Raw genomic sequence first — 141,699 nt, forward strand, 5'->3', positions numbered from 1 at the left:
GAAGTTGGCGTGGAAGGTCACGGCCACGGTGGCCACGCGCCGCGTCTGCTGCCAGTCGGCCGGACCGCCCCGCAGCCGCTGCTGCAGCGCGTCGCCGGCGGAGAAGAGCGCCGCGTAGAGCAGCACGTTCGTGGGCCACGGGTAGCGCCGGGCCGCGCGCAGAAGCGCCGGCCACCAGCCCGCCATGCCCGCGCGGGGGGCGCCCGCCAGCGACCGCGGCGCCCGCTCCCCGGGCCACGCCCGCCCGCCGGCCCTGCCCTCCGCGCCGCCTCCGCCACCTGCACCTGTCTTCCCAGATGCTCGGGAGCCATTGGGCGCCCCGCGCACACCCAGTCCGCGCCGTCCAATCCCCTGGCCACTAGCCATTGTGGGGCTGAGCCTTTGAAATGTGGCCGGTCCACGGAATGCATGATCCATTTCCATGAAAAGTCCAGAATAGGCTAATGCATAGCGACAGAAAGTAGACTGGTGGTTGTCAGAGACTGGGCGTTGGGCGGTGGGGGGAAGGGATGCGAAGTGACTGGGCGTGCGGTTCTTTGGGGGGTGAATTCTATGGTATGTGAATTATATCTCAAAAAGAAAAAAAAATAGACTGGTAGAGATGGGAAGAAAAGGAAAGGGGAAAGAAGGGATACCAAATTCCAGTTACCGAGAGGGTGGTGTATGTTAAATATTTATATGCAAGGAATTCACCCTTCCAACGCACACAATAGGCTGTCATGTCACTTAGGAGACAAATCCAGAAGTTGAAATGTGAAGCCTTTCGTGAATGAGAAGTGAGGCTGGAGGGACCTCACTGAATATTGCCCTGCAAAACATCCTGAGCTCCCAAGCAGTGTCCCAGAAGCAGGGGGTCACTGGGGACCTCAGCCACAGGTACCATCTCTGACCCCAAGGAACTCAGCCCTCCTTGCTTCTTTTCCTCCTTCTCTGACACATCCAAACCTATTCTCATTCTCTCCCTCTTCTATTTATTTACCCTATTTTATTTCCTTTTAATTTTTTTAAAGATTTATTTTGTTTGAGAGAGAGTGCGCGCACACGTGCGAACGGGGGGGGGGTGGTGCAGAGGGAGAGGGAAAGGATGAGGCACCCCTCATTTTAATTTGTTTTGATTTTAAATTTTCATTTCCAAATGATTCCAGACTTAGAAAAAAGTTACAAAAATAGTACAGAGTTCCCATATAGGCATCACCCAAGCTTCCCCAAATACTGACATCTTGTATAACCGTAGTACCATGATCAAAACCAGAAAATTATCACTCATGTAATACTATTACCTAATCTACAGACCTTATTCAAATTATTGCCAGTTGTCCCACTGAAGTCCTTTTTTAGGTCTGGTGTCCAACCCCAGATTACTTTGCATTGCACTGAATTGTTACGTATCTATCACCTTAGTCTCCACTCTGGGGGACTGACCAGTTATTTTGCACACTTCCTCCATTTGTCCACCTTATTGTTATGGGCTGATTGGGTCCCTCCCAAAATTCGTATGTGGGAGCCCTAACCCCCAGTATCTCAGAATGTGATTGTTTTGGAGATAGAGCCTTTAAAAGAGGTAATTGAGGGGCGCCTGGGTGGCTCAGTCGTTAAGCGTCTGCCTTCGGCTCAGGTCATGATCCCAGGGTCCTGGGATCGAGCCCCGCATCGGGCTCCCTGCTCCATGGGAAGCCTGCTTCTCCCTCTCCCACTCCCCCTGCTTGTGTTCCCTCTCTGGCTGTCTTTCTCTCTGTCAAATAAATAAAATCTTAAAAAGAAAAGAAAAGAAAAGAAAAAGAGGTAATTGAGTGAAAAATGAGGCCCTCAGGATGGGACCCCAGTCCAATCTGACTGGTGTCCTGATAAGAAGAGGAAATGTGGACACAAAGAGGCCCCAGGGCAGTGCATGCACAGAAGAAAGATGGTGTGGGGACCCAGTGAGAGAAGAAAGCCACCTGCAAGCCAAGGAGAGAGGCCTCTGGAGAAACCAGCCCGGCTGACACCTTGACCTTGGACTTCTAGCCTCCTGAACTGTGAGAAAAATAAACTTATTTTTTAACCCACCTAGTCTGTGGTATTTTGTTCTGGCAGCCCTAGCTGACTAATACACCCATTCTCTTCAATTCTTGGGAATCTGCCAATTTCTGTGTTCTTTGACCCAAAGTCAGCAGCCAGGCATCCCCCACCCCTTCTGTTGTCGCACAATCATTTCCGACTCTCACCTGCCTGTCTCGCTCTTAGAAGGACCCTTGTGATTACATTCAGCCCATCTGGATAATCCAGGATAATCTCCATATCTCAAGATCCTTACCTCAAGGGTCATCTACAAACTCCTTTTTGCCATATAAGATAATGTATTCTCAGGTTCTGGGGATTCAGGCGTGGACATCTTTGGAGGGCCATAATTCAGCCTACTGCACCCCGCTTTATCATATCTACCTTCTCTGTAACCCTTCTGATCTCATTGATCGTGTTAGCTGAAATGAAACTGCCCATTTCTCAATGTGTATAGATTAGGACTATCTGTTGGTCCAGTACTTTTTCATTCATTCACTCAATAGATCAATATTCTTGAGCACTATGATATGCCAAGCACTAACCTATATGCTTGTGGCAAGAATTTGTATTCACAATGCCTTTTTAAAAAATCTCATTGCCGCCTAGAGGAAATTGTGGCCTTCATTATGAAAAAAAGAAAAATTCCCAGATGATTCCTACACCATCCCCTTGACCAAATTTGTTAGAATAATAGAGCAAAATTGGAGACCAGAAGCAGGAAAGTGGGGGTGGGGAGGGATTAGGGTGGTGTCCAGGTGAAATAAGGGATGTCCAGTTAACTTTGAAATTTCAGATGACAATGCATAACTTTTTTAGTTTAAGTATGTCCCATGCAATATTTGGGACAGACTTATACTAAAAAACTTTCACTGCTTATCTGAAATTCAAAGTTGACGAAGCACTATTTTTTTTTAATTTATTTTGCTAAATCTGGCACCCCTGAAGGTTGGTGCTGACAATCACTGAGAGCCCACTACGTGTGTCTTTTACCTACGAGGCACCCAACACATTAACTCATTTACTCCTAGAAACCCAGCGAGGGAGGAAATTGCCAACAATCTGCAGGGACATATATCCTCCAAAATCTATGGTGATCTTTATCAAGCAGCTCAACATATTTGCTTAATGGGCGTTGAAAGAAAGATAAATAAATACTAAGAAGGCTGAGATGGTTTTACACGGGTTGCTATATACTTGTCTCTTCTTAAAAACAATAAAAAAATCCGGTTATTAAGGACAACCTATTACTCAAGTAAATGCTGAAGGACCTGCATAGCCTTCAAACAAGAGGAGATGCTCTAAGATAAATTAATTCATTACATCGATGCTTCATCATCTGTGCAAGCTGTGATTCGGAGCCCTCCGGCAATAATGAGGCGACACATTCCATGTGACCTTAATATCCCTGAACAGTGGGGGATAGCTGGAGAATACAGCGCCGTGTTCAAATGTAAAAGAGGCATTTCGTGAGGAAGGCTTTCAGCAGGGAATAAACACTACTGTGGGAACTGAGTTTCAATGTACAACTAAGGATCACATTAAAAATACATTAGGATGATTACAATGAAGCTTATTGTAACAGTGATTATTTCATTTTATTTAAATGAACCGGGACTTCATAAGAACCACCCTGTGGGCCACAGTGTCTAAAATCTTCTATCTCCTCTTGAAGATTTCTCTGAAATTTCTACTGACAAATGGAAGGCTTCTATGCTTAAAAGGCTGCAAGACAGAGGAAGCAATCAGTTAAGGCTACCCCTAAAAAGTAAAAAAAAAAAAAAAAAGGAGGGGTGCCTGGCTGGCTCAGTCGGTTAAGCATCTACCTTCAGCTCAGGTCGTGATCCTGGGGCCCTGAGATGGAGCCCCTTGTCGGGCTCCCTGCTCTACAGGGAGTCTGCTTCTCCCTCTCCCTCTGCTCTGCCCCCTGCTCATACTCTCTCTTTCTCTCAAATAAATAAACAAAATTTATTTAAAAAAAAAAAAGGTCGTTGAAGCTCCTCAAGCCCTATCAAGATCACCTCTAAGACATTACTAGTTCCTGGGTATGGGCACAGAGCAGGAAACCGTCTTGAGGCTCACGGGAGGCTGACAAGGAAACTGTGGAAACCTCCCTCTTCCCTTCGGCCCACCCATTCCTTCATTCCAGAACCTTTTCTCTGGAATTTCTCCAGCAGGGATCCAAATGGAAGAGGGTGTGTTGGCTTGAAGCTGGGTGTGCCCAGGAGGCACCTGGTCTTTGCTTAGTGTAGCTACAGATGAATTAAAAGAGCTATGCTTTATGCAAATTATACTACACTAATTACTACTACTCTCACCCCACCCCTTATTTGCACTTCCAGGGACCAGAGGTCACCAACCACAGTCAAGCAGCAGATGATCCCCCTTGTGACGAATCATCAGAGGGTCAATAGTAGCCTAACCTTACGTCAGAGTGCCTACGTCATTTACCTCACTTCATCTCATTTTGCAGGCATTTTATCACCTCATGTCCTCACCAGAAGGGTGAGTACCAGACAGTAAGGTATTTTGAGAGACCACATTCATGTAACATTTATTACAGATTATATTTATAATTGTTCTATTTTATCATTAGTTATTGTTGTGAATCTCTTACTGTGCCTGATTTATAAACTAAGCTTTATCATAGGTATGTATGTATAGGAAAAAACATAGCATATATGTTTTCAGTACTGTCCGAGGGTTCCGGCATCCACTGGAGGGTCTTGGGATGCATTCCCCTGGGGATAATAGGTGGGAGGGACTGCTGTATGACTTTCTTTTTAAAAGTTATTTTTGGGGTGCCTGGGTGGCTCAGTGGGTTAAGCGTCTGCCTTCGGCTCAGGTCATGATCCTGGGGTCCTGGGATCGAGCCCCAAGTCCAGCTCCCTGCTCAGCGGGGAGTCTGCTTCTCCTTCTACCCTTCCCCCTGCTTGTGCTCTCTCTCTCTCTCTCAAATAAATACATAAAATCTTTTTTTAAAAGTTATTTTTATTTGGATGGGTGAATTAAAAAGTTATTTTTATTTAGATGGGAATGAAATTGTGGAGGTAAGAGTAAGAACTACCACCACTGCCTGTTCCCTGTCTGAACATGCACTGAGAGATAAAGGATAGGTGCTCTAGCTGGAAAAAGTCAGAAGGGAGATTAGAGGGAAGAAGCTATAAGCCTGCTTCCCACCAGAACCTCAGTTTCTCCTGTTAGCAGAAACAATATTAAGCAATTCTGTCATGAAATCATTACCTCTCAGCTCTAACGTGGAAAAACGATGCCTAAAAACTCTGTCTCTATGACCTAGGCAACTCTCACACACTTGACATTGACACAAATAATGTGAAAGTTGCTTGGATCAATACCATGGGTTTTAGAACATTTTGATGTTGACCAGAGCTGAAACAAAACACTGAGGCCAAACTGTATCTGTGCTTTGCTCTTGTTTAGAAGTTTGGAACACTTCCTTGTCCTTCTATCCCGCCACCAGTAGAATACTAAAAACATGGCATGGATTTCTCCACAGAGGTGGTGGACTCTAGAGTCCAACCTGCAACTTGGTATTTTGAAATGGTGCCATTTGGAAGAACTATTTGAAGTAGAGGTTTCTCTGGCTCAGGAACTCTGTTTTCACCAGCTTTATTTTAAGTAACTATTCTGCCTACAGTTAGTGTGGGATAATAGAGCAATTAAATTTATTTCATTAATTTTCCATTGTTAAGTTTTGGGAAAAAAAGAAATAGCTTTGCAAGTAAGTCTTCCTAAAATGCATTAAAAAGAGAGGAAATTTAAAAATCTGAAATCATGGAAAACCCAACATTAGAGGTAGCTTTAAAGATATTGCATATCCAAAATGCAAATGAGTTAAGAATTTCCACATAAAAGGTGAATTAATTATGGAGGCTTTTCTTCTCCAATTATGCTTTTTTTGCACCTCTGAAACTCCAGTTACTATCGGAAATGTATGACTCCACTAATATGTGGAAGAAATAGCTAATTAGTAGAATACCGATCTAGGGAGGAGTTTAGTACTCTGATCTGATCAGAGAAAGAAGTCACATCATAATTAGAATGGGGAAAGCAGGGGCACCTGGGTGGCTCAGTTGATTAAGTGTCTGCCTTTGGCTCAGGTCATGATCTTGGGGTCCCGAGATGGAGCCCCAAGTCAGGCTCCTTGCTCATCGGGGCGTCTGCTTCTCCCTCTCCCTCTGCTGATGTCCCTCCTTGTGCTCTCTCATGCTCTCTCTCTGGCAAATAAATAAATAAAATCTATTAAAAATTTTTTTTAAATAAATAAAATCTTTAAAAAATGGGGAAAGTGTAATACAGTCGATTCTTATTTTTCAAAGTAGTTATATTCTATAAAGTTGCTATGAACACTTAAATTAGCAAATGTTGAACCATGACTTTTCCAGGGTTAGGGTCCCTTGGAGGCTGTGGTCACAGCATTTTCATCAATTTGGACCCATAACCTTGCTTTGCGTTTCTGTTGAAGGACATCTCATTTAATATAGTGTTGATTCATTCACACTGAACTCTCAGCCTACGACATTATAACTCATGTCTGAACAAAGCTTATCTACAGGTGTTTTCTAATGAAGACGTATGACAGACAGCCTTCCTGCCCTCAGGAATGCTAGACAGCAACTTAGCGCTATGCTTAAGGGTCATTTTAATTTTTTTTTTTTTTTAAGATTTTATTTATTTGCGAGAGAGAGAATGAGAGACAGAGAGCATGAGAGGGGGGAGGGTCAGAGGGAGAAGCAGACTCCCTGCTGAGCAGGGAGCCTGATGTGGGACTTGATCCCGGGACTCCAGGATCATGACCCTAGCCGAAGGCAGTCGCTTAACCAACTGAGCCACCCAGGCGCCCTTAAGGGTCATTTTAAACAGCCAATGCACTAACAGCACAAAAATGTGGGAAACGGGGCACTACATAGACTGTGAAAGGGACACTTGTTTACGGTCTGAGAGCAGCAACATTAAGGCACAGTGTCACCTGGATCCCGGATCCACTGCAGCTGGGAATATGCAAGCCGGTTGACTTAACGGTGTTGCTGCCGCGCGCATGCGCATGCCTTCAACTAACAGCGAAAGTGTCAGTATAGATTTGGGGGTTCCAAATAAACTTTTTTTTAAAAAGATTTTATTTATTTATTTGACAGAGAGAGACACAGAGAAAGAGGGAACACAAGCAGAGGGAGTGGGAAAGGGAGAAGCAGGCTTCCCGCGGAGCAGGGAGCCCGATGTGGGGCTCGATCCCAGGACTCTGGGATCATAACCTGAGCCAAAGGCAGATGCTTAACGACTGAGCCACCCAGGTGCCCCCCAAATAAATTTTGCAAGTAGTTGAGTTTGCAAATATGGAATCCACAGATAATGAGGATTGACTCTATGCAGAATTGTTGATGGGGGACTGGCGTAATGAGGGTTTGGGTAATAAGAGAAGCCTAAGGGGTCTAGAAAGAGGAGGTATACGGGTCAGCCCTACTGCCAGGACTGAGATAAAATACACAAGGAAGACCTTCCCCCCTCCCAGGGCTGAGATCCTGACCTTGTTGGGAGGGCGCAGCCCCGGCTCACTGAATGGCAAAGTCGGTGGTTATCATGCCCTGCTGGCTGGTGGCGTTTGCTGGAAGTCTGCCCTCTAGGGTAAGCCGTTACAGGGCAGGGTCTCATTGGAGGTACTCTGCTACAAAACCATTAGGGGGAGGTGCCAACATGGGATATTGTGATTTATAATGGGAAATGTATATTTGATCCTCATTCCGTCTCTGGCTGAGAGCTCCTAAAACCTTTGGAATTTCCTAAGCAATAAGAGAGCATTTTTTTGTTATAGTATTTGGTCTTTTGTACTCAGTTCCGGAAATAGCTCCAGAGACTTAAAGCTGAATGAAGTGACTTTTGGAAAGCCGGGGCGGGGGGGAGGAGGGGGGTTGGATGCCAAGGGAACCGACCACGGACCGACCAAGGGATTAGAGGGTGGGACCTTTCAGCCCCACCCCCAGCCCCCTACCTCCAGGGAAGGGAGAGCGGCTGGAGCCTGAGTTCAATTGCCGATGACCAATGATTTAATCAACCATATCAACCATGCCTGTGTAATGAAGCCTTCTCCATAAAAAGCCAAAATGAATGGGTTCAGAGAGCTTCTGGGGTGTGAACATGTGGAGATTTGGAGAGAATGGAGCACTCAGCATGGAAGCTCCACATCCTTTCTTCATACCTTGCCCTATGCATCTCTTCCATCTTGCCTACATCCTTTTCTAACAAGCTCGTTATCTAGTAAGTAAGCTGTTTTCCTGAGTTCTGTGAGCCCCTCTAGCAAATTAATTGAACGCTGGGGTAGGGGGTGGGGGGGGTCTTCGAATCGCCGATTTATAGCCAAAGGGGTAGAATCACAGGTGACAACCTAGATTTGCAATGGGCATCTGAAGGGGGAGGACAGACTGTGGGACTGAACCCTTGTGGCATCTGACATGATCTCTGGGTAGACAGCATCAGAATTGAGTTAAATTGTAGGACACCCAGAAAACAGCTTGGTGAGTGGAAAACCCACACATCTGGCGTCAGAAATGAAGAATTGAGAGTAGAGGAGACACACAGTAGTTTTCTTTACTTTCAAGACCAGCTGCAGGAGCTGGGCACTGGAGACATCACCAGGAAGAACCTGGAAACAAAACCCTTTCTTCCTGCAGTGTCTCCCCAGCGCCCTCTACTGAAAAAACTTAACATCGCACCAGCTGGTGAGGGGCAAATATTTGCAAGGCCCAGACCCATTGTTACAGAGCAGGCAAAAATAGTGGATTTGGAGCCAGAAGATGACAAATTGCCAAATTGATTCTGTTCAGTATCATTGAAGCCTATAAAAGGTTTAATAACAATTTGAAATTCTATCAGTAATGAATAAGAGTATTTTCTTCCTTAACAGTTGATATTATTTTTTTTAAGATTTTATTTATTTACTTGAGAGAGAGCGAGAGAGAGAGAGAAAGAGAGAGAGAGAGAGCACAATTGGGGGGAGCGGGCAGAGGGAGAAGCAGACTCCTCGCTCAGCAGGGAGCCCGACATGGGGCTCGATGGTAGGACCCTGAGATCCTGACCTGAGCCGAAGGCAGACGCTTCACTGATTGAACCACCCAGGTGCCCCTAACAGTAGATATTATTAAAAACAAAAAAAAACTTTGTTACTTTGATAAGCAGAAATGCTATCTCACTTGATTTTTGCATTTTTGATCAGTAGTAATGTTGATTTTCAGTGTGTTTATTGACCATTTGCACATTTTTTCCTTTTTAATTACTGTATGTTAATGTTTTGTTTATTATCCTTTGGGACACACAGTTTCAGAGAAGGCTGAATTATTTCATAAAACATAAATCTGAAACAAGTGAAAGGTAGAATTTACCTTTTTACACTATTTTACCTCTTTACCATGTCAACTAAAATACTCAGTATCATTCAAGTTTTACTTTAGGGAAGAAAGAGTCTTAAACATAAGTTGAAATGTAGCTTAAAATGTCAGTTAAAAAAATTTTTTTTCATATGGCTGCATCAATCTTTTTTTTTTTTTTTTAAAGATTTTTTATTTATTTATTTGAGAGAGAGAGAATGAGAGAGAGCAAGCACATGAGAGGGGGGAGGGTCAGAGGGAGAAGCAGACTCCCTGCCGAGCAGGGAGCCCGATGCGGGACTCGATCCAGGGACTCCAGGATCTTGACCTGAGCCGAAGGCAGTTGCTTAACCAACTGAGCCACCCAGGCGCCCTGGCTGCATCAATCTTAACACACCTGCTTCAGATTTTCCAAGACCTCATGCCCAACCCTGCTCCCATGATATTTGGATAATGATAAGTCTGTGAATGGCGAGAACTGCTCAAACATCAAAGAAAGGTCCTTTGAATAATAGAAAAATCAATGGGAATGCCTTCATCAAGGTCTTGAAAATTAATAATAAATTGTCCATTGTAGTGGTTGGTTTGGTTAATATTCTTTTATTTCCAGCTAATTATCAGTGAACAAATATTCTCCATGTTTTGGAACAGAGATTTCAAATTTGCAGCCCGAGGGATGGGTTCATTCATAATTTACTCTCTATTCTCTTATCCTGCTCTATTTTCCTGATGGCACGTACAACTACTTAGTATTATAGAGCTATTTGTTATCTCTCCATTCCAATGGAATGTAAGATCCACAAATGCAGAGACTCTCAATCATCATGTCCCTGATTTGTAGAACACTGCCTGGCATATAGCGGACTCTCAGAAAGTATTTGTTGAATTAAGCATTCAATTTATTTATTTATTTAATAAATAAATTAACTAATTAATGCATTCACTGAATTCTCACTACATCCCAGACACTAGGCTATGGAGACTTGGGATGTAAAATTGCTTGCTTGGCCCGTGGAATGTCTTTAACATGTAATATTCATTAAAACCAGACTGGAAGCACTGGAAATGTCTGGAAATAAAATCTTCACATTGTGCCAGTGTGTAGATTCATTATTCATCCATCCGTTCATTCTACAACCATTTTTAGAGTCTACCTGCTAGTTACTGGGGACAAAATAATATTACGGACAGACTGTATTTGCAGAAATAGCATTTATCGTCTATCATGGGAGACAGACATTAAGCAAATAATTATAATTGCTCTAAGTACACGGAAGAAGAAGTGAAGGTGCCTATACAAACATTTATGACATTTCCCTGAGAACATACAAAGAGGTTAGAAGTTTAACAAGGGGAAGGAAGGCAAGAACAATCCAGTTAAAGAAAACCACTTCTCATGGAGGAAGCTGCTGTATTAGAAGCACAAGGGAGGCGTACCAGGGTGGCTCAGTCGGTTAAGCGTCTGCCTTCAGCTCAGGTTATGATCCCAGTGTCTCCAGATTGAGCCCCACGTTGGGCTACCTGCTCAGCGGGGAGTCTGCTTCTCCCTCCCCCTTTGCCCCTCCCCCTGCTCCTTCTTTCTCTCTCTCTCTTTCTCACTCATTCTCTTAAATAAATAAAATCAAGAAAAAGAAGAAGAAGGAGAAGGAAAGGAGAAAAATGAGAGCTGAGATGCAAGGAGGTAGAAAGAGGCCACACCATATTTGTGGGCCATGTGAAGGATGTATGCTTCACACCATGGACAACCCAAGGCTTCTACGCAGAGGATCTGATTTCCCTGTTTAACAGACTACTCTGGTGGCTGTGTTCAGAACAGTTGGCTACAGAGATTGCTTAAGTATGGCACGGTCAAAGTGTGGAGATGGAGTTGTGGACAGCTGTGAGAGATATTTAAGGGGTATCTGGATTGGAAGAGGTTGGGGAAAGAGAAGTAGGTGAGAAAGACGCCAGTTTCCTGGCTTGAACCACCGGGTTGGTGATGGTGCCTTTACCGGAATGGAGAATGTCGAGGAGCCCTTTGTTGTGGGCGGAAGAGGATGAGGTCGATGCCCATCTATGAATGTACGTAACTGGATCACAAGTTTTGGAAACATGGTGACCCTTACTACATGCAATACACTCTGATATTTTTTGTCAACTTCATTGATATAATTTTATCAACTTTATGAACTTTATTTACATATAATAAAAGATATCCATATTACATGTACAGTTCAACGAGTTGGGAAAAGGCGTATACCTCTGTATACCACAATTTAAAATAAAATTTCTGGGCGCCTGGGTGGCTCAGTTGGTTAAGCGACTGCCTTCAGCTCAGGTCATGATGCTGGAGTCCCGGGATCGAGTCTCGCATTGGGCTCCCCGCTCGGTGGGGGGTCTGCTTCTCCCTCTGACCCTCCCCCCTCTCATGCTCTCTCTGTCTCATTCTTTCTCTCTCAAATAAATAAATAAAATCTTTAAATAAATTAATTAATTAAATAAAATTTCTATCACCTTCAAAAATTCCCTATGACCCATGCGCAGTTAATTCCCCTCTATCCTTGGCCCCAGGCTTTCTGTCATTACAGGTGAGTCGTGTGCACTGCCTAGAATTTCATGTAATTGGAATTACACAGAGTATGTATTCATTTATATTTGGCTTCTTTCACTCAGCATAATGTTTCTGAGGGTCATTTGTGAAAGGAATCTGCAAACTAGAGCCTCTAGGCCAAATCTGGCCCACTGACTATTTATATAAACATCTGAGGGCTAAAAAAAATAAAATAAAATACAAGAGCTAAGAATGGCTTTATATTTTCAAATGGTTGGGGGTGGGGGGAACAGAAGAAGAATATTTCATGATGTGAAAATTGTATGGAATTCAAAATCCAGGGTCCATAAATAAAGTTTTATTGGGACATAGCATTGACTCATTTGTTTACATATTGTCTATGACTACTTTCATGCTCTTCAGAGTTGTGACAGGCTGAATGGTCCCCAAAGCCTAAAATATTTAGCATTTGCCACCTGGACCTTTACAGAAAATGCTGATTTTTATGATGTTCCACATGTCAGTAGTTTGTTCCTTTTTATGGCTGGTGTCATATGGGTAGGCAACAAATATTTTTCTTTTTGCCTGTTGATGGACATTTGGATTGTTTCCTAATTATCCTTCCTCCCTATTATGTGCCATGATGTTTTCTATTCCAATTCAGTTTTTCAAAATTGCTAGTCATGACCCACTAAATTGATTTCACAACTCGTTGACGAGTTGACTGTGAGTTTGAAAACAACACTGGTATAGATGTTAAGGGAAAGAGCGGAGGACACAAGGCAGAGGGAGAAAAGAGTGTTAGGGCTGAGTGCTGAGGAAATCCAGCAATTAAATGTTGGAGAGAGGACAAAGGATGGGGAAGAGGCAGGCAGACAAAGAGCACAACCGAGAGAATTTGATCTTGGGAAGCAAGGGGAGTCTTGGTTTCAAAAAGAAGGCGATTATCTGGATCTAATGCAGCGGACACATCGTGTAAAATGGATGGGGATGATTTTAGTGAGGTTTAGGTGGAATGAAGCAGCTGAAGCCAGATTGAAATGAATTGGTGGTACGTGCATGAGGAAAATTGAGACCATAAATGTAACTGGAGGAGGATGTGGATGTGCTCCACGGGGGGAGGGGGTTGTTTGCTTGTTTTTTGGGTGTAAAAGCCACAAGAATGCTTGAAGAACACTGAAAGACGAGTATAACCTGAATTTTCAGATCAGTAAATGAAAACAGCACAAGTTAAGCAATCGGCCCAAGTAGCTTTTCGGTTTGAAGAGCCCAGATTTATTTGGATCTAGAATCTGAGCTCGTACAGTGTGTTCTTCTATGAACCAGGGAAAAGCTGGCCCCTGTATAATCCAATATTTATACCTTTGCTTTATAAGTCTACAGTCGAAAGAATACTCTTATAATCTTTTGTAGGCTTCTTGGGAGGAAAACATGATTATTCCTTATCTGAGATTTGTGAAAAATAAGAAATTTGTCTACTTTTATATCAGGTGGGACTCTGGTCCATACAAGGTCCATATGGAGGAAAAGCACTAAGCATTCTAAATATACATTAGGATCTTCTAAAAACAGGTGGAAATCACACATTGATGGACATTACACAAAGTATTTGTCCTGTATTCCAATCTGTTGTAAGATATATGAAGACTAAAGAACCATTCGAGAGCACACTATTCCAGACTTTCTTTTTTCTCTTATGCTTTATTTTTAAAATTTTTTAAAAAAGATTTTATTTATCGCTTCTCGGCCTTTTGGCTAAGATCAAGTGTAAAAAAGATTTTATTTATTTATTTGACACAGAGAGAGAGAGCACAAGCAGGGGGAGCAGCAGAGGGAGAGGGAGAAGCAGGCTCCCTGCTGAGCAGGGAGTCCGAAGCCAGACTCCATCCCAGGACCTGAGCCGAAGGCAAGACGCTTAACCGACTGAGCCACCCAGGCACCCCTATTCCAGACTTTCTATTAAGGACTTTACAGGGAAAATTGTCAAAATATGAATAGAGTAATATCATTAAATAATTTAGAGATGAAAGGACATCATCTGCAACCAACTAGGAAATGATTCAGAGAAAAATATGTGTATATTCATATTTATGTATTCATTATAACAAATGCAGTGACATGTTAACATTTGGGGAATTTGGGTGAAGAGTTTAAGAGTTCTTTGTACTCCTCTTGCAACTTTCCTACGTCTAAAATTATGTCAAACAACAACGAAAGGGTGATAAGAAATCGTATCTTGGCAAACTTCCTTGAATATAAAAATGTAGGTGGCATGAGAAAATTCACAGCTTTTCTCATTTAGGTCAGAATTAATGTAAAGTGAAGAATGTTAGCGCCTGCTAACAACACAAAAAGAGAAAACCAGGTACCGCATGCCTCTTGATGAAGAGAACAACAGCCGTCTCTGAATAGGTCCACAGAACCTTCAAACCTGAACCTGATTAAGCCTTAGATCCAACTACCAGTTTGCAGGAAATACAGAGAACCGAGGAAAATCCAGACTAAGGAAAATTCTAGAACAGTAACCTGATGTCTTCAACAAATTAAATGTAAAGGAAAAAGCAAGATATAGGAAAACCTATAGATTAAAAGTGACTATATATGTATATAGAGAGACTATATTAAGAAACTGTATATATTTATAGATATATTTTTATAGCGTTTATGAATGCATATTTGGGTGGTAAAACTACAAAGTAATTGTAAGGATATGATTGCTGTAAAGGTCAGAAAGTGGTTATTTTTTCTTGGGGTGGGGGAGCTGGGATTTTTTCAGGCAGGGGCTCCCAGAGGATTTATAGGGTGTCTGAAAAGGTTCCTCTCATGGAGGGGATGGTGATTATAGGGTGTTAGTCAAAAGGACAATTCATTTCTTTTAAGCTGTTTCTTGTATATTTTTTAAAAGATTTTATTTATTTATTTGACAGAGAGAGACACAGCGAGAGAGGGAATACAAGCAGGGGAGTGGGAGAGGGAGAAGCAGGCTTCCAGCTAAGCAGGGAGCCCGATATGGGGCTCGATCCCAGGACCCTGGGATCATGACCTGAGCTGAAGGCAGACGCTCAATGACTGAGCCACCCAGGTGCCCCTGTTTCCTATATTTTAACAATAAAACCTGTTTTTTTGTTGGTTTTGTTTTGTTTTTTTAACTATGTTCATGAACTTGGCAAAACTAATGAAGCAAGGTCTCAGCGTTGCCACCTCAAGTCGCCTTTAGGAATTGCAGACTTCTCTCTCAAATTGCCGGGTAAGGTTTAAAAAATGATTGACATCTATTTTTTATAGGTAATTTACTTAATATTTTTTAATTCACAAGAGAAATGCATGCAAATCATATAAATTCAGATAGTGCAGAAGAATATAAAATGGGATATTGCCAATTTCTTTTCCCTCATCTCTAAACCCCTACTCCTATTCCACAGAAGCTTTCACCTTTTACTTTGTAAAAAAATATCCTTGTATCTGTTTCTTAATTTAGAAAGAATCTATTGTTTCCTTACTCTGAAAAATGGGAAATTTATTGCCATTTGCACCAGCTCTCCTATCCTCTCCACCTCCTGATTTTTGTTACTTAATTTTATTTCTTCTAGAAATAAAAGTGAACACTTTTTTTTTTTTTAAAGATTTTATTTATTTGAGAGAGAGAATGAGAGACAGAGAGCACGAGAAGGAAGAGGGTCAGAGGGAGAAGCAGACCCCCCGCTGAGCAGGGAGCCCGATATGGGACTCGATCCCAGGACTCCAGGATCATGACCTGAGCGGAAGGCAGCCGCTTAACCAACTGAGCCACCCAGGCGCCCCGAAAGTGAACACTCTTTATGCCTTTAAATATTACACTTAAAACTTTGAATCTTGATTTAGCCCTTTTAAAGAGTATTTACTTACACTCTGAAATGAAGTTGAAGACATTCGTGATTCCATTTACATTCCTACTCACCTTGCCTCTTCCCTCTCACTTTTTGGTAATTTATTAATTTTACAATGCCATGGTGAATAATAAATACATTGGGCGCCTGGGTGGCTCAGTTGGTTAAGCGACTGCCTTCGGCTCAGGTCATGATCCCGGAGTCCTGGGATCGAGTCCCGCATCGGGCTCCCCCTTCTCTGTGGGGAGCCTGCTTCTCCCTCTGCCTCTGCCTGCCACTCCCCCTGCTTGTGCTCACTCTCCCTCTCTCTCTGTCAAATAAATAAATAAAATCTTTAAAAAAAAAAAAAATAATAAATACATTTTCCATACGTGTCACTTGGTTGATTCAAAAAGTTACAGGTTAAAGGCAACATCTACAATCTGGTTATGTAAATATCAATCAGGATGCAACAAAAATCACATGAATGGACTCAAAGGGGAAAATAACCACAAACTTTTTTTACTTGGTTTGCTTTTTGCCTATTAATCAAGAAAAGGTGCGTATCAGCACGTATAAGCCAAATGTTCTCACAATGAGTGATTTCATGTTTTGGCTTCGTACAATATTTTTTCTTATGTCTGTACTCGCTCATAGAATGCTGAGTTATAATTTATCAGCTTACATATCTGTCCATCCACAAGGCAAATGGTTTTAACAGACTTGAGTATAAAATGAAAGTTATGGACCATACATTTTCCCCAGACAAATGCACTCACATACAAAATTTGGGGTACAGTTTCAGGCGTTTCACAGGCCTTCCCCTGGGTCCCAAAGTAAAAACCTCTACTCTAAACAGTGTTTCCTTAAAGGCAGGGATAGTATCTTATTTTTGTATTTCTAGCACATAACTGTCCAAGGTGGCAGCCAACAAATATATTTGGGTAAATATTAGCATATGTGCTGCCGAAGCCAGCCCTATTTGGGCAAATATTAAACGAACCAGTTATTCCCACTTTTTCATGGGGGAATAATTTTCATGTTTTAAAGTTTACTTTTAGAATAGAAAAGGTTAGTTTCATCTCTCTAGTTTCTGTTTTGTAGAATCTGCTTTGTAATATAATGCAAAGATAGTTGGAGGTAGCTTTAGAAATTATGAATTTTAATGATATCCATGCTGAGATCTTCAGGGGTGAAATATATTGATGTCTGCAACTTTGAAGTGTATCAAAACAGAAGACATATTGATGAATAGATAGATGCTTATGAAATAAAGCAAAAATAGGGAAGTGTTCATTGTAGCATCTAGAAAGTGGGCATGTGGTTGTTCACTGCACAGTTCTTTCAATTTTTTTAAAAGATTTTATTTATTTATTTATTTGAGAGAGAGAGAGAGAGCACTAGAGAGTGAGAGCAAGCAGGAGTTGGGGGGGCAGAGGGAGAGGGTGAAACAGGCTCCCGCCCAGCAGGGAGCCCGAAGGGGGACTCGATCCCTGGAGCCTGGGATCATGACCTGAGCTGAAGGCAGACGTCCAACTGACTGAGCCACCCAGGCGCCCTCAATTTTTTCTAAATGTTTGAACATTTTCTTTCTTTTTTTTTTTTTTCCAGATTTTATTTATTTGTCAGAGAGCGAGCGAGCACATGCAGGGACAGCTGCGGGCAGAGCAGGCAGAGAGAGAAGCAGGCTCCCTGCTGAGCAAGGGTCCTGATGCAGAATTCGATGCCAGGATCCTGGGATCATGACCTGAGCTGAAGGCAGACGCTTAACTGAGCCACCCAGGCTCCCTGAACGTTTTCATAAGTTAGAAAAAGTGATTTGTTTTGCTCAAGTAGAGGTACATTCCATGTTAGACATTTATGTCTTGGAAGACATAAATAGACAAATCTATCTTTCCTTCTGTTTGCAGAACTCTTTGGAGAATCTGAATAGTTCCCATGGTACACTATGAACCGGCACACTATGCTTCTTTTGGTAGAAAACGATTTTATTAACATAACTGGGCAATTTACCAAACACAAGTTAGATAGCACAAAACGTGTAACTACTACACTGAAAATGTGACCCAGTCATTTACGCAGATTTCAGAAGAGATGTGCACAGGAGAGAAAGGGGATGGTTTTGTGGTTTTAACGTCATCGGTCTTTGGTGAAGTATTTTACTGGCTGCAAACGTGGTAGACTAGTCTATTTACGTTTTCCTCATTAAAGGAATATAATAAGCAAATGTATACCCGCTCCCATTCGTTAGAAACACATCATGATTATACCACAGGGGTGGAAGCGGTTATGGAGGCAGTTATGTGTAATGGACAGGCGCTGCAGTCAGAGTGCTTGGGTCTGGATCCTACCTAGACTGGCATTGGGAAATGGATAACGATCTCTCCATCATAGGGCTGTTGCAGTATAAAGTGGAACAGGAGCAGCTGACTATTATTATTATTATTACTGTCACCTGACAAGTCATAATTATGGCTTGACATAATGGAGGAAGCTGGACCAGCTGTCTCAAAGTCTTTTCTGTCTGGAATCCTGCGGTAAGATCTGAGGCAAATACCCCAGATCGCACCCTTTTTTGAGCACGCGTCACTCGGGAACCTAATACCTGAACCCCCGCAAACCCCTCGGCACCTAGTAAACTGCCGATCCTGCGCATGCGCGGGGGAGCTCGCCAGCCCCGCCCTTCCGTGGTGCATGGCCTGTTCCATTCCTGAGGGATGTTGACAGTGGGGGAAACTTGGAAGCTTAGGCCCGGAACTACAGGTGCGTCACGAGCATTTCCAGCCTCTCAGCGCAGGAGTGGTCACTTGCGGTTATTATATGTCTACCCCGACGCCTGCGACGGGCTTCTGGAAGTTTGGAGCGGCTCCGCCGTGTCTCGCCCCCCTCACCTGGGAACGTTAGGGCTGGCCGGCGTGAAGGCCAGGTACGGAAGCCCAGAGGGCCCCGCCCACCCCGAGGGGCCCCGCCCCGCCTCCCTGAGACCCGCAGATTTCCCACCCCGCGGCGACGCCGGGCAGCTCCTCCTCGTCTCCGCCCCGCCGGCCGCGGCCGCGGGGGACGTCAGCGCTGCCAGCGTGGAAACCACGGCGGGCCGCGGGAGGCGGAAGTAGCGCCGGGACCGCGGAGCCTCCATCGGGCTCCGCCGGCCGCCTCAGCCATGGACGCGTCCCTGGAGAAGGTCCGTACTCGGGCTGGGGGGCGGCGCTGCGGCCCGGGGGCCACCCGGCTCCGGGGCGACTGTTTCCCGGTCGCGAGCTGCCATTGTGACCGGGAGGGGCCCGGGGGCTAACTGGCCCTGCCTGAGGAGGCCTGGCCGCGAGGGCGTCCGGCCGGGCGCTCGCGGCTGAGGCCTGGTCACGTCACGGGGCCGGGAGTCCCTCGGGTCCCCGTGGGCCGGGAGAGGCCGGGCCGGTTCTGCCCGGAGCCCAGTGCGGGGGCCGCGGGGCCGACCTTGGGGGCCTGCCCGAGCTCGGCTCACCCTTTCGGATGACAGAGCTAACCATTTACGGCCCCAGAAGAGCCTGGACAGAAGCCCCGGTGGTTTCGGAGCCAACTGCAAGCCTGTAGGTGTTCTGTGGTCTCCAAGTTAGGGGGAAAACAATGTTGAAGCGGTGGTTTTCCAACTTCAGCATGAATAGGAATCACCTGGGGCCCTTGGTAAACACCTCGATTTTCGGCCGTGGGGTCGGACCCTCATGGGGGCGGGACGGGGATCTGCCTGTTTAACAAGTTCCCGCACGTGATTCTGGTGCTGTAGTTTGTGAACACCCGTGAAGGACCCCCGTCGCCCCCCGAGATCAAGAAGGGATGGGTCTTCTGTAGATGGTGAATTGCTTTTGGGGGGTTGCTGCTACTCCACAGCTTGTGGCTCCCCCTTTCCGTGGGGTGGGGGGTGGGGAATCCGAAATCCCCTGATAGCCTCGCTTTCATCTAGTTTGCTTTGGGGAAGCAGCCCCGGGGTGTACCTGGCTGACTACTCTGGCAAGGGGAATGGATTCTAATTGTCCCGGATTTAGGGCTCGTAAGTGAGAACCAGTGTTTGGATCCCTTTATGGATACCAGTCTTCAGAACCTGGCATTCTGCCTTCCCTCCCAAGTTCTTCCTCTTCAAGCTTGGGAGTTTGCTCGTGCAGACCCGGTTTTTTTTTGTTGGTGGTGGTTTTTTGTTTGTTTTTGTTGTTTTTTTGTGCATGCAGAATTCGGGAGCAATGTTAGTGTTTTGAGATTGCCTTGTTTTGGTTTTGAACTGGCAGAAATGACATACTTTGTCATGTTTTTTCCCCCCTTCGGTGTGGTAGCTGCTGTAGATTGGTTCCCTTGTCACTGGAAAGTTGAAGGGAGTAATTGTACCAGTTCAGCCAGATCTCTTCATGTGCACACAGTGGTATAGCTTACACCTCAGGTTTCTCATAAATTGGGCAGAAGGCAGTCAAGAAAAGAAACTGTTTTTAATGTTATATGTTTTGCTGGCTAGGAATAAAGTCTTTCCAGGCTTTTAATTAGTACACGGTGTCTACCTTGTGGTACTTTTGAGTTACAGGCTGGGTCAGTGATTCTCAGCCACGGTTGCAGTTTTGTTCCCTAGGGGACATTTGGCAACTTGTTTGGAGACCTTTTTGATTGTCACAAGGGGGGGGGCGTGTACGAAGGTGCTGCTGGCACCTAGTGGGTAGAGGCCAAGGATGCTGCTAAACATCCCACCTTGCACAGGAGAGCCTCCATACCAGAGAATATCTGCTTAAAATGTTAGTCGTGCTGAGGCTGAGAACCCTGGTCTAGATCATATGTGTGACGCCAATAGTTGAGTATAAAATGACGCTAAGATTGCCCCTTCAGTGTTGTTTCCTGTCCAGTTTCATAAGACAGGATGGGCTTTGTGTCTTTTCAGTTAGAAACCTAAAGAACTGGCGTGATCTTTCCTCCAAGAATATTTTTTTATAGGCAAATCTGCAAAAACAGAGTGGGTTGGAATCCCACTTTAAATATTACTTTTCTGGCATTTAATTAGTCAATTATACTGGTTTCTCCCTATAAATGTTAATTGATGATGAAAGATCGTAAACTCTAAATGAAGATCTGAAGAGGTACTGAAACTCCAGAGTGCTTAAGACTGGAACATTCACAAAAATGGCAGTGATCTTTGAGGAATTCAGAATGTGTGGGCTGGAAGTTTCTGCCTTAGGCCAGTGTGGAAATTCTGAATGTAAGTTTTTCAGGACTAAGGCTATGTCTTATTTTTGTATTCCCTGTAGCAGTAGAGGGCCTCACATGTAGTGAACAATTTCTGTTGGTGCTAAGTGGGCAGAAAAGGAAAAGAATTGCTATAATATGAATGTTGAGGATTTCATGTTCTGAAAAATAGTTTGAATCAAAGTAAAAACATTGAATTGTGTCCATTATTCCTGTTTCTTTGAGGAATAGGCTCCTCTGGGCTAAATTCTACATTGCAAATATAAACTGTTGGAGCAGTTCTGAATGATCCCATTTAAACTGATCCTTGCATAATTTATACTGGCTACAGAAACCACAATGTTATTTGATTCCCATCCTCTAACTTCAAGTAATCGCTCTCTCTAAAATGTAGTAGTCCATCATCATTTAGTAGAATCAGTTAGTACATTTCCTTTGGTCCAAATATAATCCTGTACTCTTGCTTTTTCTTTAGATAATATGTAGATGGGAGACCTGTGATGACAGAGCCGTTTTCTTTGGTTACTTTTCTTTCACAGTACTATCCATTGTATCTGAACTTAGTGAGGTCTCAAGAAACCAAGACAAGTCAATTGAAGGGGCAGGGCATTCAAACCGGAAGAGTAGTTGTAGGAGCCTCAGCCCTTCAATACTCTGTGTCCAGCTCATAAGGAACAAGGCCCTATCGCATAGTCTCACAATGTTTACTTACGTTAATAATCAAGTTTTAAAAATGCCACAGGAAGTAATTACTCTGATGCTTCAGATCTTAATAAGTTAACAAACCTATATACACTTTTCAGTAAAAACCTGCTACTTCAAACTTGTACAACAGCCCAGACCTTTTCCTGTTGCTTGGAAAAGCTCATTCTTCCTGGGTATTACATTTCGACAAAGTGTATTGCAATTTATTTGCATTTACTTTCATTCCAACCTTGAGTAAACTTAAACTCAGCCCTCCTGGCATTCTGGGCTGGATAATGCTCTTGTTGTGAGAAGCTGTCCTGTGCATTGTAGAATGTTGAGCAGCATCCCTGGCCTCTCCCAGTAGCATTTCTGAACCAAAGTCATCAAATGAAGAAATTGTTCCCTGGGGGTTGGGGAAACTGCCTCTGGTTGAGACCCACAGACTTAGGGAATCTGTAGCTGCGTGTTCGGTATGGTAGCTGCTGGCCCCATTTGGCTACTTAAATTTAGATTAGTTAAAATTAAGTAAAATCTAAAACTCAGTTCCTCATTGGGCACATTTCAAGTGCTCGACAGTCATGGTGTGGCTTGTGGCTGCACTACCGGACAGTGCAGACGGAGAACGTTTCCATGTTGGGCAGCACTATAGAGTGGGGCTCGTTTATTTGTTGTATATTTAATTCTTGTCTCTACAAGAGGCAACTTTGACTCTGCTTCTGATCGAAATAATTGCAACCCTACCCATTATTTTTTCTTGTACTCTTTCTGAGCGAAGTCCCTCCCCGCCCTTTGGACCTGATTTTGGAAAATTCTTTCATCCTTACAAGGAGCAATAGGAGCATGACTGGAACATTCCTGATTATTACTGACAAAGACTACCAGAATTTCAATTCCTGTTTTTTATTTTAAAAGCTCACGAAAGGAACACCTATTAGACATGTTTGAAAAAAAATAACCATTTTCTGTGGTCTGACTTTGTAGATCTTACATAGAAAAGGGAACGGGAATGATAGCCTGTAATTTTAGCATTCATTTAAAGCTGATCCCTATATCATCATAAAGTAAGGGTTTTGCATACGGGTGCGTGGTGGCTGAAGTGGTAAATGATTATCAAATGCTGGGTGTCTGGGAAAACATGGTACAAAATTCCTGATCCTAAAAATTTATGGCCTCGGTGATTTTTGATTTATTCAAGATTGCAGAGGCAGTCAGTGACAGAGCTGTTGATGATCCCCAGTCCAGTGCGTGTTCCACCATATCTAGGATTATGAGTTAAAATTATAGAGAGGAGTTGCCTGAGTTTAAGGTCAGCTGTTTTCACCTAAAGCAGTAGCCTGCTTTGATTTATAGTTTTTATTGAAAGCCAGCTATGGTCAGAGCCAAGTGCTGAGAGAAACAGGAGGTGAATTAGACCTGATCTTTGCAGGAGGTTATGTTCTGGTAGGGGCATACATGTTTAGACAAATCCTTGTATAGCAAGGTGGGGTGAAAAGTATTAAGGAAAAAATGGGGAATGCATGGAATTGAGTAACCAGGAAAGATTTTTGTAGAGATTCTTTGGGTGGAATATCAGAACCATGTCTTTTCTAGAGTTTTTAAAAAATGTAAATGAAATGTAAATGCTTACTTTATAATATGATTATGCCTCATATTAATTGCTGGTAGAACATAAGGGAAAGGAAACCTGTTTCACATTTTGAAGTTAAATTAGATATAAAAAATATTTCTCCAATCACTTTGAAAATATCCAAAATCTAGCATACATCTATTTTTTCCAAGCAATATTCAAAATGAAAATATTCATTATTTTTAATTTTTTTGTTTCCTTTGATTTCTGTTACTGCAGTTGTTTTTTGCTTTATTAAATGCTAAGTATTTAGTTGCCTTAAAGTTGGATCGTCCTTGAGGTCTAGCCTGGGACCCTGTCCACTTTTTATTTCTGTGGAAAATGCATTCTCAATTTAAAAGGACTGAGGGAGGAGTACACTTTTCTCATATAACCCTTCTTCCTGTATGCGGAAAAGCAGAAACAGCCCTCACTTTAAAATGCAACTCCACGGGGTGCCTGGGTGGCTCAGTTGGGTTGAGTGACTCGATTTGAGCTCAGGTCTCGATCTCAGGGTCGTGAGTTCAAGCCCCATGTTGGGCTCCATGCTGGGCGTGGAGCTTACTTAAAATAAAATAAAATGCAACTCCATGACATTGAACATTTAGCTGTAGTGATCTCAGGATCCTAGTAAGACTGACTGACTTATAAGACTGGACATTGTATTAGATGGAATCCTATTAAGTTGTGGGTTTTGTGCATTAAAAACGGTTGAATGGAGGCAGTTTCACACAGCTCAGCCCTAAAGGTCTGAAGATGCATAGATAACACACAAAGACCTCAGAATTGATGGGTTCCTTTCCTCAGAAAGGTAAGGCTAGCAGCGTTAGTCCTATGGAGTTCCAGTTCAGTATGGGATAGAGTGATATTGGTGAGGATAATGGATATCTTTATCTTTCCGATTCCATCCCCAGCAAGTCCTAGGAAGCACTCCCTATAAGAACCACATCTCAATGAAAGACTTCTATTTTCAAGTGACGATAGCATGCTTTTCTGTAGGCAATTTTTTTGTGTTCCAGAATAAGTGTGTGATTCCAGATGAACTAGTAAACGTCTTAGAAATAGAGCTTGCCTGGTGTGTGGTACTTTTCCATCTGTGTAGTTGTTGGGAAGCATTTATTCATGATATATATAAAGCCTGAATAAATTGATTCTCCAGAGGAGTGGTCTCTAGGAATACATTTGTTGAAACTTAGACTTGGATCCCTAGCCTTCCCAACACATATCTTAAGGAGAGTGATTTGAATGCCCCCCCCCTTTATTTTTAACCCTCTGCATGCTTCTGTGACAGGTTTGATCTGATGTAGCTAACTGCTGCCTCCTTTTACCAGATTCTTCTCTGCTGTCTATTTTTGCCTCTTCTTTTCCCCATATGTTCTTTTTTGCCTCTCCTCTTGATGAATTGGTAAGATTAAATACTAATGGCCTATGCAAGATTTGAATATCCCTCTTCACCTGGGAATATTAAGCTACTTAATGAGCCAGTGATTACAGTATGTCTTCATGTTCTCACAGACACACTCAAGCATAAGATTTCCAAGAGTGTCCAGTTCTTAGAAGACACAGATGGTAGTGCCTAGTTCTTAATGAAAAACTTTTCTGTTGAAATGAGGCAAAAGTATTTACAAATGTAGAAATTGAGAGTCCAAAAAGGCAGGCCAGGTTTGCAAGGCACTATATCAACTTCCCAGAGAATCGCTGTCAAAAATGTTGTCTTGTCCTTGACTGGAAAGGAACAGCTGTGTTCGAGGAGCCGCAGCTGCTGTGTGCTTGGTGCTTCTCAGAGATGTGTAGTATTGGGGGTATTTGTTGAACTAGTGCTAGATAGCGGGCACTATGAATGTTTTCACTGGGGAGAAAAAGTAATGATTTTGAGAGAGTTGATAGTTTCATGATATCTCCAGGATTCACCTTGCTTAGAAAGATGTGGAAGGCCACAGAAGCTGGTATGTTAGAATCACAGGATTTTGGAGCACCTAGGTGGCTCGGTCGGTTAAGCAGCTGCCTTTGGCTCAGGTCATGATCCTGGAGTCCCAGGATCGAGTCCGAGTTGGGCTCCCTGCTCAGTGGGGAGTCTGCTTCTTTGCCCCTCCCCTGGCTCTTGCTTTCTCTCTCTCTCTCTCTCGCTTGCTCTCAAAAATAAATAAAATCTTGGGCACCTGGGTGGCTCAGATGGTTAAGCGTCGGCCTTCGGCTCAGGTTATGATCTCAGGGTCCTGGGATCGAGTCCCGCATCGGGCTCCCTGCTCCTTCGGAGCCTGCTTCTCCCTCTGCTTCTCTCTCTGTCTCTCATGAATAAATAAATAAAATCTTTAAAAAATAAATAAATAAATAAATAAATAAATAAAATCTTAAAAAAAAACAACAGGATTTTAGAGCTTTTTCTGATTGCTTTGATCGATTGAAGAAAGGTGGTGATTTTTTTTAAAGATTTTTGTTTATTTGAGAGAGCAAGAGAGAGCACCAGCGGGGTGGGGGCGGGCAGAGGGAGAGGGAGAAGCAGACTCCCCGCGGAGCAGGGAGCCTGATGTGGGGCTCTATCCCAGGACCCCAGAATCATGACCCGAGCCGAAGGCAGATGCTTAACTGACTGAGCCACTCAGGCGCTCAGGTGGTGATTTTTTCTTTTAACATGTCTAATGCGTATGTTGTAAACTAGCATTTGATGACAACCCAGTCTTCTCTCCAATGTGAGCAGCTGGTATTCTCACATGCTTTAGTTTTTCTTTGTTAATAGTCCTACAACTCCCCAATTATGAACATTCCTCCCTTGAAAAAGTTTATAGAAACTACAGTATCATTTACTTCTATTGATGAATGTTGTGATTTTTGTATTTTCGGCTTCCTTTTTCCCTCTCGTCTGGGGGCTGCTTGTCTTTAAAGGGTTAGCTCTGTGTTCCCCAAATAGCAGTTATTCATATACCAACTTTGAATTTTGTCACATCAGTGTACCATTTGCACTATTATTTGCTTAATATTTTTTCTGAATTGATTTTAAATCAATTCACCCACCTTTTTAAAATTGAGGGACAATTTATGTGTAATAAAAATACCGACTTTAATGATACAGTTTGAGTTTTGGCAGTTAAATACAGACCTAAAACCACCAGCATGATCAAGATATGGAACATTTGCATCTCCCTTAAAAGTTCCCTTGTGCCTCTTTCAGTGGATCCCAAATATGCTTTCTGTTCCTATAATCTGCTCCCCCCTTTTTAACTTAGATTTTGCTAAACAATAGTGTCTATGAATTCAGGGTTTGAGGTGTTATTTTTTTCCCTAATTCATGTGAAAGTATGATTTTATGAATATATGATTTTTGTTGTCACACTTGGTTCAACTAAAGAAAATACATACAAGAGCTTGATTAAGCATGCTTGAAAGCGGAGAATATTTTAAAAGTAACTATAGGGCAACAGTTACCAAATTTTATGCCCTAAGATTCTTTTCCTACTGCAGTTTCCACTTTTGAAAGGTTCTCATAGGGCGCCTGGGTGGCTCAGTCGTTAAGCATCTGCCTTTGGCTCAGGTCATGGTCCCTGGGTCCTGGGATCGAGTCCCGCATCAGGCTCCCTGCTCCACGGGAAGCCTGCTTCTCCCTCTCCCACTCCCCCTGCTTGTGTTCCCTCTTTTGCTGTGTCTCTCTCTGTCAAATAAATAAATAAATAAATATATTTAAAAAAAAAAAGTTCTTATAAACAACTTCTTGGTAAATAAACTTTATTAACAAATGATTGTATCTGATTGTTAATAATTGCCAACATCCATCCTACAGGTTACATCCTATATATGGGATGTCAAATCAACTTAGCAGGTCGTGACCAGCAGTTTTTGAAAAATGAAAGAGAACAAAACAATAAATAGGATGTATTCCAAATAAGGGTAGGAATAGTGCCAGTGTGTTACTTTATACTGAATTGATACGATTCTAGCCAAGAGCAAAATAAATGATTTTTTTCGTTGATCCATGCAGCCCTATTCCAGATAAATTTAGAACTTCCTACTAGCTTTTAGAAAACTTGAGAATTACTCCCTGACTTCTTTTATTGTTTTACCTTGCATTTGACTCTTTTTTCCTCCAACATTTCAATTGTGAGAACCTTAATTGGTGATGTTTTAACATTACGTGTAATATTTCTTCTCCTGATAGTGGCAGGATATTTTACTATTCCATACTGACTGAAAATGATGAAAATCAACTAGTATAAAAATGGCTCTTATATGTTTATAAAATGACGAACAATGGAGCTTGTTTTACAAAATGAGCTGTTTCAGTTCTGTGACAATTACCGTACAAACAATTGAATGGTTCTTCTTAGCCTTGAAATTGCATTAAGCCATACCATGCATCTTTGTTAGATATAATTGAAGCAAAAATACTGAATCCACTTCATTACACAGCAGAATCAGCCATAACTGAAGTATAATTTATAAATTTACAATCTAATGACTAACAGTCTAATAGCTGTCTCTGAATCCTCAGTAATGAGCATATAGTGGTTTCGAGATTACGTACACACACTCTGTAAATGTTTGTTGCACTGTTTTGGTTAGTTTTTTAACAGTATGATTGCTGCAAACCTCTTTAAGGCTTAGGGACCCAAGGTGAGCAGGGGCCATGGGTGTCCGGCTCAGAAGTCTGAGTTGGCGTCCTGCTCCCTTTCCTAGAAAAGCATCTGAAAACCTCACACTCACACCTGTTGTCATGGCTTAATTATAAATAGTGCTCTTTCACTCTTGAAAATGTCCTTGTTTTGATAATAAGTTTTTGGTTATCTAGTTGACACTGTGAAATTTTCCCAATAGGGAGAGCTTTCTGATATACTTTTTATCTAGGTGAAAACATTAAGCAAGGATCATCTTTAAAATGAGGCCTGGGGCACCTGGATGGTTCAGTTGGTTAAGCATCCAGCTCTTGATCTCAGCTCAGGTCTTGATCTCAGGGTCATGAGTTCAAGTTCTGCCTTGGGCTCCATGCTGGACATGGAACCTACTTTAAAAAAGGTGGGGGGAGGCCTTAGCTCTAATTAAGACTTGAGTACAGGGCTTTTTCAAAGTGAGAGTTGCTTTGTTTACTTATTTGATAAAATTGAAAAGCAGTATTGCCTAGGGTTAAGAGCACTAGTTTTAGGGTAGCACAGGCTTTGTTTTAAATTCTGGCCCTACACCCCAATGTTTATAGCAGCAATGTCCACAGTAGTCCAACTACGGAAAGAGCCTAGATGTCCATCAACCGATGAATGGGTAAAGAAGATGTGGTATATGTATGTACAATGGAATACTACTCAGCCATCAAAAAATGAAATCTTGCCATTTGCAAAGACGTGGATGGAACTAGAGGGTATTATGCTAAGCAAAATAAGTCAATCAGAAAGACAAGTATCATATCTCACTCATATGTGGAATATAAGAAACAAAACAGAGGATCATAGGGGAAGGGAGGGAAAAATAAAACAAGATGAAGTCAGAGAGGGAGACAAACCATAAGAGACTCTTAATCATAGGAAACAGAGTTGCTGGAGCAGAGGGAGGTGGGGAGATGGGGTAACTGGGTGATGGACAGTAAAGAGGGCACGTGACGTAATGAGCACTGGGTATTGTATAAGACTGATGAATCACTGAACTCTACTTCTGAAACTAATAATACACTATGTTAATTAATTGAAGTTAAATTAAAAAAAATAAATTCTGGCCCTAAAGCATAATAACTGCCTTTGGGTTAGTCAGGAAGTAATGCATATAAAAGTGTTAGTTGGCCTAATGCCTGGAATATAGTAAGCAGTCCAGTAACTATTAGTAATTATTAAGGGTCACAAATCTCAGTGAGCCCTTTTTCTGTGCTAGATCCTGTGCTTGGTGCTAAGGAATTAAAAAAATGATAGGATGTTCTTCCTAGGAACCTAGCACAGAATACTGTTTTTTTTCCCCTCAAAATCTTGAAACAATCTTAATCTAAATATTGAATAATAGATACCTTTTTTTAAACAGTCTACTTTTATTTTTTTATTTACTTATTTTTTTAAAGATTTTATTTGTTAGCACGAGCACACAAGCAGGGGGAGTGGCAGGCAGAGGGAGAGGGAAAAGCAGGCTCCCTGCTGAGCAAGGACCCTGGAATCATAACCTGAGCTGAAGGCAGGCGCGTAACTGAGCCACCCAGGTGTCCCCTGAGTAATAGATATCTTTATACAAATTTAATTTTTCATTCATTTAGATTTGTGTCTGGCTGTTGCCCTGCTATTGTTTATTACATTTACCACACAACTGCCTTTGTCTGGCACTGTAACAGGTACTGAGGGTAAGAAATGTGAATTAGATAATCACGGCTGCCCTCACTAGAAGCCTGTGGAGGCATGGTTTTTAGTTTTAAGGAACCGATAAACAAATATACATTTTTCTTAGAGCGTTCCTTGACAGAATGTAGTATTATCCTGTAGCTGGATAACATTTTATATTTTGGATTTACCCAGTTAACACAAGAAGCCCTTGAAGGATGTGTGGCATTGGAGCCCCATCATATTCACATTTAATTTACTGAAAGTTAACTGTAAGTGTGATTTTCCCTAGCCACCCACTTTCCGCCACCTCCTCCACCCTCGACTTCACTTCCTGAAAGAGAGGAGGAGCTAGAGCAATTTAAATGTAAGCCATTCGTCTCACTGAGCATGTGCTCTGTGCAGAGAGACTCCCATGTGGGAACTCGAAGCTCCGTTTTCCACCTGCCTTTCACAGTGTAAGCGTCTTGCCATCACATGTGAATTCTGGTGTTTAAAAATAAGTATTGTTCATAAGAAATGAGTTCTAAACTAAGTCAATTTTGTGTACTCTCAACTGAAACACTGTGTTCCAGTCCTATAGGAAACGTTAACTGTGTTGCACTTAGAGCCAGTAGGTTGATGCCCATTATGCTGTGCCTAAGGGGTTTCAGAGGTAACATGACAGCCCAAGAATCCAGCTGATTTGAGACCCCTAGTCCTACAAAAACAGTCAAAATTAGTAGGAGTCTGAATCACTGCCTTCAGGAAGCTTATAATCTAATTGGAGAGAATATACTAGAAAGATCATCTCTAAAACAATTCACAGTAAAGGATATTGAGGAATCATAAGGATAAATGGCAGTTGCATATTAGAATGGCCCCAGTTTCATGTATTCTGTTCCGTTGCCTGCATAAATACAATCCTTTTTATCAGGCAGCGGGTCCAGATTCTTTCGTTTAGCAAAACGGTATTGATATCTTTAAAGAAAATACAAGAGAATGAAATGGTTTTATCCATCAAAGTTTCTTGGAAGTATCGAATTGTGATTTAATAGCTAGAGAGATAAAAGGCAGAAGGACATTTCAGACAGGGCAAGTGTTAAAGGCATGAAACATGGAAGTATGGTTGATCAGGCAGAACTGTTTATCTTTTCAGTTGGCCAGGTGATTGGGAACACCCTGGAGAGTCACAGGGGATGAGGATAATAAGGAACATGACCAGTAGACTGAGGAGTTCAGATACATTCTCTTGGCCAATATCTGTTCCTCATCCTACTCATAATCATTAACTTAGAACACAGAGACCATTTGAGATTGCTTTGTAACCCATCTCAGGTTACATTTAAATTGTTAATTTTATTGGAAACACCAGTTTTTAAATAATTTTTCTATCTTGTTATAAAATCATATTGGACGTGGCTATGCAGTTATTTTGTAATCCGTTTCGGGAGTCTGTGTCATGTAATAGGTCAGAAACAGGAGTCAGGAAACCAGGGTTCTGGCACTGCTCTGTCACCTATTAGCTTCGTGACCTTAGGCAGTCACTTTACCTCTCTGAGTTTCTTCACTTAAATGGTACACCAGAGGTTTACATGCTATACTTCCTTTTTTCTTCTTCTTTTCAGTGATTTCTTCTACAAGTGAAAGTTAAAACTCTTGTTGTTATAAAACAGATCTGATCTCCTTAATGGGGGGCAGGGAGCTAAAAGCCCCAGCTGCCTACCCAACCGCACTTCCCCAAAGTTCTTCCTGGGAGTATGAAGACTCAGAAGAACACAAGTGGAAAATCCCTGGACTAGATCCCTAAAGTTAACATTTTTCCATACTTACGTGGATAAACTGAGTAGCATTTCTTAAAAACAGTTTTGAGGAGAGGGGTGCCTGGGTGGCTCTGTCAGTTAAGTATCCAACTCTTGATTTTGGCTCAGGTCATTATCTCAGCGTTGTGAGATTGAGCCCGGTGTCAGGCTCTGCACTGGGCATGAAGCCTGCTCAAGATTCTTTCTTCTTGGGGCGCCTGGGTGGCTCAGTCATTAAGCATCTGCCTTCGGCTCAGGTCATGATCCCAGGGTCCTGGGATCGAGTCCCGCATAGGGCTCCCTACTCAGCGGGAAGCCTGCTTCTCACTCTCCCACTCCCCCTGCTTGTGTTCCCTCTCTCGCTGTGTCTCTCTCTGTCAAATAAATTAAAAAAAAAAAAAATTCTCTCCTCGTCTCCTCTTAAAAAAAAAATTTTTTTTTGAGGATATACTGCAGTACTAACTGTAATACAATCTATTGTACACTTAATAAGATTAGGTGCAGTAAGCAGTCTGAAGGGAAAAGAGCATAAATACACTTGAAGAATAAGAGGGGAACAAAAGAAAGTCTCTGTAACTATTTATAACCCAACTTGTATGGAGATTCGAGACAACCAGATTGTCTGCCTTAAGATTGCTAAGGAGATTAAGAAGAAAGAAAGGAAAATGAGTTTGTGTGTTTAATTTTGTAAGATTTTTTAAATTTTTGTCTTATTTATCTTTTGAATGGGAGCTAGAAGTACACTTGGTACTAAAATCCGAAAAGAACAAAAAGATGTGAGTTGAAAAGACTCCCTCTCATCTGATGCCCATCCTTCCAGTTCCCTTCTCTGGAGGCAGTCACCATGACCAGCTGTGTAAGCTTCCAGAGTTTATGGAATCACTTCCAGATTTATGAGGATATTAGTTTCCTTTGGCTACTGTGACAAATGAGCACGAACTAGGTGCCTTAGGACAACAGAAATGTATTTTCCCACAGTTCTGGAGGCTAGTAGTTTGAAATCTGTATCACTGTCAAGGTGTTGGCAGGGCTGAACTCCCTCCAGAGGTTCTAGGGGAGAGTCCCTTCCTTTCTTGTGCCAGTTTATGTTGCCTGCCAGCACTCATTCCTTGGTTTGCGGCCCCATCACTCCAATTTTTGAGACCAGCACCTTCAAATCTCCTTCTGCTCTGTCTTCACATAGCCGTGTGTGTGTGTGTGTGTGTGTGTGTGTGTGTGTGTGTGTGTACACTCTCCTACTTCTCTCTTACCTGGATACATGTGACTGCATTTAGAGCTCACCTGGACAATTCAGGGTAATCTCACCATCTCTAGATCTTTAACTTAATCACATCTGCAAGGACTTTGCCATATAAGGTAACATTCATAAGTTCCAGGGTATTGTGATGTGAATATCTTTTGGGAGGCCATTTTTCAGCCTACTACAGCAATAAAACAAATAGCATACTATAAATACTTTTCTGAACCTTGCTTCTAAGAGTGTAAAACTGGAATAATCTAACATTAATTCAAGACTGGTTAAATGATGAAATATCCATAGAGTGGAATATGGTGTTACCACTCACTACAAATGAAGTGGATATATACTGACATGGAACCATATTCACTATATAGTAGAAAAATGCAAGTTGCAGGGGTTCATAGGGGTAAGGTGTGAGTTTGGAAAGATACATACCAAACTTGTGTGGCTTCCTCTGGGGAGTAGGACTGGTGGACTTTTTTTACATTACATGTTTGTACTTTGGAATTTTAAAATCAAATGTGTTTTAGGGGCTCCTGGTTGGGTCAGTCGGTTAGGTGTCTGACTCTTGGTTTTGGCTCAGGTCATGATACCGGGTCATGAGATTGAGCCCCATGTTGGGCTCCGTACTCAGCAAGGAGTCTGTTTGGGATTCTCTCTTGCTCTGCCTCTCCCACCATCTGTGCGTGCGCACTCTATCCCTCTCCCTAAAATAAATAAAATCTTTTAAAAATTTAACAAAAATAGAGAACCTTTAAAACATGTACTTTATAATAAATCCATGTGTTTTAGAATAAATCCAGAAGAAAATGGACTTCAGTTTAATTTTTCTGGATGAATTACATTGCAGAAGCAATACAGGATTATTGCAATTTAATCTTTTTTGATTTGTTTCCCAGATAGCAGACCCTACATTAGCTGAGATGGGAAAAAACTTGAAAGAGGCCGTGAAGATGCTAGAGGACAGTCAGAGGTGAGCCTGGAACAGCAGTGACCCTATTAAAACGTGTTCAGCCTGTTGTGAAGCTGGTGGCACTGGTTTCCTGCTGGTAAAAACACCTCTTGGTTTCACAATGTCACGCTTAGCTTAGCTTCATCTGACTTTAAAGATGGTGTTTGTTTTGGGTAGAAGGTACTTTGTAATTAAAAGATTTTGAAATTGAGGGGCAGGACTTTTCTAATTTTCAGTTCTGCCCATTAAGAGTTTCATTTACTTAATATATTGATTTGAATTCTATAAATACTCCTTGCTGTATGTTTAGGTTATATAGAGCTTCAGCTAACCAAGAAATGGGTTAAAGTGTTGTTTCATGTTCTTTTCCTGAAATTCAAGCTATACCCCAAACTGGGGACTAGGGCAACAGAGATGGGGGAAGAGATGTGATAAATGTGTTTCAAATCCTACATCAGCTACTAAGAGGTTAAAGGCAACATCGTCACATGTTTGCATGTTCAAATGTTAGAAATTTGGTAAGATAGAACAAATAGTTTTTTATTTTCTTTAAATTAGAAGAACAGAGGAGGAAAATGGAAAGAAGATATCAGGAGATATTCCGGGGCCACTCCAAGGCAGGTAGGTGGCAATGAAGATACATACTTTTAGTTGGGTATGTGTTATCTTTAAATCGAGATTTTCAAACCATTGTTGATTGATAATTTTAGTTGTGATAAGCACAAAGCAAATTGAGAGTCCTGTGCCATGTAACATCAGAAAATCGGAATGCCATTGGCTAGTTGGTGATAATGCTGAATCTACCTGCTTCTCCCCCTTTCTCATTCAGGATTTAATTTAATTTCCCATTCAGAATTTAACAACCTCATGACTCAAAAGCGATGCACAAACTTATAATTATATAACTCGACTGTCATACTTAGTTCATCCTTGAAACCTGTAATCTATTCAGCAGACTGTGCTTTATGGTGAGAGATACGTTAATTTGATAAGATGTATCATTTTTATAATAGAGTAAAATGAAAATGTCAACTTTGATCATTTGTACGCAGAGTGATTTATTTATTTATTTATTTTTGGGGCAACTAAAGCAAATCTGTCAAGTGTGTGTGGTTTAAGCTAGCAGGGAAAATATCAGAAAAAGAAGTAGCCGTGTAACTAAAATGTTCACCGGATGTTAGCACTCAGTCTGGAATTAAAGTCCCAGCCCAGCTTCCCTCAAGCTTACTTTTTTTTTTATAACCAGGAAACTGCACATAGGTAAACAGTACAACTCCCTTCAATTGTTCTTTGACCTGAATGTGAATATATACAAGGTTGCAAAAGAAAAGTATGGAGGAAGGACCACAGTGTGTCAATAAGTGTCCTATCTAACACACCCAGATGCTAATATTTTAAGATGGGCACTCCTGCTTGCCGCCTGACCGTGCTGATTTGAAGCCCTTGGATGTGAAGTGGGTTCTGCAGCTGAAAGCACGAACCAAATCCTATCAGTTCCCTCTTCCCACACTCCGGAAGGGAAAGAAAGGGTTCTACTAATCCCACAGCAGTTTCCCTACAAGAGATACTAGCAGGAACATCTCTAGTTCTCAGAATAGGAGGCCATTAAAGCCACATAGCAGGAGTAGTCACACTTAATAATGCTGACACCAACATCTGAGACAGTGCTTTGCCAGGCATGGCGTTAAACGTGTTTCATGCACTAATTGTGTCCTCAAAATTCTATAGTGTAGGGGCTTAGGGAGTTTGAGCAGCTGGCTCAAGGTCACATGACTAGCACGCACTCTCTCCACAGTGTCCAAGGGCCAGAGCCCTTCTCACATGAAGGTCAGCACCTTGGAGAGGAAGGGTATTGGGGCATTGTTTCGACAGTGCTGCTTTTTCCAAAGAGAACTTTTTATTAGTCATATTCTCATTAACGGAGTGATAATATTTTTATATTACAGTTATTACAAGTTGCCATTGCTTACTACTTTAGCCATTCACATTCTTATAAGTTTTCAACCCCTCACGTAATAAGCGTTTAATAACATATCTTGGATAGAAGGAAATCTGTTTGCACTCTAAACAGATCTCCAGTTGCCCTGCTTGGGGAAGAGGTGGTAGTAAACGATGCTTGCATTACATGTTTAAGTCTGTTAGAACAGCCAGACAAGACTCCTCCGTGGAAGGAGACTAGTCACACCAGTGGCACTGGAGTATTCTTGCTCCTTCTGTGACCTTCCAGCATCTTAAAAAGACTATTTTGGTTCTTTTAACATGCTTATTAAATATTCTCCTTGGATTCAAATGAACAGGTCGAGAAGTAGTGCTGAAGTAATACTGCTGAAGTTTTCAGAAATCAATCTCCTGTTTGCATAGAATATGTAATAATTACATGGTTATATGGAAAATTCAGTTAATTTGAGGTTTATGTTTAAAAGATGTTTAGTGTATCTCAAGCACAGTGTATCTTATAGCTCCTCACTTAAAAAAAAAAAAACCCTCATCAAGGCTGGTTTAAGTGAAGGAAATAGAGGGGTGGGGAATGTGTGCTGTTTCCACCTGTCCATCAGCCCTCTTCTTCTGCAGCGGACAAGACATGGTGAGCATCCTCCAGGTAGTTCAGAATCTGATGCACGGAGATGAAGATGAGGAGCCCCAGAGCGCCCGGTAAGGCGGGACGGTTGGCAGCCGTTCTTTGAAAGTATATGTGTTCTTGATTTTGATAGTGATTGCATTCTTTTTTTTTTTTTAAATGGTGATTGCATTCTTACAAGTTTCCAAAACAGAGCTGTGTTTCATTTACAGTTACATATGATGTTAAAACAGTGTTCATTTCTTCCTTTTCAGGTAGGTAACATATTGTAGGTAACATATTTTGCAAAAGGAAGGCACTCACTCAAACTAAATCCTGTAGTTTCTCTGGCATCATGTCTTAGAGAGGGGCTGGCAGAGGGACCAGAGAATACTGCTGTGTGCTTCATGCTTCCGCTTCGGACTGCTAAGAATTGCCACAGCTGAATCTGTTGGTGGCAGGCCACGTTGTCTGTGAATCATCCATTTATTTTTATTCATCTAACTTAGCTATTTATTTAGTTTCATGGTTAATTGTTTTAATTTGGGGGGGACAGAAGTAATCCTTCTCCTTTTTCAAATTTCAAAAGATAAAAAACAGTCTACAAAGGCAATTTTCAGTCGGTGATGTGATGGCATATGTTACCTGAACCCAAAATTGATGTGAATTCTAAAATTACAGAGGCCTTGGATGAAAAGGGGCATTTCCTTCATACTCTACTCCCCCCCCCCCCCACCAGCTTGTCCTCCTCAGGATATTCTTCAGAGATCCTTTATGTGTATGTGTTCATAAGCAAAGTCTACCTTCCCTCCAGTATGTAAATACTCTCTATGTTGTTCTGTACCTTGCTTTTTTCATTTAGGTCTAAGAGTTCATCATTTATCAGTATACAAGGAGCTTTCACCTGTAAGAGCTGTTTAGTTTTACTTTGGATGAATGAACCATATTTTATTTAACTAGTCTCCTGTTCAGGTTTACTGTCACAAACATTGCTGCCGCCAGTAACTCTGTACGTGTGTCATTTATCATACAAGCAAGTGTTTCTGGAGATTAAAGTCTTAAAAGTGGGATTTCTGAGCCAGATAGTTTGTATATTTGTAATTTTGATAGATATTGCCAAATTTCCTTCCGTGGAATTGTGCCAGTTTATAGCCCCACCAGCAGTGCATGACAATATCTCTTTGCCCACACCTTGCCTGCAAGGCTCCTAGCAGACCTAAGGACTGTTGCCAAGCTGCAAGGTGAGAAATATGTCAGCATAATTTTAGTTTACATTTTTCTTATGAATCACGTTAAATGTCTTTTTAATGTGTTTTAAGGCCCGTTTATATTTCCTTTACTATGAACTATATCCTTTGCCCGGTATCCTGTCTCATTTTTTGGTTCTATTCTTACAATTTACATTTACTCTTTATACGCGAAATTAGTCCTTCCATTTTAATTATGCATAAAACAATACCTGGTTCCCCTTGAATTTGCTGTATTGTTATAAACAGCTGTTCAATGTGGGGAATTGATCTTCATCTAATGAGTCTCTGAAAAACTTATTTTCTGCCCAGTGTACCTCAGCACTATGCTCCGTAGTTCTTAGGCTGGCATTTAATTAAAAAAAAAAAGAGAGAAAATTATTCACAGTTTGTATATTTAGTAGATATTCAACAAAAATAAGGGTATTTATCTCCTACGATTTGAATTTTTAAAATCTTTTTGTTCCCCGGATTATCAGTACTTTATACACATAACTTTCTTACATTTATCTGAATTTTTGCCTTCTAGGCCATTAAGTGGATTTCAAGTATGACAGATTTCTGTGAAAATACTGTGTCTCTAGGTTTTGTTTTATTGCTTTATTCGTATTTTGAATAATACTCTTTTAATATAATTCATTTTGATTAACAGAATCCAGAATATTGGAGAACAAGGTCATATAGCTTTGCTGGGGCATAGTCTGGGAGCTTATATTTCGACTCTGGACAAAGAGAAGCTTAGAAAACTTATGACCAGGATACTTTCAGACACTACGTTATGGCTATGCAGAATTTTCAGGTAAGGACATAATATGAGTTGGCTACAGACTGTTTTCTGGAGCTCTGCTACCTAAGTTCATGTCTGCTTCTTCCCCTTCCTCTTGAAGGGTTGCTTAATCTCTGAATATCTCAGTTTCCCCATCTGTTAAATGGGGAGAACAATATTTATGTTATGGTATTGTTACGAGGATTAAATGAGCAAAAGAATAAGAGTATGTCAAGAGCCAAGAACATAAGCACATATAGTTTGGATAATGTCAGAGTTACTTGTTTTTAGGATTCCTGCTTGGCATATGTTGATAGAAGATAGAGTAGGAAAGTGCTTCAAGTATTTTTAATCAAAATACTAGCTTGTGCTTTAGTAGAAGGGAAATGCTGCCATAAGGAATTTGAGTGTGTGTTATGAAATTGAAATTTGCTTTATGCTGTGATAATGTTGGCATTATTAAGGAATTATAGCAGGTAAGGAAGACATAGGACCAGTGGTATTTTTGTGTTTATGCTGTTACTTTTAAAGAAAAGGAATGTTTGCCTAACCCTGTAAGATTTAACTTGAGAGACTCGCTTTCACATGTTGGGAAAGAGTATAAGTTTGCCTAACTGTATTGCAAAGGAGAAATTTTCTTCTAATATTCCACCACCTGTAATTGACATTCTCTCTCCTTTTCTAGAAAGCAGACCAAGAAGAGTAATCGGCCCCAGGCAGATAATAGTGAAAGCAAAAGTTAGGCTGCCTAGCATTTTTGACAATTTTATTCACTTCGGATGTTTTAGGGCTGAAATGCTAAGACTGAGCCACCCAGGTACCCTTCCTCTGTTCTTTATAACCTCCAGCTGTAAGGTGTAGTCAGCCATCTAAGATGAGGGTGGATCCCTATCTTCCTTTGACTGTTCTAGGTGACAATTTCTAGGTTAAGAAAATAATTACTTCCAGGATTGTAAGATTAGGATTGTAAAATCAAGAGTTAACCAAAGATAAGACCATACTGATATATGGCTATCTCTTAACAGGTATGAAAATGGCTGCGCTTATTTCCACGAAGAAGAAAGAGAAGGACTTGCAAAGATTTGTAGGCTTGCTATTCATTCTCGTTACGAAGACTTTGTAGTGGATGGTTTCAATGTGTTATATAACAAAAAACCTGTCATATATCTTAGTGCTGCTGCTAGGCCTGGCCTGGGCCAGTACCTTTGTAATCAGGTAATGTGGTATACAGTGGATATTTTAAAGCAATTGTGTTTTGTTCTGTCCTGAACCTTTATAGTGTGTAGACCCATTTCTTTAGTTGCAGTTTTTTTCAAATGAAAAGAAACATATGCTTGTTTTGTCATTATCAGAAAATATATAAAGGTATATTAATTTTCAGATATATATGTGTGTGTGAAAAAAATATATATATATATTAGCGCATGCACACGCAAGTAGGGGTAAAGGGAGAGGGAGAGAGGGAATCTTAAGTAGGCTCCATACTCAGCGTGGAGCCTGACATGGGGCTCAGTCCCACAACCCTGAGATCATGACCTGAGCTGAAATCAAGAGTTGGACACTTAACTGACTGAGCCTCCCAGGCACTGTGTGTGTGTGTGTATTTTTTTAGTTGCCCAAAGGCAACCACAGTCAACGTTTTTTTTCCCCAGACTTTAATCAAAGAGTTTTTACATGGTTATGTGTTTTTACATGGTTATGTCTGGCTTTTTTCACTTAGTGTTATAACAGGTACATATGCTGTTTCAACAGTTCCTCCAAGTACAGTTTATTTTTAATATCTTCATAATATTCCTTCAAGTGACAGTATGGTATTTTAACTACTGTTTCCCTTTTGGGCAATTAAAATGTTCACATTCTTTTATTTTCTCTAACCATTTTCAGGTAATGCTCTTTGCGTAGGATTATTCTAGACATCTTTGTGTGTAAAGCTTTTTCTACATTTAGAAAATACTTTCTAGATTATATTATATAGATTTTCAGAGTCTATCTAGAATTGGTAGATCAAAGAACATTACCATTTTTTTTTTTTTTTTTTTTTTTTTTTTTTTTTTTTAAGATTTTATTTATTTATTTGACAGAGAGAGAGATAGCGAGAGCAGGAACACAAGCAGGGGGAGTGGGAGAGGGAGAAGCAGGCTTCCCGCCGAGCAGGGAGCCCGATGCGGGACTCGATCCCAGGATCATGGGATCATGACCTGAGCCGAAGGCAGACGCTTAACGACTGAGCCACCCAGGCGCCCAGAACATTACCATTTTTGAATTTCATGGTACATGTAGCCCAATTAGGGGGCTACAAAAAAATGTTCAGCCTCTTGGCCAACATTGTTTTAAAACCCATAGGATTGGAGGGTTTGTCTTTCGTAAGATGGAGGAATCCTGGGGTGACACATGGGGGAAACTCTGGGACCTAAGTTGATTATGAGCTGTGGTCACTGGTGGCAAGAAATTTTGTCCTCTTTTTTTGTTGTTTTTTTTTAAGATTTTACTTATTTATGAGAGAGAGCAGGGGGAGGAGCAGAGGGAGAGGAACAACAGACTCCATGCTGAGCGCGGAGCCCAACACGGGGCTCGATCTCACAACCCTGAGATCATGACCCGAGCTGAAACCAAGAGTCAGATGCTTAATTGCCTGAGCCACCAGGCACCCCTTATGTCCTCTTTTTGAGTGTGTATAGAATGAGCAGATTTATAATATCCTTACAGGAACCTGGAACAAATTACTTCCTGAATATCTACTACAGGCCAGGTTCTTATGGACCCAAAGTTGTCTTGGACAGCAATCCAATCTTCAAACTCCGTATGGGGGTGGGGTGTACCTGGCTGGCTCAGTCACAAGAGCATGTAACTCTTGATCTCAGGGTCATGAGTTCAAGCCCCACACTGAGTGTAGAACTTACTTAAGAAAAAAAAAAGCTATATAAAGGTATTTTGTTAAGTGAGAAAGGCAGATGGCAAAATAGTATATATAAGATGGTCATATTCATGTTTTTGAAAGTGTTTATATGTGAGGCGCCTGGTTGGCTCAGTCAGTGGAGCATGCGACTCTTGATCTCGGGGTCGTGAGTTCAAGCCCCACGTTGGGCACAGAACTTGCTTTAAAAAAATAAAGTGTATATGTATATGTTTTTCATACCCAAAAAATATTTATATAAATACTTAGAAAATATTTAGAAGGTTTTTTTTTTTTAAAGATTTTATTTATTTATTTGAGAGAGAGAATGAGAGAGACAGAGAGAGCACATGAAAGGGGGGAGGGTCAGAGGGAGAAGCAGACTCCCTGCTGAGCAGGGAGCCCGATGCGGGACTTGATCCTGGGACTCCAGGATCATGACCTGAGCCGAAGGCAGTCGCTTAACCAACTGAGCCACCCAGGTGCCCCCTAGAAGGTTTTATACTAACCTCTTAACAGTAGTGGCTTGATGGCTTATGGGGTGGGAGGGCATTTTCACTTAATTTTTTTATTTTTATTTTTTTGAAGATTTTATTTATTTATTTGACAGAGACACAGCGAGACAGGGAACACAAGCAGGGGGACTGGGAGAGGGAGAAGCAGACTCCCAGCTGAGCAAGGAGCCCGATGCGGGACTCAGTCCCAGGACCCTGGGATCATGACCTGAGCCGAAGGCAGACGCTTAACGACTGAGCCACCCAGGCGCCCCGGCATTTTCACTTTAAACTTCTTTATTTTTTATTGTGTGTTTTACTTGGGCTTCAGTTTCATAATTTAAAAAGAAAGGGAAGAAAGTGTGCTCATTAAATTTTTGGTCTTGAAATGGTGCTACCAGGTCTTAGTTACACAGAACACTATGCTGCAACTGTTTAAAAATTTCTAAGACTATAAACTCCTCAAGGATTTGGAAGCTAAAAATAAAGAATATAAAATTTATTTGATAATTACTATCTCCATTCATAACACTGACTTCGTTTCTTTTAAGAAATGTACATCTGCTGATCCATATTTATTGCTTCTTAGGGAGTGGGTGGATCCATAAATGAGATCCTGTTCTTTGAATGCCTTTTGCTGGTGTTATTTATTACTAATGCTTGGAGGAAGGATCCTAAATTATCTCCCAAAATGCTTAGAGCTTGGTTATTTCTTGGTTTGGAAAAGTGTTTTTATTTTTTGGTATATTCTAGAATATAACAAAGATACTCATTTAGAACATGAGTTGATAGTTACTCATTTCGTTGACACAGAGAATATTACATTGTCTGTATCTTCTTATAAGAATCTCAGCGCCTGGGTAGCTCAGTCCGTTAAGCATCTGCCTTCGGCTCAGGTCATGATCCCGGGGTCCTGGGATTGAGCCCTGCATCAGGCTCCTTGCTCAGCCAGGAGCCTGCTTCTCTCTCTCCCTCTGCCCCTCCCCTGCTTGTGCTGTCTCGCGAGTGTGCAGTCTCCCAAGTAAATAAATAAAATCTTTAAAAAAAGGATCTCTGCTCCTGGAAATTCACCCTTTTTTTAAACTTGACTTTCTAGATGTCCTTCAACATCTGTTTATAATATTAAGAGTTCCTAAGGAGAGAGATTGTTTAAAAAAGAGTAATTGTGACTTTTCTTAGAGCCACATTCTTTAGGGGGCATAAATGAATGGTGACAAAGCTCTTTCTTACGAAATTGTATGTTTCTTCTTGCAGCTCGGGTTGCCCTTCCCCTGCTTGTGTCGTGTGCCATGTAACACTATGTTTGGATCCCAGCATCAGATGGTGAGTTCTCTTTTTGGTTTGTAAAATAATACGGAATTGTGTTTTGAAACTGTGTCTTCCTTTCAACTGAATTCTGTTTGCTGGCCTCCAGATAATTATTAGCTTGTTCATTTATCGCTTATATCTTCCTATTGTATAATATGTGCTTACGGGTTTGAATGTCCATGAAGATTGGCTGGCATATAGGTCAGAAGCACCTGCCTCTTAAGGAATCTTGTCATTACTATATCACCTGCTTTAAGTAGAAACATGGGAGTCCAGTTAAGCACCAGAAATTTCTTCTAAAGCTCGTCCTTTGAAAGGTTATCATTGTCTGGCTTTGTGAATGGCAGATTTTAAAAATGTGGGATTGGAATTGGATTCTGCTTTTTTTCCTTAATTTAAAAAAATTTTTTAATTTAAATTCAATTAACATAGTGTATTATTAGTTTCAGTGGTAGAGTTCAGTGATTCCTCAGTCTTATATAACATCCAGGGCTCATTACATCACGTGCCCTCCTTAATGCCCATCACCCAGTTACCCCATTCCTCACCCACCTCCCCTCCAGCAACCTTCAGTTTGTTTCCTATGATTAAGAGTCTCTTATGGTTTGTCTCCCTCTCTGATTTCATCTTGTTTTATTTTTCCCTCCCTCCCCCAATTCTGCTTATTTTTAGACATTCAAGTGTTAAGCCTTCCCATACTGAAGCCAGAAACAAAAGGGATAGGTTTTAGGGTTCCGTGTTTCTTTTTCCAAGGTAGTTTGATCTTCTGGTTTGGATACATCAATGAGTAATATTAGAGATAAATTTTTGGCTATTTTGGGGGGGGGTGGATTGGGAGAATATTTTTTTAAACACTTAACTAGAGAAATATTTGTCCGTATATATGCAGTTTTTAACTTTGATCTCATTTAACTGATTTTTGTAGTTAGTCTTCAAGGGAAACTATTTGATTTTTATCTCTGTGATTAGAGAAAATAGAAAAATGGTCAAGAATAAGAATTGAGGGGCACCTGGATGGCTCAATTGGTTAAGCATCCGACTTTTGATCTCAGCTCAGGTCTTGATCTCAGGGTCATGAGTTCAAGCCCTGTGTTGGGCTCCACACTGTGTGTGGAGCCTACTTTAAAAAAAAAAAAAACTGATTTACTGATTTGCATGATTAATTTTGAGAGTCATCTGCTTCTTTTGAAAGTTCTAATTTTTTATTGTATAGCTTTTATGCTAGTTGCTTCATGTTTTTGTGGTTTGCCTTTTCATCTAGGATGTTGCCTTCCTGGAGAAACTGATTAAAGATGATATAGAACGCGGAAAACTGCCCCTTTTGCTTGTAGCAAATGCTGGTAGGTATTATGAACTGAATCTCCCATTTTAGACATATGAGAGAAAGACTAGGTACTTAGCCTAAAAAAAAAGTCTAAAGAAATGTTTGTGCACCACATGTTTAAGGTGGTTTGTGTCAGCATCGTGGTGAGAATTACAATACTACACTTAGCTCCTTAGATTCCCTTTAATTGTTGGTTTGTTTGGGGAGTTATTTTGTTGATGTGTGTCCTTTCTCATTTAGGTTGTAAGTACTTCTCTCTTTTGTGTGCCTCCTTTCTAAATTGAATTTTAAAATGTCATACTTAAATGTGCACCTTGAGCATGGCAGTTCAACAACCACTTTCTGCTGTGCTTCCCTCATCGTATTCAGCATTGTTCTTGGAGCTCCAGACAGTGCATAAGGCAAGAAAAATAATGACATGACACACATACTAGAAAGAATTAACTGTCTTTACTTGCAGATGGCCTGATTATCTAGATAGAAAGTCCTAAGGAAACTACAGAAAAGCCATTAGAACAATAAGCAAATTGATCAAGGGTTGCAGGATTTCTGTATACCAGCAACGAACCATTGAAATTGAATTAAAAATGCCATTCATAATAGCATCAAAAAAATGAAAACTTTATGGATAAATTTAACAAAATATATGCAAGATTTGTACACTGAAAACTACAAATATTGCTGAGAGAAATTCAAGAAAACCCAAATGAATGGAATGATACAGGATATGTACCTGTGGAAAGACTCAATATTATGAAGTCTAATTTCCCCAAATTAATCTGTAGATTGTACAGATCAGCCCCTATCAAAATTTCAGCAGGCTACAATTTCTTACAGAAGCTGATAAGCTGATTCTGAAATTTATATGGAAATACAGAGGATGTGACGGATAGCCAAAATAATTTTGAAAGAGAACAAAATTCAAAGACTTAGGCTATCTGGCTTTTAGACTTAATATAAAGCTACAGATAATCAGGACACTGTGGGATTAATTGAAGACAGTAGAGTTTAGAAATAGACTCACATGTATAGGGTCACTTCACTTGTTACAAAGATGCCAAGGTATTTCAAGGGAAGAAAAGTGGGTCTTTTCCACCAGTGGTCTTGGAACTAGCGGATATCCACATGGGAAAAAAAAATTGAACCTTAACCCTTACCTCACTCTATATACAAAAATCCGTTATGAATGATTTATTGACCTAAACCCTGCAAAGGAACCACTTGCATTGGTTGTGTTTGTTGGCAGTTGGTGAGGGTATGCAACCTTATCAGGTGGGATTCTGTTAACTGGGAGTTTAGGATGGTCGGGAGAATGCACGAGTTCCATTTTACTCATGCTCTGTGAAGAGGGAGCCGCCTACCCAACCTGTAGTGTAAACAGATTCATCAACGGGACAGGTTAAAGCATTCAGTATATTTAAACTGACTTTAGCATATTAAAACAAAGAACCTCTCGTATTGGGTTAAAAAAAAACCCTGCAAATTTATCTATGTACACTTATAATAGACATACCTAAATAAAAACCCAGAAAATGACAAAAAGCAAGTGTGGAAAAGGGTATCTTGGGCACATAGTGACAGAACGAAAGTACTGTAGCCGTGTTAGTGTGAGATAAGTAGACTCCACACTAATTATATAAATTCATATAATCCACTAAGACATAGTAGTTAAGAATGCTGATGAACGTAACTGAAAAATATAAAGGAAAACCTGAGGAAAAATTGATAAAATACAAGTATAAGTTGACAAACCCACCATCTTAGTGAGAGACTTGAATATATTTCTCCTGAAAGAACATCAAGTATATAGGAAAAAAAGCATATAGAGGTTTTAAGTAACAGTATTAACAAGCTTGCTTGTTACATACGTACATAAAATGGAGAATATGCACACTTAAGAATTTGAATTACCAACTTGTAAAAGTTGATTTTAGGGGCGCCTGGGTGGCTCAGTCATTAAGCGTCTGCCTTCGGCTCAGGTCATGATCCCAGGGTCCTGGGATCGAGCCCCGCATCGGACTCCCTGCTCCGTGGGAAGCCTGCTGCTCCCTCTCCCACTCCCCCTGCTTGTGTTTCCTCTCTCGCTATCTCTCTGTCAAATAAATAAATAAAATCTTCAAAAAAAAAAAAAAAAGTTGATTTTAAGCCAGTTCACATAGAAAATCTCAGTAAAACAGAATGTTACTTCCTTCTTCGAGATAACATATTTAAAAGCTTTTATCATGCTGTAAAGACTCAGAAAGTATTTGTTGCTTTTAGTATCCTTTTTTGTATGTTTTATCCTAGGAACTGCGGCAGTAGGGCACACAGATAAGATCGGACGTTTGAAAGAACTCTGTGAGCAGTATGGCATATGGCTTCACGTGGAGGGGTGAGTGGAGGGTGAGGTTGGCTCCGTGGTGGGCCTGCACGCAGTGCTCATCAAGAGTGGGCATCCAGGCTCTTATTTTGTTGTAACGTTTATCTCTAAGGGCTCGTTGGGTTCCATGGTAAAGGTAACAAAATAGCCCAAAGTGGCGTGAGCGAGAAGAGATTTTACTGGCTCACATAACTAAAAAGATGTGTTAGGATTATTTTAGGCACAGCATCAGCCAGGGCTCAGCATCTTCCTCTCCCCACCCTCTCCCCCAGTCACTTGGCCTAATTTCCTCTATGGTGCCTCCATCTATAGATAGACTTTCCTATTTTGGTGCAAAGTAGTTGCAGTGGCTCCAGCTTGCTTTCCAGGTTTGTGTCCTGAGGGTCACAAGTCCCAACAAAAGCCTCCTACTGAGCCCATCACCGTGGCCAGGGAAATGTAACACTTCCGTAGTTTCGGTGATTTGCCCACCTCTGGAGCAGGTGTCTCCTCCACCCAAAGCTGTGGTCTGGTGGAGGAGATTGGGGTGGTTTCCCAGAAGGGCTTAGGGGAGGATACGGGGCAGCTCCAGGAATCCATCACCAGCACACCATAGGAGCTGGGTTATTTTGTCCCTCTGGGAAAGAGTTGATGACTAGAAAATCTTTTATATGAAAGGTATAAAACAAGACACCCATTACATTACATCAGTAGGTTACATCCCCTGAAACACATTTGATTAAAGCGCATTTTCAAGGTTTTGCTGAAATTGGTATATGCCACATTTTCTGTTAATATAAACACTTATAACCTGGCTGAAAGACATTTAAATGTTGGCCTAAAACAACACAGCCTTTTTTTTTTTTTTTTTAAAGTATAAACTTAGTGAATAAGCAGCAATAAATAATTTGTGTTTTTTTTCCAGTGTGAATCTGGCAACCTTGGCTCTAGGTTATGTCTCCTCATCAGTTCTGGTATGTGATTGATTTACTAAATACTGTGTTTTTAAGAAGGAATTTAAAATCACTTAATCCCCGAGGCGCCTGGGTGGCTCAGTTGGTTAAGCATCCAACTCTTGATTTTGGCTCCAGTCTTGATCTCAGGGTCGTGGGTTCAAGCCTCATGTTGGGCTCTGTGCTGGGCATGAGCCTACTTTAAAAAAAAACAAAAACAATCCCTGATGGCTTTTCATGTTTTTATGAATGGAGGAGGGTGTTGGGTTTAGTGTATTCTGATGGTCTGTAACAAAAAGTTGTTTTCTCTCTGGTAGGCTGCAACCAAATGTGACAGCATGACCCTGACTCCGGGTCCATGGCTGGGTTTGCCGGCTGTCCCTGCAGTCACCCTTTATAAACACGACGATCCTGCCTTGGTAAGCTTACTCTCACTGGGAGGGACTGGGGAGTGGCTAATAATCATTAGCGAGTCTGGGAGCAAAATAGGGAAAAAGTGGAAAGTTTCCTTAATGCCACTTCTGTGACTTTTTTATCAAAAAAATGTTTCTGACGTAAGTGAAACAGTGCTGTATACGTTTTTTCTATTTATTCTCCTCATAGGCCCCCATGTGTATGAGGAACTTCTTATGGCATTATGACTGCGTAATATTCTGTTACTTAAATACTGCAATTTAATCATTCTCTGTTTGTCAACTTTTAGGATGTTTTCAAAATTTTGTTACTAAAATAATGAGCATCTTTCTGTATTTCAAATTATGTCCTTAGAATATGTCCCCAGAAGTGACGTTAACTATTAAAAGTAGTTAAAGCTCTTGATCCCTATTGTCTAGAAGGTTGTAACATATTTTTTCTAAGAAGTGGTTCTTAAGAGTAGATCAGTTAGTGATAGGCCTATGCAAAATAAGCTTTAAGTGATTCTTACTAAAACAGTTAATGTATTGCTCAGTCGATAATGGCCAGGTGTTTGAGGATACTCAGAACAGCCTTGGAAGGGGCTTCCTCTTGAGTGCCTGAGAGTTCTGGCTCTGGGACACGACCCATCTGGATTCTCATCCTGGCTTTGCCACACCTGAGCCATGAGCCCTTGAAAGCAAGTTCTCTGACCTAGGTTGTCTAGAATACTTGCCTCATGGGGCCGTTAGATGGTCAGATGAATAAGGCAAGCCAAGTGCCTGGCATAGCATCTAAACCGTACTAAGTGCAGAGGAAAATGGTAACTAGATAATTCTGCTGTGTGTCTTCACTGGCTTTGATCGCTAAAACCATATTGGCTTTTTTTAGACTTTAGTTGCCGGTCTTACATCAAACAAGCCAGCAGACAAACTCCGTGCCCTACCACTGTGGTTGTCTTTACAGTACTTGGGCCTTGATGGGATTGTGGAGAGGATTAAGCATGCCTGCCAACTGGTGAGTAGAAACCTCAAGTTTAAATGAGCCACCAGGGGCGCCTGGGTGGCTCAGTCGTTAAGCATCTGCCTTCGGCTCAGGTCATGATCCCAGGGTCCTGGGATTGAGTCCCACATCGGGCTCCCTGCTCAGCTGGGAGTCTGCTTCTCCCTCTCCCAGTCCCCCTGCTGTGTTCTCTCTCTCGCTGTGTCTCTCTCTGTCAAATAAATAAATAATCTTTACAAAAATAAAAATAAAAAATAAATGAGCCACCAGTACTCTGTGGCAAAAGCAGCGACGGAAAACTGCCTCATTGCCTCACCCACCATCCATGACCTTGTTGTCTGGATTTGGCTTCTCATAAGCAAGCAGATTGCATGCGTACATTTCCTGTGTGGAGTTCTGGGAGGGACTGCTGGGGTGTCCCAACAATTGTGGCCACATGAAATGAGATTAGATGAATGCCCATGTCAGCATAGGATGAGAAAAGAAGTCACAAGATGAGAGCCAAGGAGTGAAAGAAGCAAAAGGGGGCGGGAGGTAAATGTGGGCCCTGACTGGCTGTCTCTTGAGGGGGAAGGAAATATGGCCACTGGGGGTTGATGATGGATGGGCTGCATATTTTTAATACCAGCTGGCTTGGGCTCCCAAATGGCAGGGCTCTAGGGACAGTTCTATAATTCTCTTTCTGTATGAGGCGTTCTTGTGAAAATGTGTCATTATGCTCTAGTTTAGAAAGCAAAGAAAGTCATGTTTATGCAGTTTGAGCTGAGTCTGAAAGCTTGCCGACGCCTCTCTAAGTCTGTTGGCTTACGTGGTAGACGGGGGTGATGTAATAAGAGATTGTTAGGAGGACTGAATGAGCGCATACGTGTGAGGCTCTCACAGTAGTGCTTGATCACATGCAGATGGATTTAAAAATAAATCTTTGTTTTAAATGTGTTCTGTGGAATCAATACTTCCTCACATGTCATTTTTATGTTTAGGGGAAATTCGTATCTTTGTGTCACCGTAGCAGCTGTCTTTGGGTTTGTAATGTCAGGATCATTCATCCTGACACTCCTTTCTCATGCAGCAGAAACGCTGTAAATGAAGTTGTTTGATTTTTACATGAGATAATTTCAAGATTTGTGTTCATTAGGTTTACAAAAGCACATTTTTAAAAAAATTTTGTCACTGGACTGTCAGCTCACGTCTTGAGGTTTGGTTGTTCAGAAGGGGAGGCCTTTATTGCCGTGGTAACTTAGTCACTTTGGGGAAGGTCTGGGCATCAGGGGAGGGCTCTGCAATTCCCTTTGGCTTACAGAGCACAGGAAAATAATGAGACGTTAACTACCAAACTCTTGAGGTCACTGCAGCTCTGTCTTCCTGCAAGCAAACGCTGTAGCTGGTCACAGGACTGCTGACCACGTCTGATGGCCTGTCGCTGACTCCACGCTGCTCCCAGCATGTGGGAAACTGCCGGGGAATGTAGCACGTGTGGTCATCTGTACGTTCATGCCTCCTAGTCCATCTGTGGGGGCAGAAATCTGTATCCTCCTCCTCTGCTTCCTCCCATCATCCTCGTCGTCATTGTCCTCCTCATCTTCCTGGGAAGCAGTTAGTGAGCATTTACTCAGTGCGAAGCACTATGCCGCGCACTGCGCATGCACGGTTTCATTTGCACTTCCTAGGATATGAAGTCCACTGGTAACAGCATACTAAGAAGTAGTTTTCATGAGGGGTTTTCCAGTGTCTGACACTCAGTAAATAACTGCGAATAAATGAACCCCAACCCCATAACGTAGATGCTCTTTTATCCCCACATCAATAATGAGAGACCTCGGATTGAGATAATAATAGAACGATGAGGGGCGCCTGGGTGGCTCAGTCATTAAGTGTCTGCCTTCAGCTCAGGTCATGATCCCAGGGTCCTGGGATCGAGCCCCGCATGGGCTCCTGCTCAGCAGGAAGCCTGCTTCTCCCTCTCCCACTCCCCCTGCTTATGTTCCCTCTTTTGCTGTGTCTCTGTCAAATAAATAAAATCTTTAAAAACAACAACAACAACAATAGAACGATGAGGAGGTAGGTAGGTCATCACACAGACGTGATGCACACGGTGTTCTGGAGACTGTTTCTAGGCACCTGACACAACAACCCTGTCAGATAGCTACTCTCCTTATTTTATCATCGAGGGACCTGAAGCACAGAGAGGCTGAATAAGGTGTCCAAGGTCATAGCTAGTAAGTGGCAGATGGACTTACTCCTTATCCCACAGGTGAGATTTTGAACTCAGATGTGCTTATTCCAGACCCTGTGCTCTGAACAGCTCCTCATTTATCTTTGCTCTTCCTTCCCCAGTATCAGGTTCTGTGTCTTGCGCACATTTGCACTCAGTAGTTCTGTGGGGTTTTTTGAGCTATAATTGGCATATAACATTATATCAGTTTCGGGTGTACAACATGATGAGTCAATATTTGTGTACATTGGGAAATAATCACCACAGTTACAAGTCCAGTTAACACATGTCACCATACACTGTTACAGAATTATTTTCTCTTCTGATGAGGACTTTTAAGATTTACTCTTAGCAATTTTCAGATATGCAATATAGTGTTATGAACTATAGTCACCACACTGAACATGACATCCCTGTGACTTACTTATTTTACAACTGGAAATTTTTATCTTTAAGCCACCTTTACCCATTTTCCCCACTTCCCACCCCCTGCCTCTGGCAGCCACCAGTCTGTTCTCTGGATTTATGAGCCTGTGGGGTTTTTTGTTTTGTTTTAGATTCCACATATAAGTGATATCATACACTATTTGTCTTTCTCTTTCTGAGTTATTTCACTTAGCATAATGTCCTGAAGGTCCGTTCATGTTGTCACAAATGGCAAGATTTCATTCTTTTTTATGGTGAATAATACTTCCTTGTGTATGTATATTACATACCACATTTTCTTTATTCATCCATCCATTGATGGACACTCAGGTTGTTTCTACATCTTGGCTATTGTAAATAATGCTGTAGTGAACATGGGGGAGGGGGTGCAGATATCTTTTCAAATTGGTGTTTTTGCTTTGTTTGGATAAATACCCAGAAGTGGAATTGCTGAATCATAAGGTGGTTCTATTTTTAAATTTTTGAGGAACCTCCATACTCTTTCCATAGGGGCTATGCCAGTTTGCTTTCCTACCAGTAGTGCTCCGGGGTTCCCTTTTCTCCACATTCTTGCCCACGTTTGTTATTTCTTTTCTCTTTGATACTAGCCATTCTGACAGGTGTGAGGTGATATCTCATTGTGGTTTTGATTTGCATTTCCCTGATGATGAGTGATACCGAGCATCTCTTCATGTGTCTCTTGGCCATTTGGATGTCTTCTTTGGAAAAAAAATCTCTATTCAGATCTTCTCATTGTTTAATCAGATTTTGGTTTTTTGCTCTTGAGTTGTAGGAGTTGTATATATTTTGGACATTAACTCCTTGTCAGTTAAATTGTTTGCAAATATCTCCTCCCATTCAGTAGGCTGACTTTTCATTTTGCTGGTGGTTTCCTTTGCTGTGCAGAAGCTTTTTAGTTTGGTATAGTAGTTTGTTTTTGCATTTGTGGCCATGTACTGAGTAGGTTTTGAAAGAATGAATGACTTATGTTGCTAATATGACAAATTCACATATGTCTTATTAGAAAAAGCCTTTCTGGAAGCACTGCATGTAACTTGCAACCGAAAGATCGGGGAATGTTTGCAGTCGTTGAAAAGCAAGAATTGGCAGCCTACCTCAGGAGCCACCAAGTGACAGATGGCTTTATCTGCCTGAGATCCTTGTTTGCAGGCCTGCAAAGACCCTCCTAAAAACCATTTCTTAATATGTTGATCTAGGGAAATTATAATAAGTAATTATTAAATACATATAATTTAATGAAATTATAGTAATCATAAGCTGTTGTTTGTGTTTTGCAGAGTCAACGGTTACAAGAAAGTCTGAAGAAAGTGAACCACATCAAAATCTTGGTACGGTATATAATTTGATCTGTTTTTGAAGTAAATAGCTTAAGTTCAAGTTAGAATGATCTCCAGATTTGATGCATTTCAGTGTAATTGTGACAATTCTAGTAAAACCACATTCTTTGGAAGAGAATCATGCACATCCTGATGACCTAACTCTACAGAAAGCACAAACCCCAGAAATTTGTACCATTTGCTGAACCCCTTTGGTGCTTTTCATATAATCATTTGTAGTTTTATTCTGTTAAAATTTAGAAATGCACAAACACTGTTGACCACCTGACCAGTGATTTTAAAACACCCATCTTCCTGATATGAAAAGTCATTTTGTCTCTCACAATGTTTTGGATGACTTTTTCTGAAACCTTCTGACACTAGAGTTTTCATTTGCACAGAGTGAGGAGTAAGGAAAAGATAAGCAAGATGACCTTGCTCTTGTCTTCCCCTGGAATCTCCCTAAAAGATGCCAAACTCTATCAGAGAGTGCTGTCTAGGGGTAATTACCAGACAAGGAGATGAGGATTTAGCAGGGCTAATAACCAAGTATCAGTTCAGGCTTGAATGTTTTCATGTTTTGCTTCATTGTATTTTAGAATTTCAGAAAATATAGGTCAGATTCTAATTTAAACAGGGTCACTGGGTGCTGCAGGACACAGTTAAGTGCAAAACTAATACGTGAGTTAATTTGGGGTTCAAGTTAATAGCATTGATTTCCATTTTAGTACACAGTTTGCTTTAAGTGCCTGAGAGGGGGGCTGCTCAGCGTTGCCTTCAGAGTAGGAGCTTGGAGCCTATTCAGTTGACCTGAGATGACCCAAGTTCTAGTTTGGAAGAGGAGAGTGGCCCATTGGAGAAGCAGAGGGATGCATGTTAAGTCAGGAGACTTGGGTTCTCATTTCAGCCATACCACCGAGGCCCTGTGACATTGAGTCATTCTCTTAACCGCCTAAGCCTGTGAGCTCAGTTGTCAGTGAAGGTATGTTGGTTGGACTCCTTTAGTAAACAGAGAAGCCCAGACTATGGACTAGCATGAGCAAGATGGCAGGAATCAAGGCAGTGCTGGGCCAGTGGACTTTCTGTCCCTCCCTCGCTGAGCCCACTCGGGCTCTCATATCCTCTCTCCCTCCTCCTCCTCCAAGCTGGGAGATTCTGCTGGTGCTGGTTAATCACCAGTGGGTTTGGGGCATCTGTGTAAGGCCAGGGAACCCTGCTGCATCCCTCCCTCCAGTGGATGCTTTTCTCGGGAAAGGTACCAGCACCGGCCAACCCCGTGCAGCACTGAGCCTTCGGTAACAGCCCTCATCACAGCTGCCGGTGTGAGATGCGTGCCGTGTGCCGGGCACAGCGCTGAGCACGGGGGTTCTCTCATCTACCCCTCACCGTAGTCCCCTGCGTGTGTGCTCTTCCTTCTAGCTGGAAGCACTGTTCCTTTCCATTCTTTACAAGACTCGTTTCTTACCCTTCAGATCTTAGTTCAAATATCATGTCTTCAGGGCGCCTGGGTGGCTCAGTCGGTGGAGCATCCGACTTTTGATTTCAGCTCAGGTCATGATCCTCAGGGTCCTGGGATCAAGCCCCACATCGGGCTCCCTGCTCAGCAGGAAGTCTGCTTGAGGATTCTCTCTCTTCCTCTCCCTCTGCCCCTCCGCTGCTCACTCACACTGTCTCTCTCAAATAAATAAATAAATCTTTAAAAAAAAAACAAACCACCAAATATCATGTCTTCAGAGAGGCCTTGCCTGGCTGTCCTATGTGAGCCAGCCTTGCCACCGTCCATCACTCTGTCCCCTGGGTGTGTCCTTCATTTCTTACTACCTGAGACCATGTGTGTGTTCCTTGTCTGTTTTTCTTTGTAGAAGCTTAGTAAGCAGGGACTTCTGTCTTTTGGTTTTTTCATAGTGTGCCAAGTTTAGTATTTGGCCTAGAGTAGGTATTTAAGTGTGAATGAATAAATCTATCTGTGAGTTGGTCGCAGTGGCTGTCTCCTCCTTCCTGGTGAGGAAGCAGGCCCAGAGCAGTTCAGTGAGTTGCTCGGGCCACGCGGCTGTAGGACGCGGTGGAGCTGGCCTGTGTTCTGAGCCAGTGGGCCATTCTGTCCCCAGTCGGTTTTCAGGAGAACTTAGTATTTGTCCTGCTTCAGGGACTTGTTACAAAGGGCAGATCAGATAATGTATGAAAAAGCAAAGTGAAGATTGTAGGGCATCACAAAATCCTGGTCATTATTAAATGGCTTTTGCTCTTGCCACAGTTTTTGTGTGGTGTTCCCATAGATCCCCAGTTGTTGAGTCCTCACGGGACGTCACTGCGGTGGAGTGATGTTACTTCCGTCTCTCTTCGCTGTGGTTACGTGTCCCGAGTCCCATCATAGTAGGCGGCGGGGCCAGGACTTGAAGCCAGGGCGTCGGAGACGAGCTGTGTCTGCAGCACAGACGCGCTCCCCAGGCTCAGCAGCCCAGGGCCTCTTCCCGCCGCCGGGAGGCCTGGGGCAGCTGCTGGGTCCGTGGGCTGGCGCCGTCTTCCCAGCAGCCGAGTCGTGGGCTGCCTGCCTGCCTCTCCTGGGCCCGTGGGCCTCGTTCTAACCTTGGCACCTACGGGGGGGAGTCTAATATTTCACCCTTACCCCTGAAAACCGCAGAATGCCCCCAGGCACCGTTTACGTCTCTGCTGGCCTTTAAGATCGTCTCCGTCCTTAGGGTCCTGCTCCTTCGACCGTGGTCGAAAATCCTCAGATTTTCTAAAACTCCTGCTTGGGACTTGTGCTTATTAAACTTGAGGGTTCTTTTTTTTTTTTTTCCTGATCAATTCTGTCAACTTTGTTTTTGCAAATATGACCTCTTTCTCCGGTCTTACCTCTGGACGTTGAGTTGGCAGCGTAGTGAACCTCGCCGCTCCGTGTGCCATGCGCCCCTCTGACACGTCCCAGCGCCGCCTCTTTGCCGCTGCCTCATGAGCTTCGCCAGGCCTTTCTTTGCTCCTGAGCTGCCTGGCATCTGCGTCAGCCATTCGCTGGGCTTTTACTTTCCATGACTTCTGCCTTCCAGCATGTTCTTTCTAGTTCTTATTCAAGTCGGTGCCTCCTTTTCAGTCATCCTTTTTTTTTAATTGTTCCTGGTCTTCATTTTTCTATTTGAGCATGGTTGCTACCATCTATTTCTGAATTTCTGATTGTTGCTTTATTATTTCAGTTCTTGGATCACCCCTGGACCGTGTCTGCCGACTCCTGCCTGTGTGGGTGTGTCATAACTTGTCACTGAGAGCTAGGTGTTTTTGCCTGTGTGACTGGCCCAGGTCCGTCCGTCAGTTCCACAGCTTTAGGACTCCTGTGCCACATGGGACATCAAGGCCTCTGTGGTGCACACCTACCTGATGCTTTGCTCTCTCATGAGAGAATTTTTTTCTCCCTCTGTAGACAGAGCCTCAAGTGGCGGTAAGCCCTCTTGCTGGTCAGCGGGTTGGAGTTTTTCTCTCCCTCTTTTCACCTGGAGCATCCTTCAAGGGTCCCGGATTTATGTGCCCTTTACTGCCATGCGCACATGGGCCTGAAGACTCTAGATGTTAAAGCCAGGTTCCCATACCTGCTCCCCTCCCTCCAACCCCTGCTCAGCCAACAATATTCTTTGCTTTCTCTTCTTTTCTAGATTTACTGTTTTTGTGAGCCTAGCCGTGGTTTAAAGTTTTTTTGGTTATCAGGTTATTTAATTCAGCATTTCAGTCTGCCATGTGCTAGAAGCAGAATTCTGTGTACATAACCCTGGACAGTATTTCTCATACACTGACATTTGAGACCACCAAGCTCAAAGAAATAGGAAACCAAAGACTGTATTAAACTATATATAGAAATCTCGGCACTCAAATCATCCTGACTTATCCTAAGTGAGGATGGGGGAATGGCTGTAGAATTTTGTTGCTTTTGTTTCTGTTTCCTTCTTGGGTTTACTCTATTCTATTTAGATATTAAGCCCCTCCAGCTTTAAAAGTATTAATAGATTTATTTGTTTATGTGAAAGTCAGAGGAGATGATAGGTGAGCACAGGAATCAGCTCAATAAGTTGGTAGATTGGATACACATCTTGCTTGATCTGAATCACATCCAAAGGCAGGCGCTTAACCGACTGAGCCACCCAGGCGCCCTGGAAAATAGGTTTTATGACTAGAATTGTTGAATGCTGAGATCCTCTGTCCCTGTGTGTCATATTCTGTCAAGGGCATTGCTGTTCCCTTTGTATCCTGACCCTGTGGTGGAGCTGAAGGCCAGCTGTGTGTTTGTTCAATGGTGAGCATGAACTTCATGCTGGCTTATCTTAATGCAGTGAATGTTTTTGTCTGTAATGAAATCCATTAATGAAGTTAGTCATCTGACCCCTGTCCCGAATATAAGGACCATTTCAGTGATTGAGAAAATATGAAGCTTCAGAAGCTCTAGACTGTGTTTATCTTCTTGCCAGCAGGACTTACATCCTGTTCTGAGAGTTTTACAAACTGAGAAGAATACTATGTCTGTGAATATAAAATATGTTGCAGTCAGGGGCACCTGGGTGGCTCAGTCGGTTAAGTGTCCCAACTCTTGGTTTTGGCTCAGGTCATGATCTCAAGAGTCGTGAGATCGAGCCCCATGTCGGGCTCCATGCTGGGCATGGAGCGTATTCTCCCCACCTCCCCAACACCCCCCCCCCCCCCGCTTTCTCTAAAATCTTAAAAAAAGTTGCAGTCAGTCCTGCTTGAGTTAGGATAATTTCTAGATTCTTGAAAGCTTCAGCTCTCCCAACACTGATTCTGGTTATACTTTTTCCTTGCCTCCTTTGATCTTTAATGGCAGGCTTATGTTTATTATTATTATAGTTTTCTCCTGCTTTAATTTCAGCGTGCCAGTGTCAGATGTTATAATTCAGCAGTGTATTCTTAGAACCAGCTTAGAATTATTTCTAGGAATTTTACTAAACCCTTGATGGTTGTTTCTGTAGCAACTGAAATTAACCTTTGAATTTTACGTGTTTATTAAGAAAATATGCTTATCTCTAGCCTGTTTTTCCAAACTCACTGTTTTATTTTGCAGGTGTTGGGGTTTAATGTTACTTGGTAATATCAGATTGATTTTTCAGGTGGAAGATGAGCTCAGCTCTCCAGTAGTGGTGTTCAGGTTTTTCCAGGAATTACCAGGCTCAGGTAAGGGATTCTAAAAAAGAGTTATTTTTGTACTTGTGTTTAAGGGCTTTGAATTTTAAACCATTTCAACAGATATAGTCTAAAATATTTAGACTACTAAAATCTTCAGTCATCGTTTCAGAAAATGTTAATAATTTTTAGCCTGATTTTGGCTCAGGTCATGATCTCCACCCTGGGTGTAGAGCCTGCTTAAGATTCTCTCCCTCTCCTCCTGTCCCTCCCCACCCCCGCTCTTGTGCATGTTTGCTCTCTCAAAAAAAAAAATTTATAATAATTTTCACAAAAACTCCCGGCCTAAATGCCTTAGCATTTTACTGATAGTTTCCTGTGATCAAACCAGTGGTTTCCAAATGCCAGTCCCTGGACTAGTGCTAGAATGAATGGGTAAGAGTCCCTTGAAAAGAGAGATCTGGATACGTATGTATATACAACCTAGTGAATCAGAGTCGCTTCCCAGACCCTTCAGTATCTTACTATTTCTATTGAATTAAGTCCAAGCTCTGTACCTTGTGAGGCCTGTGGGGTCTAGCCTTTGCCATTTTCTCTGACTTCTTTTTAGGCCACCTCTTCTCTTGATCATTGCTTTAGTCAGATTGGTCTTCTCTGAGTTTCTAGAACATTCTGCACTGTCCTAGAGCAAGACCTTTGCACTTGCTGTTCCCTTTGCCTGAAGCACATTGCCCTTCACTCTTCTTCTGGCTGGCTCCCTGTCACCAGGTCTCCATAATGTCCAGCCTCCTCAGAGAGGCCTTCCCTGTCTGTCCTGTCTAAAGCGACTGTATCAGAGGCCCTACCTTTTTTCATGGCACTAGCAACAGTATATGGTGATTTCATTTCTTTCTTTACAGTGTTTCTTCAATAGAATATAAACAGCAGGATGCCAGAAACCTTGTGTGCCTTATATCCCACGTGCCCAGCACAGCACCTGGCACAAGCAGGCACCCAGACCATTTGAATGAAAGGAGGATAATTCTGTTGTGAGGCCCACTCTGGGTGCTCTTGGGTTCCCTGATTTACCTCACGCAGTGGTTGATAGACTAGTTGGTAACTGAAAATGTTATACTTTCATTTCCTCTCAAAGTTCTTGAAAGAAAGACTTTTTTTTTTTTAAGATTTTATTTATTTGTCAGAGAGGGAGAGCACGAGCAGGGGGAGCGGCAGAGGGAGAAGCAGGCTTCCCACTGAGCAGGGAGCCCGATGCGGGGCTCGATCCCAGGACCCCCAAAAAAGACTTCTTAAATGAAACTAAGAATTCTGTTTGTGAGACTATATTCAAGCATTATATTTTTCATGAGGAAAAAAGTTGTGGAAGCTTAAGATACACATTTTCAAGAAATTTTAGTTGTGGTAAAGAAAAGTTTACCATCTTATGTGTATAGTTCAGTAGGGTTAAATATATCCACATTGTTGTCCAACAGCTCTCCAGAACATTTGCATCTTGCAAAACTGAAACTCCATACTCATTACACGCTACTCCCCATTTCCGTCCTCCCTCCCTCCCAGCCCCTGGCAACCACCATCTACCTACTGTCTCTGAGTTTGACTCCTGTGGGTACCTCATATCCGTGGAGTCAGGCGGCATGAGTCTTTGTAACTGGCTTATTTCACTTAGTGTAATGTCCTCAGGGTTCATCCATATTGAGCTTGTGAGAGAATTTCCTTGCTTTTTAAAGATGAGTAACGCTACATTGCATGTATACGCCATGTTTTGTTTCCCCATTTATTGTGAGGTAGACATTTTAATTTCTGTAATATTTGAGACTTCTCTCGGGTTCTGTTGGGAGCTCAGTGAAATAAGGTTTGAGGGGTGTGTATGGAGCTGTGTTTCTAGAAGGTGAATCCCCTCTCTGTGTTCTGGTGTCAGATCCAGTGCTTCAAGCCGTCCCCGTGCCCAACATGGCACCTTCGGCAGTCGGCCGGGAAAGACACTCGTGTGATGCGCTGAATCGCTGGGTAAGAATGGCGGTCGTGTGCTCTTTCTTCTCCACCCCAGACGGGGTAACACGTGCTCACGTCCGGGACGTCAGCCCCTGGGAGGGACACTCCTGTGGAGGTACCGGGCCTCCCTCTAGGGCTCTTCCTCGGGTCACCGCTCCCCGTTCTGCGTGACATCAGGCACGGCCTTCCAGCATGACCCCTGCAGGCGACCCTTCCCTGGCTGCTGAGGCCGGACGGGGGCCGCGCCGAGCGGCTGTGGTGGCGTCAGAGGGCGCATGAGCCGGAGCCCCCGAGCGCCGGCCGTCGGACAGCAGGGACCGGGGGCGCTGGGCTCCGGCTGCCTCTCGGCGCTGAAAGCGTGCCGCCGGGACTGTTGTGTGAAGACTGTTGTAAACCGTGTCGGGGTGCCCGCCACAGCCGCGTCGGCCCTGGTGTAGCGTGCCGTCATGCCCCCGGCGGCTTGGGTGAGTCCGTTAGGATCCATCGTGCAGCGACGTCCAGAACAGCCAGAATCAACCATGTAGCTGGACGTTTAGGGCAGGAAGGAAATGGTCATCATTAACGTACGTGAAAAGCTGCAGGTTACCGCCCAGCATGAACAGTGGTGTGTTTTATGGCGATAGAAAACACGCAGGGACCCAGGATGGGTCTGTCAGACGTCAGCAGTGGGCGCTTCTCAGTGGTGTGTTGCGGGTGATTTTTATTTTAATCTTTCAGTTTACCTGTATTTCCTAGATTTTTCTACACTGCAGTTGTATTTTTTAGTAACAAAAAGTGTAAAATTTTTAGTCCATTTAAAAAGAAGTGGCCATAAGTATGCAAAGAGAATCAAAAGACTCCGGGAGCCTCCGGGGCCTGGGGCCGAGTGGGTGAGGGTAGGTGCGAAGACCGGGGAGGCCGTCCCTGGGGGAACCTCCTCATTGTGCCCTTGTCCCTGCAGCTGGGAGAGCAGCTCAAACAGCTGGTGCCCGAGAGCGGCCTCACGGTCATGGATCTGGAAGTGGAGGGCGTGTGCATCCGGTTCAGCCCTTTGATGACAGCAGCAGGTAACCGGTCTCTGTGGGTTGCCCTCCCTCGTTCTGGAAGTGACAGTGACATGTCCATGAAAGTCCGGGCGGTGGTTCATTTGCTTTTCCTTGGGATACTCTGCCCTCTTTGAAGACGCTTTTTCTTTGCCTTTGGGCTACATTTAGGTAGATGAGCTTTCCAGGGTAACGTCTCAGAAATACTTCTACGGTCACTTGAGCTTCCCTGTGTTTTGGTGTCTTGTGACCCTTCGCTGTCTCCGCCGTGGCGCTCCGTCTGCCCGGGAGAAGCACCTGTGGGGCTTTGGGCTCCCAGCAGCTGGGCCGCCTGCGGAGACTCTGGGCTGCGGGGAGCGGAACCTGCTCAGGGCTCCCCTGACAGTTCAGACAGACCGCGAAGGTGGAGGCCACCGTTTTAGACGTTTGAGAAAGCGGGACAGCTGCAAGTACGTGGGCTTTTACGACAGAACGTCCTGGGTGCGCGTCCAGACCTGCTCCCCGCTCCCCGCTCCCGTGTCGTAGCGGTGCGGGATCCCGTCCGTGAAGTGCCTTAGGTGCCCGCCTCTGGGCCGTGGGACTGAACAGCCCGCTAACAAGATACATTAAAAACTGACGATGCTTTAGTTCTGAGATGATTTAAAGATTTTTCAGAAAATCTTTGATTTTTTTTTTTTTAATGAGATTTTTAACATTTTGGGGAAGATAATTGCTGGAAGATCTCAAAGTAGGGGGATGTGGGCATTTGTCCTGCAAAGAAAAGCCCGCCACGAAGATGACTGGTGGCCTCCCGATCTTCCAGTAGTTTCTGCACGTGGTGTGCAGGGGGCCTGAGCCCCAGAGGCTTAGTCTCTAAACCTGGCAGAGCGAGCTGAGGACACCCGAGGACACCCGAGGCAGCACGTACGGAGGCTTAGTGTGAGCCCTTTCCCCATTTGAGTCGCACGCATGGGGTAGTGATGTGGGGTCCCTGCCGGCCCTGGGGGCTCTCAGGCTGTCCTCGGTGCTGTTGTCGTCAGCCCGCCCTCCTGCCTCCCCCTCACACACCCGCCAGAGTCCCCTCTCCCCGGGATGTCCATGTGGGGAGAGCCATGTGCTTGCCTCATCCTTTCCAGCCTGCAGTACGATGTTGATCACTTGAGCGGAGTCCTGAGAGAAGAATCTGATTCCCTGTTAGAGTTTCATCGTGTGTTACCTCAGGGGGCTGCTTCTGTCTTCTGTGTAAGAGGGAAGTGCGTCTACACCTGCAGGAGCTGCTGTGTCACCTTAGAGCACCCGACTCTTTCCATAGGGGCTTAGGGGCCTTTTTTTTTTTTTTAATGCTTTAGCTCCTGCTAACCAGACGTCCCTGGAGCTGCTGACCTCCCTGACAGTGGGAGGGGAGCCCTGCCCTCTGGCTTCTGCCATGTTCCTTACACATTTCTCTAACACTCAGGGACGTTTTCAGTTTTAGGCACTCGGGGAGAGGATGTGGATCAGCTCGTGGCCTGCATCCAGAGCAAGCTGCCCGTCCTCACCTGCACACTGCAGCTACGGGAGGAGTTCAAGCAGGAGGTGACAGCAGCGGCAGGTCTCCTGCACGTCGATGACCCGAACTGGCCTGGAATAGGGGTTGTCAGGTACGCGTTCGTGCCGCTCTGCCGTGTAGAGACCGCGGGTGCGGACCGGCTTAGAAATTGGCGGGGAATGTGTGTGTGGTCACAGCGAACATGTCCAGCGGAAGGAAATGCAGCAGGATGTTTGGGGCGCGTAGCAAAGCCCAGCGCAGCGGTGGTGTGATCACCCTTGCCCTCGGTGAAGTAGCGGTCCCTGTACTTCCCATGCCAGCTCGCAGGTGACTGCGGGGCGGGGACACGTGCAAGTGCACGGCTGACAGATGCTTACTCGCACGGGGTACAGAGTCACTAAGGATTGCTAAGACCGAGAACCCCCTCGCCGGCCGAGCACATGCCTCTGGCCTCCGTCGTTGGTTATCCCTGTGGCTGTTTTCCGTCTCCTTCTAGGACGAGGGGAGACTCCCTGCTTCTGTTACAAATGAGGCTTCCAGACCTGGCCTCTCTAAGTTTCATGGACCGAAGACTTGGGCCTTCCTTGCCGTGTTCTTGACACTGTCTGACCTTGAGATGCTCAAGTGGCTCCTTGGCCCGTGTGTCTCACGTCCTTGGAAATCACCAGTAGCTTAGAACCCCCCCTGCAGTCCCTCCCGTGTGCAAAGAGGTGTTTGATCTTTTAGATTGAAGTACTGTTATTTGATGTTTGTAGGTATGAACATGCTAATGATGATAAGAGCAGTTTGAAATTAGATCCAGAAGGGGAAAAAATCCATGCTGGACTCCTGAAAAAGTTAAATGAACTGGAATCTGACCTTACATTTAAAATGGGTAACTACTACTTTTATAAGTCAACTCTTAACTTGGGAAGGCCTTTTCTAACTGGTTAAGGGACAGGGGGCTGTGTCCCCTCAGAGGAAATGCTGGTTTAGTTCTTTCTAGGGTGAGCTAGCTCCCTCCCCCTCCTGCAGCCTCTCTGGGCGTCCCGTGTCCCCGTTAGCACCGCTTCCCTCGCCCCCTGGGGGAGGCTCCTTTGTGTGCGGCCTTGTGACCGACGACTTGGGGACCAAGTCAGTCGGTCGTTCCTTCCCGCAGGCCCGGAGTATAAAAGCATGAAGAGCTGTATTTACGTTGGCATGGCGAGCGACGACGTGGATATTTCTGAACTAGTGGGGACCATTGCAGTCACAGCCCGAGAAATTGAGGAGAACTCACGGGTCTGTAAGACTGATCTGTGTCTCATTCCTTTTCTGGGTTTGCTCCAGGCAGCTAGCTGAGGTCCCGAAGGAAGAAGCTCCCCTCAGAAACATCTGTTCGTTCCCAAAAAGCGTGTGAATGCTTCCCATGAGCTAAACCTTGTGCCAGGAATCCAGAAGCCCACGAAGACTGGACACAGCCCCTGCCCTGGGTGGGCTCACCACTGGGGGGCCGAGATCCACATAGCCGGGCGAGGCGGCAAATGCCGATGGGGAGAAGTTAGGGGTAGCAGAGCGTTCGGGAAGACGTGGCCACGTCTGCCTGAGAGGGTGAGGGGAGAGTTCTGAGCGTAACTGGTCCTGGCGCTGCATGAGGGACGTGTTTCTCACAGCAGAACTTCCCGCCAGTAGTAGACCTTCTTTTAGCCAATTGGCGCGGAGACCAGGCTGTAAGCTTCATGGTCGTTCTGCAGACCAGGTACTTGAGTCAGTAGAGATCCCTGAGAAGCAGAGAAAAGGAACTAAAGCAAGAGGGGTCTGAGGAGACCGGGGCGTGTGCGCGGCCCACTCCTGGTAGGAAGTTGGCTGTGAGCCTGAGGAGCCGGCTTTATTCATTCTCTGGTGGACTTCCTCAAGGTTCTGCTGAACTCACTCTGTCACTTCCGGTTCCACTTCCACGAATGTTGAGCAGTGTCTGTTTTCTGTTGGTAAGACATTCAGATCACATTTCTCTTCTCTTTTCGCTGGCAGATGAGGCTGGTCACCAAGGCGTGTCTTACCCTTATCCAGGCATTTTATCCTCTTCTGTTTAATTTCCTATTTTACTTTGTATCCTGATATTTTAAAAAGTGCAGAATTCCATTTACTAATACACTTTGAAAAATGTCGCACGTGCTGTGGTAACAGTTCTAGGTCTCAGGCAGGAAGCGTACACAACTGGGGCGCCCGGGTGGCTCGGTGGGTTGGGCGTCTGACTCTTGATTTTGGCTCAGGTCGTGATCTCAGGGTCCTGGGATCGAGCCCCACGTCAGGCTCTGTGCTCAGCACGAAGTCTGCTTGGGATTCTCTCTCCCTCCCTCTTCTCCTCCCCACACTTGGCGCGCACTCTTTCTCTCTAAAGTCAAATCTTTAAAAAAAAAAATCTTGGACAAGTAATGTCTTTCTTGGTCCTAACACAGCTTCTGGAAAACATGACAGAGGTGGTTCGGAAAGGGATTCAGGAAGCTCAGGTTCAGCTGCAGAAGGCAAATGAGGAGCGACTTCTGGAAGAGGTGAGGCTGAGCACAGAGCTCCCAGCTGACGCCACACTGGGAGCCCCTGGCGGGAAGGTCATGAGCAACGGTTCTGTTTTGCAGGGGGTGTTGCGGCAGATCCCCGTCGTGGGGTCCGTCCTGAACTGGTTTTCTCCAGTACAGGCTTCACAGAAGGGGAGGACCTTTAACTTAACAGCAGGTAGGACTGACGAGTGTCATCCCAGGTCTCATTTTGACCCAGTTCCGGTGATCCCACACACGAGTGGAGGAGCCTGGTGCCCACACGGCCCACGCTCAGCACTGGGTCTGCCCCAGGGACACTGCGGTGTAGCGTCTTCTCCGGCCCCCACGGCTGCAGCTGCACAAGAGCAGACCCCTCTTCCTGAAAGCCCGTGGAAACGTGCCCCCTCGGCCGTTCGTGTCCTCCACGTGGTGTCTGTTGCTCAGTGCTCAGCGTTAGTATTTGTTGCGGTCTCACTAGTGCTTGGCCTCAGCAAGAGGCTGCTTCTGAAAGGGGAGATGAGAAGCCCGGAGTCCGGAGCACCGGGCCCCCAGCAAGTATGAGCAGTTGCCGGGATTTGGGAGAAGATGTCCTGCTGTCGGTCTCTTCCTGTTCTGTTCTACTCGGGAACAGCTCCCTCAGCCTGGGCCCCCCCCCTAGAAAATGACGGCTGCAATCTCCTAGGACCGTGATCTGATCTTTGAGCAGCCAGGCTTCAGCCTTCAGCAGAGAGGCGTCTGCTCCTTGCTGCCGAAGCACCTGTCCCACTCGCGCGTGGGTCCCCAGGTGCTCGGGCCACCCTGCCGGCCGGGGACTGTCCCAGGGACACAGGGTCCCTGGGGAGGTGCAGGGTGGAACACCCCAGCAGGGCTGGGCCTCGTGAGGAGCGCTGCGAGGGGCTTTCTCCAGTTCCCAGGGCGTTTCCGGAGGGCCGAAGGCTCTGCTGGTCTGAGCAAGGCTCAGTAGCTGGAGGAAGCTTCTGGGGGAACGAGGCTGCACGGGTCAGCTCCCAGGGCGGCCTGTGCCAGGAGCTTCTGCACACACTTCTCTTTCGTCGGCAGGCTCCCTGGAGTCCACGGAGCACACCTACGTCTACAAGGTACAAGGCACGGGAGTCACACCGCCGCAGACCCCCTCGGGCACCCGCACGAAGCAGAGACTTCCAGGTACAGGAGAACTGGTGCTTCCTCTTGGAACATAGACCCTTGCGTCCTGGGGGGCTTTTCCTGTTCGGTGTTACCTGCATCCTTTTGTTTTCACTTAAGACTGGTTGTCCTTTTAACCACGTCCGTCGCCTTGAGCTTTAAACCGTGGAGAAATTTCTCCATAGCACTACACGGGGGTAGTTAGGGTCTTGAGAGCTGGCATCATGTTTAAGCTGTCCTTGCCTGAGCTTTTCCTGATGGGGACCTCAGAGGTTCCCGGCCTCAGGAGCCGTGTTGGGAGTCCTGCCAGTTCTCATTTCTCACTTCCGGGGCATCAGAGCCTGGGATCGGAGGGGTTTCTCCAGAAGCACTTGGGATTAAATAAAGCGGTTGCTCGTTGGCACAGAGAGCTTTCAGCACTGTCCATGGCTCTCTCTCTAGGCCAGAAGCCTTTTAAGAGGTCCCTAAGAGGTTCTGATGCTCTGAGCGAGACAAGCTCGGTCAGCCACATTGAAGACTTAGAAAAGATGGAGCATCTGACCGGTGGGCCAGAGCAAGATGCCCTGGAGACCAGCAGCCCTGAGCCCCACCCTGGGGCTCCCATCCCGCAGGACACCGAGCAGACGGGGGCCCTCCAGAACGGGGCCCAGCACCCAGAAGATGACCGTCCACAGGTAGAAGAACCGGAGAGCTTAAGATAAAATTCACTGTTTTGCTTTGAGACTGTACTGAGTATTGTTTCAGGGAAGATGAAGTTATACTGAAAATGTGAACTGTGCCACATGCTAATGCAAGAGAAATTACTGTTATTTGTGCTTAACTGGGATTTTTTGCACAAATACGTGCCTGAAAGCCAGGCTTTTTAGAAGGGCAATTGACTTGTCTAATTCCACAAGTATGCGGAGCAACTACTGTTGTTTCTGTCTACCCAGCTGTCATTAATGCTGTTTTTCCCCCGTTACCATAAACACTTGGACTCACAAAGAACACTTAGAATTTCAAGTGCCTGCCACTTGAAACACTTGCGGTCACCGTTCTAAACGTAAGTGTAAGACGTTGTATGAGGTTACGTATAACTTTTTGTTCAGACCGCTTTCTTTAGAACTCTCTGGGTTCTCCGCTGTACTGCTGCTCGGGAGAGACAGCTGGCTTTCCATGTTGGAATTGGTGTTCATTTTGGGCGGGTTGTGTGGATTTGGCTTGAAGGAGAACGGGATTCAGTGGGATTGAAAGAGAGCCCACGCCCGCCATCCCCACTGCTGCTTCCCCGGGGGGCGTGGGGGGGGGGGAAAGTCCCCCTGCCGCAGATCCATTTCTCCCTTTATGTACTATTTGTAAACAAAGGACTATCTATGAACTGTAAAACTGTAAAACTCTTGACCATATACATGTATATTTTTAAATATTGGTAAAGCTTTTAAATTGGCACACAGGTACAGACCGTGCTCATTTCTATGTTTAATACCCGAAAACCTGATAGAGATGCTACTCTTAACCTAATTATTAACTACGCTGTGTAGCACCCAGTTAAGTTTCAATTCTTAAGTAAGTATCCCTTTGACCCATTTGACATGGGAGCTTCTGTGGCTTCTCCCCACTAGCAACTCACCCCCTTGGGCCCAGCTCAGAAACAAGAACCAGAAAAGTCATCTTGCTCAGGCTGGTCAAGCCAGACCACTGCAGAAATAACTGGAAGCCCTTAAATACTGCCCGTTTCTACTTTTCTAGAAGTACTGCGTCTCCTCATTTATCCTAGGTAATGGCCCCTGTGCCTTTAGTCCAGCCAAGTCAAGCTACGGGACACCTCAAGATAGTGGGGTTTCACACTGGGTTTGTGAACTGTCATGTTGGAAGCCTTAGTTACACCATATTAAGCCTATAATTAGACTCTGATTGGATGTGATCTCCTACACTTGGCACTTGTCAAAATGCAATTTTTTTGTGTGTGCAGATGATTAAAGTCTTCCCTGTTTATTTGGTGCAATGAAGTATAGCAGATAAAATGGGGAAAGGGGAAATTATCACCTTTAACAAGATTAATTTTTAAATGTTTTTATATATATTTGGAATTGTTAAATTGGTTTTGCTGAAACAGAATTTCACCCTTAAGACACTATTTGAATGTTGGTTTCAATAAAGGTTCTTGAAATTGTTACCAGTGAGTTCAGTTTCTACACAGTAATTAGGCACTGTGCCTGCCTACTTCAGAAACCTAAAAGTCTCTAACAAGTGTAACTGGCATATATCACAATGTGGGCATTTTAATGACCTTACACAGAGCCACTGGTCAGTCTGTTCTTTTAGTGTAACTCTCACGTTAAATGTAGTCTCCTAGGAGATTATTTTAATTATATTGCACAGCAGACTGATCAGATTCTGAACTTTTCATCTCCATCTAGAAGTGTAATACCAGTTTTAATTGATGCCTCTAAAACATTTTGGGGCCAAAAAAACCCCTCTGTGAGATGCATAAATGGTCACAGAATTTCAGTGCATTTTAAATACTGTTTATCTGTATTTATCGTTTTTCCTTTATTCCCTGACTAAACAGAATTAATACTCACCGCGTATCCGAAACGGCAGCTTGTCCAGTCGCGAGGCAGGCAGCCCCTCCGGTGCTCGTGTTACCAACAAGGAGAGGCTGGAGGTCAGCTTCAGCGAGCAGAAAGTAAACCTAAACAAATGCCTTTGCCAAAATAAGATTTTATTTTGAAAGTCATTTGAAGGACAGTAAGGAAGGAGACCTAAGACTCAGCAGATGTAGATTCTGATGCGCATTCTTTGCAGCCCCCACGGTGGTCTTTGTCAGGCCAACAAGTTGCTTTCTTTGGTGATCCCGTGTTTAGCTTCCTGGAGAAGAGATCTTTTCCCATAAGCCACCTTCATTCTTTTTGTAGAGCAGAGCCTTGTTTCCAGGAAACAGTGCGCTGGTGGGAGATGGGTGTTTTTTTAAAAACATCAAGGTAGACCTAATATGTTCCACAAAGTGGGGCGGCTCAGCCAGAGGCGAAGTGGAAAGGTTCTGGAAAAACAAGATTCCGCGTATGAGAGAGGAAGAACCTGGCTCTGTTACCCTCCCTGACAGCGCTGTCGAAGTATCTCCGTGTTCTTAAACATGGATCTGGATGTTCAGCTCACCCAGTATATATCCACTATAAAATTACCTAGGACGTGAGGGGTCCTGCAGTAACGGGAAAAGAGCAGTTGCTTGCAGACTCCTTCCGACCCATGCAAATGCCTGGCCGGGACCTGACTTCTCTGCTGATCTAGAAGTTAAACGGGGTCTGCCGATAGCATCCTAAAAATAACTACTACCCACCACAAGAAAAGCGTCTCTGCTCTAAGCATTTTTTTTTTCTTACAGATGAAGAAACCAGGGTGCAGAGATTTAGGATTCACCCAACCTGTAAATTCTCACCTCTAGTATTTGCTTATCGTCTTGCTGCAGCCAGAAATCCACGTGTGGAAAGGGCATCCAGGAATACGGTCCTATACGCAGTTGCTCTGTCTTTGCGTCGTAAATACTAATCATCTAAGAAAGAACATTTCCAGGACAGAATGTAAGGCATGTTCCCCGCTTCTCAAACCCCACCAGTAACACCAGCCCAGTGCAGTCCAGCAGTCACGCATGTACCTGGAGGCTAAGCTTCTCGAAAACGTCTCCCGATAAAAGCCGCTACTGCCCTGTGTAACATGCAGTATTTCCTCCAGTCCTGACAACAGTCCTTGAGGAAGATAGCGTTTTTCCCATTTGGGGTGAAAACCTGAGGCTCAGCGGGGCAGACAGTGGGCCCGCAGCCGAGCCCGACCCAAGTCCACGGCGGCCGGACTCACTGCTGCACAAACCTGTGCCCAAGCACCTGCGTACCCGCATCTCCAGAGCACACCGTGCAGGCCGCCCATCGAAAGCCAGGAGAAACCAACTTGTACAAACGCTCATTTGCCCAACGATCAATTCCCCGAATCCCCTCAGCTGCCAGTGGCGAGTTCGAACCAGCAGCACTGGGTTTGGGTTCCTGAGACTGAGCTAGGTGCTGAAGTGAGCAGAGTCCAGGCCACTGCGCGGCTGCAGGAAGGGCAGAAGGAACCTTCCAGCTGTGCACTGCTTGGCAAAAGAGATTGCTCTGAAGCCAAACATTTCTCCAACGAAAACGTCCACACCCCATCCGTGTGCACACCTCGGGGGGGGGGGGGTGAATGCACTGTCGGGTCTCTCACGCTGGAGAAGGGGTGAAAGCACCCTTTAAGTATTTTTAAGCGGCACATAAGGCTTGGGTTTTTATTTCTCTAACTTCCAAAATTAAGGTGTTAATATTCAAAAGCATCCCTGGCGATCAGACTTGTAAAAACTGATCTGATCATTCTTTTGGATTAATCCACTTGTTCCAGCAGATGGCCCTTCAAGGACTTGGTCCAAAGGAGCGTGTGCTGCTGAGGGAGAAACCTCTTCTTCCCCCTGCCTGGGTCTCCTTTCCTTGTGGGACATGTAGGTAAAGGTTGCACCAAGTAAAAGGGGTCCGTTCTCTTTGCATTGAAAGGTGGGGCACATGTTCCCTCCCTCTACACCTTCAAGGCAGAGAACTGGGGTCTTGAGCTGACAACCTAAAATCATTCATTATTCTTCTTTGTTGTGTGTGGGGGAGAGAGAGCTGATCCCTGATCATTTTATAGCTTTAAAGAAACTCGATGAACTGTTCACTTCTAAGGTCTACAAAACTTGAGGCTTTGGACTGCGATGCCCTTTTTTCCCCCCCCGAACCCCTTAACACAAAGATGATTTCAAACTCACTGGTCCTCCTGTTAAAGCTCGGGCAGCACGGAGCTCCTCCTCTGGACCCCGATCTGGGAAGGATGCTCGGTAAATCTCTGCCGTCCTAATGTTGACAGCTGTGGGGGACAAACAGCATTTTCTCTGACTAAAGACACAAATGGAAAGTTTGCATGGTCTTACATTTCTACCACCTGTAACAGAGCGTGGTGAGTCTCCCCGAGAGAGACAGGAGAGTCATTCTGTTCCATTTCCACTGTGAGGAGTGTAGCTTCCCCCTTCGTGCAGAGGGAAACTCCCGTGCGGGCCTCTGACCACCGTCCTGTCGCAGCCGAGCCCGTCGCGCACACGGCGGGGCCTGGGCCGGACTCGGGAAGACTTCGCCCCAAACCAAGAGCAGCTCCCCCTGCGCCCACGGGCAGCCCGCCATCCGTCCAGGCAGACGCGTGGCAAACCTCCCTGCTCGGCCCTGGGACCCACGGATCTCTGAACGGCTGGGGGCAGAAGTGTGGCCTGGGATCACGGCCAAATCTGGTGTTTTTGTTTAAATGTTAAATGTTCTAGGGAATGGAGTAACACGTGTGTACCTGGCTCCATACGCTATCACAGATGGGACAGAAGTCCTCTGCAAACACAGCTAGCTTCCCCCTGCTCTCAACCTCAGCGGCCCCAGGGGCTGTCGCAGGAGAGGGTTCTGGGTTTTCTGGAGCCCGAAGAACTTTACACTTTGCTTAGGAGGAACTGGGCTCGCGACCAGACCTCACCAGGTGGTTCATGTGTAAGGAGACGCGAATGCCCGCTCCTGACCCCGGAGCCCTGTTCCCCGTGCCACTGGCTCTGCTTTCCACCCGCTCCCTTGTTGGTCCTTGTGCTCTCGGGCTGTGCACGTTCTCGGTTTCGTAGCCAGCGGGCAGAGGAGGCGTGCTGCTTGCCCGGGGCCCGCAGAGGAGTGAGGACAGGAACCTACACAGTGAGCACAGCCGGCTCACGACGTGGTGACCGGAGCCCGCCCTGCCGGCCCGGGACTGGCCTCTGACCCTCGACCAAACACGCTACTTACCGATGCCATAAATTACTGGAAAGTGGTTTTCGTTTTCTTCCCGGTCATTTAATTCTAACAAAAAAAAAAAAGGTTCTTTTTAAGATCTAAGAAATATGCAACAATTGCTTTCATGTTCCACAATTAACGCCAAGAGGGAGCCCACACTGCAAAAGGAGAAAAAAATCGGAACACGCAAGGGACCGTTTTCCTGCGTCCCTGCCAAGTCCCCGAGCAGGGGGGTCCCCGAGCAGGGGGGCTGACGGTCCGCAAAGCGCCCCATCCCGAGTTAGAGCCTCCCGGCCCCCTATACCCTCAGCCATCCGCCACGCGTGGGGAAGGGGCCGGGGAAGCCTCTGAAAGTCCCCAGGAAGGATGAAGGTGGGGGTCAGGGTGTCCTCGGAGGCGGTGTGGGGGAGGGGCGGGCCATGGCCGCCGACGACACCAGTGGCGCACGCATCAGCCAGGCGCTGCCAGACTGTCTCCCGTGACTGAGGTGCTTGTGCGAGGTCTTGCTTTGAGGGTGAGGGCACCAGCTCTGGGGAGGATGGCAGAACTCACCTGTCACACACAGTGTCACTAAGTGAATGTCCTCCTCTTGTCTGTCAAATTCACCTACAACGAGAGTTTCTAGTTAGCAGCACACAGGCTGAGCGAGGCGACAAGGGGCCAGATTCCCATGGAAGGACGCCACGGCACCCCGCGGGCCAAGTGACAGGCCCGTTCCCAGCCTCGGGCCCAAAGCAAACTGACCGAGGCTATCCCCTCCTCTCTCCCTGCTGAGGCCTGTGGGGGACCACTGACGCGTAAGCTTGTTACTCTTAACAGTTATAAAAAACTTGATCACTGTAAAAAAACAAAAAAAAAGGGGGGGAAATACAGGCAAGTATAAGGAGCATATGGGTTTTTACTGGTCTAAGTACGTGGGTTGTTTTTTTTAAAGATTTTATTCATTTGATACACAGATACAGAGAGAGAGAGAGAGCGAGCATGAGCAGGGGAGAGGCACAGGGAGAGGGAGAAGCAGGCTCCTCGCTGAGCCAGAAGCCTGATGTGGGGCTCGATCCCAGGACCCTGGGATCATGACCTGAGCCAAAGACCGACGCTTAACCATCTGAGCCACCCAGGCGCCCCTAAGTACGTGGGTTTTTAACGTCCATAGTCCCAGCAGCGAGCAGCGCGTGCATTTCCTTTCTTCCTGGCCTGCGCCCCGCTGAGCCCACTCTGGGTGGGCAACTTTATGTCCCCACGATGCACCTACCTTCCCACGTAATTCTAAGTCTTGCTTAATAGCTCCTGAGCTGCTGCTTTACTGATGGACGTTAGACTATTTCCTAACGTAAAGAATGTTCTCACTGCCCATCTTTGGGCATACGTCTCTGCGCACGTTGCAGGTGATTTTCTTAGATTCCCAGGTGGGAATTACTGGGTCAAAGGACATGAAACCTTTTTAAGACTCAAGCCAAGGGGCGTCTGGGTGGCTCAGTCGTTGGGCGTCTGCCTTCGGCTCAGGTCATGATCCCAGGGTCCTGGGATCGAGCCCCGCATCGGGCTTCCTGCTCCGCGGGAAGCCTGCTTCTCCCTCTCCCTCTCCCCCTGCTTGTGTTCCCTCCCTCTCTCTCTCTCTCTGACAAATAAAATCTTCAAAAAGATTTTAAAGAAGACTCCAGCCCAGATGCCAGGTCGCCTGGCCCAGAGCCTGCAGCAGTGACTCCCCCAGCCCGCCGCCTCGTGGCTACCAGAGCAGGGGCTTCAGCGCTACTTCAGTAGGGAAAACAGCGGCTTCAGCCGTGTTTTAATGTTCTGCAGATTGAAATGGACGCCACGGCCCAGAGGGCAGTTCTGCCTGTACACAGGTCAGTGCTATCTGGGGCCGGGTGGACTGCTGTCGCACGGACACTCTGGCCCCCGTCCCCTCAGCCCCCGAAGACCGGGCTCCGCGCCCCTCCTGCCCGAGTCCCGGCTCCAAGCAGCGGCGCCCCTCCGAGCCTGAGCCACAGTGGGCGCAGACTTCTGTCGGAGTTGGGGGGAGGCAGGGCACTTACTAAGAAGCTGATGAGTGAGTTTTTGTGACAACTGCCTGTCGTCACTGAAGCCTCCCACGAGGTGCACTTCCAGCCTGGCAAAGAGACGGGACGGGGGTCAGAGGGCCGACCACGAGGCCGCACCACGGCGGTGCTTCCCGCGGGCCGCGTCCGTGCCGTGGTGCGGGGAGGACACATCGGGCGGCGCCGGGGCAGACGGGTGAGGCTGCCAGGGCTGCGCGAGCCGCCGGGGACCCGGCCCAGGGGAGCTGCGTGTGCTGGCGAGCGGCACCGCTGCGACGCGGAGGGCCAGACGCCCCGCTCCGGAGGAGCAGGACTGCTGCCCGCTTTCACCCACCCGACGCGGGGTGCTTCCAGAAACCTCGGCCACGTCTCAGCCTGAGGGGGCGCGGGGCTGGGCAGGGGAGGCGGCGGACCGCGGGGACTGCGGTGGGCCCCTCACCGCGCTATCTCCCGTCCACCTCACCCGACGGACGGAGTAGCCCCTCCATTTCCGAGAGGGAAACGGGGTCTGTGTCCTAAGGCCACGCGTACCCACTACACCAGCTTTTCCAAGCCGGGGACCCCCTGCCGCTCCCTCGGGGTGAGCCTCCCGAGGACGGTCCCCGCACACACTAGCACGGCCGAGCCCTGAGAAGCCCCGCGGCTGGAAACCCCGAACTCCCCTGCTGGACCCCGCGTCCCCCGCCCTCGTCTACCGATCCCCTTGTCCGCAGCCCGGGACAGCGCCTTCTACGGCAGACAAAGCCTTCCTGACCAAGGAACCCGAAGCGGCCACTGAAGCGGCCACGTCACCAGCACGAGGACAAGCGTCAAGGGGCCCCAGCGAACGTGAGCCAGCAGGAGGCGCCGTGATGGGCACGGGGCTCTGGTTTGCCTGCCCGGGCGTCCTGCAGCAGACCTGCCACGTTAGTTCCAGAACCCAGCAAGGACCCCCCCCCCCCCCCCGCCACCGTGTCCCCGCGGAAGGAGCACACCCAGCACCGAGTGAAATCACCGAGCGCCGCCCGCACGGGGCACACGCTCCCGAGGCCGGCCCGGGAGACACGCCGAGCTTCCCTGCCTCCAGCCCTTCCGACCGTATAACATCCCGGAGGGCTTCCTGAAGGCTCCCCTGCCTTAGAATGGGGGCGCCCCGGGGTAGCTTCTGGCTGGGAGGAAGCCCCCGACAAGTGACTGCCGGAAGGACGGACGGACGGACGCGGGGAGGCAGCATCTGGGGTCTAACATAGCGACGTCCGACACGTGAACATCTCAAAGCACGTGAGTGACAAGACAGCCGGAGTTCAAAGTCAGACCCTCAGGACCGTCAGCCTGTACCCGTCACCCCAGAACCACTGATGAGGGGCCCACGCCGTGCCGGTTCTCCCCGGGAGCAAGGCGGCCACACCACGGTGCACGGTTCCCGACAGCAAGAGACAGACGAGCGTGGAGCTCACCTTCCACACTGAGCGTGGTCCGAGAAGGCTTTTATGGAGCTCATGATCAAGGGGACCTCCGCTCTGGTGTCGCTTCCATCACAGTGGGTCAAGCAGGTGGCCCCGTTACCTGCAGGAAAGGGTGGAATGACTCAGGTTATTGGCCGTGACAGCCCGGGACGCCAGGCACACCTACTCCTGTCCCTTGGGACGCCTCATCTCTGGGTAGCCTGGAGGAAGAAGGAATAGAAACGTGCTGCCCCGCCAGCGCGTCTGGCCCGGGCCACGGGGAGCCAGCATGCGGACCGGAGAGCGGGAGAGCGGGGCCCCGGGACGCTCAGGCGCGGCTCTGACGGCCCCCCGCGGGCGGCCGCTTTAAGGAACGGTCTCCTTCGTGTCTCTCATCCTACCTGTGTGCCTCAGGACCACAATGTGACAAGTGGTGGCATCATCAGAACCCAGAATGGAGATGGAGCCTGTTTGAAAAAGAAAGAAAATAAAATACCCAGTAGCCGTGGGGGGTAACGCCCAATGCACGGCTTCCTAACCTACCATCCTTTGGGGAGGTCACTGCCAGCTCTCTTTGCTGAACATACAGAAGGCCCTGGGGTCCCACTTGTTGAACAGACTGACCTCTGAGAAGTCTGGCTCTTTCCTGTTTAATTAAGAAAAAAAATAAAATAGTGATGGAAATTAGTGAGGGCTGGGTACCCAGCGAGGGCTCGCAGGGCTCGGCGTGGGAGCACTACCGGGCGGACCGGCTAAGCGAACGGGACAGCAGTCGCTATCGTGGGGGACAGGGCAGAGGAACGGTGAAGTTCTCTTCCTTGATGAACCCCCAAAACGAGACCTGACTCAGGAGCAAGAGACTCTGCCCAACTCTGCAACTGGGAAAGGAATCGGAGTGTCGGGGCCAGCGCCCCGGCCGGCTCCGCAGCCACAGCCCTGGTGGGAGAGAGGCTAGGACTGTCCCTGTCCCCCGTCTGGTCCTCCCACTTCGGGACCCTCGCACTGAGTATGCACCCCGAACGCGCACCCCCCCACGCTGCTCGCAAGCGGCCAGCAACACTGAAGGCTACATACAGGAGGATGGTCTGGCGATGTAAACGGAAAAGATACAAAAGTGTAAAAAAAAAAAAAAAACACCCAAAACATAAAAGCTCTAACTATGCCGTTCCTACAGCAGGGCTCAGGTGCTGCTACACACGGGAGGCTCCATTCTGCGAATGCTCTCTGATGGGGTCCCTACCAGAAAGGAGCGGCTGGGAGTCAGCCAACCCACGGAAAGGCCGTGCTAATATCGGGGGTCAAAACTTCCTCTCCTCGAACGTGAGCGTGAACCCGTGCGTGGAAGCGCCGAATCACCGGATGGTGCGCCTGAAGCGAATGTATCACCCGGGATGGCAACTACCCTGGAATTAGGGTTTAAAAAAAAATCTTAGGCAGGGGCGCCTGGGTGGCTCAGTCGTTAAGCGTCTGCCTTCGGCTCAGGTCATGATCCCAGGGTCCTGGGATCGAGCCCCGCCTCGGGCTCCCTGCTCAGCGGGAAGCCTGCTTCTCCCTCTCCCGCTCCCCCTGCTTGTGTTCCCTCTCTCGCTGTGTCTCTCTGTCAAATAAATAAATAAAATCTTAAAAAAAATTTTTAGGCAGTAGCCTAAAAAAAAATTCAAAATAATAATAATAATAATAATCCCTCAGGTGATTAAATTCTTTAATGAAAACTGAAACTTTTTTCAAAGACGTCAGACTGATACAACGATTTCTATCATCACAGGATACAAGCGCTGTATCCCTACTTCCCTCTCACTTGCAACAAGCAAGCTCCTGAGAGAGCGAACTCCCGTCCCAGTGCGCAGTGTCGGGCCTGGAGCAGAGAGCTTTCTGGTCTCCTGCCTGGGGCTCATGCGGGTGGGTGCTTCCTAGCTTCGTAAAACACAACATGTAAAAATCAACCAACCAACCATGATCAGCTTGACTCGTTACACCTGTTTTCTCTTCATAAACCTTCATTAACTGGAAGCGAGGCGGCAATGAGCAAGACAGTGCCTCCTCCACAGAACCGGCCAGAAGGAGCCCAGCAACTGCGGTGTCGGGCCGGGGACGGGAGAAGGCAGCTTGGCCTCGCGCTCCCCCCTGAGCACATACCTTCTGCTTTAGTCTTTCGGGGGCGGGGGCAGGAGGGCGAAGGCAGCTTGTGACCGCCCGCTTTCACGCGGGGCCACCACCCGAAAGCAAAGCCGTGTGTGCGAGCACGAACTACCACTTGCGTACCCGAGACCAGAAATCACGACGTCCCAGCAGCGCGCCCCCCAGCCCGGCTCCGATTTCCCAGACAGACAGGAGCATAAATCATAAGAGAGGATGCCGCAAAGCGACAAGAACATGTTGTTTGGGTTTCCCACGTTAAGAAATGAAAAAAAAGTTTAGCCAAATTCTCCGCTGTGCAAAAACACGCAGAGCTACTTCATGAGCTCCCACCCCTTCCTGAAATAAAGGAGCCCCCTCTTCTCAACGTCTGCTAGTCTCTGGACACGCGGAGTCCCCCAGGAATCCCCTCTTGGGCAGGCTCTCGTTTCCCAATTCCTCTTCCTGAGCGCCCCTCGCTTAAGCCAGGGCTCAGCAAACTTTTCTCTGAAAAGGGCCAGAGAGTAACTATTTTGGGCTCTGCTGGGGTGCGGTCTCCTCTTGCAACCACTAGGCTCTGCTGTGTAGCCTGAGGGCGGAGACAACACGTAAACAAGCGCACGGGCGCTGTCCCCAGAAGACTTCATTTATGGGCGACACCGCCATCTGAATTCATTTCATATAATTTCACGTGTCACGAAATACTCCTCTTTGGATTCCCCCCCCCCATTTAAAAATGTAAAAACCATTCGTGGCTCACGGGCTGTCCACAGTCAGCATCTGGCCCGGGGCTGGAGTGTGCCGACCCCTGTCTTAGCCAGTCACTTAGTATGACCACGTGTCCCTCTCCCCTGCTGCCACAGTCTGTCAATTCTTCCTGCAAGTTCTCCTTCCCCCGGGCAAAAGGGGATGATGCTGTCTGCTCCTTAGCCTGTGTGAGGATTAACTGGGTGGCTGTCCCCATGCCCGCCTGTTTCCCTGACCCCTAGGTCCCCCTCGCCACCCACACAACCCTTCCCGATGGCTGCTGGCGTTACTGCTTCTAAACGCTGATTCTGTTCCATCCCTTTCCTGCTCGGAAACCCTTTGAGTCCAGCAATTTCACTTGTGGGAGTAATTAGGGGGGTTTATTAAGACTTAGCTCTGTGAATGTTCATAAAACGCCGAAGATTTCGAAATACCCTGCATGCTGAGAGGCAGGAACGAAGTTACGGGGCATTCATGTCGTGGAATTCTATGGAACCACACTTAGCACGGTGCTGGGGGACTGGTTACTGAGCACCTATGGGCGACTCGCTAAGAGCAAAGGCTCGAAGACGAGAGCACCGCCGAGAAGAATGAATGCTCCGCGGTGCTGGCCACGGATCTAGACCTGCCCTGTCTCAGAGGAGCCACTAGCCACGCGTGGCTGTCGAGCACCAGAAACGTGGCTAGTATGACTGAGGACCTGGGTTTTCCGTTTTCTTTCGTGGTGATAACATATAAGGGGCCCCATGTAGTGGGGGGAAAGGGGGTCCAGACTGAGCGACGCCGCCAGGGTCCCCACGCGGGCTTCACCACTCCCACGATGTGGGGCTCCGGGCAACTCACTGCACCCGTCTGTGCTCATCTCTAACACGGCCAAGCGGGAGCACCTGCTTCTGCAGGTGGGGCACGGCCCCCGGCGTCCCCGTAAGGGGTGCCACTCCTGCTCGGTGCCAGGCCTGGCTAGGGACAGGTTTGTAACTGCTGCCGCCGCACAGGCCAGATCGTCCCGTGAAAAAGACGCATCAGCAGACAGAATGTGGAGTTTGCGCTCACTTTCGGAAGTTCATCATTCGGATGGAAAGAAAACCCTCTGCACCACAACAGTGGTTGTGGTGTCCTTTCTGACGTCTATGTGTTAGCTCTTAAAAAAGGGACGCACGACTAGTTCTAGAAAAACTAGTGAAAGCTTTCATTTCACCCCACTGCTTATTCGGTCAAAGATCCACCGAAACCCCTCTAACCCCGGGGCGACCCACCTCCCTGGGTCTCTATCTCCCACTCTCTCCCCTCACCCCCTCTGCGCCCGGGAACCCGGCCCATCCACCGGCCCTCCAGGTGCTTCCCCTCCTGCCCACGGAGCTCAGCTAGACTGCCCTCCCCCTCCTCCCCGTTCCCATCTCTCCCCTGCGTCTATCCTTCTTCCCTTAGACCGCTGCAAAGGCGGTGAGCACCCCCAGTTTCCTGTAATGCGCACTGGCCCCCACCAGGCAGCTGGCCTTCGAGACCACCGGCCACCCTGGCCTATCACAGCCCTCCCGACTCCCCACTGAGTGTGCTGCTTCGGACACTCCTCTTTCTAACTTTTTATCACAGAAATTCTCAGGGAGACATAAAAACAGTGTCAACTAAATTCTTTAGGCAGCTGAAATATTTTCCCCTTGGAGAGTCCTACTCCGACTTCATCAGTTAAGGAGGCGACAGCGATGCAGCCCAAGGAGAGTGCTTAGCACAGGGCCTGCTGTCTGCTAAGTACCCGGAAGGTCGACTTTTCTTGAACTGCAGGCTGAGAAGCACAGAGTTGCCCCCTTTTCCCTGTAACTCCTCATCCTTCAGGTCATTCTCAGGGGTCCTTCTGCTCATTCGTGCATATAACAAATATTTACAAAGTGCAGATTCATGGCCAGAGACTGCCCTAGGCGCGGAGGACACAGAGCAATAACACACAGTCTGTTCAGGAAGCTCATGTTCTGGGGGTCAGATCGAGGGAGAATCAACACGACACGTATGCAGACAAAATAATTCCAAAGTGTGCAACGGTTAACAGGAAACCCCAAGACGACCTTCGGTGAGCCTCCAGGCTAGGTCAAGCTCGTCTGCTTCGCATCTCACAGTGCAAACGGGCATTCTTCCTGGATGGCACTTAACAGTGCACGGTGTTTGAGCCGTTCTGTGATCAAAAACCATCCCCTCTAACTAGGCTGTAAAGCAGCCCGCCCTGCTTGTAGGGAACAGGCGAACACGGTGCCCGACAGACATCGGAGGCTCAGTACGTATCTGCAGTCAACGAACTGACGGATTCCCCCTTAACCAGATCTGGGGCACGTGAGAGGTTTGGACCCATTTCTTTTTTACGTTAAGAACCCCTTTCCAAACTGTCTCTGCATAAGCATGGACCACGGGTTCAGAGATCTACTTGAGGACAAAAGCAGAAGACGGAACAAAACCTAACCCTTGCATCAGGGCGTGGTCCTCAACACGGCTCAGCTGGGGGGAAAAGCAGGGCCCTTCCTTCTGGCTAAAAATACCCGGGGGCCCTAATCCCCGGGGGGGCGGGGGTGGGGAGAAGCCCGGGGGAGCGGCCGGGTGCCCCTGGCCGGAGCCCCGCCGGGAGGAGCGGCTCCCCGCGGGGCGCGGACCCCGGCGAGTGCCAGCGCGCAGGGGCGCTGCCCAGGGTGGCCTCAACGGGCCAAGCCCGGCTGGGGGTCGCGAAGTCCCCGGGCGCCCTCCGGCCGCGGTGCTGTGCGACCTTGGGCAAGTCGCCTAACCTCTCTGGGCCGCCCGCCCCTCCTCCGGCAAAGAGAGGCCTCGGCAGAATGCCCTCGAAGGTCCCAGGGAGGGGAAAGCCCCACAACAGACGCCTCGAGCCAAGGCAGAGACTCGCTGCCGGCGGCCGGGGCTCCCGACGTGCCGCCAGTCGCTCCGCTGCGCCAAGTTTAAACTCTGCCTCCGGGAGCGCGGCTGGAGGCGGTGGGGCGAGGAGGGTCGGGCCCGCCCGGCAGGGCCCCTCGGGCCCGCCTCGAAGCTCCCTCCCCCCACCCCAGCCCGGGCCCCGCTCACCTCCAGAGGCGGGTGGGCTCGCACCAGGTCCCCGGCGGACTGCGGCAGCCGCACTCGCCGCCCCTCGACGAGCAGCGGCATCGCGGAGGCGGCCGCCCGGGCAGGCCCAGGGAGGCGGCGGCCTCCCCAGCCCCGGGCCGCCCGCGGCCCCCGCCCCCGGGCCGCCCCGCCGCGCCCCGCCCCCCGCGGGCGCCGCCGGGAAGTGGAGTCCCCCAGGGGGGGTGGGGGAGGAGGGGCGGTGCAGCCCGGAGCGGCTGGGGAAATCGGGGGCGGGGCCGCACGGCCCTGTGGGAGATGTAGTCTAAACGCGAGGGTGGGGCCCGCGGCCAGCCCCCTCCGCAGGGGGCGCTGGGAAATGTAGTCCCGAAAGCGTGGGCGTCCAGGAAAGGCGGGGAGCTGGGCTGCTGGCGAAAGCCTCAGCTCCTGGTGCCCTCCCTGGCTCGACTAGCGGATCAGCCAGCCTGGCCCGAGTGTGGGCTCTGGGGTCGGGCTGCCTGGAGTCAAGATCACGGCTCTACTACTTCTCATCGTGACCTTGAGCAGGTTATCCGAGTCGGGGAACCAGCGGCTATGCTGCTCCATAGGACTGTGTTCAATCAACAATAAACGTTGAACTGCGAAAATAGAGTCGAAACTTTGCTAGCCCCACACATTTAGAAATCATCAGTAACACTTGCTGCTTGGCGTCCGGGAGGCACTCACTGATGGGCTAAGGACCCTGGGAGTGACGATCAGCAAGATACCACCCAGTCCCTACTGATCATAGGCTTCTCGCCTAGGGACTCTCTGTTCTGCAATTTGGAAATATTCCTTAAATAGACCCAACTCCACAATACGTCAACCAAAAGGCAACTTCACAAAACTAGTGGTGAGATGAAGAGCCAGCTCACAGAGCAAACACTGTTGGAACGGTATCTGTCTTCAAAGCTCCCAGGGAGATTCTGGGACCAAGAATTAAGATCCACCATAATAAGCAAGGCCTGGCGAGGGGGGGGCGGGGCAACGCCCTTCCTCTCTCCAGGTGAGACCACTTCAGCACCAAGGAGGCTATCGGTGTGGATGGAATGCACGATACCCTTGCCTTGGAAAAATTCCTTCCATGCAAGGGCTTCCTCCTTAGCTACTTTCTCACGAAGGCAGCTGGACAGCTACTGCCTTTCCGTGCACTTTCCCTGAATCCTCACAACCCTCAAGTCGGGAACAGTTACGTCCACCTTACAGCTCCCAGTGGAGCTCGGACTTGTTCAAGGTCACACAGCTGGCTAGAGAGACGCCAAGTGTGTTATCCATGACACCTGAGAGGTCCCCGGTCCTTTCACACTTGGACAAATTCGCCACTTCTCGTTAAGGAAGAGCCGACCATAGCCGACAGACAACAGGATAGACCCTGGAACTCCCACCCCAAACGAAAGCCTGGCTTTTCAATGAGGAAGAGAAAAATCCTTTTTCTAGAATTCCCAAGGGAATTTCCCCAATTCCCCCCCCCAATAGATGTTCCTTTAGAGCATGTGCATTTTTCAAGGAAGCGTTTGTTTTCCTGGAACCCGTTCAGGCCTGGGGGGTGGCTCTTGTGGTTGGGCGTGCTCACGGCGTCCCGGACACGCTGGCCGCCCCTGGAGGTCACTCTCCTCTGCAGCGTGTACTTTCTTTCCCAGCACCCGCAGCCGCTCTGGCAGGACTTCTGCCTCTGTAACGGAGTAAGGGCTCAGCTGCAGTTTCTCACGGAGCTTCAGCAGAGATCAGTAAAAACCACAGAAAACACAGTATCTGTGTGAGAAGCCTCTTTATTGGGGTACCTCCCATGACTCCTTTACTGGTGTAAGAACCACAGGTCCAGATTAACCATGTCATTGTTTTATTTTCACAATGTTATTTTCCCTCAAACTCCTTTGAAATTAAACATTTATTTATAAAGATACCCTTAACTACATTAAAACTTCTCAACCCACAAAGGCCCACTTACCGTTAACTTCTAGGGACACATTTTCACGTACTCATTTACCCAGGGTACAAAAATCCCACCTTTTTGCCAGCAGTTAAAAGAACAGAGAACCCAAAGGTTTTCAAATGACTTTCCACCAAGTCACCAAAAGAAAATCCGCAATATCCAAAACCTTTTAAGCCCATAAAAATTTCTATTTTCCAAAAACATATTTACTCTACATTGCCATCAATATAATTATACAAGAGCATACAAAGCCCTAGGAAAGAGAGAGTATTTCATTACAAAATATTTGTGATCAAGAAAATATCGCTTGCTTTTAAATAATAGGAAAAGTGGCAGAAAAATAAATATGTTTAGAGATGTCTATTTTCATAAGCAACAAAAAAGTACACAAATAAGGAACGAAGCTAAAATATGCATTAGCTACAAAATGAGTCTAGCAGTGTTTGCACACACGTGTTATAAAGTGAGGTTGTTCCAACTCCTCTCTCAGTGTTTAGTTATAAAAGTACAAAAAGAGCCTCCCCGGAGGAGGATCTCACCGAGCTGAAATCCACGATACAAACAGCCAGTAGACGGAGGCTGGAGCTGTAACCTTGGTCTGTTGTCGCTAGTGAAACCATTCTACCAACTAACCCAAGCGCCCCTTTCCGTGCCGTTAGCACAAAGAAATTCTCAAGATGACCAACTGATTCTAGTTTGAAAAGAAAAAAAAATCCAAGTAACATTCCCCTACAAACAAGTAGTTCCAGTTCTAACAGCTCCTGGGAGCCTCAGGGTAAAATGCCATGTGCTGTGTTTTATAAAAGTCCAACCCCACTCTCCGTGCATGGGAATTCCATTTACTCCGAACTCCATGTTTCTTTTAAACCCATTTTTAAACTCACAAGTGTATGATTTGTCTGCTTCTATTTCCCTAAATCCTCCAGCTCTTCCCTCCAGGATTTCATTGGTCTCCAAAGTCCCTGGGGGTCTTCCGTACCAGCTCCAGCTTCCAGCATCAGGGACCAGCTCTGGCCACCTCCCCACCTTCCTCCCGTCCCCTCTGCACCCCACTGAAATCCCAACACACAAATACAGTTCCAGCTGAGGGGCAACAATGTCTCCAAAGTAAATCATTTTAAAGACACTCGACAGTGTCTACATAGAGCATTTTTTCACTGAAAAGAAATCAGATCAACACAGTCCTGTGACTACGGCTCAGACAAAACCTGTGTGAAAAATGCAATCGGTTAAAACAGGCTGTTGCCAATATTAGAAATTTCACAATGATGTCAGAAAGCTGTAACAGAAATAAAATATACATTAAACAAAGAACCAAGCCTTCAACATTTATCATCAACTCCATCCTAAAATATTGCACATGATATCCAGTCTTTTCCTTTTATCTGGAGCGGAGCAAAAAAGAAAAAAACCACGTCCGTTCAGACACTAGAGTAGGTCTACCTTGAAAGTAAGATGCCTGAGGCATGTCCTCGCTCTAGTCGAAACAGGGTGAGCCCTGGTACTGAAGGGCACGATGAGGAGGAATGCTCGTCTCAATCACAAATCCTTGCAATCAGAGGGGACTGGTCTGGCAGATATAACACGGGAGGGGAGCCCACACTACTCGAGGGACTTCGGAAATGCGTGTCAAAGGAGCTCGGAGTGATCCCAACTTCACCTTTCAAAAAATCATCATCCTCATCTTCCACCACCTCCTGTATGAAGAACAGAGGTTATCAGTAGGATCACCAGCGGCAATGTGAAATTTCAAGAGTTCCTCTCAGGAATGTGCCACTTCTAGAAACAGGAAGGTCAAGAAACATATCTTAATTTTGGAAGCTTCCTCTGATGCACACTTCTCCATGACCAACCACCCACACAACTGCTCGTCACACGTCGTAACTAACAGATTTTAAGCTCAAAGAGGGCAGGCAGCATGACATGCATTCTCGCTCAGCGTCTTCCCCCTTGTGTCTAATACAATGGGAATGAGTGAATGAACAACCACCCCCCTCCGACCCGAGCAAAATATAAAGAAAAAAGAGCTTTCCAATGATTACTTATGAAAAACGAGACTTAATTTGAGATTGTAACTTGGTGGTAATGATCATGTGGTAAAGATCTTAATTTGTTGAGCTGATTTTTAATAAACCTTCACTTCCCAAAGTCCGCTTACAACAGAGTGTCTACTTTAAACATTTAAACATAAAAATTCTTTTCATAAGAACATACTGCGCTTGGATTTTTGTAAAGGCAGAATGAATAAAATGTCATGTTTTGTAGATTTAACATTGCTATGTACTATTTGACTGTGGTCTGTAACCACGCTGGAGGTTCCCAGTGTGCTGAGTCACAAACTTACCTTTTTAATGGGTTTCTTGAACTCCTGAAGCTCTTCTGCACTCATGTCTTCCCATATCTGATAAACAGGATCGATGAATTTCTTCGACCTGTCGACAGAGGTCACATTTCAAAATCAAGTTCAAGGCCACACTTAAGGTCAGACTTGTCTGGCTGGCTCTTTACTCAACAGGATCCATTACCCAAAATAAAAACTATGGCTCAAATAATCATTGTGCCAAAAAATACCAGATGTCAGTACTGTAAATAACATGGCTCCTTGTTTGTAAAGCTTCATCTACTCAGATGGCATATTCAGCTACTGTTTCTCATCTTTTTATTTTCAAATGAAATTATTTCTCAAGTCTGTCAGGACCGACAAATGAGTTAGAATAAGTTCAAATGAAAACAAAATTGTGTTACTCTGAAATTTCATTTTTTATATTCCTACAGTAATTCTACTAAAGATTAGTTTGGGAAAAAAGACCACGTGGTTTCAGTTAACCAAGACTTGGGGGGCCAGATAATCCTAAATCGTGGTGTTGCTAGTTAGAAGCTGCACAGTAAGCCTATGTCCTTATACAAATGCAAAGTTAAAGACCGGCGTGGTGGTTTTTCACCATTACCCGCCCAGATAAACGGCGTGGCTGCTGTTTATCCTCGGCAGCAGCAGGGAAGGTGGTCTCTAGAGGAAGGAACAAGTCGCCTGGCAGAAAACTGTGAGCCACGAATAGGCAGCATCCTTCCCATCCGGGAACCTCTATACTGGCAGCCCGTTTCGTGTCGAAAACTACCGGTTTACAGGAAAACAGAAGACAGATGAAAAACCTTTGGTGTCAATCCGGGATTCTTCCTGAACTACAGGGCTGCACACCCCGCAGCCTCTAACAGGCATTCTCTGCCCAAGGCCCATGAAACATTCGACAGGGACCCTGAGCCGCTGACAAACCGATACGAATGCCACTTACGACAAAGAAACCCTCAGCCTGGGGAAAGCAAATACACGTCCCATGTACAGTGCCCCGGCCGGTCGACGGGCTGAGAGTACCCACCTCTTAAGCACACAAGGATCGAAGGGGAAGAAGGTGTCAAGTGGGTTTGTGCAGGTTTGCACCGAGTCCCCGCCAGCCGTGTTTCTAATGACCGGCAGCATCTGGCGATTATTCCTCTCGATGATGGTGTAGCAGAAGACCAGCTGGTATTTGCTGCAGAACGACAAAGCCAAGACACAGACGGAAGGCTTTAACCTCGTGCACTAACTCTGCACGGAAGTGCCTGTTCCTGTCACACCCGTGCTGACCGCACAGATGTCACACATAACACGTGCAAGAAAACAATCACATACAACAGGAAGCAATGCTTTTAGGGCACAGCTTATGGGCCTGCTGTTTACACGCCTGCCAAGGAGCAAGAGGGCGCTTAGTGATACGCACGACTCACTAAAACTGAATGTGTTCGAGGTAGGGCTCTCCTGGTTGGCAAGATACTCTAAGCTAAGTGGCGTCTGCTGTCTGTAAGACAATGAGGAGGCTGGTGGAAAGGGGCTTCTCTGACAGGACTGTGGTCGCTGAGGGGAGCTGAGGGCTCTACCGGACTCGCCTGTAACGAGGCCCAACTCTGAAAAAGTAACAGCTTAAATCCCAACAAACGACTGATTAAAAACCAATTAACAGAACGAGACACAGCAGTTCAAGTCAAATGTACCTGCACGGGTCAAGAGGCGTCCCCAACCCTTTTAGGAAGCAAAAGCCCCAGAACGACACATCAGTTGGACACAGACCTCCGGTCCCAGGTCTTGCTCTCAGCCTCACACGCAAGCCCCGAAGGCCACTGTCCACCGGACCCCAGACCCACGCCTGTCGGACAGTCTGCTGCCACCGGAGGAATATTCTAGGGGCTCCTGCCTCTGCCACCTCCTGTCTCCCCACACTGTGTGGGGACCTTTCACACCCCCACCCCCCAATGCTCCTGCTTGTCGTTTATTCCTTTCCTTAATTCTCTGTTATCATTTTTGAGATCTCAGGAGAGACAGAACACCTTGAACTACATGCCCAGCAAAGGAAAAATAAGATTACTGAATAAGAGCAGCAATCGGTCCAAGGGACTAAGGGATGAAAGAATTACCTCTGTCTTCTAATAGAACAGACTCCTGTGTGTTGAAGAATTTAAGCTATGATCCTACCCTGAGTACCCTGACCAAGGGCTCAAAGTCTCCAACTCACTTTGTACCCGAAGCAGAATCATTCGGGGAATGCCAGACGGCCTGCGTTTGCGCGCTGGCCCCCGGCCACCGGGCAGCCGCTTCTCACGAGTCACGCCGTCTCTCTGGGCCCCCACCATCCCGGTGTGAAACAGGACTTACCACTACCACCCTAGGACCGGGAGGACGCAGCGAGTTCTGCGTGATGCGCGTCCAGGTGCACGGGACCCGGGACCCAGCCCCCGCCGGCCGCTGTGCACGCCTCCCGCGGCTGGTCTCTGTTTATTACTCTAAGAAACATCTTTGGTCGTACCTCCCAGCTTACTGGTTGCCTTACTCATTTCAAAGTGCCGAGGCTTCCGCTGAATTATCATCTTTGAATACAAAGCACTAGCAACTTCCAGTACCATCAAAGCATAAAAACAAAAGCTTCACTGCAGTGCTTCCTGTAAGTAGGGGGTTACTGGTTTTTATGCATTTTATGGTTACTAATTTTACTGAATAATTTCACAGAAATTTAGTGGAATTGTACAATACTGATACTAACACGAACTTATTTTTAAATAATTTCCACCCATAAAGTATAAATAACTTACCTTGTGATTGCGGCAAAAAAGTTAACTACTGAAGGCAGACAAATCTTCAGGGGATTTAGCTGGCTCATCACTATACGTTCAAAATTTAGACTTTGAAGGTATCTCAAACCTTTGATTAAAAAACAAAGCATTTTTTAAAAAGTACAAACATGACAGTCTAAATACCTTTCAACAGCCCGGATTTTTTCACAAATCAAAAAAATTTTTCACAAAGTTACTTGCAGAAATGCTTTAAATAATTGAGGTCCACGCAGTCACACAATGCAGAGCCCCGTAGGAGGTCACCAGGCTTAACCACACTCACTTTTGACTAAGTTAACTTTTCTAAAGAAAACAGCGTATTCTTTCAAAGACCCAGGAGGTAAGCGCACATCCTTAGTGGGCTATGAACTTATATGACAATTTGGAATTCAGATATTTGTAAACTCAGCATATCCTGAGTTTATAGAGAAACCATGAAATCAGTACAAAGTTGAGGCAACACGCCTCTTCCATTACCACTCCCAAGAGGTAATGACTGTATGATCTGGAATTTCTCCTTCCTGACTTCCAGAGACAGATATGTATGCCAATCTGACAAGAGCAAACAAACAGCAAGTCCTGCACGTCTGAAATTATTAGTGAAATTGAGCAAGTTATTCAAGTATGTGATAGTTGTTCATATATCAGTTGTTTTTTTTCACAAGGAAACTACGGAGATAGAAGTAAAATTTAGATACCACTCTCCTGGAACAAATAAATAGAATTCTCTCCTATACTAGTAAAAGTAAGACACCACGCTTATTTTAAAAGGCAAGCAAACCAACTTGTGCTTAAGTATATTTTATTTTAGGAGATTCTTTAATGTATTTTTTTTTAAGTTTTATTTATTTAAGTAATCTCTACACCCAAAGTGGGGCTCAAACTCACGACCCTGGGATCAACAGTCTCAGGGTCTTCTGACTGAGCCAGCCAGGAGCCCCATCTTTGAAGTATATTCTGATAAAAATAACTAAAAATGGGATACTGTCATGGCTTACAAGAACAACATCCTCTTTAACCAAGACTTTTGCCATTTATTTATACCAAAAAAAGCAGATCCTTTGCTTACATTGTGCTAAAACCTTGTCCTACTCCTAGTTTATACAACTAGTTTTAACCTTTTGAGAAGTAACAGATTATAAATAAATACATACACTGCAACACATTCAAGTTTCAGTTTAGAGTTGTGGTTCTCAACTCTCAAGGCAGCTGCGCCCCCAAGAGGACGTGGGGCAGTGTCTGGGGAGCTTCAGCTGTCACAACAGAGTGCAGGGTTGTGGGGGGCCCAACTGACATTTAGTGGGTAGAGGGTGCTAACCATCCTAGAATGCCCAGCACGGCCCCCACAACAACTAGAGAACCAGCCCCAAATGTCAGAGGTTGAGAAAATCTGTAGAGGAAACAGCCTATTAAACCATTTGAATTATTGCAAAGTGCAAATAGTTAAAACCATTTAAATGGACTTAACTGATATTGTTCTTGTCACACTAACTTGATAAACAAGCTTCATCTGGTAGATTTAAATTATATGCAACCTTTAGAAATTAGCAAAACTGAAAACCAGTAGATGAACGCTCAAGTCCCTAGATAAAGCAGCATAACTGTTATGACCCCAAGCTTTAGAATCATATTCATCTAATCCCGCCAATCAATATCCTGCGTGTGCTTAGGGTCCCCCTGTGGGGGTGGGGAATGACGCCTGCCTTTCACGCGCCAGCATGAGGACAAGCAGGAAGCGCTGTGCTGGGCCTCGCCTCTGAAGAAGAGCCCCTTCATGGTTCACAATTAGTCTAGATGCCACCCTCTAAAACAGAGGTGCTCCACCTCAAATCCACCCTCTGTTAAAGAGAGGTCTTAGAGGGCTTTAGGGGCCTAAGGGCTGCTTGAAATTATGTTTCAAAGCTTGAGTGTGCACGGGCAGTATTCTGACTCCACAGTTTCCATCAAATTCTCAAAAAAGAAACGCCTGTCCCTTCTAAAGGGTGACTAGTATTCCAGGAAAATCCAGTTCGCATCCATCAATCCCACATCACTGACCTTCTTTCAGATTTCCACTTAAAAGCTGCTCGTGTCTAAAAACAAAAGTGTAGAACACAGCTTGACAGGCTGAATAAAATGGTCCATGGAAAGCAACGTCACAAAATGCCTTTGTTCCTGAATCCTGCTTATTAAGGTATATGTGCAGCCAGTTAACCAAAAGATCGAGGCATGACTTTACAGTACTAGGGAAAAGAAAAACCAAGTCAACTTCACTTGCTTCATAAAAAACCAAAAGTGACACAAAAACACACAACTGTCTCTCACTACAGACTAAGAACAGTCAGTCCGTAGGCTTCTTGATCTATTACCCATGGGCACAGAGAAGCAGCAAACAAAGGAAGGAAAAGGATGGGTGGGCAGGAAGACAGCTTTTCAATTCTAAGATAGAGTGCATGGACCTTCTAGGAACAGGCAGGCCCCTAAAGCTGCCTGAGGTCCCAAGGGATGGACAAGCATCTCCTTATCGACTCAGAAGGACTTCTCTGACGGCCTCCCTGCCCTCTCAGAGGAATAGGGCCACAGAAAAGGGCACATTTAGCAACATTTTACGAGGAGGAGACCATCTGATTGACTTCACCCTTCCCTATGGGGTTCTGATAAAGTCCTGTGGCCTATAATTTAGGGCAGAGTGGACAGATGGCTTTTAGTTGTTGGGGAAGGGTCTGTAACAGCAGCCTTGCCCAAAGACATCTTCATGGATCACTGGAAGAAGTAGGCCCAGAGCTGGCCTCCTAAACAGATCTTTCTATTACCTTTAAAAGGGTTTTTTCTTCAGCTTTAACAGATACAACTGATTCGGAATGCAAATGAAAAATGACAAACCTATAAAAAGAATCAAGACAGTATACAACACCGTACGATACCCATGAAGACAAATGGGTCTTCACGTTCAAGTGTAACCATGCAAAACAGATGACAAAAGCTTTCCATATGAGCTTTTATATCTAAAGGAGACATTTTATTCTGAGATTGCTTTTTGGAAATGTAAACATCTTGCATAAAATGGGGGAACAGATTTTTTCACTTTAAAGGCAGACAAAAATTAAAGCAGGTATTTCTCTGACTTAAAAGACTTTTTGCTATAATCTTTTTAAAGCATGACATAAAAAGCACTTGGAAAATTAGGTTACTTACATAAGAGGAATAAATTTAGCTCTTGCCAAAAAGCTTCCAATATAATTTCCAGCAGCTTGCCTGATGATGGCAGGATTATTTGGATCCTGCAATTTTTTCCAGAGATGTTCCAAAAATGCTTCTGCGAATCCCTATAAAAAGAGAAGGTATTGCTTTAATCTTTTTTAATGTTGAAGAAATCTCTGGTTATCGGAATCCTAAGATTGTAACTCAGCAATAGGGGAAAGTGCTAGTATCTCGGTCACACCGCTAGATAAATAACATATGCAGTTCTCATGGTTCTTAATTTTACAACACTCTGAGATAATAGTATTAAAAACAAAAGGTGTTCCCCAGCCTTATATAAGTTCCCAAATGAGCTGAAATTTAGATTCAACCCTACAGATTTCATAGGTTCAGTGACAGAGCTTTGGAATCCGAGTGATCCCACCGTTTAGCCAGAAATGGAAAGCAGGGACGAGCCACACTCGCGTGGGAACCGTGCGGCAGGCCCGTCACAGTGCCAAGTCCTCTCCCGATCTCTGACCGCACGTACTGAACTTACCCAGAAACAGAGACACAGATTCAAGGGCAGTTTTTGACTAATTATGCTAATCATACAAAAAAGACTAATGAAAACTTCTTTTTAACAAAGGCACAACCTCCAACTTCTCGCAAATAACTCTCTTCAAGAGCACTAACACATACTTCAGGGCAAAGTAAATTTAACCTTCTTACCCATGCCCAGCACTCTCCTGACTATTCCAAGAAGCTACAAAACAGTGGCAAAGGAACAGTCTTCTGTATTTCCATTTTTGTTTCCATAACAGAAAGCCACTGCCTAAAGTTTTAAAATTCTGGATTTAGAAGTTGTTCTGGGATCAAGTGACTTAGGATCAACTGAGAGAATGAAGGACAGAAACAGTTATATATCCCCTGGGATTTTTAATAGCCAGGACTGGAATGAAAGGGAAGGGCACCGCCTAGTGTACCAAACGCAGAATGGCACTTTCAGAGCACTTGGCCTAGGACGAGCTTTTTTTTTTTTTTTTTTAAAGATTTTATTTATTTATTTGACACAGAGAGAGCACAAGCAAGGGAACAGTAGAGGGAGAGGGAGAAGCAGGCTCCCGCTGAGCAGGGAGCCCGACGCGGGGCTCGATCCCAGGACCCTGAGATCATGACCTGAGCCGAAGGCAGACGCTCAACCATCTGAGCCACCCAGGCGCCTCCAGGACGAGCTATCTTATTAGAGGCACCAGAAAAGTGAGCTCAGGAAAAAGAAATACCTCATGTCTCCCTTCCCTACAGCCCCCACCCCCAGTTTTTAAGGGAAAATCATGGGTAAGAATAAAAAGCTAAGACCATGTTGACATGGTACTCACCAATTTAAAACTGCAGAGGTAAAACATGAAAAACTGTACATGGCAGGAGGCGTGGGTGGGCAACAGGAGTTTGTCGAAGATGGTTATGAGATCTCGATATAAATCCTTTGTTTTGTTGTTATCTACCTTGCCTAAAGAGAAAATTTGGCATTTCAGCTTTACACATTGTTTTTAGGCTGCCACTTTCATTTACCAAATTTCTAAAAATAAAATACCATTAAGAAACATCACCCATTAGAAACTGAGGGTTCTAGAGGAGGGGGGTGAGAGGATGGGTTAGCCCAGTGATGGGTATTAAGGAGGGCACGTTCTGCATGGAGCACTGGGTGTTATGCACAAACAATGAATCATGGAACACTACATCAAAAACTAATGATGTAATATATGGTGATTAACATAACATAATAAAAAAATAAAAATAAATAAAAAATAAAATACAAAAAAGAAATATCACCCATTAAGCTATGATTATAACAAAATGCCATTTTTATTTTGCACAGATTTTCCTTTATAACCATAATAATCCAGCACTGACAATGAAGCAGGCCCTCACCTCACACACTGCTGTGATGCCATGAACAGGAAGCCCTTCTGAAGGGCAATTTAACTAGTTATGTGGCAGAGGCCCTTTTTTTTTTTTTTTTTAAAGATTTTATTTATTTGACAGAGAGGGAACACAAGCAGGGGGAGTGGGAGGGAGAAGCAGGCTTCCCACGGAGCAGGGAGCCCGATGCGGGGCTCGATCCCAGGACCCTGAGATCATGACCTGAGCTGAAGGCAGACGCTTAACGACTGAGCCACCCAGGCGCCCCTGGCAGAAGCCCTTTGATCCACTAATTCTGCTGCTAAGAATTTATCACAAGCACATTTCCAGACATATACATATATACAAGGATGTTCATTACACATTTATAATGGCAAAAAAAAGGAGCGGGGAAGGCGCCTGGGTGGCTCAGTCGGTTAAGCATCTGCCTTTGGCTCAGGTCATGATCCTGGAATCGAGCCTCCCCTGCTCAGGAGGGGAGTCTGCTTTTCCCTCTCCCTCTGCTCCTCCCCCACCCACCCCCCCCGCCCCCGTGCGCTCTCTCTCTCTTGCTCAGTCTTTCAAATAAATAAAATCTTTAAAAAAAAACAAAAAGAGGGAGGAGAAAAAAAAAGAGACAATTAAATCCACACGATCAATAGCAACCTAGAAGGACAGTTAATGGTCTGAGAAAATGTTCACAGCAGGTGGAAAAGGGCAGATTATGAATCACTGTGTACATCATGACCCCCAAATCCACTGAAAAACACACTCCTAAATATACACATGCTAACAGAAAAGAAAAACAGTTCAAAATGCTAATGATGGTTCTCTAAATAGTGCAAATGCAGATTTAAATTGTCTTTTTTATCTTTTCCTATAGTTCCCAAATTTTCTCTCATCAACTGTATTATTTTTATAACAACAAAAAAATTAATAACACCGTCAACTCAGATTCAAGTCCTATTATTCTGAATGGCCAACTATTATACTTAAATCTTTACGATGGGAATAAAGAATCCTGTTTTCATGGCAAAGCCTCCAAACGCAAAGTTCCAGGACAGCAAGAAGCATCCCGACTCGTTCACTACAGCATGACACCCCCAAACTCAATCCCTAACACCAAGCACCCTGTACCAAAGTGCACTACTCTCAGAGGTCCTGAACAACTTGAGTGTGATCTGATCCCCACCTAAAACTGACCAAACTCCAGACATCGTCCCCGACTACGACGGTCTGTGAAACCATCAGGGACTTCGAAGACCAGTAACTGCGCCCGAATCCGGTCCCACCCTTCTCAAGCTCTGTCACACTGGCAAGTCACGGCATCTCTCTAAACCCGCTTCGCCCCATCCTCGGAACAGTAACTTGTCCAGGACCTCTAGGAGGACTATGTCATGTATGAGAAACACCGAGCACACAGCCAGGCACGCTGCCACATTCAAATGCAGCTACTGCGACGAGTGCAGCTCGTTACCATCTACGTAGCAGACGTCCTTGATGTAGGACAGCAGCAAAGACAGCAGGATGTCCAGGCGCTCGGCTACAGGATGGACCATGTGATCGAGTCTTTGCGGGTCAGCCTTTGCGTCATATTCAGTGTCTTCATCCTCATCCTTTGAAGATAAAGGACAAACTGACATTAAAAACTGGAGTCAAATAGGTAAGAGGGAAAATTCTCAGAGCTGATTATTTCCTTTGAATGATAAAACAAAGAGAAGACACAGACCCCCTCCTCTAGGCAGGGACTCCCCACCAGAGGTGTGATCCGGAACCGCTGGTGGCATTCCAAATAAAGCAGATTCCGAGCCCAGCCGGAGAGTCACATGGAAGGCCCTCTTGGAGAAAGGCCACGCGAACACCACAGCTTTCCCCCAGCTCCTGGGACCCACTGTGCTGGGCCCTGCTGGTGCCAGGTCTCTCCCAGGACAGGGCACCCCTGCTGGGGGCACCGGTTCTCCGGAGAACCGCCCTTGCACTCCTTCCTGCCCTCCCCAGCCGAAATGACCAGCTGACAAGGGGTCACGGGAGGCCGTCTCCCTGGCTTCAAGCTGGGATCCAGAGCTCCCGGGATCGGGGGTCATCGCTAGGGTCATCACGCTGTAGCTATTTTCCAGCTGAGAGCAAACTCTCGCTTAGTTCCTTTCCCTGCCTTTCCTGCTTCTTCACACCCTTTGTCCCTAGTGACCTAAATCCCCCTCTCAGGCCCTCCTCCTCCAGTGAGCCCGGCCCCCGGCAGAGAAATACTGCATTAAGACCTAAGACACGTAAAACAAAGAAATCACACAGGTATCCTTTCCTATTTATCGCTCCTTCACAAACAGTATGTGGTTTATAAAACAAAAAACAAAAAAAACAACAACAGAAAGCACAAACGTAAGAACAAAAATGAAACCTACTTCACCACTCCCACATTCACAGGCTTGGAAGTAAACAAACTCTACTGGACAGTAAGCAACATGACAGCAGCTACTTATTTAAACCTCACTTTCAAGTTTGCTGAACAACTATTTTAAGCTAAAGCCTTGCAGAAGATGAGGGGCCGTTAGCCATCTCCTCCCACCCTGTGGAATTATGAGCTGTCGTTAGTAAGTGCTGACCATATTGAAGAGTCCTTCGGTGGCGTCTGGCCCGCTACCAGTCTGAATGGCTGCTTCTTCAGCATCCTCAATATCCTGCCGGGATGCATTCACCTACATTATAACAAGGGGGGAAACAGATTGAAAGCAGTAAAAATACAACTACTTTAGGATGCCTGAGTGGTTCAGTCGTTTGGCTGTCTGCCTTCAGCTCAGGTCATGATCCCAGGTCCTAGAATAGGGCTCCCTACTCAGCAAGGAACCTGCTTCTCCCTCTCCCTCTGCCCTTCCCTCACCCTTCCACCCTGCTCCCAATATCCCTCACTCTCATGCTCTCTCTCAAATAAATAAAATCTTAAAAAAAAAAAAAACAAAAAACAACTATTTTGGGGCACCTGGGTGGTTCAGTCAGTTAAACATCTGATTCTTGGTTCTGGCTCAGGTCATGATCTCAGGGTTGTGAGATCAAGCCCCGCGCTGGTATCTGCATTCAGGGTGGAGTCTGCTTGAGATTCTCTCTCCCTCTCTCTCTCTGCACACCGCCCACCCCCCCCCAACTTGCTCCCTCTCTCCCTTAAAAAACAAAAGAAAAATACAACTACTTTATTCGGGGACTGGAAATTCGTCTGATATACATACTTTGAAGGGGTCCACATGAGCACCCCTTCTGGCCCTGTAACTCAATACACAATTACGGTGCAAACTTACCAACTGGTCTGGGTCACAAAGGAATTTACGAGACTACAAATCACACCCCTTTCACTACATACTTCTATAAAATCGTTATGAAATGCAGTGTGCTGGTCTAAATCAGTTTCCACAAACTGAACATTCATTCCAACTCTTAACATGTTGTACCAGAAGCATGTCATCCATCAACTGAACAGGAAAATGACAAAATGCAAGTCAACTGGAATTACTGAATATTCATTGTGGTATATAATATATAACCCTATCTCGCTTCACACAACATTCAAATCATACATTTTTTACTCTCTCTACATGACCTCCTTTCTACGTGTGCTCTCCACCGTTGCACAGTATGAACCACGGAAAGACTTTACAGATGATACGTGCAGCCGGCCAGACAGCCTTCCTCCCAGTGAGCATCGCGCCAGCCTGCCACCCTCCAGCTCATCCCCGGCCTGCCGCGCTGCTGCCTCGTCCCCCTCCCCCCACAGTATCGGGGCTCTCCTCCATCACTCACAGCTCCTCAGGCCACAGACCTCATGTCTCCCCCAACAGCCCCGCTCCATCCCCTCCTATACCCTCACCAAGGCCTCCAGCAGCCCCACTCACCAACCACACACTCTCCCCTGAAACACAGCGTCCCCTCCAGGGACACGGCAGCAGACTCCCTCCGGATCACCAAATCCAAGGACACTGGCTCTGTTCATCCTCCTTAAAAACGTCAACAGTAGCTCACACCACTGACCAAACCCTTCCTTCTTCCAGATCCTCTGCAGGTGTCCGTACTCACCTTCCCCACCCATCACACTTCCTCTCTCCCGACTCGCCGGCATCCCGGCACAGGTGCGTCCCAGCCCCTCCCGGCCGCTACCACTGCTTGCTGACCGTTCTCCATCAGGCACCCCAGCTGCACCCCGTCCATCCACAACAGAACTCTTCCTCTTCCAACCTCCTCCTGACTTTTCTCCTTACTGCTAACACACCAACTCCATTCCCCAGGGAGCAACTGCTCTCTTACCCTGTACTTCTCCACTTCCAACCCAGTCCCAAGGACCGGTTCGCCTTTCCTCCCCCATGTCACTAGAACCCACCACTTTCCTTCATTCCCACTGCAGGCCTCTTTAAAAAAGGGTATAAAGAATTCAACATCACCTCCTTAGGAATGCCTTTCTGACCCCTTCGCATGACATCAGGTTTTCCAGCACATAACGACACGTGTTCCACTCACAGCATTTACCACGACTGCACTTTCACATGTGTGTGACCATCTAATGCCTTGTTCCCCAACCAGGAGAGATGGGACCGTCTATAACCAGCAGCACATCCATCAAGTTCAAGAAATGTTCAAAGAAATCAAAGGTGGAAATGTGGATTCTTCTCCGTCATTGCTTCTATTGTTTCACATACTATGATTATGTATTCAATAAATGAAAATCAGTGAGAAAAACAGGTTATCAAATACTTACATCCAACTTGAGTAGCTTCTCGATCACAAGCTCCAGAATTTCATGCCTCAAGGTTGGAAAATATACACTAATCCTTAGTAAATTATGAACATAACATTCCTAAAACATAAAAAGACAAAACATTTCAACAGAGGATAAATGTTTCATAATGACATAAGAAAAACATTAATTATACAATCTTTAGTTTCAATTAAACAGAAAAAAGAGACTATCCAGCAGCACAGAAACTATACTGTTCCTCTATCAACACAATGTTCAGTATCATTAATCTAATTACCCCCTGTGAACTAAATTTGTTTGGGGGGGGTTGGTTTTATTAAGATTTTATTTTTAAGTAATCTCTACACGCAACGTGGAGCTCGAACTCACAACCCTTAGGATCAAGAGTCGCATGTTCTACCAACTGAGCCAAGCAGGCACTCCACCCCACCCCCGTTAATTAAATTTGTAATCTGTATACTTCCACAGGAATTTTTTAACCAGGTTTGTTGAGATAGAATTCATCCATCTAAAGTGTACGATTCAACAGTATTTAGTATACTCAGAGTTGTGCAACTGTCACCACAACCAGTTTTAGAAATTTTCATCACCTAGAAAGGATAGGGTTATCTTTTAGTAATGTACCTCCCCCCAAGCCCTCAGTAACCACTGATCTACTTTCTGTCTAAGAATTTGCCTATGCTAGACCTGTCATGGAAGCGGTCTCTTATACTACGTGGCGTTTTAGCATGTTTTCAAGATTCACTCACTTTGTGGCAAGTAAACCACTGTTTTATTGCCAAATAATACCCACTGTATACACATACCACATTTTGTTGATTCACTGGCCCGTAAACATTTGGTTATTTCCATATTTTGAATATCCGTGTAAAGTGCTGCATAGACATACATTTTCTTTTTTTTTTTTTAAGATTTTATTTATTCATAAGCGACAGAGAGAGAGAGAGGCAGAGGGAGAAGCAGGCTCCCCGCTGAGCAGGGAGCCTGATGCGGGACTCGATCCCAGGACCCTGGGATCATGACCTGAGCCGAAGGCAGACTCTTAACCATCTGAGCCATGCAGGCGCCCTAGACATACATTTTCTGCTGGATAGACACCTAGCAGTGGAAATGCTAAGTTGTATGGCAATTCTCTGCTTAACCTTTCTGAGAAAAGGTCAAGAGGCCTTCCCAAAGCACTTCGGCACCTACCATTCTCCACTCTCACCAGCGATGGAACGAGGGTTCTGACTTCTCCACATCCTCACCACTACTTGTTACTGTCTGTCCCTCTGAGTACAGCCATCCCAGCGGGTGTGAAGTGGGATCTTGCGTTATGGTTTCCTCTTGCGTTTCCCTGACAACTAGTGATGCTGAGCTTTTCCTCAACACTGACCATAAGTGTATCAATTCTGGAGAAATATCCATTCAAATCGTGTGTCCATTTTTTAGTTATTTGCCTTTTTATTATCAAGATATTAGAGTTCTTCATATATTCTAGATATACACAACTTGCAAGTATTTTCTCCCACTGTTTGGGTTGTCTTTTCACTCTCTTGAAGGCGTCCATGAAGCACAGCTGGTAAACTGTAAAGAAGTTGAACTCATCTGGTTTTCTGTGGCTCTTGTGTTTCAGGCATCCTATCTGGAAACTGTTGCCTAATTCCAGGTCACAAAAATGCTTACCTATGTGTTCTTCCTAAGAGCTTTTTTTAGCTTACATTTAGGTCTTTAATCCACTTTGAGTTCATTTTTGTTTACTGTGTGAGGGGAGGCCCGGCTTCATTCTTTGCATGTAGATTTCCACTTGTCCCACAACCATTTGTGGAAAAGACTGTTCTTTTCCCCATTAAATTATCTTATACTACTGGCTTTTGTATATTGATCTTATATTCTATAACCAGGTTGAACTCATCTCACTTCTAATAGTGCTTTGAGGATTCCTCAGGATTTTTCTAAATGTAGGATCATGTCATCTGCAAATACAGGCATTTTTTACTTCTTCCTTTCCAATCTGGATGCCTTTTCCTTTTCCCACCTGCCCTTGCTAGAACCTCTAGTACAATACTGAACAAAAGGGGCAAAAGCAGACATCCTTGTTTTGTTCCTTATTTTAGGAGAAAGCTCTTTCACCATTGAATAGGATACTACCTGTGAGTTTTTCATACATGTCCTTTATCAGGTTGAAAAAGTTCCCTTCTATTTTTGTCATGAAAGAGTTCTGGTGTTTGTCAAATGCTTTTGTGCATCTACTGAAATGATCATGTGGTTCCTGTCATCTATTCCACTGACGTGGTGTGTTTTATTAACTGATTTTAACAGGTATTAAATGAACCATGCAGTGCTAGGCTAAGTTTCACTTGGTCATAGTGCATAACTCTTTACGTCACTAAATGCAGTTTTCTAGTGGGTTGTTGAGGATTTTTATATCTATATTCATAAGAGATATAAGATTTATAATATGCCACTTGAAGCAGACTATCACAAACATTAGCAAACCTTATTAACTCTGTATTTAATACTTATAATACCTTATTTAGGAAAAAATAAGCTATGCTTAGTAGGAAACCATTATTCATTATTCATTATTGAAAACCAGAAGTCATCTAAATATTACACAAAAACTTAAGAAGAATTCATCCATAGAAGGTTCTGCCTTCATGTTCAAATAAAGCATGTTTACAATTGGTATAATGTATAGACTACTACCTTCTAGTAATTTTTATCTGTATAATCACTAAGCCTATTCAGATATTTCTGAAATGGACTCTGCCCTTGACTTAAGGGAAAAAGGCACTGGGGATCCTCAGTGAGTTCCTAAGAAAGGAATCTGAGTCACATTCTTAGTCTTGAGTTTAATCTGGAAAACAACTGCTAAGAAAAAGATGTAACATCACCTAAAACTAAATCACAACTTTTCCATTATTTTCCCCATGAAAAGATTGCTTACCAATGTTCTCTCTGATTTTCGAACAAATGGAAATTTTTCCACCAATATTGGCATAAGAAACCACGGTGCCCTATTTAAAAAATAAAAAAATTAAAAAATCAATCCATGTTAACTGGACTTTCTTGGAAGGTGACATTTCCATTCTAAGAGCAAATATGGATGCAGGAGGCAAATGGTAACTAACTACTTCAAATAATCAGAACTTATTCAGAGAAAATCTATAATACCTTAGGGGGAAATAACCTTCTATTAACTTTGATATCAATAGCAAAATAAAAAGGGGGATTCTTTTCTACAAAAGCAAAAGAGCTTCAGTTTAAAATCTAAATGTTTCCCACGGCAGTGCTTTCCCACATATATTACTTTAAAAAGGAGAAAAAAGCATCAACTTTTTTTTAAGTTAACAAATCATTTTTTTAAGTTAACAAATAACAAACTTACAGAGAGAACTTTAAGTCTACTCTTCCAAAAGAAACCCAAGTTTTTCTCAGAACTATAACTTTTTAAAAATTCAAATATGGGGCTCCTGGATGGCTCAGTTGGTTAAGCAACTGACTCTTGATTTCGGCTCAGGTCATGATCTCAGGCTTGTGGGATGGAGCCACACAGCACTCAGAAGGCAGTCTGCATGAGATTCTTTCCCTCTCCCTCTGTCCCTCCCCCCGCTCAGGCTCTCCCTCTCTAAAATAAAATAAATCCTTAGGAAAAAAATATTCAAATATAATCAACATACAATATTAGAACTGCAATTTTTATTTATATGGCATGACCCAAGCACACAGGGGTTGCTCACTGAAAATTTTGGGGTATCATACCTTGTTGAAGATAAAAGCAAAATTCCAACCACTATACAAAATTTGGAGGAAAATTTGCACACAAGCTCTAAATAAGAATTTAAATAATTTTAATTAAGTCATTAATTCTTAAATTAATTTTTAAATAATTTAAATAAAGACAATGAAGAGAGAACTAAAATGCCGTTTTATAGAATGTTAAATCATCAAGATACAAAAACATGTAGCATACAACTTGAGTTCTGATGCTATGAACATAGTTAAGTTCCTACTAATTGATCATAATTTTCTTGAGACTTAAAGACCATGATTCAAAGTAAGTAACAAAAGGATACTCACGAGGGGACATATCTTGCTATTATCTGCAAGGCTCTGTGACATGTGTCAAAATTGGCAGGAAGATCTACAAGGAGAAAAGCGAGAGTATGAGCATAAAAATAAAACTGAAAACTGAAAAATGATGTTTTAAGCTAAAAACACCCGCTAACCAGAACTGAATCATTTACTAGCAAAATATTAAATTTAAGATTTTTCTCCAGAACCAACCATCAATGAAGACTAAGTGGATTAATTACATAAGTAATGCACTAAGGGCAACTGGTTACATGTTAATGCTAAATGTAACCAAAAAGATTCCATCAGAGGTTGCCATTTGTTGCAGCCTACCCATTAGAATAAATCCTGGAGTTGCCCTATGCTTTATCATTCAGCAGCATTCTCTCAGACACAGGAGGCATCCCTTGTTTAATCCTGTTTATACTTACTATCGTCTTCATCATCAGAATCTGAAACATCGACGTCACCTTCCTTAATGACCACTCGGGCTTTTGATGGAGAAACAAAATATGTCATTCTTTTTGTCACCGACCTAAACATCAACAGCTACACAAAAAAGTAATTTTTCCATTGTCCAAACTTAGTACAATGATTGAATTTGCAGTCTAAAGGAAAAAAAAGCGTCAAGTAACTTTCTAAGTAAAGCTAAAAATTCCTGACTTCTAACACTTAACATAAAAAAATCACAGCAACAAATCTAAATGCTTCCATAGAAATCATTATAGGGAACAGACATGTACCAAAACTGCTGCCAATATGCATTTCAGAATTTTCCATGTTGGCAACAATCCCCACAGGGTTCTGAGAAGGTAGTATCTTAATAAAGAGGTATTTAAAAAATGAGAAAGCAGAGAAAGCAAAGAACCACTTACGAGGTATAAAATGAGAAACAATCATGCTGAGACATGGTCTAAGGAAGACAGTCTGTGCTGATACAAGATTACCAAGAAAAGCCAAATACTCCTCCACCACTGTCTGACTTCTATTTAACCACTGTAATCTCTAGAGGTGAGAGGGAAAGAAACATGTAAGAAACATTCTACTGATACAATGTGTTCTGTTTTCAAAGTACTGAATCACATACTAGTCAGTGAAGTAAGTGGCAAACTTACCAATAAAATACTGATAAGCTGCTCAAACTCTTTAGTCAAGTACATGATGGAAGAACGGAATTCTAACAGCCAGTTAATGATCTGGTCATCCTTAAGGTAAACAAAGAAAAGTGCTTTCAAAATCACAAATCCTCTAAAATAACGAAAACATGATACCTATTTTGCACCAAGCACCTACCAATAATATTTAAATTAGGAGAAAAAGTCACAAACTTGCACTGAAGCCAAAATTGGGATGAAGATTTCTTAGTTTGTATCAAAACAGAAGGATGTTACAATACCTTTTCCTGTTTTTTTTTTTAAAAAGCAACACAGTAACTCTGACATACAGGAAATAAGTGGAAATGTTGACAGATGGGAATTTTTCGAACTGCAGAAAGAGCATAGCAGATTCAAATACTGTAAGATCACAGGACCAAGAGTTACCTCAATTTCCTCTATATTCATGCTGACGTGAAAACATGTTAATATTCAGTCTAAGCTAATTAATTAGAGACATCAATACATATAACTTTTTCTCAACCCAACCTGTAACTAGACTTAAATATATTAAGATCTGTTATAGACAGGGGCACCTGGGTGGCTCAGTTGGTCAGGCATCTGACTCTTGATTTCGGCTCAGGTCATGATCTCAGGTTGTTGAGATCGAGCCCCACGTCAGGCTCTGCGCTGAGCGTGGACCTTGCTTAAGAATCTCTCTTCTCAGCTTTGCGCAGTGGCAGTATCGTAGCCAATGAGGTTTATCCGAGGCGTGATTACTGCTAATTGAAAGAATCTCTCTCCCTGCCCCCTCCCCCTGCTCGTGCATGTTCTCTCCCCCTCTCTCTCTCAAAAAAAAAAGATGTGTTATATAAATGTTGGCTCCACTACTCCATGAAGTATTTTTTAGGCAATAAAATTACTGTTCATCATTAATAACTTTTAGTGACATGGGAAAAACTGCTAAAAGAAAACAAGCCATGTATAAAATACGCTATAGGTTAGATAAATATAAAATATAGTTTGTATTAATTCATATGCACAAATACACAAGAACAAACTAAAAAACCCCAATTTTGAAAGAAATGGTTATTGCTGATTAAGACTCAGTAGGGGAAAGGAACATATAAATAAACAAAAGCACTACAATGTTGTACCTATCACAAGAGATTATTAACAGACAATGTTGTGCTTACAGTGATACATTATTACAGACAGTATGGTACCTACGTCAGAGACTACTGCCAGCCAGGGTTGTACCTGCAATTACAGACTACTGATACGGGCTATCATGTAGTGAGAACACAGCAGGTGCCAGGCACGGTGCCAACACCACACAAATGCATCCCTTACTAATCCTAACAATGCTGAAAATGGACTGCTGGCGTTCCCCTTTTACAGCTGAGGAAACTGAGGCTAAGAGAAATTAATAAGCACCCTGCCCATTTGAGAAGCTAATAAAGAACTGGGTTCAAACCTGTCTGACTGGGTCAAAGCCTACGCTCCGTCCACTCTCCCACAATACCTCGCTCCACACAGAGAAGGAGCCCACCGCCTTTTCCCCAACTTCACTCAACCGCTGACTGCTTGCGATGTGCTATCTGTGACAAATTTCAATGAGACGGACTCTTCCCTGATGAAACCCCAAGTAAGCTGGCAATTAAATCAAGTAAATTGCAACTCATTTGCACTATGGTAATTTCATAATGTCCACAACCAGTAAAGGTAACTGTACTGATAGCTCACCAAGGCCTGAAGCAGAGAAGACAAGCTAAGGTATGTGCAAATAAAAATGAGTTAACTCTATCCTATCCCTTTTCCACTAAAAAAAAGTGCAAGAAAATTATAAAGCTAACATTTAAACTGCTCCGTTTTTGTTTTGTTTTGTTTTTAAGATTTTATTTATTTATTTGACAGAGAGAGAGGGAACACAAGCAGGGGGAGTGGGAGAGGGAGAAGCAGGCTTCCCGCTGAGCAGGGAGCCCGATGTGGGGCTCGATCCCATGACCCTGGGACCATGACCTGAGCCGAAGGCAGACGCTTAACGACTGAGCTACCCAGGCGCCCCAAAACTGCTCCGTTTTTTTAAAGAGTACTAGTTGCAGACTCTGGTGCTTTAGTACTGAACCACTATTAGAAGCAAATCACTTGCAAAACTCTCTGAACTAACACAGATACAACTGATGCAACTGTTGGTCTGTCAAGATACCGATGAGAAGTGCTGATAAAAAATACAGTGGGGGCACCTGGCTGGCTCAGTCGGTGGAGCATGTGACTCTTAGATCTCGGGGTTGTGAGTTTGAGCCCCACACTGGGTATAGAGATTACTTAAAACATAAATAAAATCCTAAAAACAACAACAGAACACAAAGAAAATGGTCCTTTGTACCCGTAGAAGAACGCCAGGGTCAGGGAGAGCTTCAAACAGGAAGTGACACTTCTGCTGCCTATAAACAGACTGGGTGTTCTCTAGGGGCTTCATTCCTCACAGAGCGACAAGCATGTATTCAGAAAACCAAAAGCAGTTCTGTTATGGCTGGAGTATATGGTAAGCAAGTCAACAAATAGGGGAATCAAAGAGGGGCAGAGATAAATTACCAAAGTCCTTGTAAGCCAGATTTATAATTACGACGATCTACTTGAAGGGTGGGGAATGCAGTGAAATGAACACCCATGTGCTTAGAGAGAACCAAGGAAAGTTCCATTAAAGAGGACACTTCAGGGGCACCTCAGTTAAGAGTCTGCTTTCAGCTTGGGTCATGATCCCAGGGTCCTGGGCTCGAGCCTTACATCAGGCTCTCTGCTCTGCAGGGAGTCTGCTTCTCCCTCTCCCTTTGCCCCTCTCCCTGCTCATTCTCTCTCTCTCTAATAAATAAATAAATAAATTCTTTAAAAAAAAAAAAAAAAAAAGAGGATGGGGCGCCTGGGTGGCTCAGTCATTAAGCGTCTGCCTTTAGCTGGAGTCATGATCCCAGGGTCCTGGGATCAAGCCCCGCGTCGGGCTCCCTGCTCAGTGGGAAGCCTGCTTCTCCCTCTCCCACTCCCCCTGCTTGTATTCCCTCTCTCGCTGTGTCTCTCTCTGTCAAATAAATAAAATCTTTAAAAAAAAAAATTGAAAAAAAAAGAGGATACTTCAGCTGGATCTCAAATAGTAGGAGTTTTGTAGATAAACTAATAATAACAGTAAACACTAATATAGTAATTACCATGCCAGGCATTGTTCTAAGATTTTAACATATAAGTCATTTAATCCTTACAACCATCCCATGAGGCAGGTGCTACCATTGGTTCCCATTTTATAGCTGGGGCCAATGAGGCACAAAAGTGCAGTATACTTACCCTCAGTCACAAAGCCAGTAAGGGATGGAGGCCATGTAGCCAGAGCCCATGCTCCAATAGGTAGCAACTAAAGTGACTACAGAGGACCTCTTGCAGCCACAAAAGGCACATGCAAAGAGATAAAGATGAACAGAAGTGGCGCCAAATGCTGGGTGTAGAGATTACTTTTTTAAAAATTTAAAAAAAAAAAAAAAAGGTGAAAAAAAGTGGCAAACTCATGGAATAAAGTATCTAGTGAAACTGAACATAGAAAAACAGTGCAGCAGACCATGCTAAGAAGCTCGGCCTTTCTGCAAAAGGCATTACGTTTCCCCACAGGAAAATGACACGTTTAGCATATGCTTTAGAGAGGATTTAGGCTGCACTGTGGAGGGTAAAATTTGGGGGGGGGGGTAATGGGAGATAGAGGAGAACTGGAAACCTAGATAACCTAAAGGAGTTAAGAGAAGAATCCAGACAAAAGAGCACCAACAACACAAGAAGCCTTGAAAGACTTTTTTTTTCCACCAAAGGCCCTGGTGAATCAATGGAAACGAGGGGTGACGAAGTCGAGAAAGACCCCAAGGTTCCTAGCTCAAGAATTAGGTAAGCAATACATCAGTTAAGGCAATAAAGAAGCCTGTAGAGGAGTGTGTTTGGGAGAGAGAAAATGATAAATTTGGGGCACTTGTAATACTTGTGGGCTGGCAGTTAAGAAACAAGTCGGGAGGGGTGCCTGGGTGGCTCAGGCGGTTAAGCATCTGACTCTTGATTTCAGCTGGAGTCATGACCTTGGGGTCGTGGGATCAAGCCTCATGTCGAGCTCCGCACTCAGGAGGAATCTGCTGGAGATTCTCTCCCTCCACCTCTCCCCCTGCTTGTGCACATGCTCTCTCTAAAATAAATAAATAAACCTTAAAAACAAACAAACAAGTCTAGAGCCCACAAGAGCAATATGAGCTATAGATACAAATCTGGAAGTTACCAGGCCACAGGAATTCCAAAGCCACGAGGGCATAAGGAGATCATGCAGGAATAATTCTTACAGGAAGGAAAAGGTCAAGTCTAGAAACCTAATCAACACCAAATTTAATAACCAGTCACAAGAATGATTAGACGTAAGTGATAAGAAGACAGGAAGATCCCAGAAACTGAAGGAAAGGTTTTAAGAAGTGGGCAGTCAATAGTGTCAACTGCTACAAGGAATTCATATGACGCTTGGAAAAAAAAAAAAGTCTGCTGAAATCAGCATGTAAGAAATGACTGGTAATCTCTGTCATAGTAATCAGAGCAGAGGACTTCAGAGTGGATTTAAACGCGCAGGGAAATGAGAAAGTGCGGGCTGTCAGCAGGAATAACAGCTAACGAAGCCCTTTGTGTCAGGGGCTGTTCTAAGTGCTTCTCATATATTAACTCACTGGATCCTCTAACACCTCACATTTAAAAGACCTCTATTGTTTTTCTGGTTTTACAAAGACAAAAACAGAGGCAGAGAGGTTAAACAAGCTGCCCAAGATCACACACTGGGGAACAAGAGAGTAAGGATTTGATCCCAGACAATCTGACTACTATTGCCATGGTAAGAGACTACTCTTTCCAAAGTTGGGAAACAAAATTCACTGAGTTGTGCCTACGACAGGTATATATCTTAAAAGGTACATCTCTTGAAACATTTCCAAAAACAATGAAAAGGGTACTAGCTCGAAAGACAAGTCAACTTGTGTTTTTGTTTTCTCGGTGGAGAGACATGAGAGCAGCATGCAGCATAGAGGAAAGAGGTTCCAGAAAGGAAAGATAAAGCAGGGATGCTCAACCTGAGCAGTCCTGGCATCTCGGACTTGAGAATTCTTTGTTGTGGAGGGCCGCCCTGTGCACTGCTGGCTGTGTAGCTGCATCCCTGTCATCCACTCACTGGATGCTAGTAGCGCCCCTCCCTCCCCAAGACGTGGCAACCAAAAATGTCTCCCGTTCATCACCGAATGTGCCCTGGGGGCAAAAGTGCCCATTGAGAGCCGTTGAGAGCCGCTGCATTCAAGTGACGGATCATACAGAGAGCAAGTTCTAGAGGATGGAACAGGACCAAAAGTGCAAACTGAATCTGTACAAAGTGGCTACAGCTTTGCTAATGAACAAATGTAAATTAATTACCTTTATGTCTGGATCTGACAGCTGGTTCTTCAACAACTCAAAGTCATTTGTTTCACCCTAAACAAGAACAGAAAAAAAAAAAAGTAGTTCTGCTTACTTCAGTTTCCTGTTAAAGACCAAAAGCAGGACTTTTAACTATTACAAAAGGAACATTATAACTTTCACACATCATTGGATTGTAAAATTGTAATTCCAAAAATTTACAAACTCACGTTAGTGGAGCTAGGCAGCTTGGAAAAAGACTAAATGAATCCTGAAAGGTTGTTCACATTTAGGTATACTTATGTACTGACACCTAAATAAAATAGTTGATGACACAAGGTACCATCCATTCATATATGTAGATTTAAAATGCTTATACAGGGGCGCCTGGGTGGCTCAGTCATTAAGCGTCTGCCTTCAGCTCAGGTCATGGTCCCAGGGTCCTGGGATCGAGCCCTGCATCGGGCTCCCTGCTCAGTGGGAAGCCTGCTTCTCCCTCTCCCACTCCCCCTGCTTGTGTTCCCTCTCTCACTGTATCTCTCTCTGTCAAATAAATAAAATCATTTAAATAAATAAATAAATAAATAAATAAATAAATAAATAAATAAAATGCTTACACATATAAATACAAACATTCATATTTTCCCTCCATCACTGAGATTTAGTAGAATCACTTCTAAACTAACACAGAACCAAAAAAAAAAAAAAAAAATCCCTATTGACAGAGCTGGTTTATTGTCCCAAAACAATGCTTAGGTAATTCCTTCAGAAATAAAATGCTTTTAGGCGCCCGGGTGGCTCAGTCAGTTAAGGGTCTGCCTTCGGCTCAGGTCATGATCCCGCGGTCCCAGGATCAAGCCAGCAATGGGCTCCCAGTTCAGCAGGGAGTCTGCTTCTCCTTGACCCTCCCGGCTTTTGGTGCTCTCACTCACTCTTTCTCTCTCAAATAAATAAATAAAATCGTTAAATTTTTTTTTAAAAGAAAGAAAATGCTCTGATCCAATGATTTTTATTCTAGCACCTGCTCAAGTTTTTGAAAGATACTATGTAAATAAAGCATTTGAAGACATACAACCTCAGCAAAGAGGTTATTACTCTAATTTTGAGCTGACAGCATAATGCTGTTATTAAACAACTGACTTCAAGACTGACATCTAAAATTCATTTTATTATGTCTACTGGTCTTTAGTATAAAGGCTACAATTGTATCCTAACCAACAAAAACCAACCTCAACGTATCAATTACATCTCAATAAAGCAGCAGGGAGAAAGACATCAAACCTCACATGATCTCTTACCTTCTTGTACTTCAGCAAGACTTCTGTCACAGTTCCACCAAACCGAACAGTTTTTCTTGGGGGAGAATTGAAGAAATCATTCTCTAAAGTGAGCATATCTGAAAGCCTGTAGAACCAAGATTATCACACTATTAAGTGCAGGACAGAGAATAATAAAAATTTTAATAGTCAACATTTATGGAGCCAACATCACTCAGTGGGACTATCGCTAAGGCCTCCTACCCGGCTTCCTTGCTTCCACTCTAACCTCCCAACAGTCTTCTTTCAGTGATCTAATGATCTTTTCCAAAACTTAAAACAGATCATGCTACTCTACTCTCCTGTTAAATTCTCCAAAGGTTTCCCACCTCACTTAGAATACAAATTCAAACTCTTTGTCGCTGTCTTCAAGGTCCTACATTAATCTGGCCCCTGACTACCTCTCTGACCTCATCTCCAACCACTTAACATACTGCAACCATAGTGTCCTTGCTATTCTTCAAACTTGCCAAGCTGATTCCCATTTCTCTTGCTGTTCCCTTTATCAGAAACACTCATGCTCCAGACCTAGACACGCTGCGTTCTTGTCTTCATTCAAGCTAAGGTCATTCAAGCTAAGGTCAAATGTCAGAGGGGCCAAAATCTAAAGTATCCATCCCCTCACTTCCCCCATCACCCTGTTTTTATTTCTTCAGGTTATCTCTAGCTGAAACCATGCTGTTCTTTTATTTATTAGTCACTGTCTTTCCCTCCTTAGACTGTAAGCTCTGTTGCGAGCACAGATGTTGTCTCTTTTGATAGACTACTGTCTTCAGTGTATAACCAAGAAAGTATAGGCACTTAATAAATACCATGAATGATATCATTGCTAAGTGTTTCACAAAGTTTTTTTCCTTTACACAAAGCAGAGCTGGGGGGGCGGGGGGGGGGGGACGGGCCACAGCATCTTACTAATGACTCTCAAAGTTAAACCCCAGAATGTTTTATGGGGGTTAGGAGCATTAAAAGTTGAAAAAGACAGGGGCGCCTGGATGGTTCAGTCGGTTAAGCATGTGACTCTTGATTTCGGCTGAGGTCATGATCTCAGGGTCCTGAGACTGAGCCCCACCTCCAGCGCTGAGCTCAGCGGGGAGTCGGCTTGAGATTCTCTCTCCCTGGGCCCCTCCCCCAGCTCGCTCGCTCGCTCTCTCTCAAATAGATAATAAATCTTAAAAAAAAGAAAAAAGAGTGGAGGAAGACAGACTGTTAGAAAACGTGTATGTGGAAACAAATTTCAAACATCAACAGAAAATTACGAGTCCGTTTGCCATCAATGACAGCATTCGCCTGATAAATCAATGAGGTCAGGGAACTCTTTCCAAGTCTAGACGAAGAAGCGGGAGGGATGAGCAAAGGAGAAGGTAGCACCCAGGCCTGGGGCGCTATGAGGGAGCCCCGTGGGGAGAAAAGGGGACTCTGGAACGGAGAACAGATTCATTTTCCCAGCCCCTCTCCCACCTTTACCACCCACTTAAGGGGCATGGGCTTACTCCTGAGGACCTGAGATGACCCTCTACCCGTTGCTCCCACGATTCCTTCAGCTCTGCCCCAGGCCCTTTCACATCCGCTGCCCTAACCCCGGTCCTGGACTTCGGTGTCAGATGCGCAGAAGGAAGCGTCCCGGACTCTCACCCAGTCCTCGTCGCGCCCAGCGTCTTGCCTGCAGAGGCCGAAGCGGCCGCATCTCCGGGCAACCGCGTGTGAAGCAGCGGGGCCGCCATTGGGCCGGACAGGCGCGACGACTGCGCCTCGCACCGGAAGTCGTGCTCCTTCTGGCATCTCCGCCCCACCCCCGCCCCACCCCGTGGCCCGGAAGACGCGCGCGCGAGCGACGGCCTTCAGCCAATCAGGATTCCCGAGTGAGAGCGCAGCGATTCCCGGCGGGCTAGAGCGCCGCCAAAGCTTTCTCCTCCCCGCCCGGCGTCAGGGCCCCTCCTCGCAGTTGGAAGACTTTCTCCGCCCCGCGGGGTGCGGCGCTTAGAGTGGCTACAGCACTGGGAGAGGAGAGATCTTTGGCGGCTGCGAGCAGTTCCCGAGGTCATGAAGGAAGCGCGGGAACCCCCGGGAGGTGCTAAGCGGTGGCCGGGTTCCACGGAGTCAAAGCATCCCTTAGTCAAATTAAGAAACTGAGGCTCTAATTAAACCAAACCCGCCCAGAGATGGGGGCGGGCGGGGTTTTCGAACTAGGCTGCTCCAACCCAGCATCTGCAGAGGGCTCTGTACCCTCTGCGCTGTCCTCAGACATCCAAGCTGATCTTTTCTTTGCGGAAACTGAGGTTTGACGGAGCGATTAACCCAGAAACCCCCGAGCTGTGGTCATCTGGGATGATAAAGAGTGAGAGGAGTTTGTAAGAGGCGTTAGCCCTTGAACTTAAATTTTTAGGGGAAGTCCAAGAGTCGGCCGGACCAACAAAGCCTCGAAGGGTTTTCCAGCATAGGGAACAGCAGGTGCCAAGGCATGGTGGGTGGGAAGGAAGCAGAGGGAAAGAGGGATTGCCCCTCCCCTCCGTTTCTAGGAATGGAAAATGTTGCAAACATTTTCAAACCATCAAAAGGACATTAAACCAACTACAGCAATTTGTTAAGTATAAAGCACTGTTCTATTTTCCAACAGTGTAAAATCAGTAACTATCTTTCTGCCAACTCCATACAGTCCCACCATTTCTTACGCCGTTGGTTTAGAGTCCCTTAGGAGTGTTGGGCAGGTATCATCAATGTCCTGAGAGCAGAGGAAATTGCGCCTTAGCTCACAAATATACTCCAAGACAGCCGTTGAAGTGGGACTCTTCTCCCCTCCAGCCCCAAAGCAGAGGGAAAAAATTTAAATCACGTCCATCGGCACTCTCATACACTGTCAGTAGAAATTTAACTCTGCACTGTCAAGCAATTTGACAATTCTTTCATTTTTAAAAGTCTGACATACACGAAAAAATATATGTTACTGTAGGTTATACAACATAATAAAATTAATAACTGTGAATGTATGGCCCAATTTATGAAACAGAACCTTAACCTGTACTATTGAAGCTTCCTGTGTGTTCCTCCCAGGTCCCACCTTCTCCTTGCTTCTTCCCAAAGCTAATTACTATCCTAACTTTTTAAAACCATTTCAACTTTTCTTTATGTAATTATCATATATATTCCTAAACTATCTATATACTTTTGCTTATCTTTCCATGATAAAGTTATTTCCATGCTGCATTATACTTCTGCTGATTTCGATCCATCCCTGTTGTGTTTCTCTGCCATGTAGCATTCCATTATATGAATATGCCATGATTTATATATCCATTTCCCTATCACCAACATTTAGATTATTTTTCCTCCCCAAACCCCCACATATTGCTGTGAATATGCTTGTATAGTCTCCTGAATCATGTGTGTGAAAATTTTTCTAGGGTAGAATTGCTGGCTTGGAGGGTATACAAGACACAGTTGAGTTTTCTAAAGTAGTTGTACCAATATATGCTCCAAGCAATATCTTTTCCTTAAGCTTAAGCACAGCTCCTTCCTTATTTTCCCAAAGCACAGTTAAACCTAGGCTTCCATGTTAAAATTTTTTTCAACAGAAGCCTCATCATAATACAAGGAAAATCTTAAAGCTAAATAGCATAATTCGCTGTTGAAGTTCTTGGTCCTGTCCCTTCACTGGGGATCCTCTACTCAGTCACCCTATTCCATGGGCCAACACATCTTGCCAAGACAAAAGCTTTCTTTATCCAGTCTTGCCTTCCCTGGAGTCCCATCTCTTTTTGTCTCCAGCTCTAATCAAAGAAAGTGAAGACTGGGGCACCTGGCTGGCTCAGTCAGTAGAGCATATGATTGTTGATCTCAGGGTCTTGAGTTCAAGCCCCACATTAGGTGTAGAGATTATTTAATTAAAAAAAAAAAAAGGAGTGCTTGCTTTGGCACACATACTAAAAAAAGTAAAAACCTCTCTTCCAAAAACAACAGAAAGGCAAACAAGCATTAATATGGCAGCCTGCAACCTTGCCCACAATGTAGTCATTCTTTTGTATCACTGTGCATTGCAGTTGTTCATAATTGTTCTGAGCTTCTTCATTCCAGAATTAATTTTTGCTTTACTTTCATATACCCAGAAGATCCATTAAACTGTTTTTCAGAAGAGCAGTCTTCCCCAAGAGATGAATTTTACAATCATCCCTAGAGTAATTTTGTTGGTTAAAGCTTCTTGGCTTGAAAGTAACAGAAACTATCTTGAGCTAGCTAAAGCAGAAAAGGAGAATTTGTTTCTAAGGATACAAGGATATATTAAGGCAACAAAGAATTTCTCATTGACCAAATTTGAGTCAAGTGCCCTTCTCTAACTTAATCTAGATAGGTGAGGTCATATTGTACCAAATGGCTTCCAGTGAATACTTGCTGTGGATGGGAGGGTCACTATTAATGCTCAACAAATGTTTAAAAAAAAAAAAGTTTTCCAAATGGCTGAATGGTAGGGAAGATCCAGATCAACAATTTCTAAATAGCAAAACCAATAGTAGGTATCCCATTTGTTCCTTTCCCTTCCCAGAAAGAGTCAACAATTATTCCATGAATCAATTATCTAAAAACTCCATTCACTACTGCAAGATCTCAACTGTGTATATTAACTAAAAATCTAGTGTGTATTAACTAAAAATCTACTCCTATAATAGAGGATAAAGAAAGCCTTAGAACTGTATTTAGCTGTATGATCCATTTCCCTATTGATTAAGATAGCATGATAAATATATACTGTATGATATAAAAGCACATTAAGGAGAAGAATGGCAGCCTAGAAAGAGCATTAGGCTCTAGAACAATTGCCTTGATCTAGCTCACAGGGTGAAACTTGCAGCTCACCTTTCAGCCCAACTCAGAAACAAAACAAGAAAAGTATTCATTATTATGCTGATCAAAGACTACTATTTCAACAAACTACTGCTGAAATAATGAGTGAAGCTCTTAATTATGGCCCTTTTCTACTTTCCTAAAAGTAGAGCATCATTTTGTTAATTGTAAGTAATGGCCCCGTGCCATTTTGTCCAGCAGAGTTAAGCAATGGGAGATAAGATGCTGGGAAATTCAGGGGTGACTGGGTGGGTCAGATGGTTGAGCCTCTGCCTTCGGCTCAGGTCATGATCTCCAGGTCCTGGGATCGAGCCCCAGGTCTAGCTCCCAGCTCAACTGGGAGTCTGCTTCTCTCTCTCCCTTTGCCTCTCTCCCTGCTTGTGCTCTCTTTCTCTCTCTCAAATGAATAAATAAAATCTTAAAAAAAAAAAAAAAAGATGCTGGGGAATTCACACTGGATTTATGGACAATAGTACTGGAAGCCTTAGTAATACCACATACAGTCTGCAATCATACTCTAATTTATGAATTTTGGCACTTGTCAAAATGCAGTTTTCTCTTCTTTTGTGCAGATGACCAAAAAACATATAGTCTGGGACTGGCTCAATCAGTAAAGCATGTGACTACTGATCTCCAGGTCATGAGTTCAAGCCTCACATTGGGCTTTAAAAAATTTTTGAAAATTAAAAAAATTTTAAAAATAAAAAGCATATGGTCTTCCCTGTTTATTTAGTGCAATGAACTATATTAACTCATACAAAATGGGGGAAGGGTAAATTATCACATTAACAAGATTAATTTTTAAATGTTTTTATATTGGGCACCTGGGTGGCTCAGTCGTTAAGTGGCTGCCTTTGGCTCAGGTCATGATCCCAGAGTCCTGGGATCGAGTCCCACATCGGGCTCCCCGCTCAGCGGGAAGCCTGCTTCTCCCTCTCCCACTCCCCCTGCTTGTGTTCCTGCTCTCACTGTCTCTATCAAATAAATAAATAAAATCTTAAAAAAAAAAAATCTAAATGTTTTTATATTTGAAATTGTCTCATTGGCTTTGCTAAATTTTACCAGTTAGTAGAACCCACAATCACATAGCGCAGGATTAAAATTTCAGCTTTGTTGTTTACTCTATTACTTTGGGCAACTGATTTATGTTCTCAGAACTCCAGTTGCCTTATCTATAAAATGGGGATAACTATTTTTTTAAAGATTTTATTTATTTATTTGAGAGAAAGAGTGAGAGAGCACAAGCAGGGGGAGCAGCAGGCAAAGGAAGGAGCAGACTCCCCATTGAGCAGAGAGCCTGATGTGGGGCTCAATCCCAGGGTCCTGGAATCATGACCTGAGCCAAAGGCAGACACTTAACCAACTGAGCCACCCAGGCACCCAGGGGATAGCTATTTTTCTGAGCTATTTTAGAACTAGTGTAAGGATTGGATTGGAGCACATAAAGCACAGACCACAAAGTATGGCACAGTGAGCAGAACAGCGTTGGTTCTTAGTAAATGACAGTAGTGTTTGCCCATTTATTTTCCCGTAAATATGGAATATATTGAGATACTTGATATAGTCGCAACCAGGTGAAAACTGACCTATGAGACAGAAGATTCATTGTTGGAGAGAAGAAATAATTCATAAATTGCACAGCAGTGATATCTTATATATTTTGCATCTTATGACTTAGAATATAGTTTGTTTCTCATGGCTTTTTAAACTTTCTATTTTGAAAACTGCAGCCAATGCCTGATTACTTTGTGTCTCTCTGTCAAATAAATAAATAAAATCTTAAAAATAAAAAATAAATGAATAAATCTTTAAAAAAATTTTAAAAATAGAAATGTTCTTATAGGATGAACAGATTTTTAAAATTTAAATCTTTGACTAGGTAAAATATTTCCATATTACAAAATTCAAAAAGCATAAAATGGCAGATGGTGAAGTTTCCCTATATCCCTCAGTGTTACTGATAGACATTAAAAATATTAGTTTTGAGGGGCACCTGAGTGGCTCAGTCAGTTGAACATCTGACTTGATTTCGGCTCAGGTCATGATCTCAGGGTCGTGAGATCATGCTTCCATAGAACTCCATGCTGGGCATGGAGCCTGCTTAAGATTCTCTGTCTTCCATATATCATATGACCTCACTGATATGAGGAATTCTTAATCTCAGGAAACAAACTGAGGGTTGCTGGAGTGGGGGGTGGGGTGGGAGGGATGGGGTGACTGGGTGATGGACACTGGGGAGGGTATGTGCTCTGGTAAGCGCTGTGAACTGTGCAAGACTGTTGAATCTCAGATCTGTACCTCTGAAACAAATAATGCAATATATGTTAAGAAAGGAAAAAAGAAGAAGAAGAATGTAGCAGGAGGGGAAGAATGAAGGGGGGAAATCGGAGGGGGACAAGAACCATGAGAGACGATGGACTCTGAAAAACAAACTGAGGGTTCTAGAGGGGAGGGCGGTGGGAGGATGGGTTAGCCTGGTGATGGGTATTGGGGAGGGCACGTTCTGCATGGAGCACTGGGTGTTATGCACAAACAATGAATCATGGAACACTATATCTAAAACTAATGATGTAATGTATGGGGATTAACATAACAATAAAAAAATAAAAATAAATAAAAATAAATTTAAAAAAAAGATTCTCTGTCTTCCTCTCTGGTCCTCCCCCACCCCCACCCCCTCACACTCTCTCTCTTTAAAAAATGTTATTACTTTCTTGTAAATCCTTTCATTCAAATATTCTATATATTCATTTATATATATTCATATATATATAAAGTGCTTACATATTCCAGTGTTTTTTTTTTTTTAAAGATTTTATTTATTTATTTGACAGAGAGAGACACAGCGAGAGAGGGAACACAAGCAGGGGGAGTGGGAGAGGGAGAAGCAGGCTTCCCGCCGAGCAGGGAGCCCGATGCGGGGCTCGATCCCAGGACCCTGGGATCATGACCTGAGCCGAAGGCAGACGCTTAACGACTGAGCCACCCAGGCGACCCTCTTTTTTTTTTTTAAGATTTATTTATTTATTTGACAGAGAGAGACAGAGCGAGAGAGGGAACACTAGCAGGGGGAGTAGAAGAGGGAGAAGCAGGCTTCCCGCTGAGCAGGGAGCCCAATGCGGGGCTCTATGAGGGGCTCATTCCCAGGACCCTGGGATCATAACCTGAGCCAAAGGCAAACGCTTAATGACTGAGCCACCCAGGCGCCCATATTCCAGTGTTTCTTTACATACTTTTCAGCACATTGCTTTTTTTTACTTATCATATATCCTGAAGATCCTTCCATTTTGGGGAGTTAAAGACCTTTCTTGTTCTTTTTATGAACACAGTATTCCATTTAATGGATATATCATAATTAAAGTTGTTTCCTACTCATGGACATTTTGGTTGTTTCTAATCGAATGAATGTTTTTAAGTAATACAAAATTTGGACCTAATAAATAGATAGGGACCAATCTAATCTAGGGACCAATGATTGACCATTGACTTTAAGAATCCCAAAGGCCAGGACACCTGGGTTCTGGCAAGAGTCTGGGCTAAAATCTGACAGCCCTCAGTTTGAGTCCTCTTTCCAACGAATCTGTATAATTAGCATTTTACTGCATTGTTAATAGCCTCCTTTAAAAAATATATCATCTTAGTGGTTTGAACTTGAGTTCAGAAAGAATAACGAGGCATTTTACTTCATTGTTCCCTCGCCACCAGAATATTTTAATTTTTAAGGACATGATTAAAAAAGAAAAAGTGAGGGGCACCTGGGTGACTCAGTCCATTAAGGGTCTGACTCTTGATTTCTGCTCAGGTCATGATCTCAGGGTTAGGAGATCAAGCCCCACATCATGCTCCCCACTCAGCGGGAAGTCTGCTTGAGATTCTCTCCCTCTCCCTTTGCCCCTCCCCCCACCTCATGCATGTGCATGTTTGCGCATGCTCTCTCTCTCAAATCTTTAAAAAAGAATAAGTAAAATTGTATTAAATAGTACTAAAGGCTGTACGTTGAAAAGTAAGTATTCCTCCAACCCCTGACCCTGCAGTCCTCCATGGCCCTTGCCCAGAAACAATCTCTGTTATTAGTGTCTGGTGTCTGGTGTCTGGTATTCCTATTCAGAGTGTGCAAAACCCCACACATGCACATGCTTGTGTGTGTGTGTGTATGTGTGTTTGTAAAAAACTAGGACACTATCAATCTTGTTCTGTACCTTCCCTTTTTTGCCTTCTTTTTAAGTTTCTCTAAAGTTCATAATATGCAAGTTAAATCTGGTTTTACACGTTTGTAACTTCTTGAAGGCTGGAATCCTCTCTTTTGTTTCTCCCACAAAACATATAAAATACGCTGAAGTATTTTGGACTTAGTTTTATTCTTCTAGTAATTAAGGTCAAACTTGACATCATTCTGAGTAAGAATCAGAATCAATGAGTATTCTGGAAAAAAAAAAGGAGAATGGAAAAAAAAAAATCAATGTGTATTCTATTCAACACTATTCCAAGCATTTGATATAATTTCCCTGACATAGTCAGAACTCAGTTGTGAAAATGGCTGGCGAGATAGTGACAGTGAAAAACAAATAACAGAGTTCAAAGAGTCTCATTTTTATTTTTTAATTTTTTTAAGATTTTATTTATTTATTTGACAGAGAGAGGGAACACAAGCAGGAGGAAGTGGGAGGGGAGAAGCAGGCTTCCCACGGAACAGGGAGCCCAATGAGGGGCTCAATCCCAGGACCCTGGGATCATGACCCGAGCCGAAGGCAGACGCTTAATGACTGAGCCACCCAGGTGCCCCAATTTATTCATTTATTTTAGACAGTGCGAGAGAGAGAGAGAGAGAGCGCACATGCGCGAGCATGAGCAGGGGGTAGGGGCAGAGGGAGAGGGAGAAGCAGACTCCCTGCTGAGCAGGGAGCCCGATGCGGGACTCCACCCCAGGACCCCAGGATCATGACCTGAGCCGAAGGCAGACACTTAACCAACTGAGCCACCCAGGTGCCCCATCATCTTAACCATTTTTAAGTGTACTGTTTGCTAGTGTTAAGTACATTCACACTGTTGTGCAACCAATCGCGGAACTCCTTTCATCTGAAAGGCTATACCCATCATACAACTTCCCGCCCCCACCCTCAGCCCCAGCCCCTCTACTTTCTGTCTCCTGAATTCAATTCTGTCATATGAGAAATGTCATGTAAGTGGAACCATACAGTATTTGTCTTGCTGTGACTGGCTTACTTCACTTAGTTTAATGTCCTATCATTCTTTGTTCTAAGTATCTGCAATGCATAGTCTTCCAGTGAGTTAATTTTTTAAAATTAGATATAGAATTATGGAAGTATACGATGGAAAAGGGGAAGAAATATAAAAGCAGCTTAAATTTTTTGAAGTTTTGATCAAAACTATCATACCATCTAAAAACATGCTTTTGCCTATAACTGAAAATTTCAAAAGAAAACTATCCATTAGAGCATTCTTGCATAAATAATCTACTGATATAAAGAAAAAATATAAGAGGAGGATACTCTCAAATGAATTTTATTTATCATTAAAATATACAACCCAATCAGATTTTAAAGTCCTTGGGAAAATGGGAAATTCATGTTCCTTAAATCAAAATGAACATATAAATTGTGGCATGTTACAATGCACTGATTGTGCTAACTTTTCTATTCGTTAGTGAGGTCGCCAAGTACCCTTAAAAACACAGACTTACATTTTCCAATGTCCATATCTGTGGGAAGTGTACTTACTTTCATCTTCACGCAGAGTATGCGAGGCATTATTTTCCACTTGGAATGCTGGAATGCCTTCGCAAGATGTCTATTTTAAAAACCAACTTATTTTAAAACAAAGTTCATTTGGAATAGCATAGTTTATTATGGCTTAAAATTCTGGCAATAAAGAACTTTATGATCTGAAGCTGGAAAAGTCTCCCCCAACACTGACACACGCATACTTGGCAGAGGCCGTGAAGCAGGGCTGCTGGTCTGAGATAGGTCAGGACTCACACGGAAGTTTCCAAAACGAGGTTAAGGTAAGTATTTGTGCTTTTATAAAGTTGGCACTTAAATCTGTAGAAACTTTGGTGATTCTGGAAAGAAAAAAAGCAATTTTTATTTCAGATGGTATTTATAAACAGAGTGGAACAATTCTTGATTTTCATTCTCCTTCTGTGAGTAAAGCTTTCATTTTTTTAAAAAAGATTTTATTTGTTTATTCAGGAGAGAGAAAGTACGTGAAAGTACATGCGCACAGGCAGGGGGAGGGGGAGGGGGAGAGGGAGAAGCAGGCTCCTCTCGGAGCAGCGAGCATGACGCAGGACTCGATCCCAGGACCCCGAGATCATGACCTGAGCTGAAGGCAGACGCTCAACTGACTGAGCCACCCAGGTGCCCCTGGGAGTAAAGCTTTCAACAGAAAAGTCACCCATAGACTTATCCGGAGTATTGCAGCTTAAGTGACAATTGACAGGCTTACCAAAAAAAAGGCTCATTAATAACTTTAACTTGGAAGGAAAGCTTATAATCTCCACCTTGTAACAAATTATACATCAACTGTACATTAATTCCAGCTCCGCTATTCGTTTGACATTGAGAAAATGCCTTTTTTTTTTTTTTAAAAGATTTTTATTTATTTATTTGACAGAGAGAGACACAGCGAGAGAGGGGAACACAAGCAGGGGGAGAAGGAGAGGGAGAAGCAGGCTCCCCGCTGAGCAGGGAGCCCGATGTGGGGCTCGATCCCAGGACCCTGGGATCATGACCTGAGCTGAAGGCAGACGCTTAACGACTGAGCCACCCAGGCGCCCCTGCCTTAACCTTTCAATCACTGTCAAGTCTACCCTCCTTGAAGTGGACATAATAATGGTGCCTACCCGATTGTTACGAGAAACCAGACAATGTCTGTAAATTACTTAGTACAGTAACTTAGTGCAGCATGTTATAAACACCCAATAAATGTTAGCTATATGTTATTAATAAATGCCCCCACGTCTGTGTTGATTAAAAATGGGAATATAAAGATAAATAAAACAAAGGTGAATAAAATCTTCCTGGTCTAGAAGATACCATGACTATTTAAGAGCTAACGAGTCCTCTGAGGATAAAAAGATTTTTTCCTTAAGTACCTCATGATCTATGGAGCAATTTTTTTTTAATTATTCTGGATCAGGGTTCCTCAACCTCACAGTAACAGTGTTCTGGGTGGGATGAGTCTGTGTGGTGAGGGGCTGGCCAGTGCACTGCGTGATGTGTACGGCCCCTCTGGCCCCTACCCACCAGATACCAGGAGCACCCCTCCGCGCTCTGCGCTTTTGTGTTGCTGCGGCCTAGCACTGTGAGCTCCAAGACCAACCTGGGCATCCACTTCTACCCCTGCTCTGCCCAGAGCTCCCAATGCCTGCCTGTCTGGCCAGTGGTCTGCTCAGGGCCTGAATGCCACCACCTACACATTCTAGACTCCGCTACTGGCAAATGCCAGGCACCACCCAGTGGAATCTCAGTCTGGGAGTCAGAGACTCTGGCAATCACCTGTCCTCAGACCAGCGGACCAAGATGGCAGAGCCAGGTTCTCTGAGAGCAGAGAATTGCACCCTCAGGTCTGGGTGTCACTGGGGCAGAGAGAAACACCGGGTTGGCTGTAGGCCTGACAGGCCAGGCCACGCCCCTGACCCTCGGTCTCAGGCCAGCTGCTCTTAGGTGAATGTCTCCAGATGATGCATCTGGAATCAAAGTAACTATACTGCATACCCAGGCAAACTGGGGGCAGCTTTCTCTCTTCTTATATAAACAGCCACATAATATCCTTGATTTTGCTTCTTGGCCCACAGAGCCTAAAATATTTACTATCCGGGCCTTCATAGAAAAAATGTGTCAATTCTTCTTTTAGGTAAGTATGTATCTTACAGTCAATATAGAGAAATGTATCATAACATTTGCTATTCGTTCTACCTGATCTCATCTTTGTAGCAAAAAAAAAAAAAATTATGTACAAGTAAATAAACACCTGAAAGTGTTTTCCAAGATAAATGCCCATGGAGCCCCCACTTGGGTTAGAAACTGCTGCTAATGTCTAAGAGGTCCATTTTCAGCTCAGAACTAACTGGGAGAGATCTTAGCAATTATTATCTAATTATTGGCCTATTGCCATTTCCTTACAACAGAGACCACAGGTACACTTTATCCTTCACAAGCCTTCAAAGCTTCCCCCCCACCTCAACCTGAGTCCCAAGCACCCATGTCTATAGCATCAGATTATCCTTTCCCAGATATGTCCCCAGCAAGTCATGGACTATTAATTATGCCTCTCCCTTTTTGCTGATGCTTTTCCCTTTGCGTGGAATGTTCTTCCCATCTCCCTCACCCAATGAACGCTTACTTCGGGATCAAACTCAAAAATCCTTCATGTAGCCCACACCTGTATTCTGAAAGACTTGGACTAGACTTCTGTTATAGCACACTGCATTAGTTATTTCTTTTCTTTCTTTTTTTTCAATTTTTATTATTTATTTTTTTTAAAGGGGGGGGTTGGGTAAGAGGGAGAAAGAGAGAGAATCCTAAGCAGCCTCCACACCCAGCTCACAGCCTGATGCCGATGCAGGGCTCGATCTCACAACCCTGAGATCATGACCTGAGCCGAAATCAAGAGTCTGACCTTCAATTGACTGAGCCACCCAGGCGCCCCTGTGTTAGTTATTTCTATACCTGTCTCCCTTGATAAACAGTGAGCATATGGAGAGCAAAGGCATCTTAACTCTGAATCCCCAGTGCCTCATGTAATTAATGCCTAGTCCTTACTAGAAATTCAGTAAATGTCTGGTCAGTGAAATAATTATTTGAAGGGTACTGCATGGCTCTGTCAAAAAAAAAATTCTTCCACTAAGAATTATTAGGTAAACCCCTTTTCCTTTCTTGTCTAAAATTTTCTTCTCTTTACAGTTGTTCCTTTGAGTTAAAGAACAAAGTCTGTAACAAAGCGTTCTGATGGCAAGGCCTGCATCCTTTCATCTTTGTATGTGTTTACCAATATTCCTGGCCGTTAGTTAAGTGCTCAAGCCCCCTTCAAGAATTAAATTGAGACTTAATTCAACCATATAAATTACCCGAAAGCATATGACTAATGGGAAAAAATTAATGATCTCTCTCTGTCATACTAAATCTTTTCCTTCTGTAATTAGTGGTTTGTTAGTGTTTTCCTTTTTTGTTTTTTTTTAATAGAAATAAACATAAATCACTGAATTTATTTCATTTTAAATCCAAGTGTCCAAACTGTACAAAACCAAAAGAGCCAGAATGCTCTGCCCTATAGATTATCTATAGAATATATGTGTGTATACACCTATATACATTCTCTTGAAGGAGAACTGGAGAAAATTATAAGGAAATTAAGAGTTTGACTTCCACCGAATATTCAATTGTACCCCACCCTGGAAATGAAACCAACCAATATGAAATAATCTTCTTGGATAATATGTTGGTAGCATTGTAAAAAGGAGCATTGACATAACCTCCAAATATTGCTCTGCCCTATACTCCCCCTCCAGAGTAGGTAATTTATGGAATAGGATTAAAGAGAAAGACCAGGAAATGGATACTCGGCAGTGAATATCATTGTAACAGCACTTAACCCACTGAGAAGCAGGCTCACCAATGGTGACCTTCACATGACCTTTCCTACCTTTCTAATTGACAAGGGGTTGGGGAGTTAAGTGGAATTGGTCCTCAGTTAGACTCAACCATACAGTTCATTAAACAGGTGAGCACAAAGGCTCTTGCGATTTAGTAGAAAGCTTGTGGGATTTACTAATAGCCAAATGGTTTCCAAACTTCAGGATCATTCAAGTTTCACTACACACTTAATTTTTTACGCTTGAGTTGTTTAAGTGTTTTTTCACTTAAATGTATTTTGAAAAGCAACTATCACTATTTTAAATAGAAAAACCAGTATTACTTGGCATAAATAGAAGTTATCCATTGAAATAACCTGAACACACATGGTATTAAATCCTAGCTGGGTGCGGTCGTTGCCTACCAAAATGTTGGAGATCACTAACTCCACACTAAGGACGCTCTCCTTGATAGAATCAAAAAAGACCGCTAAAGAATTGAGAGGGGAAAACTTTCCCACTGAAGGGCTCACTGCTATTTAATGCTGTGTCCCTGTACCACCTAAAATCATCTTGTTTCAGAAACAGTGCAGAGTCCCTTTCCCCACTCCACCCACAGCTCCTCATGGAATGTCTTAATTACCACCCTGCCCTTACAAAGCCTAAATAAAAGAAAGCGATCTCACTCTCTGATTGAGCAGGTAAAAGTTTAACCGCACTAGGTTTCAAAAACCTACAAAGTGTAAAAGATCTAATCCCGGAAGGAACAGGCCACTTCACCTCCACTCAATTTTTTCCAGCAGAAGAGATCGAGGAAACAATCAGAACACAGACCGGAAACAATTAAGGAATACTGCAGGTGAAGATTCTGCCAAAGGCACTTACTTGGCAGAGGCCTGAGCGGCCACTCCGATGGCACGGGTCCAGTTCTGTACTAGGGAGGGCGACTTGTCTTCTCTGAGGCAGGGGTGGGTGTGCTCTCAGGAGACACTGATCGCTGGGCCGGAGAAGCTGGAGCCTGGGACTCATGGGGTGGGGACGCGGTGGCAGGGAATTCCTGACTTAGCTCCTGGCCCGCTGGTGGCGGAGTCTCAAAAGCCTGTGCAAGTGGCTTCCTCTGAAACTCCTGGACAGGCGCGGATGGGCTGGGAGCAATCTCTTGGACCGAAGAGATGCTCTGGAGGGTCTGTTGGCTGTGATAGAAGGCCTGAAAGTGGTGGACAGCAAGGGAGACCCGCAGGTCCACAGGTTGGGTCTGAAAAGACTGGGACGATCGGAACTGGATCAGAGACACAGGGGTGGCCAGGGCCTCCAATTGGGAAGCCTGAGCACCTGAAGATGGAGTTTGAGAGGCAGGAGGAAGATTCTCCAGCTGGCTCTGTGAGGCTAGTGGGACTTGGAGTTGGCTCTGTGCAGCCGCAGACACTAGGGGGTGGCTTTGAGAGGCCAAAAGGACCTGGAGGTTGCTGTGTGCAGGCAACGGGACCAGGGGATGGACCTGAGAGGCCGCGGAAACCAAGGAGTGGTCCTGAGAGGCCACGGGCACAAAGGGCTGGCTCTGAGGGGCCACAGACACTGCAGTCTGGCTCTGAGAGGCAAGGATGGCTGTAGGTTGAGTCAACGAGGACAAGGGGACAGCAGGCTGACTCTCAGAGGCAACACTGAGCGCAGGCTGACTGGCAGAAGCCAAGGAGGCAGCAGGCTGGCCTGCAGAGGCAAGAGTGCCCGCCGGCTGGCTCCTGGAAACACGCACGGCTAGAGGCTGGCGGGCAGAGGCCGAGGGGATTACAGGCAGGCTCCTGGAGGGGAGGACGGCTGGGGGCCGAGGCTGGTCTGGAGTGAAAAACGATCCTTTCACAAGCCCTGGCAGCCCAGCCTCGGGGCCCGGAGACCCAGCATCAGGGCCCGGGGAGCGAACTCCCTCTGAACTTCGGACAGCTTCAGGTTTGGGGCCCAGGTCCTCGCTGCCCAGGTTTTGCACGTCGCCGCTCTCCTGGGCACCTGTCGGTCCGTCTATGCCCTGGTCTTCCTTCTCCAGCTGGTTTTCGAGCCGGGCCGCGACGGTCATACTCAGAGAAGCAGGTCTAAGAAGGAACGTCCTGGGACCGCAGCGCCGCCGGATCCGCGTCAAGGCGGTGGACACGTTGCAGAAGGTGAGAGAGAGGCGGTGGCTCAGCGCGCCCACCATGGTGGAGGAGGGCACGTGGAAGGGCCTCTTCAAGGACTCTTCAGCGGTCAGTTCGATGTTGCCGGTGTACCAGAAGACCCACCACAGCAGGCTGAAGAAGATGATGATGGAACCCAGGTAGAGCAGCAGGTCGTAGAAGAGCAGGTGCGCGAAGACCCCGGTGAACAGCAGGGTCGCGCCCACCGTGTCGAAGACCACGCCCAGCCAGAAGAAATGCCTGCAACGCCCGAGGCCCGTGTGCTTCCTGGTCTCCTCGACGTTGTTTCTTGAGAGCTCCATGACTTGCCACTGTTGTCGCCGCCGCCAGGTCCTCAGAGACCCGGCGGGTTGTGCCGCCGCAGGCCAGCTGTGGCCCCTGGGTCGCCATGGCAACGCCCCCGGGGTGCGCCGCGCAGGGGGCGGGGCGAGAGGGCAGGAAAGGGAGGCCGCCTCTCACCTGCCGTGAGAAAAAAAGCCTCCCAAGAGAGGGGCGCATGCGCAGTACGCCCCGTCGCCCGCGCGCACGTCCTCCCCGCATGCGCAGTGTATCCGCCCACTGCGTCACTCCCAGCCCGGAGTACGGCAGCGTCAGGGCGTGTGTCGGGAGATTAGTTCTGGGGACTGTGGTCTGAGCCCCGGCTTTTGGGGAGTGAAGTAGCTGCATTATTTTCCCCCACGCCCCCCGCCTTCGAGAACAAGGGTGAGTTCCCGAAGGAGAGCAAAGGGCAAGGACCCTCTTTTAGTAACTGCTCCCCTAGCTGAGAGTACAGCGTGGCCCCCAGGTGCTGCCGCCTTCTGAGGAGTTAATGCTTTTCCTTTGTTTTGGTGAAGTGGCCAGATTAGGAGCTATTGTTAAATCTTAATTCCCGTTTTACCCGTTTGCGGGTAGTTACATTCTTGTGCTAGTTAATACCAGACCTAGGAGTGGATTCTTGAGGCTTTTTCCACTCTACGTTTTCTTCCCCTTTATTGTTAACCACTTTTGATCACCTGCTTGCCCAGACCCTTGGGAAGACTTAAATAACTGCTTTTCCCACTATTCCCAACAGAGTGAGGTAGGAAAACTGTCAAAAATAGGAAAATCGACTGGAGCCCAAAAACTACACTCACTTGAAGCTTGAGAATTGGGCTTGAGAATATTAAAACTAGTGTAAGACCTGGTGTCTTCAGGTTCTGTTAATAATAAATCATAGCCAGGCACTGATCTTTGGTCCCTCAGTTATTAAAGGTAGATTCTTTTTTTAATACCCTGTTAATTTTAGGGGCGCCTTCGTGGCTCAGTTGGTTGAGCCTCTGACTCTTAATTTCAGCTTGGGTTGTGATCTCAGGGTCGTGGGATCAAGCCCCACTTGGGGCTCCCCGCTCAGCGGGGGGTCTGCTTGAGGATTCTCTCTCTCCCTCTGCCTCTCCCCTGCTCATGCTGTATCTCTCACTCTCTAAAATAAATCTTTAAATAAAAATAATAATAACCTTTTAATTTTATAATAGATTAGATTTGTAGAAAAATTGTGAAGATAATATAGACAGTTCCTCTCTACCTCCATACACCCAGTATCTGGATGTGGGGAACAAAGGCAAAAGAAAAAAATTAAATTTCCTTATAACTTACACCCCATTGACAAGTCCTTGAAACAGGTCGAGTGACCTTCCTCTAGGAACTCAACTGCCTAGGTGTTACTACTTTGCTAAGGGCAAAAGGCAATCTTAGCTTAACATTACCCACACCTCCAGAATCTTGTAAGTCTTCTTTAACATATACAAATTCCTTCGGAAACTTCCCTTATCTCTACCCTCCAAGACATGTTAACAATCATCCTCCAAACATACGACCCACTGATAGATATCTGAAGGGTCTCATGACTAAGGTTTTATTAGACAGTAAAAAAATGACCTTTCCTAACGATAGCTAGCCCCCTCAAGGTCTGGAAACCTTACTTCCAAAATTCCTTAGAGACTTACGCACCCCCTAACCGCCTGCCAACTTGAAAGTATATAATCAGCCACCCTTCACAACCCAAGTACAGCTCTTTCTGCCTATGGGTCCTGTCCCTGTGCTTTAATAAAATCACCTATTTGCACCAGAGATGTCTCAAGAATTCTTTCTTGTCCATTCGCTCTGAACCCCAACATTTTCATATCATCTGTACTTTGTTTTTTAAAATGCATTACAGGGGCCCCTGGGTGGCTCAGTCGTTGGACGGCAGCCTTCAGCTCAGGTCATGATCACAGGTCCCTGGATCGAGCCCCGCATCGGGCTCCCTGCTCAGGGAGGCGTCTGCTTCCCCCTCTTCCCCCTCTCCCTCCATCGCTCCCCAGGCTCATGCTCTCTCCCTCGCTCACTCTGTCAAATAAATAAAATCTTTAAAAAGAAAAAATAAATAAAATGCATTACAAAGCAGCTCCTTCTCTTTATAAGTGTGTTGTTGTTGTTGTTTTTTCCTTTTAAGTGTTTCTAAAAGTTTAGGAAGCAATGTTTCATGAACTTCTTGGCCAATGAATAAGACTACTTCTGAACCTAGGTACCCCAGAAATATGCTAAGGATACCTGATGTCACAAGATAAAACATGGTCCATCTTCCTACAGTGTCAATTTTCCGTGATAGCAAGTAGTTTAAAATATAAATATTATGAAAATAAACATGTATTATGGAATAGAATATAAATGAGAAAGCAAAAGTTTTGGGTTAAATACCAAGATAAAAGTTCATTCCTTGTGGGCTATTCAGAAAGATTAGACAATGTGCCAGACTTTACATAAAGCCTCCATGTATGTAAACATGGTACACCTTCAAGGAAGCTCAGTTTCTTAGTAGTAAGAAACTTGAGAAATTTTTATATGAAATACATTTATTTTTTGTATATTTATGTTTTTAACTGTTTCAATAATATCAAAATAAGCACAAGATGGGGCGCCTGGGTGGCTCAGTCGTTAAGCGTCTGCCTTCGGACAGGTCATGATCCCAGGGTCCTGGGATCAGGCCCCACATTGGGCTCCCTGCTCAGCAGGGGGTCTGCTTCTCCCCTTCTTTCTGTGCCCCCAACTCAACTGTGCGTGCACACGCACGCTCTCTCTCTCTCAAATAAATGAAATCTTCAAAAAAAAAACAAACCCTCTATACCAATATAAAAGAAAAAAATTTATTGTTGAGTAATTAACTCAATTATTGTTGAGTAATAAAGTAATTAATATTAATTATTAATGCTTATATGCATTTAAGGTAGCACAAAATCTTTATGTTTCCTTTGTCGTATTAGGATATGCGTCAGGCTCCTGACTTCAGAACCAACTTGGTCCCCTGTAAATACTGAGTAAAAAATTTTCTTGTGTTCTGACAGCTTTTCCAAGCCTTCTCTGGAGACTTATTTCTCAGTAAGCACTGAACCTTTCATATTCTGGATGCTTCTCATGAAGAGTTTTATTTTTTCCTTTCTCGTATGACATTAGCAAGATTTATTTTACAAAGTACCCATTTATTGAGAGATCTGATGGTTCCCAATCTTAGCGTGCTATACTATTTTTTACAGACTTGGGCCTGTTTCTGGGGAGAAATTCTGCTACAAATTTAAAGAAGGGAAATGCATTCAGTCAGGAAATAAAGATACAAAATATCAGGACCTTCCTTGCAGGAAAATAAGTAGGGCAGCCAGCCAGTGCACAGCCAAGTCATACTGGTTCCAGAGGTGAAAGAAAATGTGTGCCAGTACATTTATACTTTTAATAATTTTTGGGGCGCTTGGGTGGCTCAGTCGTTAAGCATCTGCCTTCAGCTCAGGTCATGATCCCAGGGTCCTGGGATCAAGCCCGGGGTTGGACTCTCTGCTCAGCGGGGAGCCTGCTTCTCCCTCTCCTACTCCCCCTGCTTGTGATCCCTATCTCACTATGTCTCTCTCTGTCAAATAAATAAAATATTTTTAAAATAAATAAATAAATAAATAGATAAATAAAAATAATTTTTTTAGTGGCTAATTTTCCCTATAATGTTAAAGTAGTTGAAATATATTGAAAAATGATTTAAAAAGAACCATTAAGTTTAAATATAATATTTATACCAAATCAGAATTTATTATAATTTTATATTCCTGGCCTTAATGGAAGCAAATAATATTTTATTTATTTATTTAAAGATTTATTTATTTTAGAGAGAGAGTGCGTGTGAGTGGGGGTGGGGGGTGGAGAGAGAGAGAATCTCAAGCAGACTCCCCAGTGAGCAGGGAGCCTCATGTGCGGCTCAATCTCATGACCCCGAGAATCCTGACCTGAGCCAAAATCAAGAGTCAGTCGCTCAACCTACTGAACTACCCAGGCACTCCGAAAGCAAATAATATTTTAAAAATACACTTCCTAGTGTGTCTCGCTTCAATAGAGAGAATTGCCATGTTTTACATTTTCTCATGAACTAGTTACTTTAAATAAATTCATCTAAATCTGGAAAGATTCTAGGGTTTAGACTTCCAATGCTTTCTTGTGATCCTCTAAGAGGTATATATATATATTTTGCACAAAACCCAACACCTAAAATCCCTGGCAAAATATTCCGCCTTTTTTATTTCTCTGATTGTATGACTCTCTACTAAGCATCATCTAGCAACCTATCAGTTTGAATATTTCTTAAAACCTTCCTGTTTTAGAAAACATCATGATGAAACATTGAATCTTTATGATCTCAAATTCTGTTTACTTCTTCCAATCTTTGTATTTTTTCGGACTTACAGATATTTGATTCTGTTGAACTACTGTCAAAAAAATATGCATGGAAATTAAGACAAAGATTCCTTGGAGTAAGAGAGCCAATAAAAATAAATCAACTTGCCACTAGAATCTTTTTTTTTACAAAACCAGTCTTTTGGAAATGTTCACCCATCATATGAAATAGATTCTCTAAAATCTGAATCTATCCCTAGTCTGAACTGACCAACTTCTTCAGAGAACCATTGCAGGTCATAGCTATAACAGACCAAAAAACCCATAACATAATATATAATAGATAAATATACACCTATTTTTTTTAACACCAGAATGTATAAAATAAGTGTTTTAAAGAAAGTGTCTATTAGTTTATATTATTTACTTTTCTTTGACAAATATGCTATTACTTAAACAAAATAACAACAGGACTGGTTAATAGTGGCAGAAAAACTTTGCAATTTTAGAGTCTAAAAATTGTGGAGTTCTAATGTAGGCCCAGGAAATTACAATTCTTCAACCTCTGGAGCTCAGTAGAACTCTGTAAATGGAGGACTCACCACTGGCCATCTTTTATTGACTTGAACAACCACATTCTCTTATACTTAACTACAGCTTCTTCAAGAAAGAGTTAATTCTCCAGCAGAAAAACACTGTATTCTATTCTCCAGAGTATTTCTTTTTCTGTTTGTCCATTTTTAGTTTAGGCTTCATACAGTCATATTTTCCATTTGTGTTAGGATAAAGTTCTCACTAGTGAGAGGTGTTCCCAATATAAGATCCTATGTGAAGCTTATACCCCATCTTTATTTTTTGTTTTTTGTTTTGTTTTATTTTGGGTTTTTGTTTTTGTTTTTGAGACAGAGAGAGCACGAGCAGGGCGAGGGGCAGAGGGAGAGGGAGAGAGAGAGAATCTCAAGCAAGCTCTGTGCTCAGCACAGAACCCAACCCTGGGCTCCATCCCACGGCCCTGAGATCATGACCTGAGCTGAAACCAAGAGTTGGTCGCCCAACCGACTGAGCCACCCAGGTGCCCCACCATCTTTGTTTTTAATTAAATCTGTCAGTCTGATTCTTCAAAGTCTTTTAGAGTTCTTCAAAGTTTGCATAAGCTCTTTATACACTAAGACACGTTTCCTGATTATTACTAAAACGTTTATGATAATATTAACAGCTTCACTTAAGTGCTTTCTTTGTGTCAGGACTGTGCACACTAACCTCTTCATTTTCACGGACCTTTAATTTTCACAACAGTACTATGAAGGTTTGATTATTACCCGTGTTCTATGGTTGAAGAAATTGAGAAACGGGGACCAACTTGTTCAAGGTCATGTGGCCACTAGGTGGCAAATCAGTACACAATACAGGATAGTGTAGGGGACCGGAAGTCAGGAGATAGGGCTTCAAGACTGAGGTATTTGAACATATACTATGTGCTGAGAGCCATGGCTCTGGATACATTTGAGCAGAGCACTTAGAAACAGCCTACAGGGGCGCCTGGGTGGTGCAGCCGGTTAAGCATCCAACTCTTGATTTCAGCTCAGGTCACGATCTCAGGGTCATGAGATCCAGACCCCCCTGGGGCTCCGTGCTAAGCGTGGTGCCTGCTTAAGATTCTCTCTCTTCCTCTCCTTCTGCACCCTCCCCACCACCACCCCCCCCGCTCACATGATCTCTCTCTAAAAATAAATAAAAAAATTTTTTTTTTAAAAAGGGGAAAAGGAACGGCTTACAGCCTAATGGAGAGAGACATACAGCATCAGATTTGTGTGATAGGTGCTGGAACAGAGGTACATACAAGGGACGGTGGAGCAACACATGGTCAACAAAGTGCAAGGAAGTAGAGCTACAGCTCTGTTCTGTTCACCATAAAAATAAAAACTTCTAGTTATTTTATCAGTGAAAGAGGGGCTTATGCAGGAATAGCAGAGAATTGCAATCCGGGAGCAGCAAGCAATACCAAAACCATAGGCAAGTCCAACAAACAAGAGAGGAACATTATTTTGTAGAGAAGAAGGAGGTTGTTGGGAAGGATTTTGAACAAAAATCCCTTGGAGGGCGCCTGGGTGGCTCAGTCAGTTAAGTGTCTGCCTTCAGCTCAGGTCACGATCCCAGGGTCTTGGGATCAAGCCCCGCATCGGGCTCTCTGCTCAGTGGAGAGCCTGCTTCTCCCTCTCCCACTCCCCCTGCTCATGTTTTCTCTCTCTCTCAAATAAATAAAATCTTAAAAAAAAAAAAATCCCTTGGAGAGAAGAGTTCAGGGTTATGATAGTTTCTCACTTGCTGAGTTGCAGGGGTGGTTGATTTCTTGTAGAAGATGCAATGTACATCCTTCTCCTTTGGGGCCTGTAAATGATGCCTGTTGAGATACTTGTGGTAGGGATCTGTAATTAACAATTATCTCTGTAGCTGACCCTGGGTGGTAGGGCTCCCCCTGCCAGCCTCCCCTTCTAGGATCCTGATTCCACCTTGTGAGGTTTCCCTGTATTAATATTCATATTTCCCCCTTTTGATTAAAGTCTTTCCTTGAAAGCATCATTGATCAAGAATTAGGTTTTTTTGTATATAGTGGTTTCGTCCCTCAGTGCCAGGGAGGACCTTTCCTGATTGTAATGTCCCACATTGGAAGGAAAGTACATAGCAGTTGGAAACCACTTAAGGCCACATTCGAGTAACAAGGAGGGTAAGGAGGGAAAAGTCTCACGCACTTCCCTTCTGAGGTCTGTATCTTCTCAAGGTTGTGTGTGCTGGAGATCATCTTGAAGTATTGAGCCAGCATCACCTTATGGGGTACATTGTTTTTACAAAAGATTGACAGATAAGTACAGAATCAAAAGTAACACAATTCTATGGATGCCTGGGTGGCTCAGTTGGTTAAGTGTCTGCCTTTGGCTCAGATCCCAGAACCCTGGGATCAAGCCCCACATTGGGCTTCCTGCTCAGCGGGAAGCCTGCTTCTCCCTCTCCCACTCCCCTTGCTTGTGTTCCCTCTCTGGCTGTCTCTGCCAAATAAATAAATAAAATCTTAAAAAAAAAAAGGTAACACAATTCCAAACTGTATGTTGGCTCTAATCCAGGATTCTAGGTCTGAAGGTAGCCACCTGAAAATATTTATCGGCACTTATTTTGACCTAGGGAAGAGAAGTTTCTCCCTAAGAAGGCAAACCCAGACTCATGGATGCGTCCTGGATGTCCCTGCTTAGAGCAGTCATGAAAGTGGAATAGTAGATACTGCAAAAGCCCATGGAAAGAATTAACAGAGTGCTTTGGGGAAGATACAGTGCAGGCATGAACTTGAAGCAATAGCTGATGAACTCTTGGTGAAACAGCACATCTTCAAAGACTTTTTAAAAGTATTGTTATCTCAAAAAAAAAACTGTTTTGAAAATAAATGTTATTGAATTATACAGTCTGTAAAGTTGTAAATTCAGAGACCATGAATTTGGATAAGAACCTAGCAGCACTTAGTAGTTTAGATGAAAGAGGGACTTTTATGAATCCTGAACCTTCTAACCCTTCGGAAAAGGCACGTGAAATCACAGGATCATGATGAGGCTGTTTCCAAAAGACCATGATGAAAAGAAAAGTTTTCCCCTTTCACAGGGATTTGAGAAATGTGGACAGGGGAATGGTCTTTTCATGGGAAAGCAAGGAGAAGCAAGAGTGAGGAAAAAGGTATCAGGGCTGGTCAGGACATCCCAGGAAAGCTGTCTATCCAGATGTCATCTGCTTCAACCAGGAAATCTTCACGTTCACATCACCAGAAGGTGTGCAGGTCCAGTCCGGGTTTGCTGCTTTCTTTCCTTTTTTTTTTTTTTAAGATTTTTATTTATTTGTCAAAGAGAGAGAAGGAGCACAAGCAGGGGGAGTGGCTGGCAGAGGGAGAAGCAGGCTCCCCGCTGAGCAAGGAGCCCGATGAGGGGCTCGATCCCAGGACCCCGGGATGATGATCTGAGCCGAAGGCAGATGCTTCACCAACTGAGCCACCCAGGTGCCCCTTGCCTATTGAGTCTTAATAGTGCTATTAGTGTGTGTGACTAACCCTCAGGATTGAGGATGGTATTGCCTGGGAACAAGAGGGGTCCTTCTAGGTGGATTAAGAATCAAACTGACATGAGACGGATTAACAGGAGAAAATTGAATTTAATTTTGTATATACAGAGAATCCACGTATACCTGGAAATTCCAAACACAGGCAGAATGACGTATATAGGTCATTCTGAACTGAGGAGAAGGGCATAGGGGTCCAGGACTTCAGGGGAAAGGAATGCAATTCCCAGGGCAATAAGAAGAGCAGATGTTTGGTAATTAGAAGCTCGCCCTGCCATATAGATGGGTCATGCAGATAAAAGTCATCTCTCATAATAACCCTTATTCTAGGAAAGACCCCCAATTTATATTCTTCTATGTAGTTAAGGGAGTGGCAAAAGTTTCTTCTGAGCCCGCAGGGTCTTGAGTACCTTCAGCTAAAGATAATCTTGGGGTACGTGGCTGGCTCAGTTGGTAGAGCATGCTATCCTTGATCTCAGGGTTGTGAGTTCAAGCCCCATGTTGGGTGTGGAGCCTATTAAAAAAAAAAAAAGAAAGATAATCTTCACACCAGAGTGGCTCATCTTGGGATGGCCTGCCCACAGCTCCTACGGTTTGCACAATGAAAAGTGTTGTAAAAACCAGCCAAAGAGCACACCCTTGTTGAAGCAGCTAACCAGTAAAATGGGTTCTCTGATCACTATGAAGTTCAAGAGGGGTTCCCCAAGGTAGGGAAAATGTTTTTCAACAGCAGACGCATTGGCTTGTCTACAAGACAAAAATTTGGTCCAGTGATAAAACATACAAACCATGACTCAAACATATTTATATCTATGAGTTGGGGAAGCTGTATGAAATCCATTTGTGTGAACAGATTTCCCTGGGTTATACTTTGGTCAAATAAGACAAGTGGGATAGTCACTTTTTGTGGCCTTATTCACCTTTCCCCACCAATACTGATTCATGAACACTATTGTTGTGTCAGCAGACCAATGGTTTAATGCATGTTCAATTGTTAGTGGGAATTTTAGAACTTCTGGTAGAGCCAGATTGTTACTTGGTCCAAACCAGAACTCTCTCTTTTTATCAAGCCAACAATTATTAGATTTTCAATATTGTTTCTCTCTCTCTGGGGCCAAACGTTGGGTATCTCTTGTCAGTTTTTCCAAAATTATCATTTGAGAGAACACATCTTTGGACTCTGAGAGAGGTTTGGCTACTGGTCTCCTTGAGAGAAGCATTTTTGGTGGAAATATCAGTGAGGTGGATTACTTTGGCCTCCAGGGAGTAGAGTCTGGAATGCCCCGGAATCTTAAGAACAGCCAAAGCTGCTGGCCAAAGTACGGCATCTAACACATTTTGGACATCGGATCCATTTTTAGTATTATATCCCATTCGAGGTAAGGACACCTTGTTGTTTCCATACTATTCCAAAGTCAGGAGCTGCCCCGAGAGCATATTAGCTATCCATATAAATGCTGCGGTTTTGCCCTTGGCTACAGTACGAACCTGAGTAAAGGCACATTAACTCATCCTGTATTGCTGAAGAAGCCAGAGGTGAAAGCGCTACCTGGATGACTTCCAGGGAGTTGTGATAGCGTCCTCAGACTGGTATTCACCATTTTTCTCCTTTAAATAAAAACCATCAGTAAACCAGGACAACTCTGCATTGGTTAGAGGAGTTTCCTGTAAATGGTCACAAGGACGTCAAAATGGAATGTGTCAGTGTTAAGCAGTCATACAGGCTTTCATGGGTCTAAATGTAGCTTTTATCTGAGATCTTATGTCCTCAGTGCCTCATCTGAATGGGAGCAAATTATAAATTTTTCCCTGGAGATTTTGTGTCCCTTTAAAGCAAAAGTTTTAGCAGATGGATGCTGTCTTCCTGTGAAGAGGTTTGAGAAGGGGAGTTGGGAAGCAAATCCTCCACATGTTATAACAAAGTCGGGCCTGCAGAACACTTTGTATCATTCCAAATCAGGTTTTAACTGTTCGCGAAAAGAAGGACTGGCTGAGAACCCTGGGGAATTACTGGCCAGATGTATTTCCATTCTTCCCAAGTGAAGGCAAAAAGACATGAGCTATCCTGAGGCGCCTGGGTGGCTCAGTCGTTGGGTGTCTGCCTTCGGCTCAGGTCGTGATCCCAAGGTCCTGGGATCGAGCCCCGCATCGGGCTCCCTGCTCAGCCAGGCGCCTGCTTCTCCGTCTCCCACTCCCCCTGCTTGTGATCCCTCTCTCACTGTGTCTCTCTCTGTCAAATAACTAAAATCTTAAAAAAAAAAAAAAAAGATACTAGCTATCCTTATCAACTCCAATACTAAAAATGCACTACAGAGATCAGTTATAGCGAAAACTTTGCTTTCAGTGGGAATGGATGTCAGTAGCACATGGGGGTTAGGAATAGCAGGGTCCTGAGGGTAGAAGTATTTATTGCTTGAGGGGGCGCCTGGGTGGCTCAGTCCATTAAGCATCTGCCTTCGGCTCAGGTCATGATCTCAGGGTCCTGGGATTGAGCCCCGAGTTGGGCTCCCTGCTCAGCGGGGAGTCTGTTTCTCCCTCTCCCTCTGCTCTTCCCCCCTGCTCCTGCTCTCTCTCAAATAAATAAATAAATTTTAAAAAAACAAAAAACAAAAAAAAATGTGTTTATTGCTTGAGGTCCTGAACAAACCTCCATCCTCGGCCGCTGGGTTTTCTCACAGGTAAAATAGGTGTATTACAGGAAATAGTGCAGGGGATCATGAGGTCCTGAGCCTTATATAACTTTCTATTATAGGCTTGATGCCTTGAAGGGCTTCTTTACTAATAGGGCACTGATTAATTACGGGGAGAGGTTCTGAGGGATCTATTTGAATCTTGATGGGAGATGCACTGTGGATTCTGCCACCATCAGTTGAGGATTTTTCCCATAAAGAGGATGGTAGCTGATCCAATAGGAACAAATGATCAGCGTCCCCAGACTGAGCTATGGGGTCATCAGAACCAGAGCAGAGCAAAGGTGCCAAAAGGTCATCTCTTTCCCCTGGTTGGCTATTTTGGTTACTGCTATCAAATTCTAGATTTCTCTCTCTCTTTTGGGAGAGGGAAATTCTGGCTTGATACTTTTCTAAGAAATCTCAGCCCAATAAATGAATAGGGCCAGAAGAGCAAAGCAGAAAATGGTGTGTGTCTCTCAAAGGGCCTAGACCAAAGGGAATTGGTTCAAAGACCGGAACCTGCTGAGGTTTATGAGAGACCCTACTGTCTGAACTGTTTTAATACTCCAAGACAGGGGCTGAGCACCATGGGTGTAGCTCCAGTAAATATAGGGACAGAAAGATTCATTCCCAATCTGGAGAGTGCTTTGTCTGAGCCCACGAAGAAGGAGAATCAGGAAGAGCCCCATTACTGATAATTAGGAGGACATAGAAGACTGAATGTGCTGGAATGCTTAAGTTCGTAACATTTTTTTAAAATGCCCCAGCTTTTTGCAATAATAACAGAAACTAGGGTATTTTTGGTTTTGTTTAGAACCTTCATTTGCCGGAGTTGAAAATTTAGAAGTCTTTCTTTCAGGCATCCCATCTAGGATGCAAGGGAGCTGGTTTGCCAAATTACCTAAATCTGGAATGGGCAGTTTCCTATCTCATCCTGGTTTTTTTTAAGAAGGTCCAGCTCGGGGCGCCTGGGTGGCTCAGTCGTTAAGCGTCTGCCTTCGGCTCAGGTCATGGTCCCAGGGTCCTGGGATCGAGCCCCACATCAGGCTCCCTGCTCAGCGGGAAGCTTGCTTCTCCCTTCCCCACTCCCCCTGCTTGTGTTTCCTCTCTCACTGTGTCTCTCTCTCTCTGTCAAATAAATAAATAAAAAATCTTAAAAAAAATATATAAATAAATAAAAATAAAAAGGTCCAGCTCATTAACAAACACAAGAGTTGAATGCTACTAACCAGGTGGATTCAAGATCTAAAGGGAGACCAAAGTATTCTTAAAAGACAATTTGGAGGGCCACCTGGGTGGCTCATTTGGTTGAGCGTCCGACTCTTGATTGTGGCTCAGGTCATGATCTCAGGGTGGTGAGATCAAGACCTGCTTCGGACTCCATGCTCAGTGGGGAGTCTGCCATGCCCTCCCCTCCCCCCCACCCTGGGGCTGTGCTCTCTCGAAAATAAATAAATAAATCCTTAAAAAAAACAAAAGACAACTTGGAGTTGATTGTAATAGACATGAACAGGTTGGTCAGGCTTTTGTGTGAAAGCCTGAGTTTTGTACCAATCAGCAGGTTTATGACAATCTAGCATAAATGCCTGGTGGAGATTTCCAGTGAATGCTCTATCATCTTGCCAAAAATTAAGGGTTTGTTTCTCTAAGTCCCCTTCAGGATGTTCCCATTGGGCTAGTTTCATCCAGTGTTTGGCCTGGTCCTCACCAACAAGCATGTGAACTAAGAGATATAAATCTGAGAAACCAGGTTGGTAAGTTTGAATAACTAGGCTAAAATTCTTCAGCAAACTTATGGGGGTCCTCAGCCACTTTGAAAAACTCTTTCATTATGACTCACGATTTGGCTTTAGTCCAGGTGATGTGGGAAACAAAGGCAAAAAAAAAATTAAATGTGCTTACTTCCTTCAGCCCATTGACAAGTCCTTGAAACAGGTCGAGGGACCTTCCTCTGGGTGCTCAGCTGCCACGATGTTAATGCTTTGCTAAGGACAAAAGGCAATCTTAGCTTAACATTATCCCAACCCCTCCGGATCCTGTGAGTCTACTTTAACATATACAAATTCCTTTGGAAACTTCCTTTATCTCTACCCCCCAAGATCTATGTTAGCAATCATCCTCTAAGCGTATGGCCCAGTGATAGACATCTGAAGGGTCTCATGACTGAGGGTTTACTAAACAGTAATAAATGACCTTTCCCCAACTAGCCCCTTCAAGGTCCTGGAAACTTTGCTTCCAAAATTCCTTAGAGACTTACGCACCCCTAACCCCCTGCCAACTTGGAAGTGTATAATGGGCCACTCCTCATGACCCCAGTGCAGCTCTCTCTTCCCGAGGGTCCTGTCCCTGTGCTTTAATAAAATCACCTTTTTGCACCAAAGACGTCTCAAGAATTCTTTCTTGGCCATCAGCGCTGAACCCCAACATTTTACCTAGGGAACATAAGACAATTATTGAGGTTTATTTAGATCCTCAGAAGACTTTAAAGAAGTAGGTTTTAATAGGTTCAGGAGGGGGCGCCTGGGTGGCTCAGTTGGTTAAGCGACTGCCTTCGGCTCAGGTCATGATCCTGGAGTCCCTGGATCGAGTCCCGCATCGGCTCCCTGCTTGGCGGGGAGTCTGCTTCTCCCTCTGACCCTCCCCCCTCTCAAGTACTCGCTCTCTCTCATTCTCTCTCTCTCAAATAAATAAATAAAAATCTTAAAAAAAAAAAAAAATAGGTTCAGGAGGGAGCAGGGAGAGAGTCTGATGAAGAGGTAAATTTGGCAGAGAGAAGAGAGGAAAATGGCGCTGGAGGTACAGCCTGGGACCAGGGGGCTGCTATGTTTCTAGAAATACAGAAAGTGGGGAAGGGGACATGAGGCCTCAGAGCCATTTTGACTTCTTTTAATTATTTGCCTCAGGTAATTTAGAAATAGTATTTTGCAAAGTGACAAAATTAGAAGCCTCACGGTACCATTTAAAATAAAATAATAGGGCGCCTGGGTGGCTCAGTTGGTTAAGCGACTGCCTTCAGCCCAGGTCATGATCCTGGAGTCCCTGGATCGAGTCCCACATCGGGCTCCCTGCTCGGCGAGGAGCCTGCTTCTCCCTCTGATCCTCCCCCTCTCATGTACTCTCTCTCTCTCATTCTCGCTCTCTCAAATAAATAAATAAATCTTTAAAAAAATAAAAAATAAAAAATAAAATAAAATAAAATAATAATAATAATAGACTTCCTATTCAGGTCTTTTTTTTTTTCTTTCTTTCTTTAAAAAATTTTTTTCAGGGGATGCCTGGGTGGCTCAGTCGGTTAAGCATCTGCCTTCGGCTCAGGTCACGATCCCAGGGTCCTGGGATCGAGTCCCGCATCGGGCTCCTTGCTCAGCGGGGAGACTGCTTCTCCCTCTGCTTGTGCTCTCTCTCTCTCTGACAAATAAATAAGACCTAAAAAATTTTAAAAATAAATTTTTTTTCGGGAGCCATGGCTTTCTAATTTAATCTTGAGTAAAACAAGTATGGGGAGATCAAAAGTTCTCCATAATGGCCATTGAAGTTCTAAACTACTTTTGGTTAAGTCAGTCCACTTAGTTGTAAATGTGCATGTGGAAGGACCAGAGTTATTAAACAGGCCCGAGTTTCGGTGGGGGAGAGGGGGAGTCCCATTTCTTAGAGATT

General features: G+C 44.6%; 5 protein-coding genes, 1 non-coding gene and 1 pseudogene across 17 annotated transcripts in view; 3 read left to right on the top strand and 4 right to left on the bottom strand.

Moving 5' to 3' along the window:
• Positions 1–469, bottom strand: part of MPV17L (MPV17 mitochondrial inner membrane protein like) — a 9,560-nt gene extending 9,091 nt beyond the window's left edge. The window contains exon 1 of one of the 4 annotated variants that reach the window (XM_078074778.1): positions 1–469. This exon is cut by the window's left edge and continues 124 nt beyond it. In XM_078074778.1, coding sequence (XP_077930904.1) covers positions 1–423 — 423 coding nt within the window. In that variant the 5' untranslated portion in view covers positions 424–469. The other 3 variants (XM_078074777.1, XM_078074776.1, XM_078074775.1) reach the window with 3 other exon arrangements.
• Positions 470–18,532: 18,063 nt separating this feature from the next.
• Positions 18,533–68,204, top strand: PDXDC1 (pyridoxal dependent decarboxylase domain containing 1). Of its 5 annotated transcripts, none has more exons than XM_078074779.1 (23): positions 18,533–18,554; positions 33,473–33,546; positions 34,084–34,146; positions 36,097–36,177; positions 37,982–38,128; positions 39,121–39,310; positions 42,737–42,805; positions 44,052–44,130; positions 46,401–46,485; positions 47,378–47,426; positions 47,723–47,824; positions 48,690–48,815; positions 52,737–52,787; positions 57,881–57,944; positions 59,809–59,897; positions 60,823–60,928; positions 62,352–62,523; positions 63,167–63,285; positions 63,550–63,671; positions 64,829–64,921; positions 65,006–65,102; positions 65,966–66,070; positions 66,491–68,204. In XM_078074779.1, exons 2-23 carry the CDS (start codon positions 33,497–33,499, stop codon positions 66,748–66,750), a joined length of 2,319 nt encoding a protein of 772 aa, XP_077930905.1. In that variant the 5' UTR covers positions 18,533–18,554; positions 33,473–33,496; the 3' UTR covers positions 66,751–68,204. The 5 variants fall into 5 exon arrangements, with proteins under 5 accessions (XP_077930905.1, XP_035945061.1, XP_035945059.1 ...); XM_036089168.2 differs by lacking the exon at positions 18,533–18,554 and adding an exon at positions 18,611–18,717; XM_036089166.2 differs by lacking the exon at positions 18,533–18,554 and adding an exon at positions 18,763–18,972.
• Positions 36,701–36,770, top strand: LOC118533739 (small nucleolar RNA SNORD45). The gene has a single exon (XR_004916358.1). It is a non-coding gene; the product is annotated as a small nucleolar RNA SNORD45 (small nucleolar RNA).
• A 528-nt stretch (positions 68,205–68,732) lies between the features above and the next one.
• On the bottom strand, positions 68,733–81,406 carry NTAN1 (N-terminal asparagine amidase). Of its 4 annotated transcripts, XM_036089174.2 has the most exons (11): positions 81,248–81,406; positions 75,872–75,974; positions 75,730–75,795; positions 75,341–75,449; positions 73,902–73,975; positions 72,418–72,471; positions 71,878–71,931; positions 70,839–70,936; positions 69,468–69,581; positions 69,214–69,315; positions 68,933–69,071 (listed from the first exon to the last, which is right to left on the bottom strand). In XM_036089174.2, exons 1-10 carry the CDS (start codon positions 81,326–81,328, stop codon positions 69,214–69,216), a joined length of 855 nt encoding a protein of 284 aa, XP_035945067.1. In that variant the 5' UTR covers positions 81,329–81,406; the 3' UTR covers positions 68,933–69,071. The 4 variants fall into 4 exon arrangements, with proteins under 4 accessions (XP_035945068.1, XP_035945066.1, XP_035945069.1 ...); XM_036089175.2 differs by lacking the exon at positions 69,214–69,315 and having other exon boundaries at positions 68,733–68,976; positions 81,248–81,405; XM_036089173.2 differs by lacking the exon at positions 69,214–69,315 and having other exon boundaries at positions 68,733–69,071; positions 81,248–81,404.
• Positions 81,407–83,013: 1,607 nt separating this feature from the next.
• On the bottom strand, positions 83,014–111,822 carry RRN3 (RNA polymerase I transcription factor RRN3). 2 transcript variants are annotated; one of them, XM_036089171.2, is made up of 18 exons: positions 111,677–111,822; positions 110,027–110,132; positions 108,747–108,803; positions 103,302–103,391; positions 103,062–103,191; positions 102,618–102,677; positions 102,193–102,256; positions 101,060–101,129; positions 98,131–98,229; positions 95,996–96,088; positions 94,873–95,011; positions 92,873–93,003; positions 91,509–91,639; positions 90,372–90,556; positions 88,314–88,422; positions 86,570–86,722; positions 85,540–85,627; positions 83,014–84,892 (listed from the first exon to the last, which is right to left on the bottom strand). In XM_036089171.2, exons 1-18 carry the CDS (start codon positions 111,763–111,765, stop codon positions 84,731–84,733), a joined length of 1,956 nt encoding a protein of 651 aa, XP_035945064.1. In that variant the 5' UTR covers positions 111,766–111,822; the 3' UTR covers positions 83,014–84,730. The 2 variants fall into 2 exon arrangements, with proteins under 2 accessions (XP_035945064.1, XP_035945065.1); XM_036089172.2 differs by lacking the exon at positions 111,677–111,822 and adding an exon at positions 111,535–111,669.
• On the top strand, positions 104,006–104,082 carry LOC118533738 (U4 spliceosomal RNA; annotated as a pseudogene).
• An 8,562-nt stretch (positions 111,823–120,384) lies between the features above and the next one.
• Positions 120,385–127,111, bottom strand: LOC118533724 (uncharacterized). Its single transcript, XM_036089163.2, has 2 exons — positions 125,355–127,111; positions 120,385–120,956 (listed from the first exon to the last, which is right to left on the bottom strand). The coding sequence occupies exon 1, from the start codon at positions 126,934–126,936 to the stop codon at positions 125,404–125,406; it is 1,533 nt and encodes a 510-aa protein (XP_035945056.1). The 5' UTR covers positions 126,937–127,111; the 3' UTR covers positions 120,385–120,956; positions 125,355–125,403.
• Positions 127,112–141,699: the final 14,588 nt, after the last annotated feature.

This window comes from Halichoerus grypus, chromosome 6 (genome assembly GCF_964656455.1).
Source record: "Halichoerus grypus chromosome 6, mHalGry1.hap1.1, whole genome shotgun sequence".
Classification (NCBI taxonomy): Eukaryota; Metazoa; Chordata; class Mammalia; order Carnivora; family Phocidae; genus Halichoerus; species Halichoerus grypus.

What these genes read in the sequence shown, in the direction of transcription:
- PDXDC1 (XM_036089166.2), top strand. Translation starts at nt 18,952, where the DNA reads ATGGACGCGTCCCTGGAGAAG. An exon ending in TGGCTATGCAGAATTTTCAG is followed by an intron (nt 38,129 to 39,120) that starts GTAAGGACATAA and finishes ATCTCTTAACAG; the next exon opens with GTATGAAAATGGCTGCGCTT. An exon ending in AACACGACGATCCTGCCTTG is followed by an intron (nt 47,825 to 48,689) that starts GTAAGCTTACTC and finishes GGCTTTTTTTAG; the next exon opens with ACTTTAGTTGCCGGTCTTAC.
- RRN3 (XM_036089171.2), bottom strand. Translation starts at nt 111,765, where the DNA reads ATGGCGGCCCCGCTGCTTCACACGCGGTTGCCCGGAGATGCGGCCGCT. An exon ending in CCGAAGGACTCTTCAATATG is followed by an intron (nt 95,012 to 95,995) that starts GTCAGCACTTAC and finishes TTATCTTCAAAG; the next exon opens with GATGAGGATGAAGACACTGA. An exon ending in TCAAGAAACCCATTAAAAAG is followed by an intron (nt 84,893 to 85,539) that starts GTAAGTTTGTGA and finishes TTCTTCATACAG; the next exon opens with GAGGTGGTGGAAGATGAGGA.
- NTAN1 (XM_036089173.2), bottom strand. Translation starts at nt 81,328, where the DNA reads ATGCCGCTGCTCGTCGAGGGGCGGCGAGTGCGGCTGCCGCAGTCCGCC. An exon ending in GACCACGCTCAGTGTGGAAG is followed by an intron (nt 73,976 to 75,340) that starts GTGAGCTCCACG and finishes TCTCTTTGCCAG; the next exon opens with GCTGGAAGTGCACCTCGTGG. An exon ending in TCCAGTAATTTATGGCATCG is followed by an intron (nt 70,937 to 71,877) that starts GTAAGTAGCGTG and finishes TGTCCCCCACAG; the next exon opens with CTGTCAACATTAGGACGGCA.
- LOC118533724 (XM_036089163.2), bottom strand. Translation starts at nt 126,936, where the DNA reads ATGGAGCTCTCAAGAAACAACGTCGAGGAGACCAGGAAGCACACGGGC.